General features: G+C 43.5%; 3 protein-coding genes across 7 annotated transcripts in view; 2 read left to right on the forward strand and 1 right to left on the reverse strand.

Annotated features, from left to right (window-relative positions):
- Positions 1 to 32470: 32470 nt before the first annotated feature.
- EIF2B1 (eukaryotic translation initiation factor 2B subunit alpha) lies at positions 32471 to 51716 on the reverse strand. Its single transcript, XM_068244666.1, has 9 exons — positions 51565 to 51716; positions 50390 to 50491; positions 48199 to 48338; positions 47156 to 47272; positions 43185 to 43297; positions 42154 to 42222; positions 42001 to 42076; positions 37334 to 37459; positions 32471 to 32652 (listed from the first exon to the last, which is right to left on the reverse strand). Exons 1-9 carry the CDS (start codon positions 51575 to 51577, stop codon positions 32497 to 32499), a joined length of 912 nt encoding a protein of 303 aa, XP_068100767.1. The 5' UTR covers positions 51578 to 51716; the 3' UTR covers positions 32471 to 32496.
- Positions 44507 to 87223, forward strand: GTF2H3 (general transcription factor IIH subunit 3). Of its 5 annotated transcripts, none has more exons than XM_068244643.1 (13): positions 44507 to 44575; positions 60590 to 60669; positions 60777 to 60883; positions 74089 to 74249; positions 75957 to 76022; positions 79545 to 79574; positions 79824 to 79852; positions 79954 to 80028; positions 80112 to 80165; positions 81965 to 82033; positions 84016 to 84151; positions 86094 to 86130; positions 86235 to 87223. In XM_068244643.1, the coding sequence occupies exons 3-13, from the start codon at positions 60807 to 60809 to the stop codon at positions 86302 to 86304; spliced, it is 804 nt and encodes a 267-aa protein (XP_068100744.1). In that variant the 5' UTR covers positions 44507 to 44575; positions 60590 to 60669; positions 60777 to 60806; the 3' UTR covers positions 86305 to 87223. The 5 variants fall into 5 exon arrangements, with proteins under 5 accessions (XP_068100744.1, XP_068100717.1, XP_068100726.1 ...); XM_068244616.1 differs by lacking the exon at positions 44507 to 44575 and adding an exon at positions 45660 to 45680; XM_068244625.1 differs by lacking the exon at positions 44507 to 44575 and adding an exon at positions 51742 to 51786.
- A 24401-nt stretch (positions 87224 to 111624) lies between these two features.
- Positions 111625 to 135267, forward strand: part of ZCCHC8 (zinc finger CCHC-type containing 8) — a 47778-nt gene continuing 24135 nt past the window's right edge. The window contains exons 1-8 of the mRNA XM_068244677.1: positions 111625 to 111860; positions 116166 to 116208; positions 116411 to 116482; positions 121663 to 121768; positions 121870 to 121944; positions 122964 to 123067; positions 126552 to 126617; positions 129984 to 130044. Of these exons, the coding sequence (XP_068100778.1) occupies positions 111683 to 111860; positions 116166 to 116208; positions 116411 to 116482; positions 121663 to 121768; positions 121870 to 121944; positions 122964 to 123067; positions 126552 to 126617; positions 129984 to 130044 (705 nt within the window). The 5' untranslated portion in view covers positions 111625 to 111682. The remainder of the gene's footprint in view (positions 111861 to 116165; positions 116209 to 116410; positions 116483 to 121662; positions 121769 to 121869; positions 121945 to 122963; positions 123068 to 126551; positions 126618 to 129983; positions 130045 to 135267) is intronic.

The raw sequence follows: 135267 nt of genomic DNA on the forward strand, positions 1-135267 counted from the left end.
TATTCACACAGCATGTGTCCTCAGTAGCTTCCCCCTATAAGTGTCCAGATGGATTGGCTGACCGGCTACAGACCAGCAACTGCGTTTGTGGTATCCTGCATCAGGGGATTTCGGTCAGACCAACTGTCTCCTTAACCTCCTTGGCGGTAATCCCGAGCTGAGCTCGGGGTATGCCGCCGGAGGTCGCCGCTCAGGCCCTGCTGGGCCGATTTTGATTCTGTAAAAAGCAGCACACGCAGCCGGCACTTTGCCAGCCGCGTGTGCTGCCCGATCGCCGCCGCTCCGCGGCGATCCGCCGCGTGCAGCGGCGAAAGAGGGTCCCCCCAGCCGCCCGAGCCCAGCGCAGCCGGAACAAACAGTTCCGGCCGGCGCTAGGGGCTGGATCGGGCGGCTCTGACGTCAGGACGTCGACTGACGTCCATGACGTCACTCCGCTCGTCGCCATGGCGACGAGGAAAGCGAAACAAGATAGGCCGCTCATTGCGGCCTATCTTGTTACTTTCGATTGCCGGAGGCGATCGAAAGTACGCTTCCGGAGCGCCCTCTAGTGGGCTTTCATGCAGCCAACTTTCAGTTGGCTGCATGAAATACTTTTTTTTTAATTTAAAAAAAACCCTCCCGCAGCCTCCCTGGCGATTTTAATAGAACGCCAGGGAGGTTAAAGAGAATCTGTATTGTTAAAATCGCACAAAAGTAAACATACCAGTGCGTTAGGGGACATTTCCTATTACCCTCTGTCACAATTTCACCGCTCCCCGCCGCATTAAAAGTAGTCAAAAACTGTTTTAAAAAGTTTGTTTATAAACAAACAAAATGGCCACCAAAACAAGAAGTACGTTGATGTACAGCATGTCCACACATAGAAAATGCATCCATACACAAGCAGGCTGTATACAGCCTTACTTCTGAATCTCAAGAGATCACTTGTGTGTGTTTACCTTCTGTCCCCAACTTCTCTCATGCACTGAACATTACAGGCTTCCTGCAGACAGCTCTGTCTATGTCGTTAATTCCTTAGTATGTGACAGACCAGTTTCTTTCACAGCCTCCAGAGGAGGATTTTTATCCAGCTCTCTTCTATCACTGATAAGATAGCAGAGAAGCTGCTGGCTTATGTAAATAAAACACACACTGGAGTGTGCATAGAGGAACAGTTCAACACTGAAGAACTTGGCAGCCTTCCAGACACAGGCCGACAAGTCTGACAGGGGAAAGATACATTGATTTATTACAGAGATGGTTATAGTAGAAAGAGCTGCACCAAGCCAGATCACATTAGAATAGGTTTAGGAACTTGTAGGATGGTAGAAAAAACGTTGTAATTTTTGTTACAGAGTCACTTTACGGACTCAAAAAAGAGGTTCCTTTGCATAATCCCGTTTATTTTAAAAGGTTAAAATACATAATAGTGCACTCACAATTGTAGAAAGTTTTTTTTTTTGAGGAATATATTTTTATTGAAGTTTTAGGATATAAACATAAACGATTAACATTGCCATCAATATACAGGCGGTCCTCAGGGAAACAGAATGATATTACATGTCAGAACATAACAAGTCTTATGATAACATATCTTCAGATGATTAAGTAATGCCGCATCTATAATATATTCATATTCATAAATTAGAAGAGACATCTCAATACGACCAAAACTGAAAGGTCCACTGAGAGGTACCTCCCGTCAATATGGGGCAATGAGGTGGGAGGAGGGGGAAAGAAGGCTGGATGTGGAGGGAGGGGTGGGAGGGGAGGGGGGGAGGGGGAGGGGAGGAGGGGGGGAGGGTAAGATAAAGGTAGTGTAGGGTTAGGAATGACATTGACAACTTTAAAACATCATGAGGGTTCATCGGGCAAGGCGAAATGAAGCCTGTTCTTTAAGGCAGGTTAACTTGATTTGAATAGACAATCTGAAGATATTATTGTATTGCACAAATTCCACTTTCTCCTATTATTTATGTATGTTGTTTTTTGGGTCAAGAATGTCTGGTATCCACAACCCCTGAATAATATTGTCTGACTTCAAAGTCTATCCGCCGAAGGCATAGGTATTATCTAGCTAATTTAGAGAGAAGATTTTGGCCTTTTCAGACTCTCTGTAATCCACCCAAATTGCCCATCTTCTTACAAATTTTTCTTGCATATCTTGTGCGGTGAGTATTAAGTCATCTAATCTCATTAATTCATTTAGGTGGATGAAGAGCTCGGTGACGTTAGGTGATTCCGCTGCCTTCCACTTCCTTGCTATTAGAGTGCGTGCAGCGATAAGTATAAATCTAAATATTGATTTTTTTATGTGGGAGAGTGAGCCTGGAAGAGCCGACAGCAGGGCCACTGCTGGGGAGGGCGGAAGAGGGGTAAGGTACAGTTCTTCATGCAGTGCAAAAACTTTTGACCAGAAATTCTGTAAGATGTCACATTCCCACCAGATATGTAGGTATGTACCTCTGTGCGTGTCACACCTCCAACATAATTCCGAGGTGGTAGGATTATATGTATGTATTCTGGCTGGGTCTCTGTACCATCTGGAGAAAATTTTGTAGTTTCTCTCTTGATGTTTGGTGGATACTGATAGCTTATGAGATAATATGAAAATCTTCTCCCATGTTTCAGCAGGAAGTGGTGTGCCTAAGTCCCTATCCCAGTCATCTGTGATTTTCAGCAAGTAAGGTTCTGAGCCTTTGGAAAGAAGTATATAGTATAATTTGGAAAGAGTATGCTCTATCTTTCCTGTTTGTGTGCATAGGCTCTCAAAAGGAGTGAGCGGTCTGTGAATGTTCGCTTTTGGTTGTAGAGAACCATAAAACTTGTCCAACTGGAATTTATTGAGCCACATAGGCCTATAGTTAGAGACTGAGGACGGCCAGTCTGCCATGTTTTTAATCCCTCGTTGCAAGAGATAGTGTCTAATTTGTGGCCACTCTGTTCTGCTCTGCCCCAGTACTGAGGGTGCTTTCCATCCCTCCCGAAAGTCAGGATTGTCCAATAGGGGAGTGAGAGGGCTGGGGATGGAGGAGAGATTGAGCGGTTTAGTTATTTTGTCCCATAAAGTGATAGTTTTTCCAGTCCACAGGGGTAGGTTTTCAGTCAATAACCTTTTACTCTTAATCGTCCATAGCAGTGATCTTGGGTCTATACCCAGCTCGTCCTCCTCTAGCTCTATCCACTGTTTCTGTCCCCTTCCCTGAAACCAATCTACAATTAGCAAAAGCCTTGCGGCCTGATAGTACTTAATCATGTCTGGGAGACCCACTCCTCCTTCCTCCTTGGGCCTTGTTAGCAAAGTGTAGTTAATTCTTGGCTTTTTGCCTGCCCAGATAAATTTAGTCAGGGAAGATTTAAGGGCTCTGAGTGTTTTCTGGGGTATCTGAATCGGGATGGCTTGAAATACATAGAGGAGTCTGGGCAGAATATTCATTTTTAAAACGTTTACCCTGCCCAGCCAGGATAGTCTGAGTTTGTTCCAGTCCGTCAGATCCTGGAGTATTTTATGTATAAGCGGGTCATGGTTCAGCATGCCTAACTTTGTCAAATCTGTGGGGATATTGATACCCAGGTACTTGATGTAGTCCTGTTTCCATTTGATAGGGAAAGAGTGTTTTAGGGTATGCACTAACTCATTTGTAAGTGTAACATTTAAGGCTTCCGTTTTGGAGAGGTTCATTTTGAAGTTGCTGAGAACAATTGTAGAAAGTTTATGCGCATATCAATAGTGGACGTCCTCCTCCGCTCTAACACATCTGCGTCTCCACTGCTGGTGGCCTCAGGCGGAACAGCAGTGGAGACGCAGATGTGTTAGAGCGGAGGAGGACGTCCACTATTGATATGCGCATAAACTTTCTACAATTGTGAGTGCACTATTATGTATTTTAACCTTTTAAAATAAACGGGATTATGCTATGGAACCTCTTTTTTGAGTCCTTAAGGAGACAGTTGGTCTGACCGAAATCCCCTGATGCAGGATACCACAAACGCAGTTGCTGGACTGTAGCCGGTCAGCCAATCCATCTGGACACTTATAGGGGGAAGCTACTGAGGACACATGCTGTGTGAATATTAATGAAACGTGTTTGCTGATGTCTATATATGTCAGCCTTTGGACATCGGTGAGAGTATAATATTGTACATTGGCCCTGCTTATGCTAATGGGATGTAAAGTGAAGTATTCATACAATTGAACTGTCATTTCAAACTCTGGACTGTGTAGAAGAAATTTGTATACTATAGCCAACCTACAGAGGACATTTGACTCAGGACTTCCTAAACATATATGATACCAAGAGGGGAGGCTGATTAAAGCCCCATTTGTCACATTATATATATTACATACAGTCTGTGCCACATAGTGGGAGCGCTGTACGCACACGTAAGGATATTCATTTAGGGAGGTGATACCCCCAGCGTACACAGCGATCCACAGGGGTGGAGTGTTGTTGTTCGATTCGTTCAAGTTTTAGAGTCTGTTAGTATTTAGAGGAGCGCCCATACCACAAAGGCAATAAATATGTTAATTTATTATACATAAACCAAGTTCTTCCTAATTGTTTCATTCATTATGTAAGCGCTGCGGAAGATATTGGCGCTATATTAATGCGCGTAATAATATATGTTTCATAACAGTAAATAAGCTGCACTAATAATGATTATCGGGTTGCTGAGTCAGTAGAAGTTTCCCAACAGAAATAATTTCCAGTAAAATGAAGCCCTGAGACAAAGTCAATATAGGGGCCCCTTAAATTCTAATACTGCACTGCATTAATGGCACGTTACTAATTTCATACGTAAATGCAAGAAATGTTTGCGGTAGTTACAAACATGCCATGTTTGGGTTTTAAAAAGAAAACACTCCTGGACCAAACTCCACTCCAGATGCCATGACCTAATGCTGGATCCACACGGTGCGTTCGCGCACTCTATTTCCCGCTCGATTCCCGTCGATTCGTTTATTTCCAACATGTCCGATTTGGATTTCGATGGATCGTTAGGTCGATTCGCAGTAAACGAATCGACGGGAATCGAGCGGGAAATCGAGTGCGCGAACGCACCGTGTGGATCCAGTATGTTATACTGCCATTATGCTAATAAAGAAGTAAGATAGAAAGAATACAGATCCTTATGCTGAAAATGAATTTGCTTTAAAGTGAACCGTTTATTATATATTGATAGGTAGCGCTCCACTTCTACTCAAATACATCAATAGGCAGTAAAGAGGAAGAAATCCCCCCTTGGGGCCGCACTCACCCGACCTGTGTGACCACTGCGAGACTGGTCAGTATGCACACTGTAGTCCTTCTATGGCCGACTGCCCGTCCTTGCTCAGATGGTTCCTCTTTTGAATGATTCCTCTTTCAGGTGGAAGCTTTCATTGCAGTCCTTCCGCTTTACTTGTTTCTTGTTGTGTGTCCACCTCAAATATAATGAGCCTCACATAGCATAACTCCGTTATGTTAAAAAAGGTTTTATTAAAATAAAGTACTCACAAACATGTGTATGTATCAGCGCATAGAGTGTTAGTAACGGGCTCTCCCCCGTGCCTCTCCGGATAGGCTCGCCAGGTGCTCCGCTTTACTCTGCTGAGTGGTTCCCAGATCGTCCTGTGGGCTGCTAGCTCCTCCCGACGCGTTTCGTCACGTGCGCGTGACTCATCAGGGGCGTGGCTAGCCCCAGGACGTCTGGCTGTATATATACGTGAGGGCAGTCAGGCTCCCCCTGCGCACACTCCCCGTGCTTACTTCCGCGTTCCAAGCGCGTGCCCTACGCATGCGCGTCCGCATGTACGCAGTGACGCTGAAGGCATGGCCCAGCATGTACCCCCCGCCCCATGCGCGATGCAAACTGCGCAGCTCAGGACTAAGGCAAGAGGGAGACCCATACATTTAAAAACATGCCAGTACATGATAATTCCTATAGATGATCTTTCCCAGAAAATAATAATAGTAGAATACACACATCATAAGCATATTGGCACATTTAAGTGGTTCATTAGCAGAGAGTCTTATAACGTTTCTAGTTTTTCCTTAGGTGTTCAAGTTTGTACACTCTGTCGCCATCATGTGGTCATACAGTATAAGATCCGTTTCTCCATTAGCACAACCAGAACAAGATCTATTTTAGCTTTTTGTGTGATTATAAAAATAATGATACAATCAGTAATAAAAATAATTAGAATAAAATTTCCTAATAACACTACACCTTCTTATATTGCTTAACAGGAGAGGCCTATATATAAGTTAGACCTTGGTTGTTACAAGATCCCTGCTGTACAGTAGTTATGTCTGTCTGTCATCGGTATACACATAGGGGGGGCTGAGTACAGCCATATTTCCTAGCTATTGGCTATAAAGCAGTTGAGGTCTATTTCCACATTATGCCCTCCTGGGTTCAGGGTGCCCATTTGATAGATCCATTTCGTCTCGGCCTTCTGTATTTCTCGGATTTTATTACAGCCCCTCCATGAGTAGGCCATTTTTTCTATTCCACAGAATTTGAGGGTGCTGGGATCTGATTGATGGTATGTTCTGTAGTGGTCTGACACGCTATGTCCCACCAGTCCTCGTCTTATATTTCCAATGTGTTCCCCTATCCTCTTCCTTAATTTCCTGGTCGTTCGTCCAATATATTGTAAGTTGCACGGACACCAACCCATGTAGACAACCCCCTTTGTATTGCACGTTATATTTTGTTTCAGCTTGAATGTGTTCCCTTTTGATGTTGAGACTACTTCATTGCATCTCACTGGCGTGCCCTCTTTGCATCCTGTACATCCTCTACATGGGAAGAAGCCATGTTGTTGCCAAAATGGTATTACCTCCCTGGGTGGGTTGACGCAGCTTGGCGCTAGATAATTCCTTAGGTTTCTTGCTTTGCGATATATAAATTTAGGTTGTTCAGGTAGTATCCTCTTGAGCTGATTGTCCTCTTTTAATATAGCCCAATGTTTCCTTATGATATGTTCAACCTTTTTGTATTGGGTGTTGAAATCACTGAGGAAGGGTATGTTCTCCTTTTTGCTGATTTATTTGCTGTCTTGGCCCCTTCTTGATTAGTTCTGATCTATCTATTCTACCTACTTCCATAATTTGTCTCTGGATGTCAACCTCATTGTAGCCCTTGTCGATAAATTGGTTGGCTAACACTTGTGCCTGCCCCACATAATCTCTCATGTCGCTACAGTTCCTGCGAATTCTGATCATTTGTCCCTTAGGTATTGCATTTTTCCATCTCGGGTGGTGGCAACTTTCTTTATCAAGGTATCCATTCCTATCTGTGGGTTTGAAGTATGTTGTTGTGCGTATTCTTCCATTCTTCTTTTCAATATTTAAATCTAAAAAGTGTATTGATGTTCTGCTTTTTTCCATAGTGAGTTCAATATTCATTCTATTCTTATTAAGCCCCTCAAAGAACATAGGTAGATCTTCCTCTTCTCCCCTCCACACCATAAGTAGATCATCAATAAATCTTCGCCATATATAAATTCTGCTGTCATCACCATTCCCCAGTACCATTTCTTCCCACTTCCCCATGAATAAGTTGGCGAGGGAGGGTGCAAACCCCGCCCCCATGGCACATCCTCTGATCTGCAGATAGTATGCCCCCTCATGCCAAAAGTAGTTTCGTGTGAGGGCAAACTGTAGTAGTTTCATAATGAATTGACGTTGTTTCTCTTTCATTTGTTGATCTTTCTCAAGGTAGTACTGTACCGCCTCCAGACCTGCCTCATGCGGAATGTTCGTGTACAGGGATGTTACATCGGCGGTTACTAGCACATCTCTCTCCTCCACTGTAAGCCCATCTAATATTTGTAATACGTGCTTGGTATCTTTTACTACTTGGGGTAGGCCCATCACAAGCGGTTGTAGGAAGAAATCAAGGTACTGTCCCAGCCGATGAGTGATGGAACCTATGCCGCTTATGATGGGCCTCCCCGGTGGTTTGTCCTGGCTCTTGTGCACCTTGGGGACCTGATATATTATAGGTGTCCTTGGGGCCGATGGTATCAGAAATTCGTATTCCCTATCATCCAGGATCCCCTCATTAAGTCCCGTCTTTAGTATTTCTCTAAGTTCCATTGCAAACTCAGCACATGGATTTCCTTTTAATCTTTTATATGTGGTGGTGTCATTCACTAGTCTATTTAGCTCCTCCCCATACTGTTCCTGACTCAAGACTACCACCCCCCCTCCCTTGTCGGCCGGTCGTACCACAAGCTTCTTTTCTTCCAGCATCTCCTTGGCTATCTTTGCCATTCCCCTAACTCTTTGCGGTTGGATTTGTTCCAGGTCGGCCTCCACCATTTTCTTAAACACCTCCACACAGTTGACATTAGTTGTACTTTGCGGGTTAAATAAGGATCGATTTTTCATGCCTGTATGCAGGTACTGGCTTACAGGGTTGCTTCTATTTGTAGGCCCTTCCTTACTTAGGAAGTATTTTTTAATGTTCAGAGCCCTTGTGTATTTTTGTAGATCTATGTATGTTGCGAATTTGTTCAAAGGCTGTTGTGGTGCATGTTTGAGGCCTTTGTCAAGTATTTTCAGTTCCTGCTTTGTCAAGGCAGCCCCTGATATGTTATAGATCCCTTTCCCTACCTCTCTCTTCTTCTCTTGTACGCGCCTCCCCCCTCGTACCCCCCCTTCGGGTCCTCGCTTGTTCCCCCCAGGTGTGGGTTGCTGCATCATTTCGTAGTCTGGCCTCTCTTGTGGATTCCATGGTGGTTTGTACTTCTGTGGGGCATCCCCCAAAAAATGCTGGTATTTCTGTTCCTGTCTTAATGGATCATATCTATTCTGTATTGGTACATTGTATTGTCTTCTCTCCTGTTGATTTCTTCTTTCAGGCTGGATTCTGAGTTGGTTTCCATACTGAGGCGCATTCAATTTCTGGACATATGGCCTAATTTGCCTTTGTCCCCTCGCATTAGGTGTATGCAGTAGACCCCTCGGGTTCTGTTGTGGTATGATGTTTTGTGTTCTTTTTGGGATCGCTCCTCCATTTGGTGCTGCTCCCCCATTTGGTGCCTGCTCCCTAGGTGGCATAGCTGGGGCCACATCTGCTTTTCCTTTAGTCTGCCATTTGTATGCTTTCTTTAGTTTGTAGGCGTTCCAGTCCATCTGGAATGTTTTCTTCTTTTTAATGATGATTTCCCTTTCCTGTTTGATTATTATTTCGCATGTTCTCTCTGACAGTGTTTTGTATAGTGCCTCCTCTTTGTGCATCTGTAGGTCAGCTTTCATCTGATTGACCTCCCTTCCCAGTCTTTCCAGGCGTGCTGTCTTTCTTTTTATCAGAAGCTCCATTAGGCCTATGCCACATCCGTCAAAATATTCACCCCATTCTTTATCGTTTTGCTCGTTTTCTTCACTGTCGTCAGGGCACATGTCCCATCTTAACTTTTGTGGTACCACGCCTTTAGATATGTATTTATTAAGCGTGGTTACATCCCACCATGTGGTCTGTTCCTTTAGGAGTGTATGCTCCAATGTCCTAAATTTATCCTCAATATCTTTGTTGACCTCATCATGTGTTTCCTCCTCCCCCGTAGTGAAGATAACCTCTGTATCCACACTATGCTTATCCCTATATTCAAAAATGTCCAACATAATTGAGCTGCTGTGTCTGGTAAGCTGATATGCTAAACTGTATGTGTAAAGAACAGCGCTACAAAACTAGTAGTGACATAAACCAAATCAGATCAAGTATAATCAAATACAGTCAAATATAAAGACCACAAGGGCCCAATGCCCACTCTGTCAACAGTTCTTCTCTGTGTATGCGCTCTATTTGGGTTCAGCAGATCCCCGTTGGCATAGTCTATTATATATTGATAGGTAGCGCTCCACTTCTACTCAAATACATCAATAGTCAGTAAAGAGGAAGAAATCCCCCCTTGGGGCCGCACTCACCCGACCTGTGTGACCACTGCGAGACTGGTCAGTATGCACACTGTAGTCCTTCTATGGCCGACTGCCCGTCCTTGCTCAGATGGTTCCTCTTTTGAATGATTCCTCTTTCAGGTGGAAGCTTTCATTGCAGTCCTTCCGCTTTACTTGTTTCTTGTTGTGTGTCCACCTCAAATATAATGAGCCTCACATAGCATAACTCCGTTATGTTAAAAAAGGTTTTATTAAAATAAAGTACTCACAAACATGTGTATGTATCAGCGCATAGAGTGTTAGTAACGGGCTCTCCCCCGTGCCTCTCCGGATAGGCTCGCCAGGTGCTCCGCTTTACTCTGCTGAGTGGTTCCCAGATCGTCCTGTGGGCCTTTTTTAACATAACGGAGTTATGCTATGTGAGGCTCATTATATTTGAGGTGGACACACAACAAGAAACAAGTAAAGCGGAAGGACTGCAATGAAAGCTTCCACCTGAAAGAGGAATCATTCAAAAGAGGAACCATCTGAGCAAGGACGGGCAGTCGGCCATAGAAGGACTACAGTGTGCATACTGACCAGTCTCGCAGTGGTCACACAGGTCGGGTGAGTGCGGCCCCAAGGGGGGATTTCTTCCTCTTTACTGCCTATTGATGTATTTGAGTAGAAGTGGAGCGCTACCTATCAATATATAATAGACTATGCCAACGGGGATCTGCTGAACCCAAATAGAGCGCATACACAGAGAAGAACTGTTGACAGAGTGGGCATTGGGCCCTTGTGGACTTTATATTTGACTGTATTTGATTATACTTGATCTGATTTGGTTTATGTCACTACTAGTTTTGTAGCGCTGTTCTTTACACATACAGTTTAAAGTGAACCAAGCACCTTTTTTATCACTCAGGACATTTCTATAGCACATGAAAAATGCATGCCGACGATCTGTTTCATGATTAAAATAAACTTTCATTTTACCTTGTATTTTACATTCAAAGTAGTTTAATTAGCCTGTTTCAGCAGGCCTGCACGACCGTCCCCAACCGCAGAAACTTCAGGAACCTAATTGTTTTAATGGGCTAATTACCAAGAGGTAAACAATGCTATTAGACAACAAAGGGGGTGAGTAATTAGAATCAGAATCAGAATCAGAATAATTTATTTCGCCAAGTACAACGTGAGTTGCTCCCGGAATTGGTTTTGGCACAAACAGGGTCGGTGGTAGTACAGTAAGCATACATTAGGTACAGTAGATATACAGTATATACACAGTGCATACATATACATACGTTGGATACATACAGTAATTACAATGCATATACAAGGCATAGACTAGAGAGTAGAGTAAAGGCATAGCAAGAGGGGTCCGTAAGAATGGACCCAGGAAAAGGACCAGGAGAAAGGACCAGGGGGACATCCGCTGCCGTACATGGCACTCAAACGCTTCTCCAGCGATAATTTGAATCAGATGCCCCCTAAGTCTAACCTGAGGAAGAGAGAGAGGAAAGGAAGCATAGGGAGATAGGTGTACAGCAGCAGTGAAGACTGAGGACAGTGAGAAAGGAGCAGTGAAAAAAGATAAGATACGACCCCCCTAGGATTGCAGCGCAACCCAGCCCATTTATTGTCCCGCTTGGCAGGCTGTCCTGGATCTGCAGCCGCTGGTCAGGCACTGTGTAGTAAGGTGCTAGATCAGTGGGCCCCTGCCAGATGCAGCACCATATAAGCCTGGCAGATCCCGTGGAGACCAGGTGGAGGGTGGCAGGACCAGGATGGCCTCAGCAAAGTTCCTATGTGGAGGGCCTTGACATGGATGGCGGTCGGGCTCTCTAGGGGACACAGCAGAGGCATCAGGACTCCCAGGCAGCACAGAGCAAAATGTAGGCAGAGCATGTCAGCTGGAGGCTGAAGTGCATGCATCAGGGTGAGGCAGCTCCTGGGCCCATGATCGCAGCCACGTGGGTGGCCTCCACACAGATGTTATGCTATTGCCCCACGATGGGAATGAGCAGTGCAGCAGTGGGTGGCTTGGGCAACAGCGGTAGGCCAGAGGAGCAGCAGCAGCACTAACCTCATAACCTAATTAGGACTGTTTCTTCAAAGACATAGTGTGTGTCAATGTGTCAAGATAGCATCTCTGACTTCTGTAAATAAGGAATGTGAGAAGGGGAGGGGGAACATGGCAGCTTCTATGCCAGGAGAGATTCCAGTGAAAGAAAATGTGCTCAGTTCCCTTTAAAGTGTATCTGAAAGTGACATGTTCCAGGATGAGATAAGGGTGTGTGTGTGTATGTATGTATGTATCATAATTAGTCTGCGTGGGAGCTGAATAAATGTGAAGTACAGCAGCAAATGCCAGTTAAATCTTCAAACCTAGATTTTTAATCTTAAAATCCAAAATAACTCGAGATTTCAGGAAAGGCCTCTTTAGGATTTGTTCTATACGTACAATTGTTTATCTCCTCCATAACTTAAGCCATTACAATCAATTCAAATGCAGTTGTGGGCACCATAAAAATCACATAACAAATTAAGCCATTTTGTTCCTGCAGAACAAGTGCCATATTGCCGCCTTATACTAAAGCCTGTTTTTTGGTTTTAGACCATCCCCTGTTGCTTTTTAGGTTGACAAGATCCTGCTGCACATTTTCCCTTTCCTTTTCCCCCACAACCCCCAGCATGAGTGAAGGTATTGGCAGGCTGTAACAATCATGCCTCACCTTCATTCAGTGAGTCCCTCTCCCCCTCCCAAGTGTTACCCCCGTAGCCCAGCTCGTTGCAAAGAAGTCATGGCTTGATTCCAAAAGCCATTTGGGACCCAGATTAAAATTTCCTAGGTAGGAGAGAGGGAGCCTAAGAAATATGAAAGTGCAGACAGACTTTAAATTCCCCCATTCCAGTGTAAGCCAGCAGAGAGATCAACACCAGACAATATAGAAAGAGAGAACCCACTAGTAGAGCATGGAAAGCACACCATATTTTCTGCATTTCTCTACTAACTCTTGCATTTGCCTGGCATCTCCATGGCAGCATAACATATGGGCAGTTCCCGCCTCCAACTGCCAGATAGGACCCACCCTCTATATAAATTGAACTCCACCCAAACACCAGCATTCCTTTTTTTCGTCCTCGCCGCCAGATCAGTGGACCAGGTTTTCGTTTTAGGTTTCTTATTTTAAGTAGGAGATTTCTCCTTTAATGGTTTTCTGTATACACATGTATATGCTGCATATAAATCCCTTACCTCCGCGTTTGCTTGCGGTTCCAGGCAGTGTGGTCCCCTTCTGCCTGTTGTCCTGATTCCTGGGTCTCTAAACGAGCCGATAGGGTCAGATGGTTTATGCTGGTTTGGTCTCCAGCGTTCGCCTTTACAGTACCTAAAGGGTATTTGTGGCTGCTCTGCGCTTCCCCGTATTGCGTCCCTGCTATTTGCGCTGCCGCTATACAGCGGTGTATGGATAAATGGGCTGTGTGGTGTCACTTCCGGTTGGCGGCCATATTGGGAATGGCTCATAGCCAAAACAGGAAGTGCGGCGGTGGCCATTTTTGTTATTGGCAGAGAGCGCCGGATACAAAAGAAACAAAGTTTTCTCTTACGGCGTCCACATGATCGTGGATGCGGACGGAGCTGAGGGGAGCAGGCTGTTCAGAGCTGTGGGGACTCCATATCCTTACCCAGAAGGTGGGTTTCTTAAGTTCTCAAGAGCAGGCAATCTCCTGCTTTATGCCTGCAGGATGTGGTATGCACTATACATGCTGAGGATTGTAATGTTCTTTCCTTTCAGCGCTCTCATACCGCTCAAGATGGGGAAATCTTCTAAAAAAAGACCGCTCTAAGAGCAAAATGTAAGGGGGGGTGAGTAAATTGAAAGGGGCTCTGTCACTCTCTGCTTAGAGAGTGCTGATTGTTGTTGTTTCTTCTATTATTTTAGGCATACAAAAGAAAGAGATCTCCATTCATTTGCTAAGCCTGCAGCTTCCACATCGGTCGCTTTGCCAGCAAAGGGAGCCGGATCAAGAGAAAGGTCGTCAAGACAGCGTAGTGATTCACCTGCAATCACCGATAAAAAAAGAACTTATGCCAGAAGGATTGCATCAAGTTCTTCAAGCCCAGATCGAAGACACGATTCGCCACCCAGGAAATGTACTAAGAAGACTGACAGACTCACAGATGACCAATGTTGGCTGTGCGGAGGCACTCGTTTACCAAACAAATTGGTCTGTGGAGTATGTTTTGGCGAAATAGCAGGAGAAAATAGTGATTTAACTGAGATGATACAACAAAGTGTAAGGGACACGCTTCAAGACCTCCATAAAGATAAGGGTTCAATGCCAACTTCCCCTACACCGGCTAAGCATCAGACCACGAATGAAAACTCAGGCTCAGAGTCAGATTCATCCGAAGACTGGGATTCAGTAATAGATTTTGCATCAATCCCAGCGTTTATTGCACAAGTAAAAGAATCTATCGCTTGGGAGGATTCTGATTCTGAAAAAAAAGGGAAGAAGAAATACTTCAAACAACTTGATAGATCTCGTGAGACATTTCCCTTGATGGATGAAGTTAAAGACATGTTCTTTGATGAATGGGGAAAGACCGTTAAAAAACCGTCGGCAAAGAATAGATTAAGGAAACTGTACCCTCTTCCTGAGGTGGGGGAAACCCTAGTAGATACCTTCCCAGTGGTGGATGCTTCAATAGCTAGGTTGGCTAAAAACTCCACTCTTCCTATGGAAGATGCTACTTCATTCAAAGATCCGTTGGAGAGGCAGATGGATCAAGATATGAAGAGATCATATTTATCGGCAGGTGAAGCAGCAAGGCCCGCAGTGGCATTAAAGCGGAATATAACCCTGCATTTCAACTTTGTTCTAAAACATTATTTACAGCATATTATATGCAAAAAGCATTTTTTTTTTACTAGACCAGCATTGGAAGGGTTAAACACAGAGGTTTTAAGTTCCGTGCAGACATTCAGATAGTTACATTCTATTTTGTTAGTGTGTAACTGTTTATCAATAGATACATCTCTTTGGCTGTCCTCCAAGCTCCTTCTCAGTGAGAGAGATGAGTCATAATAAACACATATTTGTAAACAAAAAGTATCAAACTCAAGTTCGGATTCGTCTGCAGAAATCTCTAGGGACTTTAAAGCCCTGTGTAACCCTTCCAATGCTGGTCTAGTAAAAAAAAAAATGCTGGTTGCATATAATATACTGTAAATAATGTTTTAGAGCAAAGTTGAAATGCAGGGTTATATTCCGCTTTAACATCAGGATCCAAAGCCATGAAGGCTTGGACAGGTTGCCTTATGGAAGCTATTGACAGAGGAGAAGATAAGGAAACCTTACGAGCATGGGTCAATGACTTAAAATTCGCTTCAGATTTTGTGGGAGAAGTGGCCCTGGATGTTATTAAAGGCGCGACCAAATCAATGTTTTACTCGGTTATGGCGAAGCGTGCCTTATGGCTTAGGCCTTGGATTGCAGACCCTTCTTCAAAGTCTACGTGGACGAAAATTCCCTATGATGGCAAAAATTTATTTGGGCCTAAAATGGACTCTGCAATAGCCCGTGTGACAGGAGGTAAATCAGGGCTACTACCTCAAGACAGAAAATTTAGAACAAAGAGATGGAATCAGCAGAAGCAATCTTTCTCACAAAGATTCAAAGATAATAGATCCTACAGGCTGAACAGGAAATTTGACAATACTTGGAAGTCTTCTCAGCCATCTTTCTTTAGGGCAGCCAAGAACAAAGCCTCTACCTCTGTTTCCAGCAATACTGGAAAATCTTTTTGATATGAGACCCGCCCATGTAGAAATAGTAGGGGCAAGGCTCGCTCGCTATACTTCTATTTGGGCGGAAAAAGTGTCAGACCCGTGGGTCAATCGTGTGGTTTCGATGGGACACAAGTGGACTTTCCGTAGGAGGCCAATCTTACCTCGAATAGTGGAGACGTCTGTTCCAAACAATCTACACAAAAGGAAGATTCTTCTCGATTATGTCGACTCTCAAAACTCAAGGGGCTGCGATTGCAGTTCCACAAAGGGAAACATTTTCAGGTTTCTATTCCCCCATTTTCTTGGTGAAGAAAAAGTCAGGAGAGTGGAGACCGGTACTGGATCTGAAGGCCTTAAACAAATTCATCAAGATCCCAAAATTCAAGATGGAGTCATTGCACACAGTCATAAGGGCAGTCAGAGCTGGAGACTGGATGGTCTCCCTCGACCTGAAGGACGCCTACTTTCACGTCCCCATTGATCATTCCTATCAAAAGTATTTACGTTTTCTCATGGGAGGCTTCCATCTCCAGTTCTGCTGTCTGCCCTTCGGTCTGTCTACTTCCCCAAAGACCTTCACAAAGGTACTTCTGGCAGTAGTTGCCATTCTCAGACAACAGAGCATAAGGCTTCTCCACTATCTAGACGACGTTCTAATTTTGGCAAGCTCAAGAGAACAGCTCATATTACATCGAGACGTGGTAATACAGACCTTAAAGGACTTCGGGTGGTTGCTAAATCTCAAGAAAAGCAAGCTAATTCCTTCTCAAAATCTAGTCTTTCTAGGGGCCATGTTTTCCACCAAGAAGGACATGGTTTCTCTTCCACTGGAGAAAAGAGATTTAATCATACAGAAAGTGTGCACCATCAGGCCCAATTCAACGACAGCAATGCAATGCATGAGAGTGTTAGGCCAGATGTCATCGACAATTGTACTTGTAAGGTGGGCTCATTGGAATCTAAGATCATTTCAAGTGAACTTTCTGAATCAATGGAGTCAACAGGATCTCAATTTTCCAATTCACATTCCAATGAAAGTATGGCTCAGTTTAAAGTGGTGGAAGTCTCGCTCCAATCTATGCAACGGTTTCACCATCTCGCCCCCATGCTGGGAGGTAATAACCTCAGACGCCAGTTTACTGGGTTGGGGCGCAACGTACAAAGACCTTGCAGTGCAGGGATCCTGGTCGAATCTCAATGTACCAGTGGTGTCCAACATCATAGAGCTAAGAGCTGCCCACCAAGCATTGTTGGCCTTTCTACCACTAATAAGAGGGAATTCGGTGATTTTAAGACTGGACAATACAGCAGCAGTGTCCTATGTAAAAAGGCAAGGGGGAACGCACAGCAAAACGTTGCTAAAGGAAGTGGCTCCAATCCTGAGTCTTGCCCAGGAACACCTAAAGGAAGTCACAGCAGTATATTTGCCTGGAACGGAGAATGTCCAGGCAGACATGTTATCAAGAACGTACCTTTCCAACAACGAGTGGTCCTTGAACCCCAAGGTGTTTCGCATGATAGTGCAGAGGTGGGGTCTTCCGGAGATAGACTTGTTCGCATCAGAATACAACAGGAAGCTACGGACCTACTATTCTCGCTTTCCGACGAAGGGGGCTCTTGCGACAGATGCATTGGTCCAGGATTGGATATTCCGCAAGGGATATGCATTCCCTCCTACGCCCCTGATATTCCGATTTCTACAGAAAGTTCTAATATCCAAGGTGGAAGTTCTTGCAGTTATACCAGACTGGCCAAGAAGGCCTTGGTGCTGAGTCTCCTAGTGGATCAGCCCTTCCTCCTCCCGGACATTCCGGATCTCCTTTCTCAGAGGGGGTTTCTACATCTCAACCTTCGGAAGCTAAGATTGACGGCTTGGAGATTGAGAAACAAAGATTATTGATTCAGGGTTGTCCAGACCAGAGGATGTAGTTGACACCTTACTTACAGCAAGAAAGCCATCTACAATGGCAGTATATAATAGAACCTGGGGAAGGTTTGCTACAGTGGCGCAAGAAATAAGTTTCAATCCTTTATCTCCAGAAGTTTCACATATTTTGCAGTTCTTACAAAGAGGACTTGATTTGGGGCTAGCATACAACACCCTAAAGTCACAGTTATCAGCGATCTCTGCAATTTTGGGGTTCCCTTGGTCCTCTAATACCCTAATTAAGCAGTTTTTTAAAGCAGCAATGAGAATCCGTCCCCCTAGGAGACCGAGGTTTCCTCAGTGGGATCTCCCGTTGGTATTAGAATACCTGTCAGGTTCACCCTTTCATCCATCTCACAAGTGCTCTCTATATAATTTGTCTATTAAAACTGCTTTCCTAATTGCAATCACTTCTGGTAGAAGAGTATCGGAAATACAGGCGTTAAGTTGGAAAGATCCCTTTATTTCCTTCTTCGAAGACCGGGTAGTGCTCAATCCAGTGGAGTCATTCATTCCAAAAGTTCCTACTTACTATCATTATAATCAGGAATGGACGCTGCCCACATTTAAAGATTCTCTGGAGCCGGAGAAGGTGCACCCTTTGGATCCAGGATCAACCATTAAAGCTTATCTGCAGGCAACTGAGAGTTTCAGGTCTGGAGAAAGACTCTTTGTGGTTCCATTGGGAATCAATAAGGGAAAAGAAGCTACAGTGAGAATGATAGCGAGATGTATAGTATATGCTATCCAAAGGGCATACAAAGCAAAGGACTTGTCTCCTCCCCAGGTGGTGTCGGCTCACTCGACTAGGGGCATGTCGTCCTCATGGGCATCTCTGGGGAAGGTGTCAATTGAGACTATATGCAGGGCGGCCAATTGGTCGTCTAGCCACACATTTATTAGGCACTATAAAATAGACCCAGCTACCCTATCGACATCTGCCTTTGGGAGAAAGGTTATCTCATTGGCTACTGATCAGTCATTGTAATTTACATGTATTTGATTTATCTTTCATTAAACCTATTTGTTTCAGCATACCCTCCCCTTTTTCATTTTTTGGCTATTTATTGCCCATATGTTATGCTGCCATGGAGATGCCAGGGAAACAGGAAAATTGTATACTCACCTTTAAAGCAATTTTCCTTTCCTGGCATTCCTCCATGGCAGCATACATTCCCACCCATTTCTAGGCGGCTCGTCCGTTACTAGGAATGCTGGTGTTTGGGTGGAGTTCAATTTATATAGAGGGTGGGTCCTATCTGGCAGTTGGAGGCGTGAACTGCCCATATGTTATGCTGCCATGGAGGAATGCCAGGAAAGGAAAATTGCTTTAAAGGTGAGTATACAATTTTCCTGTTTTCTGCATTTCTCTTCTCTTGCATTTGGAATGGGGTATGCAAAAGGGCTCCAGGTGAGACCTCTGATCAAAAGGGCCCTCATGAGTTGACGACCACTATGGAGCTGATTGCCCCTATGGTAGCACCAGCATGCCTCCACTCAGGTTCTCATTCGAGGTCCTATTGAACAATATTTACTGTGAGCTGACTGCACACGCAAAGATTAGCGGGCATTACGCAATTAAATAAGTTGCCAAGATTGCATTAAAGGTGCAGTATAACAAAAAACCTGTCAATTTAAATGTGTTCACATACTGTATGTACAGTTGTGTTCAAAATTATTCACCCCCCCCCCCCCCCCCCACTGAAATTGAGTGTTTTGGCCAGTTTGACATTGATTTTGATCATTTCAGTCATCTTGTTTACAATTAAATCAAAGAGGCACTTGTAAGTCAGACAAATATAACATAACATTTATAATAACCACAAATGTCTTTTCTGTGCTCACATCATTATCAGATGTATTCAACCCCCAAGTGACATTCATTCTTAGTACTTAGTACAACATCCTTTTCTATTTATAACCGCTTTTAAAGGTGAAGCATAGCTTGACACAAGTGTCCTGCAGCGATCTACGGGTATCTTAGCCCATTCTTCATGGGCAAAAGCTTCCAGTTCAGTCACATTCTTAGGCTTGTGCCAGAGGTTCTGAATCGGATTTAAGTCTGGTGACTGTGATTGCCACTCCAAAATGTTCCAACCTTTAATCTGCAACCATGCTCTAGTGGACTTGGAGGTATGCTTGGGATCATTGTCCTGTTGAAAGGTCCAACGTCTCCCAAGCCTCAGGTTTGTGACGGACTGCATCACATTTTCATCCAATATCTCCTGGTACTGAAGAAAATTCATGGTACCTTGCACACGCTGAAGCTTCCCTGTACCTGCAGAAGCAAAACCGCCCCAAAGCATGATTGACACAGCCCCGCCATGCTTCACAGTAGGCAAGGTGTTTTTTTTCTTCATAGGCCTTGTTCTTCCTCCTCCAAACATAGCGTTGATCCATGGGCCCAAACAGTTCTAATTTTTGTTTCATCAGTCCACAGAACACTATCCCAAAATCTTTTGTGGTTTGTCCACAGGACTTTTGGCATACTGCAGTCGACTCTTCTTATTCTTTGGAGACAGCAAGGGGGGTGCGCCTGGGAGTTCTGGCATGGAGGCCTTCATTACGCAGTGTGCGCCTTATTGTCTGAGCTGAAACTTCAGCACCCGCATCTTTTTTCAGTTCCTCAGCAGTCACACGGGGACTTTTCTCCACTTTGTGCTTCAGGTAGCGCACAGCAGTCAAAGTCAGCATCTTCTTTCTGCCACGACCAGGTAGCATTTTAACAGTGCCCTTTGCCTTGAATTTGCGAATGATCTTCTTATAGCCATTGCCCTTCCTGTGAAGAGAAATCACCTCTTCTCTTGTCTTTCTGGACCATTCTCTTGACTTCACCATGTTTGTAAACACACCAGTAAATGTCTAGAAGGAGCGGAGTATCAGTCATTTTAAATCTGCCTAATTGGTTCTTATTATGCTTGATTGCTGCTCGTTAACATCCACAGGTGTTTTCAATACCTGATCGAAAATACTTGAATGAACCTCTGTTCTTAAGAGTGGTCGTCTTTAAGGGGTTGAATAGTTGTCAATGAAGAAATCACCCAAAAAAATGTAATACTGTATTACAAAAAGACCGAATGCACAATGGTTAGTAGCGCGATGGGCACAGCGTATCCGCACAGGATGTGCTGTGAATCCACTATTGGCCTGATGTAAACCTAACCTTAAAGAGAATCTGTATTGTTAAAATCGCACAAAAGTAAACATACCAGTGCGTTAGGGGACATCTCCTATTACCCTCTGTCACAATTTTGCCGCTCCTCGCCGCATTAAAAGTGGTTAAAAACAGTTTTAAAAAGTTTGTTTATAAACAAACAAAATGGCCACCAAAACAGGAAGTAGGTTGATGTACTGTATGTCCACACATAGAAAATACAACCATACACAAGCAGGCTGTATACAGGCTTCCTTTTGAATCTCAAGAGATAATTTGTGTGTTTCTCTCTCCCTGCAGTTCTCATGCAGTGAAGTTTCAGGCTGCTCTTTTTTCTCCTGCAAACAGCTTTGCCCTTGTCTGTAATTCTTCAGTATGTGAAAGCCCAGCCAGCTCAGAGGACGATTTATCCAGCTTGTAAAAGATAAAAGAGAAGAGAGAAGCTGCTCTAATCTAAATAATACACAGGCAGTGTGCATAGAAGGGCCTGGAAGGGGGAATTCATAGCAGAAACACAACACTGAAGAACTTGGCAGCCTTCCAGACACAGGCTGACAAGTCTGACAAGGGAAAGATACATTAATTTATTACAGAGACTGTGATAGCAGAAAGTGCTGCAGTAAGCCAGAACACATTAGAATAGCTTTTGGAACTTGTAGGATGATAAAAAACAGGATGCAATTTTTGTTACGGAGTCTCTTTAAAGGGAAAACTGCAGTGTGAGAGGGATATGGAAGCTGCCCTATTTCCTTTTAAACAATGTACATTGCCTGGCTGCCCACTGCTTCTAATACTTGTAGCCATAGAATCTAATCTAGCATACAGGTTAGATGTTCCTGAAAAAAATATAAGATTGGCTGCATGCTTGTTTCAGGTGTGTGATTCAGATGCTACCGCAGCCAAAGATCAGCAGGACTGTCAGGCAACTGTATTGTTTAAAAGGAAATAAACATGCAAGCCATATCCCTCTCACTTCAGTTGTCTTTTAATTAAACCTGTCATGAGGGGAGCAAGAGGATTTTATGTATGTTGTGGTTCTTCCAGCCTACAATGGTCCTTTAGCCCCCTCTGTGTCCGCTCAGTCCCTTCCATTCTCCTGCTGTCGCTCCAGTAATTGCAGACTATTGTGCATGCATGGCCCCAACCGCGCACCTTGATCACGCAGTTCTGCCCCTGTAGAGTTAAGGCTTGTAGCTGCGCAGGTCTAGAACGCTGATTCTGATTCTCTGACATGTGAGTGTGACCAAGGAGGTGCGGAGTCATGGCTGTGCATGCGCAATAGTTCCCGACTGACTTAATCAGGGACTTTACCGGGGATTACTGCAGGAGAACTGAGGAGATGATGGACTAACGGAGGCTTGAAGAAGCCCCAGGTAAGTATAAATCCTTTACCTCCACTTGTCTCAATTGCACTTTAAGGTGCCCACTAATGATACAATCATGACTGTACAATTTTACCACTTCTATGTGATATAAGGGACTAACTAAAGTATCCAAAGTACACACATTCAGTTTACTTTTCTACTACATAGATTTGGTAATATTGTATGGTACGTATTAGCCCATCGACCTGATGATGATTGGATGGTGGCTGCTGTTGCCACCTTCTCCTATGGGGTCCTACCCCTCAGCCACATTCCCAGACCTGACAACAGGATTGGTGGTGGGGTGGGCATTCTCCTCTTCCTGTTCTGGGTCCTCACACCTCCCCATCCCTCCACATTCTTTGAGACACATGCCATCCACCTCTACCACTTACCTGTCATTATTGCGGTCCTATACCACTCCCCTTGAAACTCTAAACCACACTTTCTTGACAACTTTCCATCTCTACTCCCACACGTCCTCTCCTCCCCACCATCATTCTTGGGGACTTCACTAATGGCTATTGTCAACACAAACATCCCGGCTGCTAGTCCGCTACATCAGTGTTTCTCAACATTTTGTTGGTATATACCCCTTTTAAGACCCCGTACTAACCAAGTACCCCCTGGCATAGCAAACATTATCACAAGTACCCCTTGACAAATATATATTTAATCGTAGTACATGATAATTGGTTCTAAACAATTTCCAAGTATTAACTATTGCCTTTAATTAGCAAAAATACTTATTTTTGTGTTGTTTAAATAAGATGTATATTTTTCTTAAACTCTAAATTTGTTATTCTTGGTTAAATATATCAAGCCAGAGTACCCCCTGGAACCATTAGACGTACCCCCTGGGGTACGCGTACCACACGTTGAGAACCTAGGCGCTACATCACTGCCTTCTTTAGCCTTTCCAAACACACCGACACGCTTGCCCATTTCGTTGGTCATATTCTTGACCACATATGTCAACCACCCTTACTAACCTGGACATTGCACCCTTCCCCCCTCTCTGACCATCACCTTCTTTTCCCCATCCCCCACCTGGTTGCAGGCAGAGAGATCCTGTCCTAGCTGCCCCCCTCCCTCCAATCATCCCTCCCCAACCTAACTTGTCTCAACTTAGCCGTAACACAATATATCCGAGCCCTCTCACCTGCCCTTCCACCATCTTCTGCCCGAACCAACCCTGTCACACCACCCACACTTGTAACCTCCAAAAGGAGACCTGCACCACAAATCTCTGAGGAAATCTCGCCTCTACCCTGATTTTCTGGAGTACATTACCAAACTGCAGCTATTCAACACTGACCTGTCTGAAGCTAATCAGCTGCCCTGATTGGGAAATACAAGCCTCCAACCCAGGGTGTCTCTGTACTACATTAACTCCCCCTCCCTCTCGGCAACAGACCTGACCTCTCAGTTCACATCTTCCCCCTCACCTCATTCAGTCCTGCCACCATTGACTTAGTCAACCTCCACTTATTGACTTCCCTGGCTACTACCTCCCACCTCGACCCCGTTCCATCTAACATCCTATACTCCCCGCTTCCCCTGAAGCAGGGCTTTTTGGTGCCCTGCTCTGCTTCGCTAGTGCCGAAGCTTGGCACAGCTATAGCAGTAATGCTATAGTCTGCAACCGGAGCATGGGTAATTTGGGGATCAGGCGATTGCTGGACCTCAAATGACTTCTCCCTCCGAGTTGCTATGACTTGGAAGGGGAATAGTATTTAACGCCACCACAAATTTGTGCAGCAGCAGGGTGAGCCATAATTCGTCTCATCCTGCGCCAAAAAGCACTGCGCCCAAATCAAATGTACGCCTACTTCCCCACTCTGGTCTGTCTTCACCTCCCTGTTCGACCACTCCCTTTCCACACGCACCTTCCACTCTGACTTCAAGCTAGATACCCCTATGGAAGAAACCATTGCTTGACCCCTTAATACCTTCCAAGTACCGACCAATCCCCTTCCTCCGTTTTGCCTCAAAACTGCTTGAGCACCTAGTCCATAGCCGCTTAATCCTGTAATTTAGCACCAACTCCCTATTCTAACCCCTACAATCTGGATTTCATCCTGCCCACTCAACCAAAACTGCCCTTACCAAAGTTGACTATGACCTTGCCAAAACCAAAGGCAAAAAATCTTACTCCTCGCCTCCCACTGAACCGTATTGCTCCCCTACAAGCCATAATGAATGTGGTAGCAAGACTCGCCACACTTTCCATCCCTCTATCTCCACAACTCACCTCCGTAAATCCCTTCTCTGGCTCCCTATCCCCCTCAGAATCAGATTTAAGATCCTATTCCCTGGCCCAGAAATCTTTTCACAAGACCTGCCCGACTTACATCTTTGAACATGTTCACAGATATACCCAGCAGTCCTCTTTTTTTCAGAGTGGACTGACATCCCCAACTCCCATAGCTAAGCACCTATTATTAAAACCTCCAGAACACACACTGTGTCCTGACCCTCTCTTTAGAGTGTAAATCTTTGGCAGGGTGTTCTCTCTGTGTATCTTACATGATCATGCACCCCAGCCCCACTCACCATTTCCACAAACTGACTTGAATAATCTGGTCTCTATAACCATCACATGATCTTTCTATTTGTCTATTTCTATGTTGTACCTTATTTTCTTGTATAACCAAGTGTAATCAGTCACTCCTATTTAACATGGGGCTTAATTCACTAATGCTGGGAATACACGTTAAGTTTTTACTTTAGATAGATGGGTTCGATAGATAAATTCCAACCTGTTGGATCTGGTCGATTCTACTTTCGTTTAGATTCTCCTCATTCAAGTGAATGTAATTGATAAGAAAAGATAAGGAATCGAGAGGGGAATCGAGCAGTGAATCGAGAGTAGAATCGATCGAAAGCGAAAACGACGGCAAAAACGAACGCAAAAACGCATCGTGTATTCCCAGCATAAGACAAATAGCATGCCTTATCAGATAACACGCCTTATTAAAGTTAACTCGCCTTATCAGAGTAGCATAGCAAACGCTACAAATCCGCAGGGGCTCAGGGCAGGATGAGTGGAGCTCTCGTCATTGCCAATTAGCAGGTATAAGTTCGTAGTGTTCACTATGTTACTCTGATAAGGCGTGTTAACTTGGATAAGGCATTCTATTTGTCTTAGTGAATCAAGCCCATTGTCTGTAACCCTATTCATTGTCAGGCGTCGTGTAATCTGTTGGGTTCTCTATAAATACAATAAATAATACAGGTAGTCCCCGACTTACGAACGTCTGACTTACAAAAGACCAGCCAATATAAATTTTTTACTTTTGTCTTTCAAAAGCTATTATCTGTAAGTTATAATAAAGCCCATGTTAAAACCCTTAGCAGTAAAAATCACCGCCAGAGTTTATACCACACTGCCAAATAAATGTGCTTAAGGCCTCTTTTCCACGGACTGTTAATAGGCAGTGAAATGTCTCTCAAACTCTCACAATTGCTCACTGCTTCCTGGTAACTGCTCACTGCTGCTTGATAACTGCTTGCTGAGCTCACAGCTCAACAAAAAGAGGCCTTATTGTAGAGAATGTAATTTAATCTCTTTAGCAGTAACTTCCAAGTCAGGCTCAGGGTGGAAATCCGCAGCTCAGAGCAGTAACCCCAAACCTGACTCATGGTAGCTGCAAGGAGGTATGTGTTGTGCCTATTATTATGAATTATATTATCTATATTATTATTATAGCCTATGCGCAGCGGGAGTTTGCAACTCACCTCCCTCGGGATCCAGACTCTGGCAGCCATTCTTCTTCTAGTCCTCAGAGGCTCTTGATCCATCTGGTGAGATTGCCTTCTGTCGTCATGACAACAGCTGGCGATTATAGGGGTACCCGGTAACGGAGGCAGAATTGCATCGCTGAATGCAGGGGAGGTAAATAATGTGCTGGGCTGCTGCAGATTTTTCTAGCGGCATTATTTTTTTTCCCCTGCTTTTAGGGTCTAAAAGCATGTGAAAAGTGTACTGTTTTTAGTCCCTAAAATCTAGAAGTAATTTATGCCACTAGGGAGATTAATCCATCTCTGGCACACAGCAGACTCCATGCAATGAGAGCTGGTTCAGCAAGCTCACAGTAGACTGGATCCCATTTATTTACATTAAGGTGGCCATACATGGCACAATTTTTCAATTAGATAATTTAGTTTGATTATTCTGTTAGATCGAATATAAAGATTTTTCCAGCATGTCCAATAATTTTTCCCGAAAAAACGGGATAATCGTTCGAATTTCTTGATCGAAAAAAAAAATATTTTCAACTTTCATTCAATTCGATCATTTAGATCGAATAAACTGGAAAATCGAACGTTTTTTATTGTATCGTGTATGGGCACCATTATGGTGCAGCAAAGATTTAATGCATACAGATGAAAGACCCACAGCTTTAATGGATTGAAAAATAACATGCAGTTTATTAGGTCAAAGCATTGAGCAAAACCATATGACTCATGTTCCAGGCCAGTAATCAGCCCTTAATCTTAGCCAATTAATGACACGCTTTTGTGGCCATATACAGGGCAGGATAACTCCACCCCATCTCTTTAATAATTCTGATTATATTAAAGTCAGAAATAGCTATTAAATCAAAAACCACACCAGTGACACAGCAAAAAAGTACAAGCAACAAAACTGAACAGGGCAAAATAAAATAAAACAAATATGAAAGCGAGTGCAAACATCCCCAAAGAGAAATGCAAGCATACTCTCGGGTAAAACTATAGTTTCTATTACCAAGCCATCACATTTCTGGCTCCGCTATGGGACGATTTTGGCCGGAAGTCATCAGGCCTGCTTCCCACTTTGCAACATCACGCTGGCCGTCATGAGTTCTGTGCATGCACAGTTCAAAATCAGAGAATCGCGCATGCGCAGGGCTCTCATGCTAGCCAGGACTGGGAGAGGAGCCGGGAGGACACCGGGGGACCTTGCGGCCTACAATGGGCTGGAGGAAGCCCCAGGTAAATCACTATTTCATTTTTAACGAGTGCTCAGAGTCTCTTTAATGGTTTTATGTTTCTACAAGCCACTTGAAATCTTTAAACAATCAGAATTGTTAACTGATTCCGGACCGACGCAGTACAGATAAACGTCCAGCAGGTGGTGCTGCCTCTCTGGATGTAGATTCAGTATCCTGATGAATGAAGCATCCCTGCCGTTACCGATGCTCTGAATCCGCAATATTCGCTTGCTCTGCCATCTTACGGAAGAGCTCTGTAAGCAGGTCAAGAGCTGCTTTCATTGGCTCCTAACCGCATGATCACGGAGCGCCAGTCACATTGGCTCCCATTGATGGACAGCGTCAGGAGCCAATGAAAGCGGCTCCTGACTTACCAACAGCGCTCTGCCGTCATAGAGATGGCAGAAAAAGGAGCCTGTGGCGATGAGACAGTTGTGACTGGCGAGAGCGGCAGGTATGTGCGGTAATTCGTCGGGAGGCGGCGTTTTACCATACCAGCAATCTTTGGTCCTTAACCACCCTGGCGTTCTGATAAGATCGCCAGGGAGGCTGCGGGAGGGTTTTTTTTAAATTAAAAAAAAACTATTTCATGCAGCCAACTGAAAGTTGGCTGCATGAAAGCCCACTAGAGGGCGCTCCGGAGGCGTTCTTCCGATCGCCTCCGGCGCCCAGAATAAACAAGGAAGGCCGCAATGAGCGGCCTTCCTTGTTTTGCTTACACCGTCGCCATAGCGACGAGCGGAGTGACGTCATGGACGTCAGCCGACGTCCTGACGTCAGCCGCCTCCGATCCAGCCCTTAGCGCTGGCCGGAACTTTTTGTTCCGGCTACGCTGGGCTCAGGCGGCTGGGGGGACCCTCTTTCGCCGCTGCTCGCGGCGGATCGCCGCAGAGCGGCGGCGATCGGGCAGCACACGCGGCTGGCAAAGTGCCGGCTGCGTGTGCTGCACTTTATTTGGTGCAAATCGGCCCAGCAGGGCCTGAGCGGCAGCCTCCGGCGGTGATGGACGAGCTGAGCTCGTCCATACCGCCAGGATGGTTAAGGGGAACTGAGCACATTGTCTTTCACTGAATTTCTCCTGGCATAGAAGCTGCCATAATCCCCCCTCGCCTTCTCACATTTCTTATTTACAGAAGTCAGAGATGCCACTGCCACTTGACACACACAATGTCTTTGAAGAAACAGTCCTAATTTCCCACACCCTTTGTTGATGAAAAGGTATTGTTTACTTCTTGGTAATTAGCTCAATAAAACAATTAGCTTCCTGAAATCTTTGTGGGCAGGCCTGCTGAAACAGGCTAATAAAACTACTTTGAATGTAAAATACAAGGTAAAATGAAAGTTTATTTTAATAATGAAACAGATTGTTGGCGTGCATTTTTCATGTGCTATAGAAATGTCCTGAGTGCTAAAAAAAGGTGCTCGGTTCACTTTAAGGAGGCAGAGGCCGCTGGTACACTAGTGGTTAAATAGAACCCGAGGTGGGAATCTTAGAGTTAAATCTATACACAGAGGCTGGGTCTGGCAATAGTGCCCAACCTCTGTTGCTAGTTGAATATTCCCTAAATCCCCCCTGCGCTCTGCACGAGCCCATAAATTACAGCCACGCTGGCGACACTGAGCCTGTCGCAGCGGGCTCTGTTTACCATTCTAGTGCCACTCACGCCGCTCCCCCGCCTCCTGCAGAGTGCCGATCCCCGCCCACGTCCCTTCCCTCGCCGCTGATTAGAGAGAAGGGACTCGGGCAGGGAACAGCGCTCTGCAGGAGGCGGGGGGAGCAGCGTGAGTGACACTAGAAAGGTAAACAGAGCTAGATAGCGTGGCTGTAATTTATGGGCTCGTGCAGAGCACAGGGGGGATTTAGGGAATATTCAACTAGCAACAGAGGCTGGGCACTATAGCCAGACCCAGCCTCTGTGTATAGATTTAACTCTAAGATCCCCACCTTGGGTTCTCTTTAAAGAGGTGTAGAAGAGTTATCCTGCCTGATCTATGGCTACATTATTTGTCTATGATGGCTGATTACTGGCCTGGAACACGGGAGCCATAAGGTTTTAATCAGTGCTTTCACCCAGTAAACTGGATCCCTTTTTACAATCCTTTGAAGTTGCAGGTCTTTTCCTTTGTATCGATTATCTTCCTGCTTTGCACTTCCAGCACCTTGCACCACTGCAGGTGATACTCGCGGTTTGAGTAATTGATCCCTTTAAATGTGTAGCTCTTATACTCAGCCTAAAATTTACCTAAAGAAAAAAGAAAATTGTAGCTTCAACTGGATTTCTTTTTGTCTTCCAAATGTTTTATTCCTCTTATTATGGAGGAATTTCTTCAGTTCCAGTGAGTTGAAGGAGATACCCAGATGCTTGTAAGTGCAGGTAATCCACTTCTTGCAGTCCTGCTAATTGACACTCACTATGGCTGGTTTGAAGGTGTGTTTTGTTTTCACTACAGTAAACATATCTACAGTAAAAGGTACAATACTTAAAGGGCATCTCAAATGTAATGTGCTATGATAGACTTAAAATTCAACTTTACTGTGGTTTTTACTGTGCACTGTATGCTGATTTTTCCCTAGTCCAACCAAAAAACTTCAAACCATATGCTACATTTTCTGTGAAATTCTTTATATTCTGGTTAATAGCTAGTGAAGGACTGCAATTCACATTGGTTGGAAAGCTTGCTGCGACCATTCACTGTTTGATTTTCGCATTTACCGCAAAATTTACATCATGTTCACTTTGACGCTTCACCCATAAAGAGAACCTGATCGCTCCACCCCCATCCTCTTCCACCTCCTGGATCCTTTGTTATGGCTCCCGACAACTTCAGGATTCGGGACTTACTGTGCTATAACGGAGGATCAAGGAGGCAGAAGAGGACGGTAGGGGAGCGATCAGGCAGAAGGGGGCTGGAGGAACCCCCAAGTATCTATGAATTTATTTTATTTTTTTTTATTCATCTCGGCTACACATTAAAGGAAACCAGAGCTGATATATAAAAATGTTATACATACCTGGGTCTTCCACTAGCCCCATGCGCTCAGATCGCTTCCATGCCGCCGTCCTCAGTCTTCTCCCTCTTCAGGACTGGGTCCCGTAACTTTGCCCAGTTTGTGCAAAAGAAGTGCGCCCTTATGGCGTAGTACATATCTCTCCGGCGGCTGCTGAAAAGATACATAAAGAGCGCACTTCTCTTGTGTCAAACTGGCCGCGACTGGCTGAAATTACGGCACCCGGTACCGAAGAGGGAGAAGACTGAGGCGTGGGAGTAATCCGTGCAGATGGGGCTGGAGGAAACCCCAGGTATGTATAAAACTTTTATATGTTATCAGCTCTAGTACACTTTAAGTCAGATGGGACATGACAGCCAATCAAGCATATTACCACACAGTTTTGAGACTTTTTTGAAAAGATAATGTGACTGCAATTATGCCCTGGAAGTTTTTGAAGTTCACCTGCCATTAAAGTTAACTTGTGAGCACTGAAAGAAAAAAAGTTTTATACATACCTGGGGCTTCCTCCAGCCCCCTTCAGGCTGATTGGTCCCTCGCTGTCCTCCTCTACGGGTCCCAGTAATTTCTCAAGTCAGGCTTACTGCGCATGTGTGGCCCCATCACGCTTCACGTTGCCAGGAGAGTCCTATGCCTGCACAGTACTACTGCACAGGCGAGAAACACTCCTGGCCAGGGGACCTCACATGGCCGGACTACACCCGTAGTGGAGGAACCAGGCGGCAGAGGAAGATAGTGAGGAACCGATCAGTCTGAAGGGGGCTGGAGGAAGCCCCAGGTATGTATAAAACTTTTTCTTTCACTCATTGCAGGTGGCCTTTAAAGTCAAAGCTGTCCACAGCGAACTTCGGCGTGCGAACATTCGTGGAAAAAAAATCATGGATGATGTTTGTCCATCACTATTGACAAGCAGGTTAATGCCCTTCAATCCCTGCTCTTTGGTGACATACGCACACTCTGCTTTCCACATGTAATTGGGCCCTCAGTGTTCCATAGGTAACAGTCCTTTGAGTGTGTGCTGTGATTGACCTCGCCTTGTACACATGCCTGACTAAAGGTGTACACACTATTCAAAACCTCTTACTAGTTGTTCTGAATTGCTTGCTAATGCTCAGCCACTCTTGTGGCTTTAAATGTGGAGAGCATAGCCAAGTGGCCTAAACACAATTTTCACTAACAAAAGGTTCGTTTTACCACAAATTAGTTTACTATATTTATTACTTTTGCAAACATTGCAGATAAGCTATTTTTATTCTACCATTTCAGGTTTGCTTTAAACCTTGATGTCTGCAAAGAATATACACAGAGTCCAGTGCCTCTTTTTTGGTCTCTCCATCCAAAGGAACAAAAGCGGTTGGTCATTAGAACTCTATAGCATTATTGGTTAGTCTTTATATAGCACGGACATCTTGCGCATCACTTTACATATAGTCATGAGTATATAGTCGTCTCATTTACTGTTCTTCAGATGAGCTCACAAGCTAATCCCTACCATAGCCATATGCCCATCATAGTCTACGGTCAATTTAGAGGAAGCCAGTTAGCTGGATAACATCAAAAATGCAAAGAATCTACACTTCAAACTTCTTCAAGGGCACAAAAAAAAGGAGCCCAGTTAGAGCTAGCATTATTTTTTCCATTATCTTTGCATATACCACAACCTGGATAAATGGGAATTTTCATAGAATTTTTTTTTTAAAGATAGCTACAGATCAGATTGTTTCCACACCTGGAAGGGGGAAGCTACCTTAAAGAGGAGCTGTTAGGTATAAGGTCTCAGAGAAAATAAACACATATATCAGTAGCTAAAGATTGGCTGTACTTACATTACATATGCATTTCACTGTCCACGTTTGTACTTCACATAATTTTTATATAGTATTTGCAGAGAATGATGCTCCTGACAGCTCATGGCAGGTTCCATGTTTGTCTGTCTCCTATGAAGCCAAATGTGTCGTCATGTCCTGCCTGCTTCCTGATGATTCCACTCTCACAAACGCTGGTAATGAATAACACTACTGTGCAGTGAATATTAATTAGCCATGTGGCTAGGAACAATAGCGGACTCCTGCAGTGTACTCTGCCCGAGATTTATTAGTGCTGTGAGCTAGACTGTTACATGCTGTTGAAACTTGAGCCTCACTAGCAGCCAGGGGAGGGCCCCAGAATGCTTTGCAGTATCTGTTATTCGGCTTGCGTCCTCCTTAGGAGCCTGGGAATACGGAGCCTTGCTGTCAGCAAACATCTAAAGTAAGAGAGATTTTTAACTGCAGTATTGCCTTTTTGGCTTCCTTCTAAACTGTTTAACACAGGAGAATAGAGGTTTAAATTAGCTTTTGCAGCCTGACAGTTACTCTTTAAGCTTTCACAATAACAGTCATTAATGAGACAGAAATAAGTTTTTAATACATTATAAGTAGAGTTTGATAAGCTCATCACTGATAGCAGAGGGGGTGAGGACACCAAGGTCTGTGAAGAGCAGTGTGATTAAAGAAGGGGAAGTGTAGTCTATCCATGGATGTTCTTTCATGAGGTCCTTCTGCTGCTGCTGGGTGTCTGCTTTATACTGCAACAAGAACATATCAGCAAGTTATAGGTCCAACTTCACAGAGTAAACAGATGAAATAATCTGCATCTTAAAAAACATCATAGCTGGTATAATTTTTGTACCTTACTAAGTAATTAGGATTGTCTGACACTTGCTGTGAAATAGGACAGGAACAGCAGTCACACTGACCCTTCATTCTGCCTATAGGTGGTAATGAAGAACTTGCTCATCCATTTTTTAAGCAATATTTTTGTCATTTGAGTATAGATTGTTTGCCAGCCATGGGGTGCCGATAGCCACTTTTTGTTAGATCAGATCTCCCACACCAAATGAGAGAGGTGGTGACTGATACCACCATGCTTGCCACTTGCAGCACATTCATCTTTGACAGACTTATCAATATGTTCCCATTTTTAAAGTAAACAATATTGGTTGGATATTTAGCTTCCCAACTAGAGCAGCTCTCCTAATGGTTCATATCAAACTCTCTATTCTCACTTGAGCTCCTGGGATGCACCTCCACCAACAGGTACTCCAATTTAAACTTTGCCCTACTAAAAAAGATTTCCTACTCCAACCTACACCCACAAACACTCCAAGGGCTTGATTCGCAAAGCCGTGCTAAACAGCACGTGAAGTGCCGCTCGCAGACTTTTGCGCACGCAAAGTGCCGCGATAGTGGACATTTACGCGCGATAACGCAGACTTTTGTACGCGATCAGCGTACAAAACTCCGCGTTATCGCGCGCAAATGTCCGCCAGCGGCACTTCACGTGCTAACTGTTTAGCACGGCTTTGTGAATCAAGCCCCACAATGTGGCAGGCGGCCAGGAAATTCTTTTCCTTCCCCTCCTGGGAACACTTTAACCCCCTATGGCACTACCCGCTGCTTTCAGAGCTGCAAATTTGAAAATACAGTCCTTCGGGTAAATAGTGGTATACTGTATCTTGGTCAATGGCTAAACAACATACATTTGATTCCCTTTAGTACGCTTCGCTGCCTGCCACCCACCAATATATGTACCTACAATTGCAATACGCCTTGAGAGCGCAATTTCCACAGGGTTTCCCCCACACTGGTACTTCCCCAGCTTATAAACTTATTAAGGACGGACTGGTGATACACCACATTGGAACACTACTATTTATTTATGGAACTATTATTATTATTATTATTTATTGTGTTTATAAAGCGCCAACATATCTGAACCCATTATAGCAAATTCCATGTATAAATGGATGCAGCTAGGGGTTGAAATTGATGAGGAGGATTAGGAAGACTGTAGATCTTCTGTCAAGTGTCACCTTGTATTAGAGAGCGTTTAACCCCACTATACACCACTGCTTGTGTCTCCAAGTTTTCCCCTGCTGCTCCTAATCAATGGCCAAAATGCATCCTCTCCAAACCCTCCTCTCTACCCCTGCTTTGTCAATGTCCTTTGCTTGTAGACTTCTGAAAGCAGGTTGTTGCCTTCTTGCATGGTGTCATGGGATCACCTTTTTCTTTAGACATAAAACCTTGCATCCTAAATGTAACAGAGGAGGGACCACCAAACTAGATTAAGTACTTCTTGTTGAGACCCTGTTCACAGCCTAACAATGTGTTGTTTTCAACTGGATGTCACAGACCTGCCCCACTATTAATAATAAAAGTAACCGCTCCTTATCCACAGAGGGGTTGCCCTACCAAATATTTAAGGGTATGGAAATGATGAATATCAAAACTCAATCAATAATGTAGGTAGCATAATTCACGATTGTATTTGCTTGCCTAACTTAATTGAGTGTGTTGCACTGTTTATTGTGCTTGACATGATGTATTTTATTTTTTGCCTTCGTCAAATACTCTCATTGTCCGTTCATTTACTGCACAATATGTGAACTATGTAAACTGTTGTGCATACTTTTACTTCTGAATGCTGTACTAATATGCACGTTTCTCCTTCAATGAAACCTCTGGCTAATAAAAAAAAACCCACTATATTGGTTGGAAATATTTTTAAGATAACATCTAATGCCAATGCTATGATTTAAAAATGGGGTAAGAGAGAATAACAGTCAGATATATTAATAATCAAGTAGCACTAGGTACATACTGTAGTACTGACAATCAATTTATTCAACAACTAGTGACCTAAGCCCGTTTAAAAAACGGGCTCTTGGTCTGTCACCGCCATGCCCACCCACCTTGTCCCAGCGGCTGTCAGTGGCAGTAGCGCAAAAGCACTGACACAGGGACACTTGCCTTATTAGGTAGGATATGGATAAAAAAAAACAAAAAAAAAAACACCACAATATTGATAAGGTTTGTTCTACTTATAAATACCAATGATACAGTCTAAAGTGCACATGTGCAAATATCATTAAAATGCAAATAAAAATAGCTCGCCAATATTGTGTTTTTTATGTTTGTATGGTTTATAATTTTTTTTATCCATATTTTTGAATACATGGATTGTCATTACTATATACCCAGCACTACTTCATCATTATATCATATATCTAAAGAAATGAATATCACGTAAAGTCATCCGAAGGGGTAACAATCTGTCCAAAAATATTTTGGTACTTTTCCGTTAGCCGGGCACATCCACTAGGTGGCGTTAATTACTATTCCCCCTCCAGGCCTCCATGGATAGTAGGGAAAGATGTAATTCTGGTGGAGTTTTATCGCCACCTAGTGGATGCGCCCGGCTAACGGAAAAGTACCAATATTTTATAGCTATAATATACAGAAATATATTTTCTCAGTGGGTGAAAAAAAACATATACGAAGTCAAAAGACTGCCTATTTGATTTAAACTATGGTATGACTGAAAAATAAAATGGAAGTTTGATAGCTTTTAAAAGGGCCTTTGTAGCTAAGCAGTTTGGCCATGGCTGCACTGCGGCTGCACTGCGGCTGCACTGATGTTTTCTGAACACAGCATGTTCTGTTCTATTCACACATGCATTGCAACTATGTGAAAGAGACTCTGTAACAACATTTTGAGCCTTATTTCTTCTATCCTATACGTTCCTATAGCTGTTCTAATGTGCTCTATCTTACTGCAGCCTTTCCTAGTTGCACAGTGGCTGTGTTATCTCTGTTATATGATCTAATCTTCTTTCCAGTGTTGCCAACTCACCCCTTTAATTACTGACACATATGAATTATACAGGTTTCGTGGCTAGGTAGATGCAGTTTAGGCACTGATTATGTGTAAGTAGCCCCAGAACCTGTATAACTTAGATGTCAGTAATTAAAGGGATGAGTTGGCAACACTGCTTCTTTCCTCTGTCGGGCTCAGGCAGTCAGGCTAGAATGTGCTGTGCTGCTTGTGATTGGATAGAAGCTATACACACCCTTTCAGGCCCCCTGCACACTCTGTAATACTCACACACTGAGCTACTCTCAGCCTATCACTTGCTATGTCTTGTTTGCAAACACTGCATAAAAATGGCAATTACAAGCCAGGATTGCAGCAGGGAGTGGCAGAAACAGCACAGAGGGGCCCAGGAGAACATAATGAATAGAATGGTATGCTTTTTATTGTAAGAATTTTACAGTACAGATTCTCTTTAAAGAGACACTGAAGCGAGAATAAATCTCGCTTCAGTGCTTATATTCAGCAGGGGCATGTGTGCCCCTGCTAAAATGCCGCTATCCCACGGCTGACCGGGGGTCCCTTCACCCCCAAATCCCCCTCTGCAAAATAAACGACCAACTTGGTCGTAGATTTTGCTGCTCTTGAGGCAGGGCTAACGGCTGCAGCCCTGCCTCTCAGCGCCCCTCTTAGCGAAGGAAGACTGAGAGAGGCGGGGGAGAGGCGGAGATACGCGCTGACAGACGCGAGTGAGGCAGGGCTGTGGCCATTAGCCCTGCCTGAATGCGGAAGAGATCCCCGCAAAGAACAGAGGGAATTTGGGAGGTAAGAGACCCCCGTTTAGCCACGGGATAGCGGCATTTTAGCAGGGGCACACATGCCCCTGCTGAATATAAGCACTGAAACGTGAGATTTATTCTCACTTCAGTGTCTCTTTAAGGTGCCCATACGTACATCGATCTTCCCATTCGATTCCTTGCAGATTCTATCACGCTGTTCAAATTGGATAGAAATCAATGCCTTTCAGTGTTTAATGCAGGGTTGTGGAGTCGGTACAAAAATCTTCGACTCCGACTCCTCAGTTTATGAAACCACGACTCCAACTCCGACTCCGGGTACCCAAAATGGCCCCGACTCCTTAGTCTAATACTTAACAGTGCTGTCGATTTTGTACAAAAATCATCCGACTCCTCAGTTTATTAAATCAACGACTCCGACTCCGGGTGGTTCAATCAATCAATTATAACCAAAATCAATCGAAAGGATTGATCGGACAGGATGGAAAATCTAGGTCAGTCAGGGGCGGGGTGTGGTGGTAGATCAATTGCCTATAGCGTTGCACTGCATTAAACAGCGCAATGCGGTAGTTCAATTGATTTTCAATAGATTCTATGCTGGAATCTACTGAAAATTGATGTGCTATGTATGTTAGGAATCGATTTTTCCAGAATACATTCCTTTCAGAGAGAAATCAATCATTTTGGAGCACTGGGTGGAATCTGTGTGTGGCCAGCTTAAATAACACAATTAATTTGTATATCTTGTGCAATGTGTGTTTGTATTGCACTTCAGGTACATAGGCCTTATGTATTTTTTTTAAAACTTAAATTTACCTTGAAGTTGTCTGGAACGTCTCTTTGATTCAGTGGAAACAGACGCACAAACTTGAAGCTTTCTGCCACCACATAGAAGGGTTTGTTCTGAGCTTTGGCACACACTGCCATCTGATTTGTGCCAATCTGTATGAAATTCACAAATATAAAACGTTAGGCATAGAACGATCATCTTCCTTCACAGATGTCTGACTAATCTGGTTTTGCTGAAAGACAACATTAATATGGCAGTTGAATTACAACAGAATTCAGATTAAAGTAGAAATAAGCAATATGATAAATGTAAAGTGATAATCAAGAAGGCATATAATCCTCCGCTGAGAGGAAGAATACAGCATTCTCAGTTATTCTAAACTTGTCATCTTATCCTTAAAGAGACTCCGTAACAAAAATTGCATCCTGTTTTTTATCATCCTACAAGTTCCAAAAGCTATTCTAATGTGTTCTGGCTTACTGCAGCACGTTCTACTATCACCATCTCTGTAATAAATCAACTTATCTTTCTCTTGTCAGACTTGTCAGCCTGTGTCTGGAAGGCTGCCAAGTTCTTCAGTGTTGTGGTTCTGTGATGCATCTCCCCCCCCCAGGCCCCTCTCTGCACACTGCCTGTGTATTATTTAGATTAGGACAGCTTCTCTCTTATCTTTTACAAGCTGGATAAATCGTCCTCTGAGCTAGCTGGGCTTTCACATACTGAGGAATTACATACAGGCAGAGCTGTCTGCACTCTGCAGGAAGAAACAGCCTGACACTTCAGTGGAAGATAGCTGCAGGGGGAAAGAAACACACAAATGATCTCTTGCGATTCAAAAGGAAGGGTGTATACAGCCTGCTTGTGTATGAATGTATTTTCTATGTGTGGACATACTGTACATCAACCTACTTCCTGTTTTGGTGGCCATTTTGTTTGTTTATAAACAAACTTTTAAAAACTGTTTTTAACCACTTTTAATGCGGCGAGGAGCGGCGAAATTGTGACAGAGGGTAATAGGAGATGTCCCCTAACGCACTGGTATGTTTACTTTTGTGCGATTTTAACAATACAGATTCTCTTTAAAGGGAAACTTAACTTAGAGGGATATAGAGGTTTCCTTTTAAACAATACCAGTTGCTTGGCAGTCCTGTTGATCTCTTTGGCTGCAGCAGTGGCTGAATCACACACCTGAAACAAGCATGCGGCTAATCCAGTCTGACTTCAGTCAGAGCACCTGATCTGCGTGCTTGTTCAGGGCTGTGGCTAAGGCCACATACACACATCAGACCATAGTCTTTTGAAAATGAAAGATCACAGACCAATTGTACCCCCTTCCATGTAGTATGAGAGCCATACCTTCTCAGTATTTTCTATGGAGCTGAACTCCCCATCAGAAAAAAAATCTTTGCAAGATGCTGCACACAAAGATGCTGTACAGACACAAAAGATCAGTATCTGCAAAAGATCTGTTCCTGCCAAAAATCCATTCCTGCAAATTGCAATTATAGTCTATGAGATCTGCAGATCATCATACACACATGATTTAACTGACATTCATCTGCAGATCAGATCCACCAGGATGGATTTTCAGATCTGCGGATGATTGCTTGATCTGCAGATGAGTGTCAGTTAAACAAGGTGTGTATGATGATCTGCAGATCTCATAGACTATCATTGCAATTTGCAGGAATGGATTTTTGGCAGGAACAGATCTTTTGCAGATACTGATCTTTTGTGTCTGTAGAGCATCTGTGTGTGCAGCATCTTGCAAACATTTTTTTCTGATGGGGAGTTCAGCTCCATAGAATAGACCGTGTAGAGTATGGCTCTCATACTACATGAAGGGTGGTAAGATTGGTCTGTGATCTTTCATTTTCCAAAGACTATAGTCTGATGTGTGTATGAGCCTTAAGAGTATTACAGACACAGGATCAGCAGGAGAGTCAGGCAACTGGTATTATTTTAAAAGCAAAAATACATATCCTTCTCAGTTTAGGTTCCCTGTAAAGCAGGGTTTCTCAAACCTGTCCTCGTGACTCCCCAACGGTACGTGTTTTGCAGGCAACCTCACCTGTGCACAGGTGAGGTAATTAGTGTCTCAGCTAGGTCGATTCCATGTAGCGGAGACACTAATTACCCCAACTGTGCGTAGGTGAGGCTGCCTGCAAAACATGCACCATTGGGGAGTCACAAGGACAGGTTTGAGAAACACTGCCTTAAAATGTTAAAGAGACTCCGTAACAAAAATTGCATCCTGTTTTTTATCATCCTACAAGTTCCAAAAGCTATTTTAATGTGTTCTGGCTTACTGCAGCACGTTCTACTATCACCATCTCTGTAATAAATCAACTTATCTCTCTCTTGTCAGACTTGTCAGCCTGTGTCTGGAAGGCTGCCAAGTTCTTCAGTGTTGTGGTTCTGTGATGCATTTCCCTCCTCCAGGCCCCTCTATGCACACTGCCTGTGTAGTATTTAGATTAGGGCAGCTTCTCTCTTCTCTCTTATCTTTTACAAGCTGGATAAATCCTCCTCTGAGCTGGCTGGGCTTTCACATACTGAGGAATTACATACAGGCACAGCTGTCTGCACTCTGCAGGAAGAAACAGCCTGACACTTCAGTGGAAGATAGCTGCAGGGGGAAAGAAACACACAAATGATCTCTTGAGATTCAAAAGGAAGGGTGTATACAGCCTGCTTGTGTATGAATGTATTTTCTATGTGTGGACATACTGTACATCAACCTACTTCCTGTTTTGGTGGCCATTTTGTGTGTATATAAACAAACTTTTTAAAACTGTTTTTAACCAATTTTAATGCGGCGAGGAGCGGCGAAATTGTGACAGAGGGTAATAGGAGATGTCCCCTAACGCACTGGTATGTTTACTTTTGTGCGATTTTAACAATACAGATTCTCTTTAAAATTTCTTGCTTCATATATTTTGTCTACAATCATACAATTCCTAACATTTTGGCATCCCCTATCATGCTCTGACATGACCCAGGTAAGCATTGCAAATCCTTGCCAGTCAATAGCAGATACATTTTCGTAAATCCACTTCAATTCTGCAGAATCATTACGCTCTCTGGCACAGAAATTTCTAGAGTAAAGCAGACGTATTTCTTATAGAGGACAATAACTCCTTTTGTGCATTTGAAATGTTGTCCTTATAGAGCTTTGTACATGAAATTCTCAGCATGCTTCTGGATTCATTCCTCCTCAGTCACAAACAGAAGTTACCTAATAGGAAGCATGGCTGGAAAGCAGGTGGGTATTAGGCTCCTGTTACACTTGCCGCACTGCGTCATGTTGCATAATTACGTCGCATCCAGTCGCAGAAACAGGCTATCACATTGATCGCGGGTGCTGACACAGTAATCCACTGCATGCAGTGTGCTAACAGTACCACGTGTACATTTCCAACGCAACTGAGGCATACATTCATTGTACAGTATGCCTTTTTCATTGTACAGTATGCCTTTTTCATTGTACAGTATGCCTTACTGTATGGTCACACTAACGCTATGGTGCGGCGCAAACCTTTCAGGCAATGTGATTGAACAACAATCACCACAGAAGAAGTGGGAATGAAGCCTGATATTCTCATTCAAAATATCAAACATGAAAGTGAGCTGTAAACAGCCATATTCCTTATGGGGATAGATATAGGGATGGTCAATGAGATGCAAATGAATCTGGTTGACGCAGGATCATTCAATTTTTATATGCAAATTCCACCGTGATGGGAATCGATTGGTCCGTTTTCAAGCTACATGAACTTACATACAAAATTTGCATAATACTGCATCAACTAGAAATTATTTGAATGTTACAGACCATCCCTAGTTAGATACTTGTAATTTGTGAGACATAATTAAACATGATGCTTCCCAAAATTCACCTCTTGGAACTGTGAATAAAATACACTTTTTGGACTTTTGGATTGTTTAACTGTACTACAAACTTGTAACATTAGATATTTGACATGATTTTAGCAGGAATGGTGTCTAATATTGCTCACACTGCAATGATACAGTACAAAGCTACAAGGTGTACGAGTGTACTAATGCTGCCTGCAGCTCATGTGACGAGATGAGGAACAAGCATGTTGGATCAATGTACCAACAAAAAACAACCAAATAGCGATCAACATGTCCTTATTTTTAGATTTTTAATTTTTTTTGCTAAATTTAATGTTTGCGTCAAACTGAACATCTAATCTATTAACCCTCCTGGCGGTATGAAACATTCCGCCAGGAGGCAGCACAGCAGTTTTTTTTTTTTTTTTAAATCATGTAGCGAGCCCGCTTCGATCACCTTCAGCGATCTCCGATCAGGAAATCCCGTTCAAAGAACGGGATTTCCTGGAGGGCTTCCCCCGTCGCCATGGCGACGGGGCGGGATGACGTCACCGACGTCGTGACGTCATTGGGAGTCCCGATCCACCCCTCGGCGCTGCCTGGCACTGATTGGCCAGGCAGCGCACGGGGTCTGGGGGGGGGGGGGGCGGCGGCGGCGATCGGTGTGCTGGCGCAGCTAGCAAAGTGCTAGCTGCGTCCAGCAAAAAAAAAAAAAATTATGTAAATTGGCCCAACAGGGCCTGAGAGGCAACCTCCGGCGGCTTACCCCGTGTCACACACGGGGTTACCGCCAAGGAGGTTAAAGTTGTAACAAATCTTCATCAATACTGTTTACCTTGTTAATGATTCCACCACTCTCCACAACTCCTTCAGCTCCTACAATTACCAGGTCCACTTTCTCCATGATATAACTGAGGAAAACACAAGTATAGATTAAGGACCAGAAGTGTCACGTCTATGGATATAGTCTGTGGTTTTCCATACTTACCCAACTGCAGCATCCAGGATCACTGTGACTGGGACGTTAATTTCCTGCAGAGCGTCTGCCATCAATCTCCTAACAGAAAAGATCAGAAAAGAAAAATATAAATATTCGATTTTTTTTAATTTGGCAATGACTTTTTACTGCACTTTGAAGGGAACGCTGAACCATCGGTTTAAGTCCCCATCCCTCAAAGAACTCACAATCTAATGTCCCTGACATGTTCTAGGGTTAGTGCTGCAAGGAATCTTTTTGGCCTGCATACATCTTTTTTTAACGCTTTGCATTCTTGTACATACACAGAGACTGTATAAATGCAGTTCATTCAAAATACATCACATGCAGGGCCATGCCAAGGGAGAGGCAGGAGCAAGAGGGCAGACCTGGCAGGGAATCCTACCTATGGAGGTGCAGCCAACACACTGGGTCCAGCAGCACCACTGTACCCAATAGCTTTACAGGAGCTAGAGTGGAGGATGCCAAAGTGAGCACACGTGGCACTCTACCCACCTCGTGTCACATCTACTAAAGTTAAACTGATGGAAGACCATGGAAACCTGTGACAAGCACAGGCAGTAGCCAGCAGATCACAGCAGCAGGAAGCCATGAGTGCCGTGTGCCATGTATGAAGGCCTGCTCCATCCAGAGGAAGTTTGCTTGTCAAATATAAATCCTGACAAAGCTACCTAGCGCCGCCACCTCCGCTTTTTAGCTCTCCGCCAATTTAATGTGTGCCCCCCCCCCCCCCCCCGGCTTGTGGTGAATGTGGAAACAGCTCCCCTATCCACCATGCAACTCCTTTTCTTCCCTTTACCGCTGGGGGCGCCTGTAGCCCGTGACATCAGAACATGAGTTGGGGTCACAGGGTACAGGCGCCCATGACGTCAATGGAGAGAAGACGCTAGAGGTGCATGGCGTATGGGTGAGCTGCCACAGTAACCATGGGCCTGGTGTGGCTTACATTACATTACGGGGGGGGGGGGGGGATAATTTTATTGAAGGTTTCATGGAAGTAGAAAAATAGAGTGTTTCCTTACCCTGAAAGGTCCGGCTGTGATTCCGTGACATAGACAGTAAAACGCTTGTTGGCTGCTGCTGCTTCTTGCAATACCTTCAGAACTACCCTGGAGTAAGCATGGGTTAAGATTTTCTAGGGAAAAAAAAAAAAAATCAGCAATAAACACAGAGGTCTATCTACAGGAGTCATAGTCAAAACAAATAGTACGTTTTGGAGGCGCAGCCAGCCAGGAAAACACAGGCTGTTTGCATTTATGTGCAAACTGCTTCACCTTTTTACAGAGGTATCAAAATAGATGAAGAAAATAAAGGCACCAATAGAGGAAAAGGACAGTCATTGCAAAACAAAGGTATGAGATAATTGATAAGTCAAAATGTCACTTCATATAAGGCTATGCCTACTTTGTATTTGTTTTAAAATGTGACAAATTAAGAGTATAAAGCCTCTGCATTCATAGTTATCTGCTACAGGTATTGCTGCTGTTGAATGGGGGCTTATGAAATAGAATGTGGCCATGGCTGGACAAAATCCATAGAGAAACATTCTTGTTTTTGATGGTTCATGCAATCATTTACAAATTGCAAATGTACACAGGTATTCACATGGCTTATTAACCACTTCACTACCAGCAGTCTCTGGCCCCTTAAAGCAGACCCAAACCAAACATTTTTTTAATTCAAAATATTTAGTTGCACCACTCTGACACATACAAAGATAAATAAACTTTCCTTCAAGCCTATGAGCATTTCAGTGCCTGGTTTTCACCCTTCTCTTTTCATAACTAGAGATATACAGGTGGCAGCCATTAGTAATTCCTCCTTTGCAGGACACCATCTACTCCACCAGTTTGCCGTATCCTGTCCCGGCAATATGAAAGGAAGGGAGGTGTTCCTCCAATAAATGTAAAATATTTTATATTTGTCATCATGCAGCTGAAAAAAGGCTGCTATTTTTTAATATAATTTAGAAAATAGATTTTATTTCTGAAATCTTGTATTTTTAATTTGGGTCCACTTTAAAGAAAACCTAAACTGAACATTAAAAGTCAAAATAAGCATACACAAGTATACTTACCTTCCATGTAGTCTACTCCTCAGTGTCTTTCTCCTGTCCCGCGTCCTATTTGTTCACTGTGATCAAGGGAATTTTCCGTCCTCCATTTTGAAAATGGCCATTACCCATAACAGCTTTCTGGTCAGCACACAGTTAAACTGTAACATCGCCCACTTGAGCCATAGGGAAACATGGACATTACTTGGTACATCAGTTTTCCTCTCAGCTATAACTGACAGCAACTGATATTTTGCTGACAGCAACTGATATATTTCAGATCTGACAAAATATTGTCAGAACTGGACGGGATTATTGTCAGAAGAAAATGGTGAGCTTCTGAGAGGAACTGATGGCAAGGTAACTATGCAATGTTCATTTGAAGTTGCCTCGTGTTTATTTTAAATATTTTTACTCAGTACAGGTTCTCTTAAAGCGGAATATAACCCTGCATTTCAACTTTGCTCTAAAATATTATTTACAGCATATTATATGCAAAAAGCATTTTTTTTTTACTAGACCAGCATTGGAAGGGTTAAACACAGACGTTTCAAGTTCCATGGAGAGATATGCAGAAGTTCAGATTGTTACATTCTATGTATCTATTGATAAACAGTTACACACTCTGGCAGTCCTCCAAGCTCCTTCTCAGTCAGAGAGATGAGTCATTCAACACTTAGATACATTTCTGTAAACAAAATGTATCTCTTTTCAGCTTCGGATGCATCTGCAGAAATCTAAAGGAACTTTAAAGCCCTGTGTAACCCTTCCAATGCTGGTCTAGTAAAAAAAAAAATGCTGGTTGCATATAATATACTGTAAATAATGTTTTAGAGCAAAGTTGAAATGCAGGGTTATGTTCCGCTTTAAGGACCAGAGACTGCTAGCACCAAAATCCAGGGCTTGCCGACATTGCGGCGCTCAAAATCGCCTCGCCCATTGCCCCAGTACACTTGCTCTGCTGTTGCTATGACAGCAGAGGAGCAGATCTCATTGTCTTCTGACCCTGTCCTCAATGTGAGCCAATGCGATTGGCTCACAATAATCATAGGGTCAGGAGACGATGAAACTGGGATGCTGACTGGCTCACAGAGCACTCCTGTCATACCGACTGCAAAGTTAGTGGGCTGCAGTGAGGGTGATCAGCAGTAGCGGCGAGAGTGCGTGGCAGTGGTAGGGAAATCTACCCCTGGCAGGGATTACAGCTCCCAAGCAGGTTGTAGATTTCAATTAGCGTTGTCCGCAAGCGGTTAAAGTAGCAAGTTTGAGGGGACGTGAAAGCAGATATGACCTGAGCTCAACCACAGTTAAGGACTAATTCTTTTTATTATGCAGTTTCAGGGAGTCATACAGGGTTTGAGCGGACTATATGAACTGCAGTGCAGACACTGGAAACAAAAAACTGGAATGCTATTGCAATGTTACCGCAGAAAGAAGAGGCCGATTGACTGTTCATTTTTAGAAGGTAGATGATGGATAGATATACAAATATTCAGGCACTTACTGCTAATGTTAAAATAAAAAGCATAAATTACCCTTTGTTATATTGCTGAAGTACATGGTAGGTTTACTTGTGGTCTGCAAACTTGGCTTTCCAGCTGTTAAGGAACTACAAGTCCCAAAATGCATTTGCCGTTATGAATTTTGACTGTGGCTGTCAGACTTCTGCAATGCATTGTGGAACCTGTAGTTCCTTAACAGCTGGAGAGCCAAGTTTGCAGATCACTGCTGCGCGTTTTTTAAAAGAGAAAAAAAAAAAAGAGATACTTATCTTGGGAGTGGGAAGCCTCTGGTACATGCTGCTGTGCAGAAGCAGACGGCTCACGCTTGCACAGCAGCATGAACCCACTCAGGTTTCATCGCAAAACGCAGAGCTGGATTAGCTCTGTGCTACTGCACATGCGCACAAAGTATAGGTCTGCCTGCAGAGTAGTAGTTTACTCCGCTGGACAGAGCCATCACCTGCTGTCATTCACCCCCTCTCTACTGAGGAGCACGGCAAGGAGATGGGCAGGGTCAGGTCTGTGCTCACAGAGAAAAACTGGCTGATGCCCCCTTCCCAGCCCCACCCTCATACCACCTCATGAAGTTGATGATGGCATGGGGGAGCAGTATGGATGACTCACGGAATGCTATTCTTTTTGGCAAGCAGCATCTGACATTGAAACTAGAGGACAGCTTTGCACACCCAGTCAGCCAGGTAACAAAATGTATAATTAAAAAAAAAAAAAGACTATTGTGTAATGCACAAAAAAACTTTACTTTCAGGAACAGAAACCACTGGCCAGCAACATGATACATTTTAAAGTGGCGTGGGAAACCAATGGAAAGATGATGAATTGAGTATTTAAAGAGGCACTGCAGCAAAAAATGTAAAATATGTGAAAACATATGAATAAGAAGTACATTTTTTTCCAGAGTAAAATGAGCCATAAATTACTTTTCTCCTATAATGCTGTCATTTACAGTAGGCAGTAGAAAGCTGACAGAAGTGACAGGTTTTGGACTAGTCCATCTCTTCATAGAGGATTCTCAGCAAGGCTTTTATTCTTTATAAAGATATTCCCTAAAAAGGATTTAAACGATGCTTGCCAGCTTCCCTACTCCTTACACAGTTTTTTGGCAGTTGGACAGAGCAACTGCCATTCACTAAGTGCTTTTGAATATAAATATATACCTGAGAATCCTCTACAAAGAGATGGACTAGTCCAAAACCTGTCACTTCTGTCAGATTTCTACTACTTACTGCAAGCGACAGCAACATAGGAGAAACGTAATTTATGGCTCATTTTACTCTGGAAAAAATGTACTTCTTATTTGTATATGTTTGCACAAATTTTAAATTTTACAGTTTTTCGCTGTAGTGCCCCTTTAAATGAGTGTCATCTAGTCACACCTGGCCAGCTATCACTATCAGAAATACTGCTTCAGTGTACTTACAGCTCCGTCTTTTATGAATGGGCAGCAGAGTTTGGTAATCTTGTCCCTGGACAGCGAAATCCTCTTTAAGAAAAGTTCACCACGCTCACACATCCTTTGTTTGCATTTATCATAATCCTGAGGGAAAAAAGGTGTTACAACTAATATTTCTAGAAATGTATTTGTATGGATTACATTATTATGGCTTTAAAGGGTTTGTGCACTTATAGTTTTAGTAAACCTACACTGTTTGCAGCAGATAATGACCGAACTAAAAAAACAACTGTCTATAATATAACATGAGGCCTAAAGATGGATATAGACATACAGAATTTGCTTCTAAAGCTTGCGGTGGTCGCTATGCATATGCCTGTCGTCCCTGACTCTGCATGTACAATTTATATGTTACACATTACCTCACTCTCCCACAGTACTCACTTTAGTTGGCAGTGGTTTAGACATTAGTGGCTATGTGTTGAGTCATTTTAATGGGACAGCAAATTTACACTGTTTTATACAAGCTGTACACTGACTACATTACATTGTATCCAAGTGTCATATCTGCAGTGCCGTCCCATGAAAAGATATACTAAAATATTTACAAACGTGTGAGAGGTGTACTCACTTTCCACCTACACTTTCCCCTGTCCACCTACAGACTTTATTACATGTGGTGTAAAAGGCATTCAAATGAAAAATAAATCTGACTGAAGTGATAGATTTAGGTCTCGTTCACATCAATAAGCGCTGATGGCCATGCAATCGGAACGCAACGCGTATGAACGCACACCATCTGCGCCGCTATGCGCTAGTCTGCTGATCTCATTTACTACAGTGAATGGGCCAGCACTGCAATTCCCCAAAAATGCATGGAGCAGTGCGATAGCGTATCACACTGCTGCACAGCGCATATGATTGGAACGGTGGAAGTGCTGTCTATGCACTTCTACCGTTCTTGCGTGTCGCACATTATACGTGCTGCCGAAATGCGCACAGCAGCGCCTATAGTGGGAACAAGGCTTACGGTTATACATGTGGCAGGCTGGATCATTGTGATCACTTACCGAGTGCTCCAGCTCTGAGGTGAGAGTGATGAACCTGAGGAAGAGCTCCCCTCCGGAACAAACAGCTACAGAAGAATCTACCTTAGATAGGGTTTCAGTTGCATTTTTCAGACTCCCAATAAGACCCTGTATTGTTTCACCTGCAATATCAATTTTCAGATGTTAAAAACGGCAAATAGTAAAGAAAAACATGAAATGTTAAGGTTTTGAGTTTTGATTGAAGGACAACTGAAGCGAAAGGCTGCCAAATGTATTCCCTTGTAGCCACCCTGGCGTTCTATTTCCCCAGGATTTCCGTGCAAAAAGTGGTTCAATTAATTTCCAATAATTTTCAACCAATTTTTTTTTTTTTATATTGAATTCCATACAGGTTATTGTATTAAATTCAATAAAAAAAAAAATACAATAAGTGTTTGCTGCAAGATTTTGATGATGCTGTGTGGCACTGGTGCCATCAACGCTGATCGACGGGGGACATGTGATCGCCAAGGGAGAAGCAAAATCCGCCAAGGGATATGGAAGAAGGCACTGGGGAAGCCATCAGAGGTAGGCGACGAGGGATCAGCATGCCAATGGTGAGTATAAGACCCAGATGTATTGGCCAGATGTTTGCCAGGTGTATAGGAGACAGATGTGCAGCCAGGTGTATAGGAGACAGATGTGCAGCCAGGTCTAGGGAGTCATATGTATAGGGAGCCAGGTTTTGCGGGTGCTTCTGCCCCTCCCCCCATTGCCCCCCGACTGTGGCCGGGTGTCCCTTCTGTGGGGGCTCCCCTTCTGTGCTGGCTGGTAGTGGCCGGCGGGGATCCCCTCTGTGGGAGGGGGGAATCCCCATACTGTGCGTGCGGGTGGCCCTTCTGTGTGTGCGGGGGGGGGCTGTGGCTGGCCTCTCCCTCCTCTTCCCCCATCCCTCCCTCCTGATCCCCCGTGCCCCCCTCCCCAATCCCGTGTCTCCCCCTTGTCAGAAGCCCTGATCTATTCACCTGAGGGCTTTCTCCTGCGGTGGAAGCGGCGCACCTCCTCCTCCATCAAAGTCTCGTGTTCTCTGTAATTACAGCACCTGGCGGCCGGCGCAGGAGAAAGCCCTCAGGTGAGTAAAGCAGGGCTTCTGACAGGGGGGGGGGGAGACACGGGATGGGAGGGGGGGGGCACGGGGGACAGAGAGGGAGGGATGGGGGAAGAGGAGGGAGAGGCCACAGCTCGCCAAAAGGGGTGCGGCATGTTGGATTGCATGGTTATTTTCTTGTGTGTTTTTTTTTTCTTGAGAAGTGTATTTTTGTATTCAATATAGTAATGTTACATTTATTTTGGGTGGTTATTGGTGCGCATACCCCATGTTATATACCTTTCTCATTGTTTATTAACCTTCTACTTACCTGTTCTCAGTTTTGGATGGGCTTCTCTTCATTGTGCTGCCCTGTCCCCAGTTTGTGACTCCAACTGCAGCCAGTCACACAGAGGACAAAGAAGCAGTGCATGCTCTGTCCACTTGTGCTCCCTATAATTTTGCACTCCTGCCTGGATGTGCACAGCAGACGAAGCCTGGAGTGTTATGGGTATGCATACTTGACAAGTGCCGCTCATACACGAGATTATTTCTCAGGTATGCATGCCCAGAACACTGCGGTGCACGCTGGTAGTGCTAAATTACAGGGAGCGCAAGTAGACAGAGCATGCACTGTTTATTTGTAGAATAAGGGGCAGAGCAGCAAAAGCATCAATGGCCAATTGATGGCCGATTCCTTTGTGGGCGCTACTCCCCTACCCGCCACCACGCACGTGACACTCCACCAGCCTCCCCCCCCCCCCCCCCACACACACACACACACATACATAGGCACAGAACGCACTGTCAGCTATACAGCTGACTTTTACTGCATTTGTACACTCCTGGTCCGGAGATGTCGCCCAAGGGATCGAGTCCCAATCTCCAACGCACCTCTAAGCCACCTTCCACCACACAAGTTAAGGATAGTTCTCTAGCCCCGACGTACTCTATAATTATCTGTTACCGCTGAAACACAATCTCATATGTGTAAAATGCTTATGTTTCCAACAATGAAATCTGTATAATAATGTGTATTATATTATATAGTGATTAGCTGTTCTGTGTGCTAGCAATGGATATATAGGCAGTACAGAAAGCACAGAGAGCATTTGGCATAAAGGCCATTTGGTATAATCTACTTACCTTTATCCTTTTTCAAAAATTCTAGCAACGTTCTGATGGCAGCAACAGCAGTGGCAACACTGGAGTCTTCATTTAGCTGTCGCTTAAAGTACTCAATGACTTCTAGAAAGAATACCAGAAATCCAACAATTAGTAAAACTGCTATTATAAACACTAGATGTAATTTTGTACTTATGACTTTGGAGTCAAGTTAAATTATACAAACTTCCCAGTAACCAGAGCAACAGTACACTGCTTAGTACTACGGTGTGTATGCACTAAACTGCTAAGCAGAATTAGGTGAATAAAGCATTTATGTAATGCATTGCATTCTGCTCTACTGGCCGATTCACACTAGCTGATCGCAAAACGCCAGAGATTTTGCTATAGTTTTGCTCTGGCGTTTTTTTGGCGAATAACGCCCAAAAAAAAAAAATCACCATTCACACCTGGCGATTTTTTTAGCAATCGCGTTTTGCGCTTCTATAGCACTAAACCACGATCGCCGGGAAATCGCCTGAAAATGGTGCAGGCTACGCGTTTGCGTTTAGTGGTTTTGGGCGATTTGCGCCGAGTAGCGCAAATCGCCCAAATGAGAACAGGCCCATAGACTTATTACCCTAGCGCTTTGAAAAGCGCTAGCGTTTGAGCGTTTTGCCGGCGATTTCGGTGTGTTTCAAGGCTTCAAGTGTGAATGGGCCCTAATTGTCATGCAGCAAAACTTTATTATTATAATTCTGTTTAATGCAGTTTGGTGCATATACTCCATGTCTCCAAATTCCCAATTATAAAAATTCTGTTTGTATGTTTGGATCAAAAAGTCTGACATAATTGTCAGCATTCCCCAACAATTGATTTCTGCAACAAATTGAGTATGTTTGCCATATGTGGAGATTTGGAGTAAAAGCAAGAGAATCTAATGTTTTTAATCTGAGAGAACCTGAATGCATTCAATATAATATGGGTACAGGGTACTACCGTAAATAGGAATTTGGCAGGAGGTGGAGCAGCAGACTCTAATGCAGTCAGTATGCTTGGCCCCCACTCTGCCATTACCGATGTAAAGTGTGGTTTCTCCGATGGCATGTATCCAAGCTAAAGATATTCGGGCAGAACAGTCCCCGGCAATACCACAGCTATCCACATGTTACATCATCCAACTGTGTTGATGTTGCTCCCTGTGTACCCGCACTTACCCTCCTGATTCATGGCAGCTAAGGCCGGGTGTCCCTCTGGACGAGCCAGTCAGTAATAGGGCACAGATGGGTCACTTCAACAAGCAGACGTCACCCAGCTGCGAAAGAGTTAACCAAAGCATGGGTACCACCGGTACCTCCTATCTGCTCATGGCGTCATCACTAAGCGCCGGAAGTATGGCATTGCCATTTTCACCCAGTGGAGGCTTATTATGGCTTCAGGTGAGAGTCATCATCGTGTGCCTCAAACATATATGTTGCTAGATAACAGCAGCGATCGGGGAGTTCTCTTTGTTATGTGCGAATGATGCTTTGGCCACTGTACTTTATACACTGATAATAGAGGAGTGAGCGTAGAGAGATAGTTTAGAGATCAGTGCTTGCTTGCTTGTCTGCAAACCTGACTATGCCCAGACACAGCTGTCACTGCTGCATGCACTATAATTGGGAGAATCGAGCAGAAAGCATCTGGAGCTTCCAAGCTGTGTTGCATGTGCGTTCAATTTTGTGCATTGTTTTGTATTTCTTGAAAATCTAGTTCAATATCCAGATTTTAGATTTTTTGATGGTGTTTCCATTTATTATATATGTACACATAACTTTTATTTTACCTTTCCTGACATTAAATTAAAATGTTTCACTTTTGTGTATAGTTAAATTTTTCATTGGCCAGTAAGTATGCGATTAAGCTGGCCATACATATATCAATGTTCCATTTAATTCCTGGCCAATTCAACCACCTTGATCTCATTTACAAATCAGCTATTCAATAGTTCAACATGTTGGATCGATTCCCCTTCAGTTGATTCTAAGCCATTTATTGATTGAAAGTCTTAATGGGCATGTTGGGCATTCTTTGCAGGCGGGAGTGCAGCAGGAGCATTGGGGGATCAATGACCCATTGATTAGTCCCAATTTTATGATTGCTGATTAATCTATGCTCAGTAGTTTGTGCTAGTTTACTTTAGAGGGCCCAGTAGGAAACCTCATAGAGAAATTCAGCTAATGTGATTCAGCTAATTGTGTACTCTGACTTCATGGTTTGAGTCTAACAATTTAGGGAGCACTTCCAACCATAGCTGGGTAACCAATAAAGTGAATGGCAGTAATGTCACTTGGGGAAGGGGGCTTACAGGGAGTGCAGTGGCATGGGGGCGAAGGGACAGGGCCATTTTGGCAACTTCCATAGGCTGGAAGTTTGGATGCAGAAGAATCAAGGGGACGGAGCCAAAGTGAAAAATATATCTATATAATTGCCAAAAGATGCTTGGTTTTTTTTTCCTAGGCTTTGTGTCATTTTATTTGTAAATATCCTGCTTACTTGCTGACATAGGCACGTAAGTGAAATTCCACCTTTTGAGCGTTGAAAGCATATTCTATTTCAAATTACTGATTTAACAGATTCTGCAAAGAATGAGAACATGAGAGCTTCCTGTCAGGTCACTCAGTTTGGCCAGGTGTGGAAAATATGCTTCCTTTGCTGCTATCACGTTAGTTACTCATGCGGTAATGGAAATGGCCTGGACTGTCTGTACTGAAAACTGGTGGAACACAGAGTACTGATTCCAGTCTAGAAACGTTATGCAACATGAGCTTACACTTAGTTTAGGAAGACTCTCAATGCCACGCAATGAATACTGTTATATGGTGGGGTGACTAACAGATTGTTAGGGCAGGAGTTGATGGATACGTAGAGGAGATTTCTACCGATGCTGGTTCCGCTGAATTGCTCGAGAGGGGTGTGCCATGTCTGAATAAGGTGGGGGATTGGCGGAATTCCAGGGCAACAATGATGTGGTTTGCTTACGGCTCCCCTGGGGAATTAATATGACTCTGCCTTATGATTATTATGTTGCATTATGATGTATAGCTTATAGTGTCAGACTAGCAGAGGCTCAACAGCACATATAATAGGTATTGGTATAGCAGTATTCTCCCCAGAATTTTATTTCAGCTGGGTGGCAGGAAAATGTAGCTGGGTGGAGCGGGACAGCAAAGCAGGTCATCTGGGTGCATGGAGGTGCGTAACACCAGTTAATGGAGCGGCTATAGCTGCAATGCTATAGTCTGCGCCTCGCGTAAGGGTAATTCGAGGTTCCGGTGTTTGCTGGATCTGGAATTACCATACTTCTTCCTCCAGGTTGCTATGACTCGGAGGGTGAATAGTATTTAATACCACCTGGTGATTCATTGGCAGCAGGGTGAGCCATCATTTGTCTCCACTGCTCCCCAAGTGACCAGCGGCGTTCTAAAATGTACGCACGACACAAGAAAATGTAGGGCTGGCGCTTCCATAAGGGCAACCTGGGCAATTGTCAAGGGCCCCAGAGCCATCTGACAGGGGACACAGAGAATTCACACACAGAAACATAGTATACACAGAAACATACACAACACACACTAACTACAACTTCAGAAACATACGCTACACACACAGAAACACACACTCACACACAGGGTTATTTGGCAGTAAACTGACATCTCAGGGTGCTCTGACAATAAACTGACATCTCAGGGTGCTCTGACAATAAACTGACATCTCAGGGTGCTCTGACAATAAACTGACATCTCAAGGTGCTCTGACAATAAACGGACATCTCAAGGTGCTCTGACAATAAACTGACATCTCAGGGTGCTCTGACAATAAACTGACATCTCAGGGTGCTCTGACAATAAACTGACATCTCAGGGTGCTCTGACAATAAACTGACATCTCAGGGTGCTCTGACAATAAACTGACATCTCAGGGTGCTCTGACAATAAACTGACATCTCAGGGTGCTCTGACAATAAACTGACATCTCAGGGTGCTCTGACAGTAAACTGACATCTCAGGGTGCTCTGGCAGTAAACTGACATCTCAGGGTGCTGTGGCAGTAAACTGACATCTCAGGGTGCTCTGGCAGTAAACTGACATCTCAGGGTGCTCTGGCAGTAAACTGACATCTCAGGGTGCTCTGGCAGTAAACTGACATCTCAGGGTGCTCTGGCAGTAAACTGACAAGCCAGGGTGCTCTGGCAGTAAACTGACAAGCCAGGGTGCTCTGGCAGTAAACTGACAAGCCAGGGTGCTCTGGCAGTAAACTGACAAGCCAGGGTGCTCTGGCAGTAAACTGACAAGCCAGGGTGCTCTGGCAGTAAACTGACAAGCCAGGGTGCTCTGGCAGTAAACTGACAAGCCAGGGTGCTCTGGCAGTAAACTGACAAGCCAGGGTGCTCTGGCAGTAAACTGACAAGCCAGGGTGCTCTGGCAGTAAACTGACAAGTCAGGGTGCTCTGGCAGTAAACTGACAAGTCAGGGTGCTCTGGCAGTAAACTGACAAGCCAGGGTGCTCTGGCAGTAAACTGACAAGCCAGGGTGCTCTGGCAGTAAACTGACAAGCCAGGGTGCTCTGGCAGTAAACTGACAAGCCAGGGTGCTCTGGCAGTAAACTGACAAGCCAGGGTGCTCTGGCAGTAAACTGACAAGCCAGGGTGCTCTGGCAGTAAACTGACAAGCCAGGGTGCTCTGGCAGTAAACTGACAAGCCAGGGTGCTCTGGCAGTAAACTGACAAGCCAGGGTGCTCTGGCAGTAAACTGACAAGCCAGGGTGCTCTGGCAGTAAACTGACAAGCCAGGGTGCTCTGGCAGTAAACTGACAAGCCAGGGTGCTCTGGCAGTAAACTGACAGCCAGGGAGCTCTGACAAACTGACAGCCAGGGAGCTCTGGCAGTAAGGGCCTATTTCCACTACACATGGATTCTTGATGCAGATAACTGACTCCAATGAATGCCTACGGACCTGTTTCTACTTAACGCAATTTTTCTGATCTAGATTTCCCATAGGCATTCATTGGAGTCAGTTTTTCTGCATCCAGAATCCGCGTGTAGTGGAAATAAGCACTAAACTGACATCCCAGGGTGCTCGGATAGTAAACTGACATCCCAGGGTGCTCGGATAGTAAACTGACATCCCAGGGTGCTCGGATAGTAAACTGACATCCCAGGGTGCTCGGATAGTAAACTGACATCCCAGGGTGCTCGGATAGTAAACTGACATCCCAGGGTGCTCGGATAGTAAACTGACATCCCAGGGTGCTCGGATAGTAAACTGACATCCCAGGGTGCTCGGATAGTAAACTGACATCCCAAAGTGCTCTGACAGTAAACTGACATCCAAAGGTTTTCTGACTGTAAACTGACATCCCATGGAGCCCAGAAAGTAAACTGACATCCCAGATTGCTCTGAAAATAAACTGACATCAGTGTTTTCCCCAGAATTCTTTTTCAGCGGGTGGCAGAAAACTGTAGCCACGTTGAGCGGGACAACAAAGCAGCAACAAATACATTTCTTGTTACCAACCAATGCACACTAAAGCATTTATGTCAACATGTTTGAACAAAACCTTCACATAAATATCAACATGGTCTTAAATGGAATGTGTACTGACTAAAATTATTTAAAATAAACACATGAGGTAACTTCAAATGAACATTACATAGTTACCTTGCCATCAGTTCATCTCAGAGGCTCACCATTTTTTTCTGACAATGATCCCTTCCAGTTCTGACAACATTTTGTCAGAACTGAAATTTCAGTTGCTGTCAGTTATAGCTGAGAGGACAACTGATGTGCCCGGTAATGTCCATGTTTCTCTATGGCTCAAGTGGGCGATGTTACAGTTTAACAGTGTGCTGACCAGAAAGCTGTTATGGGGTAATGGCCATTTACAAAATGGAGGACAGAGAATTCCCTTGATCACAGTGAACAAGCAGGACGTAGGAGAGGAGAAAGAGTTTGAGGAGCACACGGGAGGTAAGTATGACTTGTGTACGCTTATTTTGACTTTTAATTTTCAGTTCAGGTTTTCTTTAAAGTGGACCTGAACTCTTGTACAGGACAGAAGGAAATCCTAGAGAAATGAATCCTGTATGTATTTAGAGAGTCTAGACAATCTAATTCCCCCTCATCTGTTACAAATCATAACTGTATTGTGATCTCTTCAGCTGTGTCAGCTCAGGAATCTCATCTGCCATGGCAGAGCAGATAATTTTTTAACACAGGATGTTAACAATATGTCTGCTTCCAAGAGGAAGTTCTGAGTTCAATGCTTTAAGGCTGGTTTCACAGTTGGAGGTTAAAGTCCCACATTACAGCAGCCAGTAACGAAGCCTAACTCACAGCACTGTAAAATCATCAGGAACATACAGAATGTACAGTGCAGAGAAAGTCCTGTCCTGCTAGTCATTTCACCCAGTCTGCTTCCCTAGTAAAATGATTCAAAAGATTCAGTTCAAAGATCCGGATCCTTTCAATGATCCGATTCAAATGATCCGAATCCTTAAAAAGATCCGGACTTCCTATCACTAACTTGGAGCGGCTGCTTTGAGAGCTGCATAACGCAGCTCAATCTGATGTCCAACTTCAACACCACCATACGTTGCGTTAGGGGCACGTTATGCGACCATAACGTCTCCTAAAACGCAACGTCTTGGTGTGTAAGTAGCCTAAAGGTAACAGACATTTGGAGGTTGACATATTTATTTCTTTTTAAACAATGCACATTGCCTGGCTGTCCTGTTGATCTTCTGCCTCTAATACTTTTAGCCATAGACCCTGAACAAGCATGTAGATTACTGTAGGTGCTCTGACTCAAGTCTGGCTGGATTAGCTGCATGCTTTATTTCAGGTGTGCAATTCACTACTAAAGCCATAAAGATGAGCAGGACTTGCCAGGCAACTGGTATTTGTAAAAGGAAAAAATAGGACAGCCTCCATAGGCTCACCTCATGTTCCTTTTGAGACTTCACATCAATAACATGCAGAAGTGACTCAAGAAGATGTATTCAGGTAGTCCCCGAATTAGTAACGGCCCAAAAACTCAAAATTTGTTATATATATATATATATATATATATATATATATATATATATATATATATATATATATATATTTCAAAAAGATTGATTAAATTGATTTTAAGAAAAAGTTTTTTTTAAACTCGGTAAAATGACATTTTGCTGCAGTACATTATATAGCGAGTTCCAAGGGGGGCAGAGGGGGTACAGAGGGACACAGTGGAGGCATAGGTAGGCACAGATGGGGACAATGAAGGCACAGGGTATTAGAGGGGACACTGAAGGCACAGTGGATTAGAGGGGAAACTGGGGGCACAGAGGTGGGACAGAGATGGCACAGTGTTCTCACTTGAGAACGGACTCAGGTTAAGAACGAATCTTTCCCTATCTTATTCGTTAACCTGTATAGACAGTCATATGCATTGGCTTGAGAGTTTCCGTTGGCAATCCTGGAATTAGTAAGCACAAGCAAAAGATCTGTTCCTGCAAAATGCATTCATTGGCTTCAATTCATCAAGCATTACCGCATTCGGTAATGCTGAAAACAGCTGAGTTAACGGAGCACTTAAGAAAATGTTAATTCATCAAAGCTGTTACCGAATGAGAAGCTGAAATCACAGAGCAATGAGATAAATTACCGACTTGTGCTCAACACATGTCAGCAAATGTCAGTAAATGTTAATTCATCAAGGTTCCCACATTCGCTAGCACATTCGGTGTTTATCTCCAGCTCTCCCCTGTCGTTACAGGCTTCAAAAGCCTTCTGTGTGAATGTTTTCATGATTAACAGGAGCAGGCAGCCAATAGAAACAGCCCCTGTTCTCCTGCAAGTGCCGCTGATAGGTCACACAGGCTTCTCCACACAAGCTTCCAGACCCCCCAGGCAGTGAGCAGAGAGAACGGGACAAAAGATATCCCCAGATGTCCTTCGGTGGTTTAACCCTTTGAGTCCCTGTTTGAATATGCAAAGATGCAAGTGGTGAAATCACCAAGCATGGCATTTGTAATGTCTCCAGGAAGTTTATCTACGTTGTGGCAAATAAGTAAAATGTTAAGAAACACTGATGGACAGATTCAGAGCAGCAGAGGCAGTATAAGTAACAGTAAATATAACACACTTTTACATGTAAAGGGATGTCTGGATGCCTTCTATTGTTATCAGCTTGTAACAACACAGAGACATTCCAAGCTGCTCTGCACTGCTCTGCTGTTATCTAACAGCCTTTGATGAACTGAAGCCGTAGTACTTCGGTAACTTAACGAACCTCTACCACACATGTGAAAATATTGATGAATTAGCACAGTGAAGTGTAAAATACCGAATGCGGTATTTTAAAGAGAATCTGTATTGTTAAAATCGCACAAAAGTAAACATACCAGTGCGTTAGGGGACATCTCCTATTACCCTCTGTCACAATTTCGCCGCTCCCCGCCGCATTAAAAGTGGTTAAAAAAAGTTTTAAAAAGTTTGTTTATAAACAAACAAAATGGCCACCAAAACAGGAAGTAGGTTGATGTACAGTATGTCCACACATAGAAAAATACATCCATACACAAGCAGGCTGTATACAGACTTCCTTTTGAATCGCAAGAGATCATTTGTGTGTTTCTTTCCCCCCTGAGGGGGGAGTGCATAGCAGAACCACAACACTGAAGAACTTGGCAGCCTTCCAGACACAGGCTGACAAGTCTGACAAGGGAAAGATACATTGATTTATTACAGAGACTGTGATAGTACAAAGTGCTGCAGTAAGCCAGAACACATTAGAATAGCTTTTGGAACTTGTAGGATGATAAAAAACAGGATGCAATTTTTGTTACGGAGTCTCTTTAAGGACTGGGATTTTGTTATCGAACACCCTTTGATGAATTGAAGCCATGTCTATGATATTTGCAGATCCTCATACACACCTTGTTTAACAGACATTCATCTGCAGATCAGATCCACCAGGATGGATCTTCAGATCTGCAGATGATTTTCAGATATGCAGATGAATGTCTGTTAAACAAGGTGTATATGAGATCTGCAGATATCGTAGACTATTAATGCATTTTGCAAGAACAGATCTTTTGCAGATACTGATCTTGCATGTGTACAGCATCTTTGTGTGCAGGACCTTGCAAAGATTTGATCTGATGGGGAGCTCAGCTCCATAGAATAGACTGTGTAGGTGTGGCTCTCATACTACATGGAAGGTGGTAAAATTGGTCTGAGATCGTTCATTTATCTTTCAAGTGTGTATGTAGCGTTACTAATACCACTTACCACTTTTGTGTACCTTATTCCTCTTATAGTGTAATATTAAAGGACCACTCCAGCAAAAAAAAAAAAAGTAAGCAATTAAAATTTGACACAACCAACAGATTTGGACTAGTCCATCTCCTCATGGGGAATTCTCAGGGTTTTCTTTGTTTTCAAAAGAATTTCCTGAACAGCAGTTGCTAAGTCTAACTGCCAGAATAGTGTGCGAGTGTGTGCAAGTGAGTAGAGAGGCTGGCAGTTACACTGCCTTTCAGGAAATGCCTTTGGAATCAAAGAAAACCCTGAGAATCCCCTGTGGGGAAGTAGACTAGTCCAAAGCCTGTCGGTTCTGTCAGATTTTAACTACTGTTTACTTTTTTTTGCCCAGAGTGGTTCTTTAAATAAGCCTCCACTTCTGGTGTTTCCTGTATTGCTATATATATATATATATATATATATATATATATATATATATATATATATATATATATATATATATATATATATATTTCTTGTCTGTAGGTATACAAGTAGAGTAGTATACCGTGGTAGCCATCAGTAAGCAGCAAGTTTTGAATTAGGATGATACCCTGTACTCACCAAGTACCCCCTGGCATAGTAAATATTATCACAAGTACCCCTTAACAAATACATATTTAATCGTAGTACATGATAATTGGTTCTAAACAATTTCCAAGCATTTACTGTTGCTTTTAATTAGAAAAAAATACTAATTTGGTGTTTATATAGGATTTATAATTTTCTAAAACTCTAAATTTGTTACTCTTGATCAAGTATCTCAAGCCTGAGTACCCCCTGGAACCATCAGAAGTACCCCCTGGGGTACGCGTACCGCATGTTGAGAAACTAGGACATAGACAAATTACAGTATCTGCCTTTCTGTTGTGGCTATAAATTAACTATCACTGATGTTATTGTTTTGTAGATGAGGAAGTTAATCTCTTAGCAATTGTGGTGGATGTGAATCCTATATGGTGGGGTCAGCAGGCAATCAATCAGTCACCTGTAAGTATTTCAGTACTAACAATGAATAAAATAGTCCTAGAATACTGAGCATAATCTAACATAATGAAGTGTTCTGACTGACATTTTATTTCTTTTCTCTTGGGTAGGTAACACTTCCACAATGCATTGACGCAGTGATGGTGATGGGAAACTCCCATCTATTTATGGGCCGTAATAACAAACTTGCTGTTATTGCCAGCCATTTAAACGAAAGGTATGGAAAAGGTTATCACACTATACAATTATCAGTTCAATAAATATATCTTGTTAACTATGCAATAGTTCCTGAACCTATAACTGCAATTCTGACTATTGTTCATCACCAGGGCCGGTTCTAGACTTTTTGCTGCCTAAGGCAAACTTGTGAGGATGCGCCCCCCCTCCATCCCCCCAATTTGGAATGATCGCACAACACCCAACAATTTACTCTGAGTCATTTAATGTTCTCACATGACATGCTGCAGCTCAACACAATAACACACTGGCTGGCAGTGTGTCTGTGATAAACAAACTGCTCATCCTCAGCCACTCCATTCCTCCTTAGTCAGGACAGCAGTGCCACCTCCTCCCTTCTGCTGTGCAAGTCAAATGAAACACTGCTGCTCTCCTGCCTCCCCCTCCTCACTTATGCTGTGCATAGACGGGTCAATCCGACGGCCGATTAGCCGCCGGATCGACTCCAGCCGCGTGCGTGCGAATCGATTCGAGCTCGTCCCCGCCAGCAGTCCTTATCAGCCGCTCGATTCCCTGCCATTGTCTGCCGGCGGGAATCGAGCGGGCGCGGGTCGAACTGCATGATCGGGCCAGCCGAATATTATCAGCTGGCCGGATCAGCGGGTCGATACACAGTACAGAAACGTACCGTGTATCCCCAGCATTACTTTCAGACTCCTCACACAACACAACAAGCTCAATGATGACCTCTTTGCTAACCTCTCGCTTCTCCTCCTACTCTGACTTCATGCTGGTAGTGTAAACACAGTACAAAAATGCTGCCCCTGAAATCTCTGTGCCTGATGCAAATGCTTCACCTTGCTTAATGAGAGAAGCGGCCCTGTTAATTACCTTAGATCAGATAGAACTGTGGAAGATTATAAGGTCTTGTTTAGGAAGACCTCCACACAAATGGAAGCCATGCTGGTATGTGGTTTAGTGTAGTTGTATTTAATATAGCTGGATGAGGACAGTACACCAAAATGCTAGCAGTCATTATTATTATTTATTAGCATGCTCCACCTAAAGGCTCTCTAATATGGGCAGCGGAAGGCGGTGAATTCACCAGGTGCTATCTTGCACCAGCTGGGTGCTTTGTTAGCGCTTGGTACCACTGGTGGACCGGTATTTCCTCATGGAGTTACATCTTAGGGTGGTCATAGCCATGCTCAAACACGACACGTCACAGTCTCCTGCCATGTGTTAAGCAATGACACACATGGGGCTTTATTCACATAGCCGTGCTAACTGTTTAGCACGGGTGTGCTAAACAGTTAGCACGTGAAGTGCCGTTTGTGGACTTTTGCGCGCGCAAAGTGCTGCGATTTGCACAATCACAGACTTTTGCGCACGCAATTTGCCGCAAAATGTGGCAAATTGCGTGCGCAAAAGTCCGCGATCGCGCGAATCGCGGCACTTTGCGCGCGCAAAAGTCCGAGAACAACACTTCACGTGCTAACTGTTTAGCACACCCGTGCTAAACAATTAGCACGGCTTTGTGAATCAAGCCCATGGTCTTACAAACGCAGCCATTTGGTTGAATTTAAATTTCACCGGAATGGTGCTCATGGGCATCACCACAGTGAAGTGCTCGACAAGTGTATAGTTCAGCCCCCTCATCTGAAAGAGGCCTTACTGCACTGGTGTCAGTGGGTGCAAAGACTTAACAGAGGATCGCAGTCCACAATATAGCAGAGGTGCTGACCCAGTGAACAAGCCTCTACTAATTTGTTGCTATGGTTTAGCACTAAATAAATGAGAAGATCATCAAGATCAAGTACATCCTAGCATGCATTTACATCTGAATTGATAATATAATAGTAATGGAAATCCTAATATTAAAAGGACCACTGTAGTACAAAAGTTGGTATTAAGCTACCCCTACAATATACAATATATTATTTAAAGGACCACTAAAGAGACTATTAAAAGTATAATGGGGCCCTTACACTTTAGTACTCTGCTGACCACAAAAGGTTGTTGTGATTTCCACAATCACTGACTTGTGGGACCCTAAAGAGTTTAGGGTCCTGGGCAGGTTTCCAGTTTATCCCTTTGAAAGATTAAGATTTGAATTTTGTGAAAATTGGGACATTAAATTATCCCTACAAGGGGTAATGTAATAATTATTGTAATACAGGAGTAAAATCCACAAGGTAATTTCTGTAAAAGAAAAATCTTAACTTCTTTAATTCTTTACTATATGACAGCTACTTTTCAGTCTGCAATGCTGTTAAGCATTCTCTTTAACCACTTGAGGACCCACCCTTTACCCCCCCTTAAGGACCAGCGCTGTTTGTTTGGATCTGTGCTGGGTGGGCTCTGCAGCCCCCAGCACAGATCCGCGGCCACACAGAGCGATCAGATCGCCCCCCTTTTTTTCCCCCTATGGGGATGATGTGCAGGGGGGGTCTGATCGCTCCTACCTGCAGGCATGTTGCGGGGGGGGGCACCTCAAAGCCCCCCTCCGCGGCGACATTCTCCCCCCTCCCTCTCCTACCTGCTCCCCCGGGAGATCTGGGCTGCACAGGACGCTATCCGTCCTGTGCAGCCAGTGACAGGACGTCCCCTGTCACATGGCGGCGATCCCCGGCCGCTGATTGGCCGGGGATCGCCGATCTGCCTTACGGCGCTGCTGCGCAGCAGCGCCGTACAAATGTAAACAAAGCGGATTATTTCCGCTTGTGTTTACATTTAGCCTGCGAGCCGCCATCGGCGGCCCGCAGGCTATTCACGGAGCCCCCCGCCGTGAATTGACAGGAAGCAGCCGCTCGCACGAGCGGCTGCTTCCTGATTAATCAGCCTGCAGCTGGCGACGCAGTACTGCGTCGCTGGTCCTGCAGCTGCCACTTTGCCGACGCACGGTATAAGCGTGCGGTCGGCAAGTGGTTAAAGGGACTCCGAGCAGTGCAGAAACTATGGAAAGATGCATATCATTTTTAAGCTCTTATTCTCCTCTTTCCAATGATATATAAAACGCGGCCATACGCCTTTTTAGTTTTTGCTATTTTCGAGACCGAAATTGCTGCGGCTGCGATTTTGATCACGAAAATAGAGAAAACGAAAAGGCGTATGGCTGCGGTTTAGGTGTTGCCAGAAAGAGGAGAAAGAGAGCTTTAAAATGATATCCATCTTTCCATAGTCAGCATCTCCATTCAGCAGAAAAAGTCGCCCTGTGTAATAACACAGGGCGACTTTTTCTGCTGAATGGAGATGCTGAGTTTGAGAAAAAGCCGCCCTGTGTAATACAATGTAACTATGGAAAGATAGATATAATTTTAAAGCTCTCTTTCTCCTCTTTCTGGCGACACATAAACAGCGGCCCTATGCCTTTTAGTTTTCTCTATTTTCGCGATTGAAATCGCGGCCGCAGCAATTTCAATCGCGAAAATAGTGAAAACTAAAAGGCGTAGGGCAGCGGTTTATATATCATTGGAAAGAGGAGAAAGAGAGCTTTAAAATGATATGCATCTTTCCATAGTTTCTGCACTGCTCGGTGTCCCTTTAATTAGTCTGTGACAAGACTATTTGGTGGTGGCCTCTGCACTTCAACTACCCCTTTTTTGAGCACAGGGGTGAGGTGGCTTAACGTTACTCGCTAGGAGGAATCCCCTCTTGTCTGTTTGTGTTTAAGGTGCAAGGATCCATGTAAGGAGACTCTGTTGGCGCTGCTATTATCGCTGGACTAACACTTGACATTACATCTCTGCACACAACTGCTGATCTACCAGTTGCTGCAGTGACTTTGACTGTTAAAGAATGTAAGAGCATATAATATAGATCTAGAAGGCCGAAAATTCCCTCCACTGACTCCAAATTACTCTAAAGGTGGCCACACACGATACAATAAAATGATCTGATTTTATGGCAATTCGGCAAAAACGATCGGATCTCCTGAAAATATCGAAAGCTTTTTTTTCATTCGACTGAAAAATCCAATCGGATTTCCCGTTTTCTTTGATTTTTATCGCTCTGGCATGCCAGATATTTTTCTTCAATCTTTCTAAAGATTGTATGGTGTGTTAGATTGTCAGTTTATTAACATACACACCCTAGCAATTTTCTCAAAGTTTCCAATCATTTTTATCATAATTGGGGACAAATTGAACATAGGTGTGTGGTACATTGGTCAGATTTTTTAAATGTTACAATCGGTCAGAAAAATGTATTGCAATTCTTAAATTGAAAATTTTATGGTGTGTGGCCACCTTAACACAGCGTTATTCCTAATTACTCCAGGTGTCTGATTTTGGAGACTAATAAATTGAAAGAGGGATCCTCACACAGGATTTTCAGGAACAGCATGACTTTATTTTTTTTTTTTTTTCACACATATTTTTATTAAGATTTTCAATTTTTATACATCTCAAAACAGATAGGGAAATTTTAACCTATCATAGAGGTCAAGGACTATATGGTACATAGTAAACAGGTGATATTTAGTGGTTGAGTTTTATCGCTCCTATAACCTCTTGGGTAAAAACTCTTCCCTCCCCCCCCCCCCCCCTCCCCTGCAGTCATCCCCCACCATGCTTCCGCAACTATCTTTGGAGTACTCCAAGTATTCCTTCATTTTTCTGAAGTGGATCATTTTAATATTTCCAATCTGCCCAGTGAGCCTTGTAATTGTGCTGTACAGTACCATCCAGTATATTTGAAGTGTTCCATCAGGCAGTCTTTTTCCCTGGGGGTTAAGGAGTTAAGTATGAAGGTTTTCCATGTCTTGAAAAAGTGTTTGGTTCGTTTCTCCTTATGAGAAAGCGCTTCCAGTCTTTCTAGGTTGAACAAGTGTGTCAGTTCTTCCTTTATGTCCCATACTGATGGCGTTGCTTGATATATCCATTTGTTAAAGATGGATTTCCTGGCTGCGATGATAATGATGTGGATCAAAGGAGGTAGTCCTTTAGGTTTGTTGGTGTTCTCACTGGGAGTGTCAGGTTGAGGTTCATAAAAATTGAATAGCAAAAGGGATGGGTCTAGTGGCAGTTTGATTTTATACAGTTGATAAATGTAAGATAATACTGTTGACCAAAATTTTGATATGTGCGGGCATAGCCAGATGCAGTGGAGGAGATTTGCATTTTGAAAATGACATTTTGGGCATTTGGGGGAGTAATAAGTGGGTGGGTGGACATATTTAATGTTGAAGGCATATTTGGCCCTATGAATTAATTTAAAATGGGATTCTCTCCAGTTTTCTCCAACCATCAATTTTCTTACTGGCTCTAGGCCAGTTATTATCTTGCTTTCGATATCTGGGATTGCTATTTCTTTTGCCCATGCTTTAAAGTGGGCCTTGGCCCTGTTGGGAAGGTCGACCCTCTGGAGATAAAGTTGTAAGTGAGAGAGAGAAACTTTCCCTAGATGGGGCGCAATGTATTCATCCAAGGCATTTAATCTGACTAGGGTTGTTATGTCTTTTAAATTACTTTGTATATGCGCTCTCAGCTGCCCGAGGTAGAGGAAGTGAGAGGCTGGTATGTGGAATTTTGACCTAATTTCCGGGAATGTCATAAATCTATTATTTCTTAGATTGATTATGTGGCCGAGCTTTAGGATACCTTTGCTTTCCCAGTCCAAAAAGCCCTTGTGTGAGAGGCTAGCGGTGAATCCGGGATGACCCCATAGTGGCATATATTTGGTAACCAAATAGCATGATTTGAGTTGTTTGCATAATTCTGTCCATGTTATGATGGTGTCTCTCATTAATCTGCTATATTTTAGTCGTAGTGGTAGGGAGGTAAGCTTGCTGTGTAGTAGTCCAGTAAGGGACCATGGCTCAGCATAAGTGGCTTCTAGATCTGTGTTGGAGAAGATGTTAGTGTTATTGATCCAATCACGGATGTGTCTAGTCATGCAGGCTAAGTTGTATCGTCTTATGTCGGGAATATTAAGCCCTCCCCATTCCCTGGGCAGTTGAAGCTTGTTTAGGGAAATCCTAGGTTTCTTCCCCCCCCCCCCCCCCCCATAGAAAAGCTGAGAAGGCTTTGTGTAGGTCTACGATATCGGAATGTTTTACAAGCAAAGGTATCGTCTGCAAGGGGTATAACAAGCGACCGAAGCTAACTGCTTTAATAAGGGCCGACCTTCCCATCAGGTTGATTGGCAGTTATTTCCACTGTTGTAATTGGCGTTTAATATCTGCTAGTAGTGCATGGTAGTTAATAGAGTAGAGGAGATCTGGGTTTCTATTAAAATGTATTCCTAGATATTTTATCTGGGTACATAGTTTCACCGGGCACTTGGATTGGGGCATGGGGGTTGCCTGAGTTGATAGGTACATCAGTTCACATTTGGCAATGTTAGCAGTGAAGCCACTTTTACCTCCTATCTCTTCTATGAGTGTGAATATTGTATTTAGTTGTCTGGAGGGATCATTGAGAAAGATCATGATGTCGTCTGCGAACATAGCCTGCGATAATTTTTTGTCTCCTATGGTGATGCCTTCTACTTGGTTTTCCAATATTCGAGTCAGTGGGTCCAGAGCAATGTTGAATAGGAGTGGGGACAATGGGCACCCCTGTCTTGTGCCCTTCTCCAGGCAAAATCTAGGAGAGAGAAAGCCAGGGGTATAAATTTGAGCAGAGGGGTTAGTGTGCATTGCTTTTATGAGATTACGGAAGGGGCCCGTGACGTTTATTTTGTCTAAAACTGTGTTTAGCCAATCCCATTGCACTTTGTCGAAAGCCTTTTCGGCGTCGATCAAAAGGACTGCATCATTTTTACATGAAGATGGATAGGCTTTGACATGGTCCTGTGCTAGTAATAGTTTGCGGACATTTGCTACTGCTGATCTTTGTCTGATAAATCCTGTTTGGTTAGGGCTTACTAATTTGGGCATTAGGTCTGCTAGGCGGTCAGACATAATTTTGGAAAGTAATTTTAGGTCCTGATTTATCAGTGATATAGGTCTATATGAGCTAGGGGCCAGTGGGTCCTTCCCTGGTTTTAGTAGGAGTTTAATATAAGCAGTATTGGAAGATGATGGGTATTGTCCTTCTTTTAATATAAAGTTGAAGAGGGTAGTTAATGTGGGGACCAATTCTGGCTTGAGTAATTTATAAAATTCTGAGGTTAGTCCATCAGGGCCAGGTGCTTTGCGGTTGGTGAGATTTTTGATTACGTAGGCCACCTCTGGTTCTGTGATTTCTGAGTTTAGAATGGATAGATCTTCGTCATTAAGTTTAGGTAGGGTACTTCTTGAGAGCCAGTCCCTTTCAGAATGGGGAATTGAGGGGTTTTCTCTATTTTGATATAATGTTTCATAAAAGGTCTTGAAGGTGGAATTGATTTGCTTAGGATCGTGTGTTATTGTCCCATCAGAGGTATGTAGGCTAGAGATTACTGAATTTAAATGTGGAGGTTTGGAAAGTCTTGATAGGAGGGTGCCCATTTTATTCCCAAATTTATGAAAGTATAGATCCCTGTATGTTTTAATGTATTTGTCCCTATCTCTAAGGCATTTTTCAGTGTGGCCTTTAGCTTTGAGCCAGTTGAGTTTGTTTTCTATTGTTGGGGAGTCTAGGAAGGATTTGTGCGCACTGCGTAGGATTTTCACTGACTCTACATATTGTTCGTTTGCATGTTTCTTTTTCCCTGTCGTGTAGCTAATAATTCTGCCTCTAAGAACGGGCTTTGCAGCTTCCCAGAATAAGCATATGTTTGATACGTGGTTTGCGTTGAATTCTTTGTATTCCCACCACCATTGTTTAAGTAGTGCTGCAAACCCCTCATCTTCGTAGAGGTATGAGGGAAATCTCCAGAGGATGTCAGTACCCTTTGGCATTGTTGGAAATAGTGATAATTGAATGGGGGCATGGTCGGAGATTATAAGGTCCAGGATCTCCACTGATTCTATTTGGTGGGTCAGTGATGGGGATGTCAGAAAATAGTCTATCCTGGACCATGTGTTGTGTGGAGGGGAAAAAAATGTAAACTGAGCGTCGTCAGGGTGGAGGGTTCTCCAGCTATCACATAGGTTGGTATCTAGTGCGTAGTCTGATAGGAGTTTAGATTTAGATTTAGTGGTGGAGCAAGTTGGGGACTGACCTGATCTATCCTCTCTGGGGTTCATTAGTGCATTAAAATCTCCCCCTTGTATTAATTTTTGTGGGTTATCAGAGAGAGTTTGGGACGTCAGGGAAGTATAGAATTGCTTATGTTCTTCAGTTGGTGCATATACATTTATAATATCGAACACATCACAATGCACTCGCACTCGTATCCGGACCCATCTTCCCTCATTATCGTTGGTATAATTTAGAATTTCCCCCTGAAAATTTTTATGTACCAAAATTAATACCCCCGATTTTCTCCCCTGCGCTGATGAGCCAAAAACCTGGCCCACCCATGATTTTTTCATATATTGGAATTGGTCTTTCGTTAGATGTGTCTCTTGTAGTAGCGCTATTTCAGTATGTATTTTTTTGAGATGGCGTAGAATTAGTGACCGTTTCCCTGGTGACCTAAGGCCTTTCACGTTCCAGGAGGTGATTTTAATAGACATTTTTATCTCGGGTGCAGGACTTTAGGTGCAAGTACATTGATATAGACATAAATATACGATTTCGCATGGTAGGAAATGACTGCATATAACCCTCCCCCCTCCCAACAAATAGAACAATATGTAAATAGGTTCGAGGATTTAGCTGTAACTTATGAAAAAACTTATCTGCCCATGGTGGCAAGCCACCGAGGTGGAACATGTCGTGCCAACCAGGGGCAGAGGTGCAAGTGGCCTCTAAGACCGAAGATTGCATAGAAAACAAACATAAAATAAAAATAAAAATAATCAGCATTTTTTTTACTTGAACTTCTCTTCTTCCCTGGATAAAGAACTCCTCTAACTGAGCCCCAAGCTCTAACACCAACAGGTTCAATCTTATGTCCTCTATGCAAAGTGAACGTCAAACAAGTTATTGAAAAGCCGGTTTAAGCGATCTTTTCAATTGCCTAGGCACTGGTAGTAGTTCACTGGTGTAGCAGTGCCCCCTAATAGTTATCATACTTGCGTTTTAAAGTGCTATTTCACGGCGGGGTTGAGGATGTCGTCTCAATGAATTTCATGGCGTCATTCACTTTATGGAATATGTGCTGCTCTCCTTGGTTATCTGTGATTCTGAGGATGGCGGGGTATTGGAGCATGAACTTCCATCCTTTTTTGATGCATAAAGAGCATGCCGGAGTAAAGGTTTGTCGTAGCTTGGATACTTCTGCTGAATAATCATTGAAAAGGCGGATGGTAGCTCCTTTAAAGTCCAAGGGAGTCTTTAAATCTCTATAGGCTTTCATTATCGCCATTTTGTCTGCGAAGTCTAGGTATCGTGTCATCACTACTCGAGGAGGTCGTTTGTCGCCCTCGTTCCGAGGAGGCCCTACTCTATGTGAGTGCTCCACTTTGACCCCTTTCTTTAGGCCTATTAACTTAGGTAATGTGGATGCTGCAAAATCATGGAGTGACTGAGGCTGCATTGATTCTGGGAGGCCTACAATCCTTATATTATTGCGGCGCGAGCGGTTTTCAAGGTCTTGGAGTTTAGCTTGCATTTGTTTGTTTTCTGCTATGATCCGTGACATTTTAGATTCCCCGCTTGCCCTGTCGTCCTCTAGGCTTTGGATGCGGTTCTCTACCTTTAAGAATCTGCTGTCATGTTGCTGGATCTGTGAGTGTATGTCTTGCAGGGACTTGTCTAGGGCGGCTTGTATTGCTGCATGCAATTCTGGGGTGAGAGATTTTACTACCTCCGTCGCCAGCTTTTTATAGTCAATGTGCCCGGGGCCTCCACTTACTTCTTGTGAGGCTGTCTGATCTCCTGCTTCCTCCTCTTGCTGTTGTGAGCTATTGTCCCAACTCGGAGAGCTGGGCCTTGATGTCTCGCTCGGAGGGCTGGAGTCCGGCGCCATCTTGTCTCCTTCTCCCTCCTCCTCATCTCCAATTCTTTTGCGGCCTGATCGCATGACGTAGCGATCCATGCGGTTGGCGAAAATATTCCTCCGGGGTCGCCGGTGTTAGTTGATGTCAGCGCAGGTTAGTGGGGGCACTTTGGCTGCGGTGCGGATCGTTCTCCGTTGGTGCAGGCTGCGGAGCTCTTCTCCTCCGTGGCTTACATCCAGGCACCGGAACCGGAAGTTCTGCATGACTTTATTGAGATATACATATGTGCGTGCGTGCGTGCGTATATGCATATATATGTGTATATATACACACACACACACACACACACACACACACACACACACACACACACACACACACACACACACACACACACACACACACACACACACACACACACACACACACATACATACATACATACACACATATATATATATATACATACATACATACTCGACATCCCTTGTTTGTCTGTTTTTGCCTTCATAAAGTGGACCGGATAGGCCCCAAAACGTATAACGTATGTCGGCTTTGACGATCATATGTCGTATATGTGTGCATTGAAACAATAAAGTCGCGTTGTTCCTGAAAAGCCTGCGGATCCCTCTTTTGATTTATTGAATTACTGTCACTATGAGATCCTTCCACCAGCCTCGCTCCATTTGCAGGTGTGTGGTTCTTTCAATTAAATGATTTTGGAGACTGACTAGTAGAATAGTGAACCTTGGAAGCAGAAAAAATGGTGTACATATTGTAGCACTACTGCATCAATTGGGCACCAGGTGATGCCACTAAATGGTAAAATGTTGGTAATTTACCGATATTTTAGTATGCACTACCTGACACCTATCCTAACCATAACCCCCCACCACCACCTCCAAATGTCTGAACTTAACTCCGGGGGCCCAAATGACTGATAGCTATAGCTGTTTAAATAAATACTATCTAGTGGCCTATCAGCTATTAGCTGCATCGGGTGCCCAAACGACCAGCTGGGTGTCCAATTACCAAAAAATAGCACAGGCATCTATTACGTCTGCCATTCTCAGCACCAAAATAACCTGATCTGGGAAAAATGGGCATAATCACGGCTGCGGAAAATTGAGTGCCGCCATAGGCGTCCATGTGCAAATCAGAAATTACCGGCTACAGCCAGGAATTTGGGCATTGGAGGTGACTGAAAAAAAAAAGATAGTGGCAGAACTCTTTGCAAGGAAAAAATAGCAGACACCTGTGATGCCCAAGCAGAGTAGCGACAGTGGAGTTCCGCTACTATAGCTCTCCACGAAAAAAAGAGTGTAGCGGCAGTGGACTTACACCACTATGTAGTGGAACTCTTCAGGATGACGAGTGGCTATATAGCAGCTCGCTTGTAATCTTTGAACGTAGCCTTAAAATCCACTTATTAATAAAAGTACTGTATATGATTTGGCCTAGGACATTTTTTTCCAGATACATATGCACCATGTTGTATCCAGGGACTGACTGTCACCCTGGAAACAGCTTACAGACTGCCCTTAATGGGCTCTCTGGGGCTCTCTGTTCTACAGGTCCCTGTTATTACTTTATACTATGTATTACTGACTGTTGCATCACATTTTACAAGGTGTTCTGTTCATCTTTGTTTTATTTGCATGTCTCTGACATGGACGTAAAATGAATTTCTCATATGTGTCATCAAACTGCGCTGTGCCAGGGAACATAATGATATGACAAAGTAGTAATCACACTATCCTATTCTGTCATCTTGTAGAAATCACACTATCCTATTCTGTCATCTTGTCCTCTGGTAATTTTCTGACTTGCAAGACACATTGGGAATAATGATGAACATGTACTGCATACCATAAAACAGCAAACATCATAAAGTGCAAGGGTTTGTAAGGCAGAGAGACGCTTTCTGTAGCACGGTGGCGTAGTGATTAGCAATCTTGTATTGCAACGCTGGGTGCCTGGCTCGAATTCAAGCAATCACACTAACTGCAGGGAATTTACCTGTTCTCTGTGTCTGTGTGGGTTTCCTCTGGGCACTCCGGTTTCCCCTCACATCCTAAAAATATAAAGATAAGCTATGGCAATTGGTTTCTCCCTAAAAATTGGCCCTTCGGGGCAGCACGGTTGCATTATTATTATTATTATTTATTGTATTTATAAAGCGCCAACAAATTATGCAGCACTGGACATTAATTTAGGTTACAGACAATATTTAGGGGTGACATACAGCAATATGACAATACAGGAATACAAGAAAACCAGATCACACAGCACAGTATGAGTACAAGGTAATGCTTAGTCAGTCACTGGATGGGAGCATGGAGATTAAGCAAGTTAGGTTCACTCAAATGCATAGCATGGGTTTACAGTAATGGAGGTGCATGATCAGGTAAGACACAAAAGGAGTAGGACCCTGCCCAAAGGCTTACAATCTAGAAGGAGAGGTAGGGACACGAGAGGTAGGGGACCAGAGTTCAGCTGTGGGTTTAGAGCAATTGTGAGGGGTGGTAGGCCAGAGTGAAAAGGTGACTTTTGAGGGCCTTCTTGAAGGTGTTGAAGGAGGGGGCTGCCTTAATGGGTGGAGGTAGGGAGTTCCATAGTGTTGGAGCGGCTCTTGAGAAGTCCTGGATGCGTGCATGGGGCTGGGTGATGCGGGGGACGGTCAGGCGAAGTTCATTGGAGGAGCGGAGTGAGTGGCTTGGTGTGTATCTCTGAGTAAGATCAGAAATGTAGGTTGGACAGGTTTTGTGGACGGATTTGTAGGTCAGACACAATATTTTCAATCTGATTTTGGTCTGAATAGGAAGCCAGTGGAGGGATTCACGGTCATAGTGGTTAGCGCTCTTGCCTTGCATCGCTGGGTCCCCAGTTCAAATCCCAGTCAGGTCAACATCTGCAAGGAGTTTGTATGTTCTCCCCGTGTCTGCGTGGGGTTCCTCCGTGCACTCCGGTTTCCTCCCACATCCCAAAAACATACAGATAAGTTAATTGGCTTCCACCCCAAATTGGCCCTAGACTACAATACATACAACTACACAGTATAGACATATGACTATGGTAGGGGCTAGATTGTGAGCTCCTTCGAGGGACAGTTAGTGACTAGACAATATATACGCTGTACAGCGCTGCGTAAGATTTCGGCGCTATATAAATACTAAATAATGATAATAATAATTAGGTTGTGAGCAGTTATATATATTCTGCAAAAGCATTGTGGAAGATGCCAGCGCTATATAAATACTAAATAATAAAACAGTACTTAAAGTTGGTTCACAGAATGTCAGATACAATGTATGTTGCTTGTTGTTTTTCAGCCGTCTCCTTTTCCCTGGCAAGCAGTGGAAGAGTGGAGACTTGTCTGGAGAATCCTCCATTCTGGAATCCAATATATCAGGGAGTAAGGATGGCAAATATGAGCTACTGACCGCAGCCAATGACATGATTACTGAAGACATCAAAGATCTCATGACCAAAAGTAAGAAACGCTAAACTGAAATCTGCCATATCAAATGGAGTTGATGCACTAAAACTTTGTGCACTATAACAATACTGTCACTAAGGGAGAGCTTTTTAAACTCTGTTTATTTAGAAAGGATTTCTACTAATTCGATTGGATTGACTGATCATGCAAAACCTTTCCTGCAGATCCTCCTGTCTGTACCAGTCTTAAGCATATTTTACAGCATTTGTCCTCGGATGTTCTAAGTGACCCCCTGATGAATACTGCAAATAACTTGAATTATTGATTTTACTCCTTTTAATATTCTCTGTGTAGTGGTAGAGCCATTGTTTATATACACAGGACAGAATTGCAGCTGCCAGACAGAGTCTCTGATCTGCCGCTAAATGAGAATAGGAGATGGGCGCATTACAAAACAGGCTGGTAACTCTAAGCAGGCAGATCAAGTTTTCAGAAGAGGACATTTCAGAAAGTAACTTGTATATTCTCAAATCTGTTTCAGTGAAAACCTCTTCTGAGTGCACTGCTTGAATTGCTGATCAGGGAGATTTTTGTAATGTTCTATTTGGAGAATACCTTAGAGCAAACGTGAAGTGGGAAAAAAAACAACTTATGATATAATGAATTGTATGTGTAGTATGGGTAAGGAATAGAACATTATTAGCAAAGAAAAGTGTCTCATATTTTTATTTTCAGTTATATCGTTTTTTGGGGGTTTTGTTTTTATAGCCATGCATTATTCTGTCAGGGTTGCAGTTTTAAAAGCACACTCTGTCTTTCAAACTATAAAACAAAGCAGACATAATGACCCTTTGAACTCTCCTGCAATAAACTCTTCCTGTACTGGAAAACAATATGAGACTTTTTTCTTTGCTACTAATATTCTATTCCTTAGCTGTACTACACATACAATTCATTATATCAAAAGTTGATTTTCACTTCAGGTTTGCTTTAAAAGTGAACTTACTGATAGACTCAGAAGATATGATGCCCTGTTCCGATCCGGTGATCAAACTCTGTGTATGTAATAATGCTTTGCATAAAGTTATTATGAGATGAGATTATATCTATATGAAGTGGATTGGTCTACATCAGCGGTAGGGAACCTTGGCTCTCCAGCTGTGATAAAACTACAAATCCCAGCATGCATTTTCCTTTATTTATCATGACTGTGGCTGTTAGACTCCTGCAATGCATTGTGGGACTTGTAGTTCCTTAACAGCTGGAGAGCCAATTTTCCCTACCCCTGGTCTACATGGACTGCAATCGCTGGGAAACCTTTTTTTTTTTTTTACAATTCTCAACAAACCCTTTTTTATTGTTTGTTTTGTATGGGAAGCTTGTGTATGGAGCTGTAGAATATTGCACAGATCTAAAAAGGAGAAATGATTCCATGAACAAATATCAAATCATCTGTATGTAAACCGTACCTAGATGTGCATATATAACTGTGACTTCCATGATGAATGCTGGGTAATGCCCTCATCATTGAGATGTTAATTTTGTCTACCCAGTTTATTTCTTTATTTTATTTTTTTGGAAAATAAAAACATAGTTATGAAAAAGTTATTTTAAACTTGTGTAAAATTCTTCTGTACATAAAATGGTTGCTGGATGTGTCTGCAGGTGACCTGCACATACAGGAGTCCTATGAAACAGCAGGACTTGTGGTCATAGATAATAAAGTGAGGTATGCAATACTGACATGACTTATGTTCACAGGTGTGGAGGTGAAAGGTCAGCGGACAGACACAGTGCTGGCAGGCTCTTTGGCAAAAGCTCTTTGCTGTATCCTTTCAAGTATCAGTGGGATGACATTGATGGTCTTGTAGATTTTTGATGTCCAAACTGAGTTCTTTAGGGAAGTTCTACAGTGAGAGCATGTTTGTCATTGGACAAATATGGAGACAGCAATGGGTGATATTTGGAAAAGTGTAGTTATCTGGGTGTAATGTTGATCTTGTAGCCAATAGTAGAGCTACCTACCTGGATTACTTGCAGATAGGAGAGTCAGAGGGAAGTCCAAAAACATGATTTGCATACTTTTGATGTGTACTATTTTAACCAGATCATATTTACTGCCAGAATTTAAGTATGTTTTAGAAGCATGCCAACAGTGGCATCTCCATATTTTTTCATGGTATATTTTAAAGGGAACACGAGGTGAAAATAATATGGAGGCTGCCATATTTATTTCCTTTTAAGCAATACCAGTTGCCTCGCTGCCCTGCTGATCCTCTGTCTCTAATACTTTCAACCATAGACCCTGAACAAGCATGCCGCAGGTAGGGGATTTCTGACAATATTGTCAGAGCTGACAAGATTAGCTGCATGCTTGTTTCTGGTGTAATTTAGTTCATTACTGCAGCCAAATAGATCAGCAGGACTGCCAGGCAACTGGTATTGTTTAAAATGAAATCAATATGGCAGCCTCCATATCACTCTCACCTCGGTTTCACTTTCAAATCCACCTAAACCCAAAATTGAACAAGAGATCTTCTTAAAGCAATAATCTGAATTAGTTTAACCTCCCTGCCATTCGCGGGAAGGTTTTTTTTTGCATTATTTTTTTTTTCTATCATGTAGCTAGCCTAGCGCTAGCTACATGATGTCCCCCTCTCTGCGGCGTCCCTCCCACCCCTCCGATCGCCGCCGGCGCGTATGCTCATAAGGATATCCCGTTCTGAACATGATTTCCTTTAGGGCTTCCCCCGTCACCATGGCGATGATCGCGATTACGTCATCGACGTCGTGACGTCAGCAGGAGTCCCGATCCACCCCTCATCGCTGCCTGGCACTGATTGGCCAAGCTGCGCACGGGGTCTCGGCGGAGGGCCCTCTAACGCGGTGGGTAGTGACGAATCGGCGGCGATCGCGTGATACACAGCTAGCAAAGTGCTAGCTGCGTGCAACAACAAAAAAATTATGTAAATTGGCCCACCAGGGCCTGAGAAATCCTCTGCGGCGGGTTACCCCGAGCTCAGCTCGGGATAACCGGCAAGGAGGTTAAAGAGGAACTGTACTGAAAATAACATAATGAACAAAATTGTTTATTTTTTACAATACTCACTTATAGATTATTTAGTCCTTATTTGACCTTTTTAAAATATTTCCTTTCCCAGATTTACATTCTGAAATGTATCACTGGTGGTTGACATCTATAGTTCTGCCAGGTGATCTGTACGGAATGTTCATTACTGATAGTTCTATGCACAAAGGGAGATATTGCTTGCTTGGCAGTTGGAAAAATACATCATTTACCATAATGCAACAAGGTTCACAGACCGCAAAATGTCAGGACCATAGTCTTGTCATCACACTGTGGGGGGGGGGGGTTTCTTTACAATATCCGCTATACAGACCCCCCAGATGATCTATTAGAGAGAAGGTAAAGATTTCTCGTGAGAAAAAGGGTATCAGTTACTGATTAGAATGAAGTTTAATTCTTGGTTAAAGTTCCTGTTTAATGTAAATTATAAATATTATATTTGGAACTGAACTTTTGAACTTCAAAATTCCTTTGTGAATCTTGGCTTGCTGCAGGTGTGCACCTAGCCATAATTGATGTCACATGATGTCGGAGGAATATAGAGGCTGTTCTTTTCATTCTCTTATAAAAAATCCAATTTGCCTGATTTCTGTGGTAATGCTTTCTGCCTTCAATACATTTAAAGTGAACCAGAGAAATACAAAGTTTGTTTAAAGGGACTCCGAGCAGTGCAGAAACTATGGAAAGATGCATATCATTTTAAAGCTCTCTTTCTCTCTCTAATCCTCCGTTTAGCAGTAATCAGCTCAGTGACGAAGAATACCCCGGCTGACTGGAGCCGACTGAGCCAGTTACCGGGGCTGATTGCCAACGAATGGAGGACAACGGGAGGACGGCGAGGGACTCATCCATGCTTATGGGGCTGGAGGAAGACCTGAGTAAGTAAAAGTCTCTACATTTCGTCATCTCTGGGTCACCTTAAAGTGAACTTGAACTGGCCAAGGAACAAAATATAAGATCTTTACCTAGGACAGAGGGAAATTCCAGAGGATTCCCATGTCCTCCTTGACCCCACCGCTGCCGTGCACATGCCCTCTAAACACATCCGATGAGAGCTTGTCAGATATATTCTCCTTGCCACATTCCCCGCCATGTACGAGCATGGCCATACTACTCATCGACAAATGGCTCTGTGCTCCTGCGCAAGCCATGTTTTTTTCATGAAGGGTAGCGCGGGTGCAAACAGTCAGTGGATCCTGGCTAGCGGCAGTGGTGCGGAGAGAAGGACACGGGAAGCCTCTGAACTATTCAGAGGCTTCTCTCTGCCTAGGTAAGTATCTGACTATTTGTTCTCAGCCAGTTGAGGTTTAGAATAAAAGTTTTTTTGCATCAGTATCTAAGGACCAGTTCACACGGACGTCTGTCGTCTTTTTTGTTGTTGTTCAAGCACCGCATTTCAACCACTCCCAGTGTTGTTCCATGGGAGCGTTTTTGCCTTCTTGTTTGACAGTGGTAGCGATCGTTTTTGTAAGCGTTTTGGTTGATTGCAGTTTCTGAGGCACTGCATGCGGCTTCTGGTGTCGCCTGCATTCAACAAACGACAATAGAAACCACTTGCACTCGCTGTCAAATTTGTTATTATAATCGAATCAGATGAAAAATTGGTGCCGCCAAGATCTTGCCCAATCGAAGATGCGACCAATTTTGGGTAGATATTGGTCCCATCTATTGATTGGACATGCTGCAAGATGTCAGGCCGACATCCTCAATCGGTTGAGTGGCAGTAACAGCGTGCGATATTGGGACAAGCAACGGAACCCTGTCGCTGTCCCCCCAGTGTAAAAAGTGACCCATACATGAATACTTCACCTGTTGGTATCAGCTGCTGTTTCTGTCCTCTTCCTTACATACACGCTCCACACGTGGTTGCCCATGTAACCACGTGGGGCTTATGTATGTGTGAAAGAGGACGGAGACAACAGAGGACAGAAACATGCAAAGTATCCATGCACAGGGCACCGGGGGGCACATTATACAGTAGGGGGGACATCGCGGGGGATGGCGAGGCAGCCTCACTAGGCTGATTCCCGAAAGATTTAATGCTGAAATCAGTTGGGAATCAGTTGGGAATCGGCCACTGGTTTCTGGCACCCAACAGATCTCTCTCCAATCAGAGAGAGATCTGTCTCTTGAATGGGTACTTTTACTGTTTTAGATCTAATAAGTATTCTAGTCCATTCACCTAGTGTACAAAGATGTCCACTTTGAATGTTTTTTGTTTCTTCATTTGTTTACACCTTTTCCTGATTACAAATGTCCAGACATTAACAGAATAAATAAAGAAATGAAAGGTATGTATACTTTAAATGCTGCTTTCTTAGGTTCTAGAGCAGGCATGGGCAAACTTGGCCCTCCAACTGTTAAGGAACTACAAGTCCCACAATGCATTGCAGGAGTCTTACAGTCACAGTCATGACTCATAAAGGAAAATGCGTTGAGGGACTTGTAGCTCCTTAACAGCTGGAGGGCCAAGTTTGCCCATGCCTGTTCTAGAGGTTACGCTACTCCATATAATATCTATATGTGTTTGTGATTCACAGCTGGGCAAGAAGTGAAATCCAGGATATTGGTGAGAACATGAAATTCTTCAAGCTTACACTTTTTTTGTAAATGTGATCCTAAGCATCTTCATAGTGGCCAGTTTATATTTTGACTGTTACTGTATTGTAGGTTATTAAGGCAGCAGAAGATAGCGCTTTGCAATACATGAACTTCATGAATGTCATCTTTGCTGCCCAGAAACAGGTACTTTTACTCCTAGATTATAAAGCTGTAAATGTATTGTTAGAAATCTGTCTAATTCAGTGTTTTCTCCCTTTTTCCTGTAGAACATTCTCATTGATGCTTGTGTGTTGGATTCAGATTCGGGACTCTTGCAGCAGGTACCTTTGCACTATGTGAATCATTTTTCACTTATACACAAGCTAAACACGACATAGACAACCAGCTTGTGTATTTGTGGACCATAATTGTGAACACTAGTAAGCGGTTTAGTAGTAGCATGTACAGCAGGGGTGTCCAAAGTTTTTAGGCCAAGGACCATAATGCTGTTCTTGAGTGCTAGGGGCCAGTCCACACAATTTTTACTAATTGCTGCTAGATGCTTATGCCTATTTATTTTTAGTATGTATACAGCGCTGGCACATTACGCAGTGCTTTACAGAGTATATTGTCTTGTCCCTAAATGTCCCTCAGAGGGGCTTATAATCTAGTTCCTACCATAGCCATATATGTATATGTATATATCGTGTAGTGCATGTATCATGGTCTAGGGCCAATTTAGGAGGAAGCCAATGAACTTATCTGTATGTTTTTTTTCGATGTGGGAGGGACGAGGGAACCTAAGTGCCAAGAGGAAACCCACACAGCCACGGGAAGAACATACAAACGCCTTGCAGATTTTGACCTGGCTGGGATTCGAACCGGGCACCCAGCGCTGCAAGGCGAGAGCGTTAACCACTACGCCCCGGGCTGCCCTAACAGTAATTGTGTTGTCTTGCACACACTAAGGGGTCAAACCCATTACCACTAGCCGGAGTGCAGTAGCTGGAAAAAGAGGGATGACGCCCTCTGTATAATGTTCAATCAAAAAAGGGCTGCCACTCACTGAGTACACATTAACCTTAAAGGAGCTTGTTTACAGTGACAGACAGATTTTTGCCATTGAGCTAATTTTGCCTTGACAAAGGGGCCTTACGTGGCTCCGAAATGTTGGCTATATGTTTTAAATGGAACCAATAATGATTCACCTTGGATGTGCCAGCTCTTTGTGATTGAACAGGCGCACTATGCCTGTGACATTTTGCCAAAACATTTCTATGGGAAATAACCCATATACCGTGTGCAGTTAGCATGGTGGCAGCTGCTAATCAATGGCTGTTACTGCTCCTGGCATAGCAGGGGAGGCAGAGTGGCAACACCAGTTGGCCCCTGCATTTGGCACCGTAGCTATGGCCTGCAGGCCACATGGAATGCCTATAGTACATCAAAGGGCTGCCTCAATGCCATTAAAGTATTTGGGGATCTTCAAGTCAGACAAACTTTCCTACTTCTTACAATTGCTACTTTCTCTTTGACATGTTGCTTCTAATTTCCTATGTAAGAAATCTTTTCCCTAAATGATTATATGGTGTACAGATTATATCTAGATCCAGCCATTATATACATTCAGAGCTAACATAAAAAATGTTATATTCCCATACTCCTTAGCGCTGTAGTATAATTTTTTTTTTGACCCACAGCAGAACTTTGGTAAAGTTTGATAAACTTGTTGTAAAAAAAAGCAAAAAAAAAAAAAAAAAGCTGATGGTCTTATGTGTGTGTGTATTCTTGGATTTATAGCGAGATCAGACATCAGGTAGAAGCATTGCTTCCTCGTTTATTAAACCAAAATTCAGCAGATTTGTCCCCTGTGACCGTTACAACACTAAAATGTTTAATTGATCTTTCTGTCTTATCTGTTCTTTGTATTGCTAGGCTCATTTTATTCAAAAAAAGCTTATGCTGCTAATATATTAACATCTCCCATAGTCTATTTTTTTCATTTTTACGACATTATTTCCAAAATTGCATTAGAAAACTGGGATGTGATATGTTTTAGCTGCAGATTCACTTAGTTTGCAAGGCTGCCTCTCATACTCCATATAGTTGATTGCTGTCTTCATTGTATATTGCTTTACAGGCTTGTGACATAACAGGAGGGATATACCTGAAGATACCCCATGTTAACTCACTGTTGCAGTATTTATTGGTAAGATGTATGCATACATTTGAACTACGGTATATTCTTTCTCAATTCGCTGCCGCTTGGTTGCATACTTTCCTGATGAGACATACTAGAGCTGAGACACTACAATTAAACATTGATTGTGGCTTCTAGAAATGAATTGGAGCAGGGGTCCCTAACTTTTTTCAGCCCGGGGACCGCTATCCAAACCAAACTTTTACCTGGGAGGGGACATGGGTGGTCGTGGCAGTTTCCGGGAGGGGGGGGGGGACTGGGGGTCGGGTGCGGCACCAAATCGACTCATCAATGTGACTCAATACACAAGAGATGGAGTCGCACACCACTGGTGAGGTGCTGGACCAGTATTATAATCCACAAGACATTCCAGAAGGTTCGTACACTCATAAGTACCAAGTCTTATTTATTCAAAAACGTGACACAACCATTACAGAAAACCAACAAGTCGATTCGGGGCCCTGAGGGGTCCCCTTTGTCAAGACTATAGTACAGAATAGTACAGTACCATTCTGTTCTATAGCCTTGACAAAGGGGACCCCTCGCGGCCCTGAAATGACTTGTTGGTTTTCTGGAATGGTTGTGTCACGTTTTTGAATAAATAAGACTTGGTACTTATGAGTGTTTGGACCTTCTGGAATTTCTCATCAATGTGACTGTCGGATTGTTAGTGGCTCCATGATCACTGCCAAATATGGTCAATGAGATGCTAATAATTTTGGATTGTGTGCAAATGTAATGCAAATCATATGTAACTTGGAATAGAGCCATTCAATTCAAAACTAGCAGGAAGTGCATTTGATTGGCCCTCTTTAAAGCTCCATACCTGAAATAAAGTCAGAATAAGGATTTATACTTACCTGGGACTTACCGGTAATCCATCCCCCTAAAGTCCGTCTGGTCAATCGCTATTCTCCTGATCCTCTCCATTTTCCTGCAGTGTGGCGGTGTATTTACTTTTAGCTTTGGCAAGGGCAAGATCATTGAACACTTTTTTTTTTAAGGGGTGTTTTGGTAGAATGGGCTAGACGAAATCTGGATTGCAGGGGATCGAAAAAGGGAGTTGTGAACTGAGGAAGTGGGTCAAGAGTTGAATGGGTCGGGCGTTCAAGGATTTTTGAGGCAAAGGGGAGGATGGAGATGGAGTGGTAGTTGGATGGCAGTGCGGGGTCGAGTGAAAGTTTCTTCAGCAGGGGAAGAACAGTGGCCTGTTTGAATATGGAGTGGAGGGTCCTTTGTCACTTATCTGTTTGGATGTTTAACCACTTGCCGACCGCGCACTCATAACGCGCGTCGGCAAAGTGGTAGCTGCAGGACCAGCGACGCAGATCTGCGTCGCCGGCTGCAGGCTGATTAACTGCTTCCTGTCAATTCACGGCGGGGGGCTCCGTGAATAGCCTGCAGGCCGCCGATCGCGGCTCGCAGGCTAAATGTAAACACAAGCGGAAATAATCAGCTTTGTTTACATTTGTACAACGCTGCTAACAGTAGCAGCGTTGTACCAGATCAGCGATCCCCGGCCGATCAGCGGCCGGGGATCGCTGTCACATGACAGGCAGGAGCCTGTTAGAGGCTGCACAGGACAGATCCGTTCCTGTGCAGCCTCCGATCTCCGGGGCAGGGAGGGAGGAGAGGGAGAGGGGGAATCCTGCGGTGGAGGGGGCTTTGAGGTGCCCCCCGCCGCCAGCCACACACAGGCAGGAGCGAGCAGACCCCCCCAGCACATCATCCCCCTAGTGGGGAAAAAAGGGGGGCGATCTGGTCGCTCTGCCTGTTGTTTGATCTGTGCTGGGGGCTATAAAGCCCACCCAGCACAGATCTTCTAAAACAGTGCTGGTCCTTAAGGGGGGGGGGGGGGTAAAGGCTGGGTCTTCAAGTGGTTAAATAATGTTTGTACAATGTGCTGTTGCAGATAGTGATCACTTGTTACATTTGTTACTCTGTTAAAATGCATAGAATGTATTTACATTTCCATCTTCTTCTGTCTACAGTGGGTTTTCCTCCCTGATCCAGATCAAAGATCTAATTTAAATCTTCCCCCTCCAGTTCATGTGGATTACCGGGCGGCTTGTTTCTGCCATAGGAACCTGATTGAAATTGGCTATGTTTGTTCTGTTTGTTTATCAAGTGAGTATTTAAAATTCTTTGATACTGAGTGGAGAGCTGTGTGAGTAACCCCTCATTTACACTGTCATAAGGACTCTGCATAAGGAGGGAGGGAGGCACTCTGGGATTGGGAGTGAGACGCCTTTCCATCAATAGGCGCCAGTAGGCACATGCATACATAGACATATGACTGTGGTAGGGATTAGATTGTGAGCCCCTCTAAGGGACAATTAGTGACAAGAACATTTACTCTGTACAGTACTGTGGAAGATGTCAGCGCTATATAAATACTAAATAATAATAATAATAATAATTAACACAGATTTCCCAAAAGCTGGTCTTGATGACCAGCTTGCAGCTTTACAAATCATTGCTACCGAAACCCCAGCCACAAAACACCAGCCGAGGTATCCCAAGAAGTGGTAGACTTGGACATATTTCACCCCATAGCCTTGTAAACCGTCTAAATAGTTATTTTAATCCACGAGACTATTGTCCTAGCTGTCTGGCCTTTTCTGGGTCCTGATGGTAGGATAAAGAGGTAATCGCTCTTTCTAAAGGAACTGGTTAGATCCATGTAGGATTTTAGAACTGAGACTAAGCGCTAGTTCACACTAGGTCTAGAAACTCCTCACCTGGCTCCCTCGTCCCCGCTACCCCCTCCAGCTACATGCTGGAAAAATGTAATGTATAGCAGCGGGAAGCTTAACTCCTCCTCCTACTTCCTCCGCTCGCCGCGTCACTGCCTGCAATGCCGCCCTATGAAGTGTAGAGGGCGGCATTGCAGGCAGTGACTGGGCGAGCAGAGGAAGTAGGAGGAGGAGGTAAGCTCCCCGCTTACCTGCAATGCTGCCCTCCAAAGTATAGAGGGCGGCATTGCAGGCAGTGACGCGGCGAGCAGATGAAGTAGTAGGTGAAGGAGGTAAGCTCGCTGCTGCTATACTTTACATTTTTGCGGCATGTAGCTGGAGGGGGTAGCGGGGACGGGGAACTCAGGTGAGGAACGGGGATGTCCCCGCTGACCGCTTCCACCCCCGTCCTGCCTACTACCCCCTCGGCCAAAACAAAAACGCAAACGGATTGAAAACGTATGCTGCAAAAAGGCAGCATTGATCCATTTGCCTCCCCTTGGCTAGGATCACGGACCGCAGGCTCCGTTCTGCAACCGTGCCTAGTGTGGACCTAGCCTAAATCCGATGGATACGGATCTTTAGACGCTTCTTACGATGGAAAATGTGGTAATGTCCATTCCAAACTAATCTGAAATGCTGATATCACCTTTGGAAGCTGCTTGCTCAAAAACTCCTGGTTAGACGGTAAACTCCTGCACCCTTTGGCATGGCATACCTTATTTATTGATATCTCGCCAACTAACTCAGAAAACAAGCAAACTGAAAACACTGATAGAAAGCATTTAGCATTGAAAGACTGTGTCATCTACCGGGAATGGGATAAACCGAGTAGGAGAAAGTATATAGAGCCCATGAACAGCTAATAGGTGGAGGACAGAATGAAAAAAGATTACAGTCTCGCCTGCAGTGAACAGGTTTATAGTTAATCTGTCCTTTTGGGTTAGGGCGAAGCTAAACCAATTCGTATTCTGCCCATGGAGGCACCTGAAAAAAACATTGACATGTCTCTTAGTTTCCAGCAGATGCCACAGGCTGAGTGCCATTTAAGGCAAGGTGAGAAGACCTTGCTTCCACCACCCATTCTCCATTAAATGGGTGGGAATAAAGAATATGTAGTAGAGAGTTACAGCAAAGTAAACATGTGTAAAAAAAAACAAAAACTGTGTAGAGTCTAGCTGGAAAAAAAGGCATTGTTTTCACCACTCTGTGTCTTGTTATTACGTACACACGTATAAATGTAGATGCTGTTGGTGTATGTGATGTACATTATAAATGGAATGGCCATTTTGTAACAGTTTTCACTGATTGAAGCTTGTATTATTTCTTTCTAGTATTCTGCAACTTCAGTCCTATTTGTACTACCTGCGAGTGAGTATTATGGACTTTGCCTCTTTAGTTGAGTCCTCTATCAGAATAATGTGTTGATATAAGAATTGTACTTCCTATACTAAAATCTTGTCTTTCTTGACTAGGACTGCATTTAAGATCTCCTTACCGCCAGTTATGAAGGCCAAAAAGAAGAAATTAAAACAAATGTTTTAGAAGAAGGAATGATTGTTGTACAGATGACGCCAACAACGTTTACATGGACTGCTCAGTGAGCCATTAATAATGGACACCATATCATACATCAGACAAAAGTTCCAGCAGCTGACAGGCTTTTATCTTCTTACTGGAAGGACAGCATGGAAAGATGCCTGGGAGATGTACAGGCGCAATGTGGGATGCTTCAGGTTCGCTAACAAGAAGCTGTATATGGACCTCAGATGAAGAAACTGTGTTGCCATAGTGTTGCCATCTTTATTCTTTTTTTGTGCTTTCACATACATTCAAAACTGGGCAATACAGTCACTTTTTATGGATGGGGACAAAAAAATTGAAGTGGAACTCCAGTCAATAGATATTTAGTTTGGGGTAGAGTGAGTTAGTGGCAACTATTCTGTCATGGCTGTACTGTATTCTTACCTCCTAATTCATTGAAACCCTTCTATTTTCTTTCCTCTGTCGGCTCCCTCTCTCCTCCCTGAAGATATTGCTTCTCCACTAAAGGTGTCCATACATCTAGCAATATATAGGCAGATTGACCAAGAGACAGATCACCATCTGATCAGAGAGAGATCTGTTGGCTGTCTATACCCTGCAGGCCGATTCTCGATCAAATTGAGCATGAAATCTCTTAGGCATTGGCTTTGTGACACCATCTAGACGCTGCCCCCTAAATGTTAATGGGCCTCCCGTTGCCCAAGCATTCTAATCTCACCTGCTCCAGCTGCCGTGACTGTCCGGCTGCTCCCGGTCTCGTCCTCTGCTTCCACATATGAGTTCAGCCACCACGTGCAGCCACCACATGGTAGCCACTTATAGCATGTGGCACATGTGTGACTTCACACACAAGCGCCTGTCGCGCTCAGGAGAAGCAGTGAACGCGACCAGGAGCAGCTAGACAGTCTTGGCAGCTGAAAAAGGTGAGATCTGAATGCATTGGGGGGGGGGGGGCACATTTACATTTGGGGGAAAACAGCCAGTGTCCATTGCATCTGTCAATAGTCACGACATCGCACCCCATTACTGCCACACACCTGATCGACAAGATTGGCCTGAGATTTTCCAGCATGCTCGATCGATACATTCAACCGATTTTGGCCCAAAATCCGTTAAAGCCTCGATGGAGCATACTTATTGCACCAATGATTTTTACCAGATCGAATCAGACGGTTGATTGGGCTGCAAAATCAGTAGCTGTATGGCCACCTTAAAGAGAACCTGAAGTGAGAGGTATATGGAGGCTGCCATATGTATTACCTTTTAAACAATACTAGTTGTCTGGCAGTGCTACTGATCTCTTTGGCTGCAGTAGTGTCTGAATCACCCACCAGAACAAGCATGTGGCTAATCCAGTCAGACTCCAGCCACAAACATTTGATCTGCATGCTTGTTCAGGGTCTATGGCTAAAAGCGTTAGAGGCAGAGGATCAGCAGGACAGCCAGGCAAAGTGCATTATTTAAAATTGAAAAATGTTAACCTTCATATTCCTCTCACGTCAGGTGTCCTTTAAGCCAGAGGAGAGGGAATACAAGGGACCGTGATGGTCTGAATTCATGTATTTACTGTGTTTTTTTTTTTGTTTTTTTTTACACTTTTAATGTTTTCATGCAAGGCTAATGGAACTTAAACAGCCAGTGCATCGCTGTGATATGAACGTCCTGATTTCCTTTTTCAAATACATTCACAATATATTCATGTGGTGAACCCACAAAACAGCCTGTGCCATCCGCTAATGGATTCTCCAAAGGCACACAGAAAGAATATTCTCCAGTAAGGGCTTCCTAATGATTACACAAACAGTGATAATAATATTAGTGAAGCTCTAACATTTCCCCGGTCTACCCAAATCTTTAAAAAATTGAGTTGAGCTATAATGTCAAGGTAGGAGAGCTCTTGAAAACATAAATAATCCTGTAAATTCAGCCTAATGATCATGACTGATTCAGTAAATGGAGCGTTGATTGATTACAAATAGTCTGCTATTGGGGGAGACCGTTTGTAATCCTTACTTGAGTCATATCAAACCAAAGAAAGCATTGCTGAAAGGTTAGTAAAATGGCAGTCATGCAATTGCATTCACATGTACATATCTGCAGTGTGAGCGTTTTCTATTAAATCCAAGTTGTATTGGCTTTGTTACAGAAAGTTTATTTTGCAGGTGTGTGCATACTGCTGCAAATTCTCCACTGCAATTTAAATAACCTTTTAAAGGGATACTGAGCAGTTCTTAAAATCACAATTTGTACTTACCTGGGGCTTCCTCCAGCCCACCGTAGGCCACGAGGCCCCCCCCGGTGTCCTCCTGGCTACACTCCCAGTCCCGCTGGTGACTCCGTTAATTTGTGAATTCGGCCTGAAGTCGCCAGTACAAGTCCCCACCGCACTCGTTATGCATCATCACGCCGCCCGTTACACGTCATCATGGTGGCCGTCTTGAGAGTCCTGTGCATATGCGGTTCAGAGTTAGATAACCGCGCATGCGCAGGACTCTCACACTGGCCGCCATGATGACGCAGAGTGGACGGCGTGATGACACGTAACATGCGCAGCGGGGACTCGTACTGGCAACTTCAGGCCGAAGTCGCCAATTAACAGAGCTGCCAGCAGAACCGGGAGAGGAGCCAGGAGGAAGCCGGGGGACCTTGCGGCCTACGGTGGGTTGGAGGAATCCCCAGGTAAGTACAAATTGTGATTTTAAAACCTGCTCAGTATCACTTTAAGTTAAATGGATATGGTTCAGTATTACTCAGGCAAAGGATGCCGGTAGCAGATAATTTTTTTCATCAATATACCGGTAGGTTAGGTTCGCTTAATTAATGTTTGATCTAAAAGCTATGAGATCAAATCCTTTAACTGGTACACTAGATGGCAATCGGCCAAAGATCTTCAGCAACAGTGACAGCCCTCCTCACCTCGCCCTCCAGAAGCCGCTCCATCATCCCTCCTCCCTTTTCTATAGAGACAGACGGGCCCCTTGGCTGTAGCCAAGGGATATGTCTGTACACTTCTCATGCACTGTAGTGTCACCTGAAGGATCAAGCTTGATCCTGAAACGCCAATGTGTACATACCACTATTGTAAAAAAAAATTGTAAAAATGTAAATGTACATTTGTTCCAGGGTAAAATGCACTATGGATTTATTTTTTCCTATGCTGCCGTTAATTACAGTTAGTTGCAAAAATCTGACAGGTTTTGGATTAGTTCATCTATTAATGGGAGATTCTCAGGTTTTTCTTCATTTTCAAAAGCACACTCAGAACAGCAGTTGTTCAGTCCAACTACCAAAATAATGTGCAAGATAGTAGGAAGGCTGACTGGCATCTTTGTATAGATCCTTGCTAGATAGTACTTTTGTAAAGAATAAAGAAAATACTGAAATCCCCCATGGAAAGATGCACTAGTCCAAGATCTGTCAGATTTTTACCTACTGTAAGCAACATTGACAAAGATTCCATAGATTATTTATATTGCATTTTACACTGGTATAAAAGTACATCTTATAAGTACAATTACATAAGTATTTTTTACATTTTTTTTTTTTGCGATAGTGGTGTTTTAAGAGAGAGAGCAGATATGGGGATCGCTAGTGGAGAGTCATTCGAATTCCCTTGTTGACAATAACAAAGCAATTTGTTGCTATATTGTAATCCCATTTGACATTAGACTTTCAGTGAACGATGGAGTATAGCAATGCTGTTGCCAATAATGACAGGCTTCCAGGCGGCACACCACCAGTGATATTTCACCGCCAGCAAAGTTAGCCACCTGACCCAGACCTAACCACATGCTATAGCTACTACATTCTAATACTGTTTATATCATGAAATTATTGAGCCCACAGAAAAACTCTACTTTTCATAATTTTTTTAGTTGGAATTATTTATGTGTTTTGTAAAAAATAAAAATAAAAAAATACACATATAAAGTACAAGTATGATGAGCAGCTTTTTTAATTATTTGCGTTGCCAAAATGTATCGAAGTAGAAATAGTGCAGATTTATTGCAGGATTTGTATCAGCTGTAACAAATAAATTATTTTTGTAAGTTCTTATGATGTTGTATCTTTTAGAGCAGAGAAGAAGTTCTGAGTTCAGGTCTTCTTTAAAGTCAATGGTACGCCATTAAAAATAAAAAAGCCAGATACTTACTTAAAGGAATACTATCGATTCACATATTTTTTTTCAATTGACACAGGAATTGTTTGGGAAGTGCTGCTAAGTATTGGTGTATACATTTTAGTAGCAACTTCTTTGTTTACTGTTAGCAAAATACTTTCAAACTTTACTGACTGATGGCTGACTGAGCCATGAGGAGAGGGGAAATTCCCCTCACACTTGATCAGTTAACTCTATGTGTATCTCTGTGTGTGACAGAGAGAGAGAGCTCCCAACAGCTGCAGATCCTGTGTCCTGTCTTTCTGACTGAAGTTTCTTAAGAGAGCAGAGGCAATGTAACTAATTGTCACAGCTTTTAATACTGTTTTTGCTTTCAGAGTTTGATATGTTTTGATATTTGCTTTCTGTAGTCTGATATGCAACTCTGGCTGTGCATTGAAGCAGACACCCCTTCTGCAATTGATTTGTCCCAATATAGCTAAATCCTACCCTCAATAAATTACAGCATTTGCCTCTGATATTTAACATGAAAAGTAGGAAGATGTTTACACAGCTACTTAGACATTATTTGCACACTGTCATTTTAGAACACTTGGGTATCGATAGTATTCCTTTAAAGAGAGAGAAGGCTCTGGGTCCTAATGAGCCTCCCCTCTACTCTCCCGGTGCTCTCCTCGCAGCGGCAGCTCCTCAATACAAATCCCCCACCACGGGGGACTTCGGAAGTCTTTGGGAGCCAAGCGCGTGCGCTGTCTGGAGTGGCCCGTCTTTGGGAGCACTCGGGCTCCCGAAGACTTCCGAAGCCTCCCTTCGGCGGCAGAGATAGGAGCATTTCACCGAATTGGTCAAATGCTGCTACGGGGGATCCTGCGCTGGAACGGACCCCGGGAGAAGAGAGAGAAGGCTCATTAGGACCCAGAGCCTTCCCTCTCCTTAGATAAGTATCTGGCTTTTTTTATTCTTAATCGGATCCCATTGACTTTAAGCAGAGAGTAGGCATGGTCATTGACATGTAATTTCTTGAATTAAAGCAGAGGCATGCAATTTGTATGCTCATTTGTGCAGCTTGAAAGTGGACCAATCACATTGAGGCGGGATGCGAGTGGTCCATTTTCAAGCTGCATATATTTACATAAAACAATTTGCTTTGTTCTGCATCAACTCAAATTATTTGTATCTCACTGACCATCCGTAGTTTGAAGTTGTCAAACTCTTCCCCCCTACATGCACTGCATCACCGTGGTGTTGACATGATTAAATGGGACTGGGTCCCGAATACCTTGGAGGAGAGGGGAAGTGGATGAGGAGAAGATGAGATGAATTGCTGCACCATATCGTTGTTGTTTTGTTTTTGTTTTGTTTGTTTTTTACTTCAAAATTAACAACTTAAATAAATGAAATGAATTGGTTTGAAATGAAGACAATTCATAAAGAAAAAGGCTAAACCTAGGGCTTTAAATATCCCAACAGACTCTTAAAGGTGACCACTAACGATATAATCTTTTTCATCCAATTTTACCAAATCTATGTAGTAAACTGAGTGAATATTTTGAACGGATAATTTAGGCAGTTACCTTATTTTACATAGAAATGGTAAGATTAGTGGCCACCTTTAGCAAAACCTTTTCTTGGCTCTGTACATTAGGAGAAAAGATTTCAATACGATTACGTTTCTATTCCGGTCTGTGAACCTTTTGAATAGAATCCCCTTTGTAGGTCAAAACTGTATGAGTAATATTGGTTCTGCAACAACAAAACATTGCTGCTGAAGTTGCTGGCAACAATACAGCATTTATTACCAGCAACTGGATCATCAGCACATGATGAATTTCATATTGTGGCTCATCCACATTGGGGGCTGATTCACACTGCCTGCTTTGTTTTATTTTACTGTACCAGACAATACTCAAAAAGGAACTTTACTGAGTGTAACTTAATGAATAAAATTTCTTATTGTAGTATAGTCAATATTTGCCCTTTAAAACACTCTTCCTCTCCATCATTTACATTCTTAAATCCCTTGCCCCCCCCCCCCCCCCCAAAAAAAAAAAATGAAAAGTCTCTGGATGCTCTAGAGGCTTCCTCCTCAACCTCTCCGCTGCTTGCTGGAAACCTCTTCCTTGTGGCTGCCCACCCTTCAGTTTACAAGTGCGTCCATACTGTGCAGGCTCCAGTAGGATTCATGCCTGTGCTGTAACACAAAGCCACAAGTGCACAGAGGAAAAAGCCATGCACAAACACCTCCATGCTACTGTGCAGCCACAGGCCAAACTTTGTGCCTGCATGGTGCCGCCACGCTCGTACACAGAGGGGAGCACTGCTGCGAGCACCACATTCAACAATATTTTCAATAGTAGGCAGCACTGTGGTGTAGTGGTTAGCGCTCTCGCCTTGCAGTGCTGGGTACCAGGTTCAGATCCCAACCAGAGCAACATCTCCATTGAGTTTGTATGTTCTCTCCGTGTCTGCGTGTGTTTCCACTAGGCACTCCGGTACTCCTACATCCCCCAAAAACCATACAGATAAGTTAGTCTTCCCCCAAATTGGTCCTAGACTACATACATACACTACATGATACATACATAGACATAAGACTATGGTAGGGATTAGATTGTGAGCCCCTCTGAGGGACAGTTAAGTTATTACACAATATATATACTCTGTACAGCGCTGCAGAAGATGTCGGCGCTATATACAGTAAATACTAAGTAATAATAATTGTTAAATAGTAATAACAGTCATAGTGCAGGAATGGAGGGCATAAGAAGAGTGGGAAAGCCTTTTGACCATCCACTTCTACTGAGGTAAATATCTATTTAATTTTTTTTAGTTAGGTTTTTTTTTTTTTCAGTTGAGGTACACGTTAAAAGGACATCCAAGGTGAAAAAATAAACTGATGAGAAAAACAATTGTATCTATTCTCCTTCTCCTATAAATGATATCCCACAGTTTTATTGTATATTTAAATCTAGTTTTTAATTTTTTACTGTGTCTTTCATGGCGATCGACTGTCATAGGCTTCTGCCTATGAGAGCTGATCGCTCTCTAGTGTCACACGGCTGTCCCCAGTACAGGGCTGCTGCAGATCACAGCGCTGTACAAGGTAATGTTTTGCGGTCTAACAGTCTCCGAGCGGCCATCGTCGCTTGGAGACTGAAGGCTCCACTCCGCCTACCAACATGAGATGCGTGCGCGCGATCTCCTGCAAAAGCCAGCCCCAGGAGTTAACGCCGATCGGTGTTAGGCGGTCCTGGGGCTGCCGCCACGTCCATCGGTGTGATGCGGTCCTAAGAGGGTTAAAGAGAAGAACTCGAGGTGAGTTTCTGACAGCAGTATTAGGGCACAGAGGCACATTCTGCATACAATGCCCAGCCTCTGTGTCCTTACAGTGTGCCCCCAGTCACCCCCATGCTCTGCTGTCCCCCATTATAAAAACCACCAGGCTAGCGACACACAGATTGTCGCTAGTCGGCTGTTTACCTTTTGGCAGCCACTCAGCGCCGCTCCCCTGCCTCCTGTATAGCGCGGCTCCCCGCCTGTGTCCCTTCCCTCCCCGCCTCCGTAAGCTTCCTCCAATCCTCTTTAAGTTTTCTCCCTTTTTATTCTGTATTCTGTTTCCCATAGCCTATGTGCATGTGATAGATAATGTTAGGCAAACTTATAGATTGTAGCAGGGCTGTGGAGTCGGTACAAAAATCTTCCAACTCCGACTCCAGCTCCTCAGTTTCTGAAACTCCGACTCCGGGTACCCAAAATTGCTCAGACTCCGACTCCTTAGTCTAATACTTAACAGGGCTGTGTATTTTGTACAAAAATCATGCGACTCCAGACTCCGACTCCTCAGTTTCTGAAACCACTACTCCAACTCCGACTCCGGGTGCCCAAAATTGCCCCGACTCCTCGACTCCGACTCCACAGCCCTGGATTGTAGGGCAGGTTTCACTTCACCATAGTGTCTTGTAATGTTTTGTGAGATACCGTTTTACTTACTGACATTTATATGTATAATACCTCTGTATTAAGCAACTATGTTGGCAACTTAATTGTACTGTGCCACAGAAAATGATGGCACTACATACATACCGTAAGTAATAATAATAATAATATTTTGATTTATAAAAAAAATTATATTTGAGTATACAATGTTTTAAAATAAAGCAGAAAAAAAACCTGTTTCACGTTATCCTTTTTTACTTTGAAATAACCGAGTTGGAGTTCTATCCAGTAAAATAAATATTAAATTGTGTTACTACACAAGCAGCAGATTTTGCAAGTCAGAAATTCTGAAAATAATAATAACAGTTATGACAGATAAGTCTCTGCCTATAACAGTGTATGAATTACTGATCCAGTATTGTCCATGCTTTTTCCTCTTATTTCACTCTGTATGCTGTTCGGGAAATGGTTTTTCCAATGTTTTCAGATCTTATTGCAGAAAAACATCTTTCACTTTTTGTGACGAGTTTGGGGCTTCTTCCACGGTAACCTCTGTCAACTGGCAACGAAGTGACAAAAAAATGTCCCTAAAAGGAATCAGAAAGCCAATTCAAAATGTTCAACCCCAAGAAAAGCCATTTAGTAAGGAAAAAAATGGAGACATTTAGGAAAAATACTATTAACAACATTGACAGCAGGCAACTAAAGGGCATACTTCTGATTCAGTGCTGCGTAGAGCAACAGCAGCATTGAAAGGTCAGAATCTACCAAGGCAGGAGAGGTAACCGTGTCCCAGAGAACTGCTGTCATTTTTCTTCCCTGATGCCTTCCTATAAACACATGATAAGCCAATACTCTGTGCTAGGACAGGCTTCTCAGTTTCAGAAGATAATTTGTTCTTATCAGACTTGTTAACCACCCTGGCGTTCTGATTAAATCGCCAGGGTGGCTGCGGGAGGGTTTTTTTTAAATAAAAAAAAAACTATTTCATGCAGCCAACTGAAAGTTGGCTGCATGAAAGCCCACTAGAGGGCGCTCCGGAGGCGATCTTCCGATCGCCTCCGGCGCCCAGAATAAACAAGGAAGGCCGCAATGAGCGGCCTTCCTTGTTTTGCTTATATCGTCGCCATAGCGACGAGCGGAGTGACGTCATCGACGTCAGCCGCCTCCGATCCAGCCCTTAGCGCTGGCCGGAACTTTTTGTTCCGGCTACGCTGGGCTCAGGCGGCTAGGGGGGCCCTCTTTCGCCGCTGCTCGCGGCGAATCGCCGCAGAGCGGCGGCGATCAGGCAGCACACGCGGCTGGCAAAGTGCCGGCTGCGTGTGCTGCTTTTTATTTCGTTAAAATCGGCCCAGCAGGGCCTGAGCGGCAGCCGCTGGCGGTGTTGGACGAGCTGAGCTCGTCCAGACCGCTCAGCTGGTTAAACAAAGAAAGCTAAGCCCCAGGTGAGCAAACCAAGCACTGACAAAGGAGTATAAAGGTCGGTACACACGCACTACATCCGGCAATGATGGGGCCGCCGGACCCTCCCGCTGGGCAGACGTTCAGCTGACAGTAGTGCGTGTGTATGTGCTGTCGGCGGACTGATAAGGCTGTTTCTGAACGTTCGTTGTTGCCGCCGGTAGTGCGTGTGTAAGCACCTTTAGGAAAGGAAAATTACAGGAAAGCATTCAAAAGGAAATTTGTAGTTTTTCTCCGGCCTTCTCATGGTTGCACATGATGGATCTTAAGATAACAAACAATTCACCTTGGGGAGTACAAGTTAATAATGCTGAACATAATAAAACTTGCAGTTGAAATGACTGCTGTCTAGAGATGTAGGAGGAATTAAAAATTTTACGTGGAATGCACTGAAGTCAATGGGGAAGGCAGAATTTGGGTGATTTTCCAAATTCCATCTTCCCTTTTGCCTTCAGTTCATTCCACCTTATATTCCAAATTCTACTGCTCAACCATGTAGCAGTATAGCTGAAAAAACAGTTGAGACAAACTTAGATGGCATGAAGCCAATAAATCTAGCCTGTAGTGCCTAATGAATGCGCTTTCTGATACTACATATGTGTCATTACAATTTGCATCTGGCCAACACCTCACCCTGAGGCCCATGTGCAATTCATTTTTTTTCCTATGATTTCTCTTAGGTAACATTTTCACACCTTCTCAATATGAGGGCTGGTGCACACCAGAGCAGTTCTGAAACGTTTTTTTTTAAATGCTTGCAGGGGGAAAACCACTTGGCTAATGAAAGTGAATAAGATGGTGCACACCAGAGCGGTTCGTTTTTTCCACAAACGCAAACTCGGGGGCTGCAGCATTATTTAGATTTCTGAGGCGTTTCTGCCTCAATGTTAAAGTATAGGAAAGTGGAAAACCGATCTGAAAAACGCTAGATCAGAGCGGTTTTCCAGGTGTTTTTGTTACAGTTCAGTAACAGCTATACTGTAACAATATTTGTAATCTGCTACACAAAAACGCTCCAAAAAACGCTTGCCATGTTCAGAAAATGTCTCTAGGCATGTTGCCTAGAATCGCTCTGAAATCTGCTCCAAAAACCTCTAGCGTTTTGCGGATCTGCTAGAGGTTTTTAGTGTGCACTGGGTCTAATGCATTTTCAAACCACCAGCAAGCAAGAAAATACTCAAAATAATTTTGATAGGACATGTCATCCTACTTACATACTTTTTCAGTTGCAAAGTGCAAAATGGTTATTTTAAAGATAAGATTAAAAATTATCTTCTAGGAGAAAATGCAGGAGAAAAAGTTAATAACATATGGGACCGAATCTCCTAAGATGTGTCTCCAGTAGAGAGGGAAGCCCTGTTGACTGTTTACAGACATGCATTGCTTTAGAAATCGAGGACGTTATGACTTGGTGACTTTTTTCATTAAAGAAGAATGAACAGTCTATCCAAAAGGTGAATTGGCATTATTCTGTTTACGGACATGGTCATTAGTCTCATTGTGTCCAACATCCCAATGATGATAAAATACATGTAGAATTAACTGCATGTCTAGGTGAAATTTTTGATGTGTTTAAGTAGGAACTTAACATTAACAACTTATAAAAGAGCTGATCGCGATTGCTCTGAATCGCGAGAGTGTACATTGATTTCACCGCGCTAATTGAGGTAAAATCACCTGTGCAAAACGGTTTTGCTACTTAAGTGTGAATGCTTTTAGCCCCAGTGCCTGAACAAGCATGCAGATCAAGTGCTCTGACTGAAGTCAGACTGGATTAGCTGCATGCTTGTTTCAGATGTGTGATTTAGCCACTACTGCAGCCAAAGAAATCAGCAGGACTGACAAGCAACTAGTATTGTTTAAAAGGAAACATCCATATCCCTCTCAGTTAAGGTTCCCTTTAAGTTGCCAGAACTTTGTGCTTTCAGACATAAGTCTCTGGACATTCCTGTACCCTTTCCCTGATCTGTACCTAGTCTGTTTCTGTACCTGCTAACCTGTTACCGAACCTGCTACTCTGTCCTTATTGCCTGCTCCTTTGGTACCATGCCTCAATGTATATATTCTGTGTATATAGTTAGAAATATAGTTAGCTTACTGGGGTCCTGTGTTGCCACTGTAATTCATTGTTTGGGGGTTCTGTGAACATATCCTGTATATAGGGTGACTGCATATTGTTTGCATTTAATCTACATTGTGGTGTTCTTGTATGTATGTTTTGCACAACAAGATATGTTTCAACTGATCCCCACAATATTAACCTCAATCTAGTGGGCCTGTCAACCTTAGTTGTCAAAAAATGAATTGCTGAAAAACTAGAATCAGTAGCTGTTCCAACCCTGACAGAATGGAGAATAGGGTCTCTGAATACCTGGAATTACTGTGTCTAATCAATATTTGGGGAACTAATATATGGGAAAGAATGGCCAAGCTATGCAAATCCATTCAGACAACCATCAGTACTTGAGATGGCTCATCCCTACTTTCTTCATTTTCCTTTCACTTTTTCAATCCTTTCTCCCCCCCCCCCCCCCCCCCCCCCCCCCCCACACACACACACACACACACACACACACACACACACACCCTCCCATTGCCCTAGGCAATTTTTACAATATTACTCTACTATTTATCCTACCGTTTGCTGTATATTTACTGGCAAACCATGATGCCCCAAAGCCTTGAGCGCTGCACGGGAGCCTGAGTCATGCAGTTAGGCTATCATTTTGCTTGTCTGATGGGTTTGAGGAAAATTAAATTTTAAAAAAAGTCTCTTGTGTAATTATTTTTTCTGTAATTACACAGATCTCTCGTTTTTAAACCATTGTAATTGTGAAAAAATAAATAAAAGTGGGTAAATATTAAATAAAAACTCACTTTCACATTATTTGTACCACTGTTGTTCCACAGGGTGCTGCTGGAAGGCAGTGATACTGATTGCTGTGTACTGTAAGTGGATGCAGAAGCCAGAGTGTCAAAACCGTGGGTACTGGATTTCACAGAAGATAAGTCTGTAAAGGTTTTTGTGGAGAAACTCTGCTTGGATTCTCTGCCTGTGGGCGAGAAGTGACTAGTTCCCTGGGCCAGTCTCCTTCTCATCAACAGAGCAAAGTGCTTCTTCTCTTCATTTAACTGTGTTATTCTGCTCAGCTGGCAGTGATCTATTCTTCTCAGTGACTGAAAAAACAGAAGAAAACATTTTAACCATGTAATTAATAAGCCTGTAATCATCCAGTGTTAGAGCAGAAAGATAAACATAGTGATTCCTGAATTAACCAAGAAATCACAACACAACATTTTTGAGCATTGGGGCATTATTTATTATGTCTATACATATAAACGTTGACATTTATATTACCTGAGAATGCAAGATTATGCAAAGGATCAACATCTTGAAACATTCAACTCTGTTATTTTACAGAACACCTGAACTGAGAGGGATATGGAGGCTGCTTCCTTTTAAACCTTACCAGTTGCCTGGCAGTCCTTCTGATCTCTTTGGCTGTAATAGTGTCTGAATCACACCAGAAACAAGCATGCAACTAATTCAGTCAGATTTCAGTTAGCGCACTTACTGAAATCTGGCAGCAGCTTAGCCAAAATGAGAGCAGTTAGCCATAAGGTAAACTTACGTTTTTCAGACAGCAGGGAGAGGTGGCAGTGCTTCCCAAAGCAGGGTGCATCTGAATGACTACCAGAATAGGTGTGCAGAGCCTATTTATAGACCGGGTACACATCTTGTATTCAAAACAGATGCACCAAATTAACAATTAATGGAGGATGTTAGCTTCCAAAACAGTTTGCATGCAAAGTATTCCGTACTGGGCTTTGCACACCTTTGCTAGTAGTCATTCTGATACAGCCTGCTTTGGGAAGAGTTGCCACCTCTCCCTGCTTCCTAGAAAACGTAAGTTTACCTTATGACTAGCTGTTCCCATTTCATATTTATGTCTGCATTCTGTTTTTTTTTCAGAGGTTAGGGCTCTAGTACATAATTGTAGCATCTGGTTTGAATACAAGGTGTGCATTTTGCCGCTAGGGGGTTCTGCACACCTCTGTTGGTATTATTTCAGATGCAGCCTGTTCTTAAGATGCGCTACCATATATCCCTTGTTGTCTTTAAAAAAATGTGTAAAGCAGTTTATGGCTAGAGGTCCCCAGGTTCACACTATGCTCGTTTGTTAATTAGTTAGAGGTTAGGGTCCCTTTCAAAAGGATGGCCTCATCGCAGTGGAAGGGTCCAATATGGAATACTTTGCATGCAAACTGTCTTGGAAGCTAACAACCTCCATTAATGTTAATTTGGTGCATCTGTTTTGAATGCAAGATGAGTACCCTGTCTATAATTAGGCTCTGCACACCTATACCGGTATTCATTCAGATGCAGCCTGAATTGGGAAGTGCTGCCACTTCTCCCTGCTGTCTAGAGCACCTGATCTGCATTCTTGTTCAGGGTCTATGGCTGAGGCCTCGTTCAGACTATACGCGCTGCCGTGCGCATTTTGGCAGCGCGTATAGTGTGCGACACGCAAGAACGGTAGAAGGGCATAGACAGCCCTTCTACCGTTCCCATTATATGCACTGCGTGGCAGCGCGATTTGTACTGCACGCATTTTTGTGAATGGGATCTGCAGCGCAGCGCATAGGAGCGCAGATGGCGTGCGATTGGACGCGTTGCGTTCCGATCGCACAGCCATCTGCGCTAAATGATGTGAACGAGGCCTAAGAGTATTAGGACCAGAGGCCGAGTCAGACAATCTGCATTGTTTAAAATGCAGTCATGTCAGCCTCCATATTCCTTTCCGTTCAGGTGTGCTTTTAGTTGGACTTCAGTCAGAAACATCTGATCTAAATGCTTGTTCAGGGACTATCTCTAAATGTATTAGGGACAGAGCATCAGCAAGCTTGCCAGGCAGCTGGTTTTGTTTAAAAGGAAATAAATATGGCAGCCTCCATATCCCTCTCACTTCAGGTTCACCCTTGGATGCTGACCGTGGATTTCAGCTTTAAGTATTGTCTAAGAAGCTAAGGATGCCTTAATGGAAATAGGAATAGAAAGGCTGCCATCATATTTCTTTTTAACTACTTGCCGACCGCGCACTCATACCGCGCGTCGGCAAAGTGGCAGCTGCAGGACCAGCGACGCAGTTCTGCGTCGCCGGCTAATTAATCAGGAAGCAGCCGCTCGCGCGAGCGGCTGCTTCCTGTCAATTCACGGCGGGGGGCTCCGTGAATAGCCTGCGGGCCGCCGATCGCGGCTCGCAGGCTAAATGTAAACACAAGCGGAAATAATCCGCTTTGTTTACATTGTACGGCGCTGCTGCGCAGCAGCGCCGTAAGGCAGATCGGCGATCCCCGGCCAATCAGCGGCTGGGGATCGCCGCCATGTGACAGAGGACAGCCTGTCACTGGCTGCACAGGACGGATAGCGTCCTGTGCAGCCCAGATTGCTAGAGGGGAAAGGTATGAGAGGGAGGGGGGGAATTTCGCCCTCGGAGGGGGGCTTTGAGGTGCCCCCCCCCCGCAACACCCAGGCAAGGCAGGAGCGATCAGACCCCCCCCAGCACATCATCCCCCTAGTGGGGAAAAAAGAGGGGCGATCTGGTCGCTCTGCCTGCACCCTGATCTGTGCTGGGGGCTGCACAGCCCACCCAGCACAGATCAGCTAAAACAGCGCTGGTCCTTAAGGGGGGGTAAAGGGTGGGTCCTCAAGTGGTTAAAAAGTGCTATTTGCCTGGCTGTCATGCTATTGCTTTGGGTTCAGTTTTGAAGCAGGTTTTTACAGCTCCAGCACTTGGTTACACCACCTATTTTGAAAGAGAACCAATGGATGGGGAACCCGGTGCTGAAGCTGTATGGTCAGACACCTGAGAAACTACAGCAGACTGGCACTGAATTGAGTGCCTGCACATGAGCCAAAAGTATAGAAAAAAAGTTTTCTGTAAAGAAGAAGGTTCTCATTCAGGGATGAGGTCAGGGTTAGGCATGATCATGATCAAGTAAGCTTCCATTAACTGAGGGGTTTATGGTTTGGTGAATCCTGAGGGACAAACTCAGAGACTGCTAATAAAAACAGCATGGTAGAGTCCAAACAATGAATTAATCTGAACAATGTAGCCAAATTGTGGCCCAGCGGATCGCTCAAACTCAGTCTTATCACGCGAACGACATATGTACACACGCCCGATTTGGCGTGCGGACGACTGAACGACGGGACGTTCAAACGACCCGTCGTTCGCAAAAATCTGACGTGTGTATGGGCCTTAAATTAAACGTAGGCTTCCAAGTTATACCTGAAACAAACATGCAGCCAGTGGAACCAAATGTCTTTTTTCCTCACTATTCCTTTATATTGTAGGCTTGCATGAGCAGGGCTCTCTCCCTCTTGTGTCTTGTGAAATACTGTATGCTTTGTTAATCACCATACAATTGCCACTGTAATTTATATTGTCTACCACTTCTATGTTATGCACCAATGTCTGTACTATCATGTGTACCAATGTCTGTATATTATGTACCCTTGTTTGTTTCTTCCATTGTACAGTGCCACTTAGAATGAAGGTGCTATAAATCATTAATAATAATAATAATCAAATGATGTACATATCCATTATAAATCACTGATTCTGTAAGTACTAAAAGCAGTAAACAGCCAGGAAGGTAGAAATGTCAAAAGTGTCATCAAGGGCTCCTTCCCTCTCCTCTGTTAAAAAGTAAAATAAGGTAACTTTAATAAGATAGCTACCCAATACTTGGGGTATTTCATACTATGCATGCTGAGTTGTGCATTGTGGAAAATAAAATCAAAACACAGCAGTATTGAAAAGTTGCATTGAGCATTACAAGTGTGATACGACGCATACAGTAAATGTACTTCCACTGAGTACCTAAAAAGGACTAGGCCAGTGATCTGCAAACTTGGTTCTCCAGCTGTTAAGGAATTACAAGTCCCACAATGCATTTGCCTTTATGAATCATGACTGTGATAACTGCTATCACAGCAGTTATCACGCGATCTGCCACGCGCTGCGCTTTGCGCGCACAAAGCATTACTCCGTGTGATAAAGGAAGGTTTGCGTGCGAACACTCGATTGAAACAAGTGAGTGATTGCGCGCAAACCTTCCTTTATCACACGGAGTAATGCTTTGCGCATGCAAAGCACTGCGTGTGGCAGATCGTGTGAGAACTGCTGTGATAGCAGTTACCATGCTTTAGTAAATCAAACCCTATGAGCGTTGTATGGAAATATAATACAATGCATTACCACTTATAAACTCACTGCCCATACAGTTGTATGGTCACGTTTAGATATCCATATTGTAATGGATCTCTTTATTTTAAAACACTTTCTACAGTTCGTTTTGGGCCCATCGCCCTAACTCCAACTATCATTGGCGAGGTTGCGGGGTACAGGGGAAACCTCTGTAGGATCCAGAAGTTTCCTTCTACTGAGGTAAGTATCTAATTTTTTGTCTTAACAATCCCACAGTTTTGCTTTAAGCAATCATTTACTAGCTTTGAAAACAATAAATAGCTTGAAGATTCAATTAAATTTGATCAAAATTCTCTAGGTCTTCTACTTGATAATTTAATTATTTTGATAAAATGGTCACAATAGATAGATTTCTGTTAAGTAATGCAAAGCCTGCCCTCCTAAGTTACATGAGAGACGCCTGTCATAGTGGTTTATATTTTTAAATTGATGATTTGTGATTTCAAAGAGAACATGAATGATAGTGGATCAGTTTCCCATAGCAACAGATTAGTCTGACTTCATATTCCCCTGGTAGAAGGAGAGATGGAAATTAATTTATTCTTAATGGTAATTTATTCAGTTTTCTAAGAATCTTTGTGCCTTATGAGTTACCTGTCCATACCTATATCATACTCATACAGTGCCATGAAAGATCACAGATCTAAAATAGTAGTAATACAGTAACTCTCAGTTATCCACAACTTGGGTAACCAGAACTCTCAGGCTAAGTTCACAGTAGGACGTTAAAGTCGCGTGTTAAAACAGCATTTAACGCAGAATAACAAAATGAAAAATCAATGCCCTGTTCACAGTGCACACGTTGCGTTGGTGTCTAACGCTGCACGTTAAGTAAAAGTACTGCATGCAGTGCGTTATACACGTTATTAGCTGCGTTGGACTGTTTGCACATGCTCAGTAATGACTTGGAAGCATACTTTTCATTGCCTGTATTTTTTACTGTATCTGCTGTATGCGACGGTAACGCTGCGTTGCCACTTTTTGGGCGCGTTGCGTTGTAAGCTTGCGGTGCGACTTTAACGTGTCATCAAAACGCAACGTCCCACTGTGAATCTAGCCTCAAGGAACCAGAAAAAAATCCCTGCCTTGCAAGATGAATAAATCTACTGTAGTTTTGCACTACTTTACACAGTAATAAACCTCTGTTGCATTAAGTTTGTCTTTTTTGGTCTTAATTTGTTTTTAAATACTATATACATTAATACAGAGTTTTTGGAAAGTACACATGGTGGGATATTGCTTTTAACTTAGCTTGGCTTATATTCAGCATTGACTCTCAAGCAACCTAACCTACACCTACCTACCTGGAATCAGCTGATCCCAGACGGATAATGGGGATTTTACTGTAATAAATTCTGTGCTATCATTTGTGCACACACACTACCGTACAACAAAGCCAACACTCACCTCTGTTAGATGTCTCTGGTCTTTCAGGAACTGGTTGGTAACACGTTGTGGTGCAGTCATCAAATCAGAAAGGCAGAGGGAATAAAAAGGGTCATTTTTATATAAAAATGAGAGTGATGCTCCTAAGTCAGAATCCATATTCAGCCAGGAACATATTAGCTGTAGCGGGTGACTTCTTTGGCTCCCTATAACTGATGGGTCGCTGTGAGGGAGCAGAAGAGACTGATGACTGACCTGAGGTGTGAGCAGAAAGTAGTTGAGGTTTCTGTTTGTTGATGGGAGGTCTGTGAGAAATTCTATCTGCTTTGTTCTAAACCATTTGAATTTTATGCCCACAGCCTCCCAGGAAAGTTCTGCTGGATTTGGCTTTTCCCATAAGCCAAACATTTACTCAGCCTTTGGGAGGTAAAGCAATCATCTAAGTGCAGTGAAGCATTGGGATCTGATTACTTGCAGCGCAGCTCTGGAGTGTACCTCAGACATTTCACAGGTCTCAGTCTACAATGACATTCCTGTCTGCTATGTCCTGCATCAAATGCTTTTACAGGCACCTTGGCCTCAGTAGTTAAACATGATACTTGCTAGTGCTTCCCTGCGTACACAGCTGCACTAAATATTAATCAGTGTGTCACAGTTTTCAGCCTCAAGCTACATATCAGTTGAAGAATTGTTTGTGCACAGTGGGAGTTTTTGAACTACTGAGCGGAACAGTGATCAGTATTTGTAATACTCCCCCAGGCACACACACATAGACACACACAGTCGCATACATATCCATGCCTCTCCACTTAGGCCTGGGACCCGCTAGCAGGGCTTTTAGAGGCGCTTGTGATTTGAAAAGCTCTTGCTAATGTAATGCTATGTGTGTGATCCCACTTGAGCAATGTGATTTTTTTTTAAACCCCCATACCATTATATTAGCAAGAGCTTTTCAAATCACAAGCGCTAAGTAAAGCCCTGCTAGTGGGTCCCAGGCCTAAGTGCTAGTTCACAGTGATCAGTTGCATTGGAGAATAATTCTGCATGACAACTCACTCCCCATAATATTATATGGGCCTGTTCACAGTGGTGCGTTGTAACTGATTACGTTATTCTAACTCTCTGCATGCAGGCTCTGTATTAGAGTCTATGTCCAGTCTCCATTGCAGTTCGCACTCATTATAAGGCATGTGTTATACAACAGATCACTGTGAATCCAGCCTGAGGCACTGTTCCCAGTGGTTAGTGGCATTGCAGAATAGTTCTGCACGTTAACTCGCTGCTCATACAATTCATTTGGCCTATTCACAGTAACGGACCACGTTATTCTAACTTTCTGAATGCAGGCTTTACATTAAAGTCTATGCCCAGTCTTCATTGCAGTTTACACACATTTTAAAGTGTGAGTTATGCAACTGACCACTGTGAACCTAGCCTCGTTATAAACGAGCGGCGTAAGAGTCCTGCGCATGTGCGGTTCAGACTTAGAGAACCTCGCATGTGCAGGACTTTTATACCGGCTGGGCGACTTCAGCTAAAGTTGCCAGATTACCAGAGCCGGGACCAGAACCATGGAAGGGACCAGGAAGATGCTAGGGGACCTTGCGGGCTACAGGGGGCTGGAGGAAGCCCCAGGTAAGTCCAAATTTCATTTTTGTTCACAGCTCAAGGTACCTTTAAAGGACAACTACAACGGGAGGCTTATGGAGGCCGCCATATTTATTTCTTTTTACGCAATACAAGTTGCCTGGCTGTCCTGCTGCTCCACTGCTTCCAATACTTTTTGCATAGACCCTGAACAAGCATTCAGTAGACCAGGTGTTTCTGACATTGTCAGATCTGAGAAGATTAGCTGCATACTTGTTTCTGGTTTTATTCAGACACTACTGATGCATGAAAGATCAGCAGGGCTTCCAGGCAACTGGTATTGTTTAAAAGGAAATAAATATGGCAGCATCCATATACCTCTCACTTCAGTTGTCCTTTAAAGTAGGTCTATAATACCTTGGGTTTACCAAATCTTGGCTCTTCCTGTTCAGTAAAGCAGCACCTATTCAGTGAGGAGGCTTTGGGCAAGACTCCCTAAGGCCTGGAACCCACTAGGAGCACTTTGTGAATTGAAAATCTCTTGCTAATGTAATGATATGGGTGTGATCCTACTTGAGTGGTGTGATTTTATAAAAATCCCCCATAGCATTGCATTTTCAAGTCACTAGCGCTTAGAAAGCACTGCTAGTGGGGTTGCACCCTTATACTACTACTGCCTACAGAGCATGCCCTAGTGGCTGCAGCTCTGGCGCTCTGGGTACACCAGAAGAAAAGCACAGTATAAATGGTCTGAGTCCTGTCTTGTCATTTAACTATCAAATAATTATCTCAGTAGTTGTAAACCCCTGGGTGCTTCAGAGGCTTCCCGGACCCTCTTAGAGCCCACTGTTCCAGTGCTTCTCTATCTCCTTGCCGTGCTCCCAGCCATAGATGAGAGCATCCAGACTGGCCATGTGCTAATAAGCTCTACACAGGCCCAGTAGAACAAATCCCCTTGTCTGCTGCTTTTTTTCAGTCAACGAACAGCCTCATCTTACTGGGCATGCATGGACCGTACTTGTACATTCCCAGTCCAGATGTGCTTGTCCATGGCTGTGCTCATGGCCCAAAAAAAACATTCAACTTTCTCATTCGAATAAGCACAGAGGGAGAGCTGAAATAGTGAGCTGTAGGCAGTGGTGTAACTAAGAAGCTTGAGGCCCTGGTGTGAGTTTCACACAGAGCCCTAAAACCTACCAAGGACAGCTGCAGTGTCAGAGAGGTGTAATCAGAGCAAGGAAATGAAGCAAGGAAACAGTTAGTCAATACATACAGAGGTGCTCATTACCAGCAAGGCACCAATGAAAAGTTAATACGATAGATGGAGGAGGGCCCCTTTTGGGGCCGTCTAGCCCAGGGGCCCCGGTGCAGTCACTACATCTGCATTCCCTATTGTTACGCCACTGGCTGTAGGAGAATCCAGAGGCTTCCTGCTACTGGGGTACACATTTAACTTTTTTTGTATAAGTCTCTTCGGGTGTTTTTGAAGGAGTCAGCTATGCATAGCCAGGTTTCAGTTGGGAATTTTCAGCTTGTTGAAGTTTATTTAGCACACTGAATGTGCTTTCGTCAATACTTTACAAATGGAAACGTTTTTCCTGTGAAAGAGCTGTATTTGGTTTCACCCAATTAAAAGCACATTGATAAAGTTTGATGAGCTAGGACAGGGACATAATGATCCTTTTGTCAAGACACTCATCACAAAAATCTCTATATAATGAGGAGCAAGCAGCTTGTTAAGAATGAGAAATAAACTGATGTCTGTACTGGGTACTGTCACACAGCAACTATGAAGCAAAATATTATGTCCACTATAAAAATAAAATAACAGTATAACATTTAGATGAAGCAAAATAAAGAACAGCTAGAAACACCATTCAAAGTATAACATAGCAGGATACATCAGCACACCAGTCTCTTATGCAAAATGCAAAGCACATTTATTGTGCACTACTCCACATAGTAAACTGACAATTGTTTTCGGGGGCCTCGCAGGGTCCCCCTTTTATTAAATGTGCTTTGCATTTTGAATAAGAGACTGGTGTGCTGATGTATCCTGCTATGTTATGCTTTTGGTGACGTTGCCTGGTCACTATATCAAAGACCAGGAACTGGATGGAGTGCCTGCTTTACTTTTTCTATGTACTATTCAAAGTATCTACAGAAGTGATTATTACCAGCACAAGACCAATAGAGAGCTAATACTGTAGTTGAGGGAGGGCCCTTCGGGGTCTACCTCTGCACCCCCTATGGCTACGCCCCTGGCTCATGGTGCTTCCTCAGACCTCCTCCATTTGCTCTTGTATGCAGTAGTTACTGACGTTCATGCCTTTTTTTTCAGTGTTTTACCATAAAAAAACTTAAAAAGATATATTTTTTCCTCTGACACAGGCATGTCCAAAGTCTGGTCCCAAATGCGGCTCATTGAACCATGTCTGGTGGCTCCAGACATGGCTCTCTACAGTTGTTAATTCATGGCTGGGGTGCCACATGCAGGGTCCAGCAGCAGTAACAAGCACTGATTAGCAGCTGCCACTGTGCTAATATGGTGCGGTATATGGGTTATTTCCCATGAAAATGCTTTGGCAAAATGTCAAAGACAAAGTGTACCTAATGGCAATCAGAAATAATTGTGTTTCATTGTGCTAGTTTGGCCCCCTATCAGTGGCGTAGCAATAAGGGGTCCATAGCTCCTTAGCTATGCCACTGCCTCCTATCACTCTTAAGAACGGCGATATTACCCTTGGCCACCCTTGTTCTAAGATATATTTTTTCTTCAAAGTGTAACGTCCAACTCACCGCGCAAGCACACGCAGTGCTGCTGGGGGTTGGCTTCCCATCAGCCATGGACATTTTCAAACTTGACCATTTTCATTTAATTTTACACAGTGGTGTATGTGTTATATTGGTCTGCACTTTGTTCTGATGTGGGGGACCCTCTGTGGCCCAGAAACAATTGTCAGTTATCCTTGTGCTGACTATTGATGCTATGAACAATAAAACCTCATAACGAAGATGATGGTGTGCTAACCTACTTCAGACTTCTTTTTATGGGCGCTGAATAATCATATGGCAGCAGTGGATGCCATTGAGAGTTACAAGAAATGTCAAACATGCTGAAGAAAAATCATGCCTCCCAATTGTCCCAATTTTGTCACGACTGCCCCAGATTGGGAGGCATTCCTACAAAGGGGAAATCGTCTGTGGACAGGACATACTATATCCCATGCGTTCACAAAGCAATTTCCACCTTACAAAGGCTGTAAGCCTGTGCATCTTAAAGAGACAATGAAGCGAAAAAAAATATATGATATAATGAATTGGTTGTGTACTATGAATAATTACTAGAAGATTAGCAGCAAAGAAAATATTCTCATATTTTTATTTTCAGGTATATAGTGTTTTTTCTAACATTGCATCACTCCATAATATGTGCAGATTACACAACACTCAGCATTCAAAATGAGTCTTTCAGAGCAGTCTGTGAAGTAATGACCTCTCCTCTAGCAGAGGAAAAGTAAACAGTTCAATTACAGTTGAAATAATAAAAGTCAGATAACAGCCCTCTCCACGACTAAAGGTAGCCATACACTGGTCGATTTGCCATTAGATCGACCAGCTGACAGATCCCTATCTGATCGAATCTGATCAGAGAGGGATTGTATGGCTGCCTTTACTGCAAGCAGATTGTGAATCGATTTCAGCCTGAAACTGATCACAATCTGTTGAGCTGCTCCTGCCGCCTGTGCCCCCCCCCCCCCCCACCGTATACATTACCTGAAGCTGGCTCCCGGGCGTCTTCTCCGCGCTGCACCGCACCGCTCTGTTCTTGCTCCATCCCGGCGCTTCCTGTGTCACTCCGTGACCAGGAAGTTCAAATAGAGCGCCCTCTATTTGAACTTCCTGGTCACTGCAGTGACACAGGAAGCGCCGGGATGGAGCCGGAACAGAGCGGTGCAGCGCGGAGAAGACGCCCGGAGCCAGCGTCAGGTAATGTATACCTGATCGGATCGGCCGCCGCTAGCGACGCGCACCCTACCCGCGGGCGATCGAGGGTAATTTCCCGCACGCCGCGATCGATGGACCGATCCGATTTCGGGAGGAAATCGGATCGGCGGGTGCGTTTAGCGCGAACGATTGGCAGCAGATTCGATCCCAGGATCGAATCTGCTGTCGAAACGGCCGCGAATCGGGCCAGTGTATGGCCACCTTAAGTTAGTCGGAGAGCTTAATAGCTTTTTTGCATAGAGATAACAACTGGAGTTTCTCAACTCTTCCTGTACTGGAAACAATTAGACTGATGTAATGTTTTTTGTTTTTTTTTTCTTAGCTGTACTACACATACAAATCATAATATCATCATTTTTTTTTCGCTTCAGAGTCTCTTTAAAGGACAACTGAAGTGAGAAGACTATGGAGGCTGCCATATTTATCTGATCTGATCTATTTGGCTGTAAAAGTGTTTGAATAACACCAGAAACAAGCATGCAGCTAATCTTCTCAGATCTGACAATAATGTCAGAAACACCTGATCTGCTGCATGCTTGTCTAGGGTCTAAAAGTATTAGAGGCAGAGGATCAGCACAATAGACAGGCAACTGATATTGTTGAAAAAGAAATAAATATGTCAGCGTCCATATCCCTCTCGCTTCAGATGTCCTTTAAAGGGAAGGTTCAGGGAGGGTGGGTAAAAAATAAAAATCAATTTCCACTTACCTGGGGCTTCCTCCAGCCCGTGGCAGGCAGGAGGTGCCCTCGCCGCCGCTCTGCAGGCTCCCGGTGGCCGACCCGACCTGGCCAGGCCGGCTGCCAGGTCGGGCTCTTCTGCGCTCCAAGGCCCGGAACTTCTGCGTCCCACGCCGGCGCGCTGACGTCATCGGACGTCCGCCGGGCTGTGCTGCGCAGAACTACTGCGCCTGCGCAGTACAGCCCGGAGGACGTCCGATGACGTCAGCGCGCCGGCGTGGGACGCAGATGTTCCGGGCCTTGGAGCGCAGAAGAGCCCGACCTGGCAGCCGGCCTGGCCAGGTCGGGTCGGCCACCGGGAGCCTGCAGAGCGGCGGCGAGGGCACCTCCTGCCTGCCACGGGCTGGAGGAAGCCCCAGGTAAATGGAAATTGATTTTTATTTTTTACCCACCCTCCCTGAACCTTCCCTTTAATACTACTGCACAAACTTGCAGCCTTTGTAATTAAATTTCAGCACCTGGACTGGTATAACAACTTTTTTTTTGTGGGTAAATAGGTATTATTACCCCACAGGAAATGTTGCTATGGTACTTATCCGTTAACGGATAAGTACCGAAAAGAATCATATTTGAAAATGGAAGATAACACAAATTTAGCTTGCACAAGATATGATGCAACAAGAGACAGACGCAAAAAAATGACGTTCAATTAATTGCAAAGGACTGCCTTCCATTCCATGTTGTTTTGTTTTCTTATCCAAAAATCTATTCTACCTTCACAAAATTATAATCCAGTCAGCAGTGTGGGCGGGGCGCCTGCCAACAGCAAAAATGGCAGACGCGTGAGGCACGTATTTTACGTTGGTCGGCTGTGCATTTTCTCAGAACTGTACTGTACGGTGGGGCGCAGTGACGAGTAAGGGGGAAGATGGCGGAGGTGGAGTTCGGGGACAGCGAGCTCTTTGAGCAGTTGGATGGAGATGTTCCGCTACAGCCAGTCCATATACGCTTTAAAGAAGAAGAAGAGAATAGCGATGTGGAGCCGGACACGTTACAGGAGCAGCTGTCTCGCTGTGAGGAGACCATTGCCCAGCTGCGGGCGGAGAATATCCTTTCCTGTTACATCCGGCGCAGCACGCTGCGGCCCTTCCGGCTTGGCAGGGCTTCTATACCGCCAAGCTGAGGCGTCAGGACAGCGGCCTCAAATGTTAAAACTATCGTGTGCTGTGTCGGCTGTAACAATTACTAGCATGTGTCTGCGAAGTTGTTTACAGCTTGTGACTAATAACCTAATTTGTACCGTGCTTACCAGATTGGGCCTGATGCGTTCAATACACTCCAAGTGGTTCTGGGACGCACAATTGTGATAATAAAACAAATCAGGTGTAGAAGTCAGTCTGAGGTCACTTTTTTTTTTTTTGTTCAGATTGGGGATATGAAACTGACCAGCTTAGGCCTTGTTCGTATTGGGCAACGCAGATGGACGTGTGTTTGGAACGCAAGCGCATGCGATTGCACGCCATCTGCGTTGCTGTGTTGCGCTGCTGATCCCATTAAAGTGAATGGTATCAGCAATGCTCTGTTGCCAAAAGTGTGCTGCAGTGCAATTGCGCATTGTGCTGCGCAGTGTGCAAATGTCAGTTTAGTGCTGTTTATGCACTTATGTACTTGCTGATCGCACACCATATGCGCTGCTTAAATGCGCACAGCAGCGAATATAGTGTGGAGGCCTAATCTGTTCAACAAGAACACAGGCCAGAAACCCACTAGGAGTGATTTTCGGAGCGTTTTGCGATTTTAAAACTCTTGCGAATGTAATGCTGTGTGTGTGTGTGTGTGTGTGTGTGTGTGTGTGTGTGTGTGTGTGTGTGTGTGATCCCACTTGAGCGATGTGATTTTATAACAATCTCCAATAGCATTGCATTAGCAAGAGCTTTTTCAAAGTAGCTAAAATGGCTGTTGTCTGAGGTTTCCCAGTGGGTCACCTCAACTAGACTACTTCAAACATGTTATTTAAGGGGGCCCATTGCCACATCTCACTTGTGTCTATTTGGGCTCAACAACCATGTTGTACGAAATGGGGTACCCGGAGGGAAACACTATCCACCAACCAAACAGGCTTATTAAAGTTGCATGTGACATGCCGAAGGCCCTGGTGTGCAATTTTAGAGTTAGTTTCTTGCTTGGTCTTCTATTAGTTACAAATTATCTGACTATAAAATTGCCATGTGCAGGGAGTGACTGTCAGTCTGAGGTTTCCCGACGGGTCCCTTCAACCAGACTAGCTCTATCTATTTGGGGTGACCAAGCACAAAACCTCATAGGGACATTTTGCTAATTTGATTGGGTGGACAGTAGGGATGACCGAAGAGGAAATCTTTGCCTTCATATTTCATATAAATGCTATGCAGATTGAATATGGACCACTAAAATTTGATGGGAAGTTATTGTAATTGGTCCAATTTCAACCTGCCTATAATTAACATGAAATGTAAATGTGAGCAGAAATTATTTGCATCTCATTGATCATAGTGGATAGCATCCTCCGCAATCTTTTAGGTTTCTGATATGTTCCAGTAATTATGCCCACACTATTTGGCCATTAACAATGCTTCAAGTTGTAGAAGGTGTGTGATTGGAGACATGTTTAAGTTACATTTGTATTGTAGGATGCCCAATGACCAATCACATTAGGAAATGGGGTAAGGCGCTTGTCTAGTTTAGGCAGAGTTCCCCATCCCTGTCCTCAAGGCCCACCAACAGTACATGTTTTGCAGAAAACCGCAAACATGAAAAGGTGGGGTAATCAGTGTCTCAGCAGAGCTGATTAATTACCTCTCTGGATTTCTACAAAACATGCACTGTTGGTGGGCCTTGAGGACAGGGTTGTGGAACACTGGTTTAGAGGACTTAGCATAGGGAAAAGTTATCTAATCACAGCACCCTCTACTGTGTTGTGATTGGGCAAATAGTGTGGGTTTAGTTTACTACAACCTATTTGAAACCTAGTTGTTTGGAGCAGCTGCTGTCAACCCAATCATGTTAGCTGAATTCCCTATGACGTTTCCTTTTTGTTAGTTGGCTTCCCCTTGTTGTCCCTCTGTAGTATGGACATTAGACAATGGGCACATTTAGGACTAGTAATGGATTCAATATTCTATAGATAATATGAAACAGAACTGATGCTGTATAAAATATTGATATTTTACTTTGCTTAGGAGGCAGAATGTAAACTAGCAAATCATCGAATAATTAATGTAGCTTTTGGTTACGTGGATCAGCAGCTATAGGCTTTGACGACTTTACATTCACATATATAAAAATGAGCAAGCTGTTTAAAGGACAACTAAAGTGAGAGATATATATGAAGGCAGCCAAGTTGATTTCCTTGTAAACAATACCAGTTGCCTGGCAGCCCTGCTGATCTATTTGGCTGCAGTAGTGCAGTGTTCTCCCCAGAATTTTTTTTCCAGCCGGGTGGTATGTAAAAGTAGCCTGGTGGGGAAGGTCATGCAGGGTACCACTAAGTGGGGATTCGTGCCCCCCCCCCCCCAAAAAAAAAAATCGACAGGCTAGGCTCTGTCTTTTGTACTAGAATATCTTAACCTCCCTGGCGTTCTATTAAAATCGCCAGGGAGGCTGCGGGAGGGTTTTTTTTAAATTAAAAAAAAAAGTATTTCATGCAGCCAACTGAAAGTTGGCTGCATGAAAGCCCACTAGAGGGCGCTCCGGAAGCGTACTTTCGATCGCCTCCGGCAATCGAAAGTAACAAGATAGGCCGCAATGAGCGGCCTATCTTGTTTCGCTTTCCTCGTCGCCATGGCGACGAGCGGAGTGACGTCATGGACGTCAGTCGACGTCCTGACGTCAGAGCCGCCCGATCCAGCCCCTAGCGCCGGCCGGAACTGTTTGTTCCGGCTGCGCTGGGCTCGGGCGGCTGGGGGGACCCTCTTTCGCCGCTGCACGCGGCGTATCGCCGCGGAGCGGCGGCGATCGGGCAGCACACGCGGCTGGCAAAGTGCCGGCTGCGTGTGCTGCTTTTTACAAAATTGAAATCGGCCCAGCAGGGCCTGAGCGGCGACCTCCGGCGGCATACCCCGAGCTCAGCTCGGGATTACCGCCAAGGAGGTTAAAGAAAAATTAGGCTAGTTACTTACCTGGGGCTTCTTCTAGCCCCCTAAAGTCCTCCTGCTCCTTCATCACCATTCCACGCTGCTCTGTTACTTAGCCTCGATCCACGATCATGCTCCAGTGACCAGAAGTGCTTTGCCCATGCACAGTAGCAATTTTTAGTTACCGCGCAAGTGCAGAACGCTACTGGTCACAGGAATGTGATAGAGGAGGCAAGTGACGTGGCTGCGTATGCAGCGTTCAGAGAGGAACACAGCGGTGGGGAATGACTGCAAGGGAGGGACAAGAACAACTTAAGGGGCTGGAAGAAGCCCCAGGTAAGTAACCGTCCATTTTCCTTTATTTAACATTTAGTGTCCTTGAGGACCCGTTTATCTGCACAGTTTCCCTGCTGGCAAATCACACAGGGAAACTCTGTCATAGGGAGTAATAGTGCCGCCAGCCGAATCACTTGCGCTAGCGAATCGGCTGGCATTTCCATCCTGAGATGTGCAGGAGGCTGCAAATCCCATAGCCATGCATGGCACGGCTGATGGGATTCATCTGCGTCCCCGCAGACCTGGAAGTGCCGCCGTCCATCTCGCAGACGCGTGCGGCACAAGTGGAAACAAGCCCTTAAAGGTCTAACTACCCTTCTGCTGATTTCACAATGAAATTAGCAGCTTTTCCTATATACATGGGTGGTCCCAGTGTGGAAAAGGTTTCTGGGCCATAGCATGATATTGATAAGCAGGCTGCCAGGACCTGAGGAGGAAAGCAGAGATAGCGTCCCTGAGCGACAGCGGCTAGCTGCAATTATACAGCCGCCGCTGATCACTAATTAATGCACAGTGCAGGGATAATTTTCCCCGGTGCTCATGGATCTCACCCGGGCGGGCCCGTTCAGGTGAACTGCTCTAGGGAGAACACTGTAGTATCTTAATTAGCATGCAGCTAATCTTGTCAGATCTGAGTAATGTTAAACGCCTGATGTGCTGCATGCTTGTTCAGGGTCTATGGCTAAAAGTATTGGAGACAGAGGATCGGCAGGACAGCCAGGCAACTGGCATTGCTTAAAAGTAAATTAATATGGCAGCGTTCATATCCATCTCACTTCAGCTGTCCTTTAACTTTTTCTTTGCATTGTATAGAATAGAAAAGTTTACTAGGAAACGCTGCAAAGACCACCAAGACTTTGGCTTTAAAGTGAAAAATCACTTTTGTGGAGAGAAAAAAAAAATAGTTGTGATTACATTTTGGAATTAAAATAAAATGGCTTATTTCCTTAACCCAATGTGCACATCAAGAGCTCAAAAGAAAACTGAAGGTTCTTTCGCGACCAAGGTATGCATGTTCTTTTGTACCACCTGTGTGCTCCAGACACACCTTGCTTAACGTCATGTCCTTGCTTGTTGACGTGTTTTGGCAGTAACTCGAAATTTATCATAAGTGGTTAACAAACTTAGCAATAAAAGCTTTACGTGTACTAGTGATCTGCACTGGATCTTGTTGGTTAGTTTTAATTCTGTGACGCTTTCATTTCCAGTGGCTTGTTTGTGGAGGATAAGTTCGATGGACCATTGTTGCAGATCCTTTTTATGAACCACGTTATTTCAAAGTAAGTTGTCTTTGCGATCCACATTACACCTTTTTATTAAGCATACTGGTCAGGTAGCCTTGTTACCGTGTTTTTTGGACCATAAGATGCACCTAGGTTTATGGTACAAAAACCAGGAAAAATTTTTTGCTAAACCTGGTGCGTCCATGGTGCAGTGGCATCTTACAGAGCTTCTACGCCCAAAGCTGTGTCTATATAAGCTATATTAGCCCTTGCTCCCCCGCAATCTACAACTACCCTGCATATTTAACAGATGCCCACTCCTATAACCCACTCTACTAAAAACACATAGCACAATGGTAGACAGATTTGCTGGCTAACTGCACAGTACTGTATGCTCCATAGGTAAAATCTCACCCCTCTTCAGTAATGCATACTTGAGCCTGCAGTCCAGTCTTCCAGCGCTCACACAAGTTGACAGCACAAGCAGCTAAAACCTCTGCCATGCTGCAGCATCCCAAGACCTGGCTCCAAGGTTCAAACAGCTGTGAGGCAGTCAGAGCGCTTTACCCTTAATTTGCTGCAATACCCAAGCTCCATAAGTCTCAGAGGAGCAGTGCAACTGAAGCGCCCTGGCACTTCCTGCACAGCTGTGAAGGAGATGGATTGCTCCACCCCACACCTTTGTTCAGCTGCTGCACATTTCAAAGCTATGGGGGAAGTGTAGAGAAATGTAGCTGCAGCATCCCAGGACAGCGGTAAACAAATCAAAGCGCGCCTCTGTGTTCGGCACATCCCAAAGCTCTGTGAGCCTCGGAGGCGCAGTGCAGCTCCGGTTTCCCTGTACTTCCTCCACAGCTATGAGGAAGTCAGATCACTCTTTCTTGCCTCTCGGCATACCACGTGTGCTGCTCCGAAAGCCTTGTAGGAGCAGTAAAATTTGTTAGAATAGCGGCTGGAGACAGAAGAGGACTGGAGGGTTCCGCAGTAGTGGAGGGCAATTGGACATTCGGACCATAAGACGCAGGAACTTGTTTTTTTTTTTTTTTTCCACTTGGAAGGAGGGAACCTTTGGATCCTCCAGAGGCTTCCTCTGTCATCCTCCACCAAGCTGTTTACAAGTAGGGACCCCTGAAGCACGGCCGCACTGCGCAGTAGCACAGATCTGCTCACACATTGGCAGAGGAACAGACCACAGCTTTTTCCACCAAAGCCCGAGCATGTACTTGCTACTGTTCATATGTGAGCCGTTGACAAGTGGATTTTCAGAGGGGAAAGCGAAGAGAAGGCGAGGAATGGGACGGGAAATCATCTGAAATCTGAATCATCCAGAGGTTACCTTCTATTGAGCTAAGAACCCAGGTTAGGCATACTTTTCCCTACAGGTTTCCTTTAAGCATGTAAATGTGTACAAAGTTGCAGAGGACTATGCTCCATATAATTTATTTTTTAATCTGTTTTTAAGCTTGCATATAATTTGCACCGACTTCATCGACCATCCCTACTGAGGATTCCTGTTGTGACCTGCCAAACATTGATTTCAACGAGCGAGCGGAAATCCTTAGGCCCCGTTCACATTACCAAACGCAGATAGCCATGCGATCGCAACACGTACGAATGCACGCCATCTACGTTTGCATGTGTTGCGTGGCTGATTCCCATGCACTGTAGTTAATGGGACAGCCATGCGTTCGCGGACCGCACTGGTCCGCAACGCATGCAGTGTGAACATCAGACAGTGCAGTCTATGCACTTGTGATGTCGTGCATGTCTGCCTCCTGCACACGTTGCCGAAATCCTGACGGCAACGCGTGTAGTGTGAATGGGGCCTCACAATTACTAATGTCTGACTTTGGTCTTTATACATTGTAAAGCATGGTGGGGGTATCTACAGAGAAGCTGGTTTCTTTCTTTCTTTCTTCTGAGCCACAGCCCTGAAACTCTGCTAGTGTGTGATTGAATCCGACATCCTGAAAAATCCACTGTTTCCACCCTTAAAGGACAACTTGGAGAAACCGTAACCAAGAATTGAACTTCATCCCAATCAGTAGCTGATACCCCCTTTCACATGAGAAATCTTTTCCTTTTTTCAAACTGATCATCAGGGGGCTCTGTATGGCTGATATTGTGGTGAAACCTCTCCCACATTGTGATATCAGTACCTTACAGCTCTGAGGTCCTGACATCACACTGTGGGGAGCCTTGTTGCATTGTGGGAAAAAACTGCTGTTTCCAACTGCCAAAAAAAGCAAGCAGCCTCTCCTTACACTGACCTCACCAGCCAGCAGTAAAATGTCACCATGTGATAAATGTCAATGTAAATCGGGGAGAGGAAAGATCTTACAATGGGCAAACACTTACTAAATCATTTATACATAATTATTGTAAAAATTAAGCATTTTTTTTATTTATTTTCACTGGTGTTCCTATTTAAGTGAGGTATATGGAGGCTCCCATATTTATTTCCTTTTAAACAATACCAGTTGCCTGGCAACCCTGCTGGTCCATTTGGCTGCATTAGTATCTGAATCACAACAGAAACAAGCATGCAGTTAATTTGACAAATGTCAGAAACCCCTGATCTGCTGGATGCTTGTTCAGGTTCTATGGCTAAAAGTATTAGAGGCAGATGATCAGCAGGGCTGCCAGGTAACAGGTATTGCTTAAAAGGAAATAAATATGGCAGCCTCATTGTACCTCTCACTTCAGTTGTACTTTAAACAGGTCTAGGAGCTGCTACTTGACTGTTTACAAATGTCCTAGATGTTATCATCAGAATGAAACACAGGTAAACTCTCAGACCAGACCAATAACTAGAGCTGGTCAGTGAGCATTCAGTTATTCAAATTTTGTGTGCAAATGTATGCAGTTTGAAAAGGGACCAATCATATCCTGCCAAGATCAATTTTAAAGTTGAATTCACATACAAAATTTGAATAATTATGCATCAACTTTGAATTATTTAGTTATTGGTAAGGATGGTTAAATGGGAACTGTTTTTTGAAAATGACATGAATAGACTAACAGTTTTTTTTCAACTGCCAAGCAAGCAATATCTTCCTCTGTGCATAGAACACTCAGTAAACGAACATTCTGCACAGATGAACTGACAGCACTAAAGATGGCACCACCAATATTAATGGATGTTGTAAACTATAAGCAATTTCCCACAATGCAATGAGGTTCACAGACAGCAAACTGTCAGGACCATGGTCATGACATCACATTGTGGGAGGGGTTTTACCACAATATCAGCCATACAGATGTCCCCTGATGATCTATTGGAGAAAAGGTAAAGATTTCTTGTGGGATGGGGATGTCAGCCACTGATTGGGTTGAAGTTCAATCCTGGGTTAAAGTTCCTCTTTGAAGAGAACCAGAGACGAAGCACCCTCATGTATTTTATTACATTTATCAGTGGGGACATGATGGTAAACACCTACCCTGTTTTTAGTTTAAATCTTCTCTGCTTAAAGAGGAGCTGTTAGGTATAAGGTCTCAGAGAAAAAAAAACACATATCAGTAGCTAAATATTGGCTGTACTTACATTTACATATGCATTTCACTGTCCACGTTTGGATTTCACATAATTTTTATATAGTATTTGCAGAGATTGATGCTCCTGACAGCTCATGGCAGGTTCCATGTGTGTCTGTCTCCTATGAAGCCAATTGTGTCGTCATGTCCTCCATGCTTTCTGATGATTCGACTCACAAAAAAGATTCTAATGGACAACACTACTGTGCAGTGAATATTAATTAGCCATGTGGCTAGGAACAATAGCGGACTTATGCAGTATACTCTAACGGAACATATGCAGTGATTTTTCAGTGCTGTGAGCTGGGCTGAGTTACAAGCTGCTGTAACTTGAGCCTTTAACTTCTCACTAGCAGCCGAGGGGAGGACCCAAGGTGGAAAGAAGGAGCCCCAGAATGCTTTGCAGTATGTTATGCGGCCTCTCGTACTTTTAAGAGCTTGGGAATAACAGCCTTGCTGTTCAGCACACATCAAAAGTAAGAGAGATTTTTTAGCTTCAGTATTGCCTTTTTGGTTTTCTTCTAAACTGTTTAACACAGGAGAATAGAGGTTTAAATTAGCTTTTGCAGCCTGACAGTTACTCTTTAATCTGTCTATAATCAGCTGTGATAAGAATCCCTGACTGAGTCAGTCGAGGTTTGACCTGGAATCATTATAGCTGAGTCACTCCTTTGTGGAGTCTTTTCAAGCTCAAGCCTTCCCCCTCTTGGATCAGATTTCCTGCTTTACACACTGAGAGCTCTGATGACATAGGAGGGGCTGCTGCTGCAGGAAAAATCTCTGAAACGGACAAGTGTGGCTGTGTGATCTGTGTGCTCTGTCTGTGCAGCCAGTCATCATTATCTACTGTATGCAGTTTTATTACTATGAGAGACGCTTCCTACAGGCAGCCACACAGCATACCAGAATATGAAGTTGAAAGCACACAGATGAAATGCTGCACCAGCAGCCCTGCTTGTCTATAGTCTCATAGAGGCTAGACAGCACATCCAGAACACCTCATAACCTGGAAGCAGAAAGGATATGAGCCGGCGGCCATATTGGATATTTCCTGGAGCAATAATGGATAAAAAGCACTTAAAAAGGCACACCAGAGTGGCAAAATTATCGGGTAGAGCATTTATTCTTTACAAGCTATCAACTGATATGTTTATTTTGTGTGAATCGTTCATCTATGGTTCCCTTTAAAGAGACTCTGTAACAACATTTTCATCCTTATTTCTTCTATCCTATAAGTTCCTATACCTGTTCTAATGTGCTCTAACTGTAGCCTTTTCTAGTTGCACAGTGGCTGTATTATCTCTGGTATATGATCTAATCTTCTCTCCTCTGTCAGGCTGAGGCAGCCAGGCTGGAATGTGCTGTGCTGCTTGTGATTGGATAGAAGCTATACACGCCCCCTGCACACTCTGTATGACTCACTGAGCTACTCCCAGCCTATCACTTGCTATGTCTTTTGTTTGTAAACACTGGCTAAAAATGGCAATTACAAGCCAGGATCACAGCAGGGAGTGGCAGAAACAGCACAGAGGGGCCCAGGAGAACATAGTGAATAGAATGGTATTCTTTTTATTGCAAGAATTTTAGAGTACAGATTCTCTTTAAGGTGTGAAATGTGCTCTTTAATTGTGAATGAAATGTGTGGACTTTATAGACTTTAATAATTTTAGTGTGATTTTATATGGGGTTTTATTTTCGCGTAGGCAATACCATCAAGAAATTGAGGATTTTGTGTCCAGCTTAGTTGAAAAATATGAAGAGCAGAATAATGCTAACCCTGAAAAAACAACTTTTAGTGTGAAACCTCAGGTAATATTTCCTAAAATGTTTTTACAGAAAACTACATCCTTAAATAGTGTTGCATTTGCAGATTTGTGTTTTGCTTATGCTTGTGTAATTTCTCATTTCAGCCTTCTAGTTTTTTGCTGGAGGAGTGTGAAAGCTCTGGTGTGGACACCATTAAGAAAATTAAGGAAGCCTTTAGCGTAAGTTGAAAAAATGATTTTGTAGCTCTTCTGTCATTTTTGGATGTCAGCAGTGGAGTAGCAATAGGGGTTGCAGAGGTATAAACTGCTTCAGGGCCCTTGGGCCAGAGGGCCCCCATAGGGCTCTCCCTCAACTGCGTTATTGGCTGTTTTTATTGGTCCTGTGCTTGTAATCACATCTATAGATGCTTTGAATGATGATGATCATTAACTAACTGTTCCCCATCCCCTTCTTGCACCTCAGACACTGTGGTTGTCCTTGGCATGTTTTGGTGCTCCATATCAATTATCGAGTGCGGGCCCATGTAAAACTTACACCGGGGCCCATAGCTCCTTAGCTACGCCACTGGATGTCAGGTAGCTTTTTATTTTTGTAAAGACCTTAGAACCTTGGGATTTGTCTTGCCTGTAAAAAGCTTATATCTTACCGGTCATAAAAATTGCCTAGCATAGCTCTTGTTCGTTCTCCCTGGAAACTTGAATGTCTCGAGTTCCTAGTGAAGAGATTCCCCATCCGCAGAATCTGGTACATCCCTTGTACTCCTTTTCAAGTTAAACTTTGGTATCAGTTGGCTGTGCTTGACTTCCATATACTACTATGGATTATCCATTAGGCTAAGAGTGACACCTGTACTGTTTCACTGGTTGCCTAGTAAAAGATTTGCAGTCATACAGAATAGTAAGTAGCATTTCCCAACCCTGGCCATACAAGCGCATTGCCTGCGTTTTTGCCGATCGCTAGTGCACCAGGACAGCGGTGCACTTTTTCCATCAGCACTTTTAGATTTTTTTTTTTTCCCCCAAGTGCAATTGCACTCTGCTAGAGAATTCTCTGTCTATATCGATAGATAGATAGATATCTCTATCTATAACCTTTTTGTCTGGTTTACTAACCTTTCAAACATTGCTTGGTAAATATATTAACCCAGACCTTGGGGGGGAAAATATTCTACACAGTGACCTTTGATTACACCTTAGTTCTGTGTAAAATTGATGGTAAACATCTGTATGTTTGACAGGTTGTTGGGAGTGTACTATACTTCACAAATTTCTGCCTTGACAAGCTTGGACAGCCTTTGCTCAATGAAAACCCACAGCTGACTGATGGATGGGAAGTACCAAAGTATCCTAATATGAAGATTCATTTACACCCGACCAGGGGTAAACAGATTTATTGCTGTAGCACCTAACGGTTTTTTCTTTTACGAAGCAAGAATAGAATGTGGTGACACTAACTCATAGATTCACAAGTGTGTTAATTTGGGTGTATAATTAAGACTAAGAAATAGAATCTTTGGTGCAGATTCCTTCTCAATATCTATGATAGCATTGTTACGGTTTGAAGCAAGGATGAACAATATTTGATTGAAACTAAGTGATTAAGCTAAATTTACCCAGGTCATTGGAGGTTAGTATCTCCTCTCATTTAGTCAGAGATTATCAAGATGTTTTCCCAGCTATTAACTCTTGGCACTTTAGGTGTCCTTCCTGTGGAACTATTGTATAGTGTTCGTGTTGGTAAACTTTGGGTTTGTGCTTTACCCAGCTGCCACACTGACCTGCTAAAGATCCAGCCTGCCAGATCTTTAGGCATCATTGGGAAAACTCTTGTACACACCCTAGATTCTTGGCCAAGACATTACCTAAAGGAAACCAAAAGCAAATTGTGCTGCCCCATGATCTATTTACCCAGGGCTTCATCCAGCCCCTGACATGTCCCGCGCAGCAGCTCTGCTCGCAGCCGACGGCCCAGGGTCCCCGCCGGTGCAGAGGCTGACCTCGAGGTCGTCCTTACTGCGCCTGAATGCAGCTCTGATGTCAGTCCACATTGTCCGCAGCGTACTGCAGAGGTGCAGAAGGCCTGCGCAGAACGCTGTGGACAACGGACTTGGTTGACATCGCCGCAGGCGCAGTAGAGGAGGTCGGCCTCTGCACCGACAGGGATCCCAGGCCAGCAGCTGCGAGCGGGGGTTTCATTGGGCAGCACAATTTGCTTTATGCTTCCTTTTTTTAATGGCTGCCTTGACTTGAGTTTAAAGAACTGAAGTAAGAGGGATATGGAGGCTGCCATATTTCATTTTTAAGCAGTACCAGTTGCCTGGCTGTCCTGCTGATCCTTTGCCTCTAATACTTTCAGCCATAGATCCTGAACAAGCATGCAGCAGATCACCTGTTTCTGACATTGTAAGATCTGACAAGATTAGCTTCGTGCTTGTTCTTTGGTGGTGTTCAGACACTACAGCAGCCTAATCAGCATTGCTGCCAGGCAGCCTCCATATTCTTCTTATTTCAGTTGTCCTTTGCAGTGTGTGCACATGGCTTAAAGGACAACTGAAGTTAGAAGAATAGAGGCTGCCATATTTATTTCCTTTAAAACATTACCAGTTGCCTGGCAGCCCTGCTGATCTATTTGGCTGCGGTATTGTCAGAAACAAGCATGCAGCTTAGATCTGACAATGTCAGAACACCTGATCTGCAAATGCTTGTTCAGGGTCTATGGCTAAAAGCATTAGAAGCAGAGGATCAGCAGAATAGCCAGGCAATGACATCCTCCATATTCCTCTCATAGTTGTCCTTTTTAAAGGAGCACACACACACACACACACACACACACACACACACACACACACACACACACACACACACACACACACACACACACACACACACACACACACACACACACACACACACACACACACACACACACACACACACACACACACACACACACACACACACACACACACACACACACACACACACACACACACACACACCTTTTAATGGGTACATACCATATGGTACATATTCCTCCTGATATGCCAGCTGCTGTCTCTCTTTGGGGTGCCGTTCTAAATAATTGTCTTGTAAGTCGAATCCATTCTGCTGAGGAAGAGGCAGAGCATTTGCAGCCGTCCTGCCCTGTTGCTGCCCCATTTACACACATTGCCTTCCCCTGCTGTCACATCATCTTGACAGATTTTTTTTCCTGTCATGGGCGCTCCTTTTCTCTCGTCTGCTTGTCCCTGTGTTTTTGGAGATGCGGCACATACAAAAGGGAGACTTGGCGACAGAACCATGCACGAGAGCTTACTCCACTTGCTCAGTTGTAATCGGCTCTCGTGCACGGCAAGAGATTAAAAAATGTATTTTCTTTAAACTATACCCAGCGTCGGGGAGCAGCAAAAAAGAGCAGGGTGATGTAGTGGCAAAATAAGGACACTTGGAACGTTTTATCAGTTTATATTTATATCACAGATCTGCTTTAACTCCCTTCAGAGTTAAGATATGTATGCATGATGAATTAGTTATAGGAATTTTTCAACTGTTTGCAGTAGTATGTTACATACTACAAATGTCACAGGTCTACAAGTTCTCATACGACGAGGGAAAGAAGTATTTTGATCCCCTACTGGTTAAGCTCATTTGATCTCTGACCAAGAAATGACCAGTCTGTAATTGCAATTGAAGGTTTATTGTAGCTGTGAGACAGCATAACAAAAAAAGACCCCAAAGTCCAAGCTTGATGTGCTTTGTAATGAGTGAAATAAGTATTTTATCCCTTATTAACCAGCAAGATTTCAGGCCCCTAGGTGTACTCCGGTAACAGAGTAGGAGCACCCTCTGTAAGGGAGTGCTTCTAATCCCCAGCTCATTACAGGACCTGTATAAAGGACCAATTCTAAAACTAGCCACCATAGCCAAGATCAAAGAGCTGTCCAAGGATGTCAGTGACAAGATTGTAGACCCGGCGGAGTTATAAGACTGTCGCCAAGCTACTTGGTGAGAAGGTGACAACAGCGTGATAATTCACAAATGGAAGAAACACAAAATAACAATTTACCTTGGTCTGGGGCTACAGGCAAGAAATTACCTTGTGGAGTTGCAGTGATTGTGAGAATGTTGAAAAAGCAGCCCAGAAGTACATAGGTCCATAGTTAAGTTTTTAGGTGGTTGTTCTGCTTAGGGGACAGGAGAGGAGTGGGCCAAAATCCCTCCTGAGTGGTGTGCAAATCTGTTGGCCAAATACAAGAAATGCCTGACCTCTGATTGCCAGGAAGAGTTTTGCCACTAAGTACGAAGACCTTTTTTAATGGGGGATCAAATACTTTTTCACTCATTACATAATGCAGATCTGTCTCCTGACTTTCATGGCACTGGGTTTAGACTGTACTTTTTGTTCTGTCTCTCTCAAGGTTACAATTAACCTTCTGTTACAATTAGACTGGTTGTTTCTTGGTCCGAGGCAAAAATATGAAAATCAGCAGGGGATCGAATACTACTTTCCACTCACTGTACTAGCACTGGTTGTTACTATCTAAAGTTTCCTCCAAGATGCATGGATCTTTATTTTGACTATGAATGCAGTTACAGAAATAACCAAGGCTTAAGAATATCAAAAAGCATGAATGTGTTTTACATGTGTTAAAAAATACTCCCCATTTTTATACTTTTATTTCAATCTTGTGTGTAAACTCGTAGCTTTAGCTTGCCTTTTTAATTTCTAAAGCCTAATTCTCTTATGCGTTAATTTTTCAACTTTGCTTTATACTGTAAAGGTTTGTTTCAATGTGAATAAAACCCCTTAATAGATCTTTAAAAAGATACCAACAAGCTTTTGCACAGATTGTCTCTCTAGATGGCCAAGAAGTACAAGTAAAGGCAAAAAGGTGTGTATTGCATTTTCCATCTAATTTGGACAACTACCTTGACTTTTATATCACATCACAATTAGAGATACTAGTCAGATACTAACAATTTTGGGTTGATGTAAATTTTATTTTTATACATATTTTGCAGCTTTGATCTGGTCTTTGTATCAATCCAAAGTTATTAGCGGCTCATTGAGCACTATATTAACCAGTTAGGAGTTTTTAGTATAATGGATGTTTTGAAATATTTGCAAGAGTGGTTGGTTGCAATGCTGGGTCTTTCCATACAAAACATTGCTTGACTGACTACTGAGAGCTTGTGATGTGTTCATGTATGGAACTCGTGTCTTTGTATATGGCAGTGAATATTGTGCCAGGTATGGAAGTGGTGTACAATGCTTACAAATGAATGTCAAGCCTCCATATCTTTCAGTTCACGTGTTGTAAAGAGAAGGTGGGGGGGGGGGGGGGGGGGCAGATGGGACACAGGCATATTCTCTGCCTCATAACATGCCTTAGTGTCCCCACCCACACCGTTGTTTTCTGCCCCAGCACCACCGTGCTATAGGCCTTCGCAATATTTTGTTATCTCGGAAGGGAGGAAAGGGATTTCCTGCTCAAAACGCCTACTGGGGGCATTCCTGCAGGCTTTCCCCTGCTGCCATTGGGCAGCTATCTCTCTCTCTGGTCACACCCCCTGCTGCTCCCCGCCTCCCTGCACGCTTAGAGAATCGATCTCTGGCTGCTGGAGAGATGTAGAGGGTGCACTTCTTTTGCACTGACTGAAGTTACGGGAAACCCGGTACCGAAGAGGGAGAAGACTGAGGACAGTGGCGTGGGAGCGATCCGTGCGCATGGGGCCGGAGGAAGCCCCAGGTATGTATAAAACTTTTATTTTAGCTTGACTCTGGTACACTTATTTAAGGAAATAAATGTCAGCCTCCACTTCAGTTGTCCTTTAAATGGGAACTGAAGAGGTATACGGAGGCTGCCATATTTATTTCCTTTAAATCAATACCAGTTGCCTGGCAGCCCTGCTGGTCTATTTCTCTGCAGTAGTATCTGAATAACACTAGAAACAAGCATGCAGCTAGCCTCGTCAGATCTGACTTTAAAGTCTGAAACACCTAATCTGCTGCATGCTTGTTCAGGGGCTATAACTAATAGTATTAGAGGCAGAGGATCAGCAGGGCTGCCAGGCAACTGGTATTGCTTAAAAGGAAATAAACATGGCAGCCGCCATATACCTCTCTCTTCAGTTCCCCTTCAAAGAGAGACTGATATGCGTTTAAAATCCATGGTTTTAACTTTTATTTATGTTAAGCACTATAGCTAGTGCTAAAACGCTGCATCGCTGCGGAAAAACGAAGGGTTTATATACCCCCCCAAATCCACCGGCTAATTGCGGGGAGTGCTTCCTGATTGAGGCAGAGCTTAGGGCTGTAGCTCTGCCTCTTGCCGCATTGATCGCCGCCTCTCCCCGCCCCTCTCAATCTTCACTGAGAGGCGGAGATCCGCGGTGGATTGATGCTCCCTGGGGAGCAAAAATCCATGACCAAGAAGGTCGTGGATTTTTGCCCTGTGTTAAGGGGGTTATAAACCCCTCATTTAGCACTAGCGATAGTGCTTAACATAAAAGTTAAAGACATGGATTTTAACTCTCCTCATAGTTTCTTTAAAGAGAATCTGTATTGTTAAAATCGCACAAAAGTAAACATACCAGTGCGTTAGGGGACATCTCCTATTACCCTCTGTCACAATTTCGCCGCTCCTCGCCGCATTAAAAGTGGTTAAAAACAGTTTTAAAAAGTTTGTTTATAAACAAACAAAATGGCCACCAAAACAGGAAGTAGATTGATGTACAGTATGTCCACACATAGAAAATACATCCATACACAAGCAGGCTGTATACAGCCATCCTTTTGAATCTCAAGAGATCATTTGTGTGTTTCTTTCCCCCTGCAGCTATCTTCTACTGAAGTGTCAGGCTATTTCTTCCTGCAGAGTGCAGACAGCTGTGCCTGTATGTAATTCCTCAGTATGTGAAAGCCCAGCCAGCTCAGAGGAGGATTTATCCAGCTTGTAAAAGATAATAGAACAGAGAGAAGCTGCATTAATCTAAATATCACACACGCAGTGTGCAGAGAGGGGCCTGGAGGGGGGAGTTCATAGCAGAACCACAACACTGAAGAACTTGGCAGCCTTCCAGACACAGGCTGACAAGTCTGACAAGAGAGATAAGTTGATTTATTACAGAGATGGTGATAGTAGAACGTGCTGCAGTAAGCCAGAACACATTAGAATAGCTTTTGGAACTTGTAGGATGATAAAAAACAGGATGCAATTTTTGTTACGGAGTCTCTTTAAGACCTTGTGGAGACCTTGCTACAAAGAGCAGACGGTGCACAGTCCTTACTAACAAAATCTGCTGTTTGGTACAGAATGGGATCCTGAGCTTTCTCCTCTCACAGGGCTCGTTTCCACTAGTGCGGTGCGGAATCGCCTGCATTCCACCGCGGACGAAATCGCATGCGGCTGCGATTCCGCATGCGTTTTTGCCGCGATTCCGCATAGGTAAGGTATATGCGAATTTAACCATGTCACTGCCTGTGTAAATTAACATTAATACCTATGCGATTTCGCGGCAAAAAACGCATGGTCACCCCGCATGCGATTTCCCTATTAGATACATTAGCGATTCGCGCACATTCCTTCTGCACACGAAATCTGATGGCTCTGCCGTGCAGATTTCTGCCGCACCAAAAAACGCTCCCGCAGCCGCACAAGTGGAAACGGCCCCATCCACTTACATTGCCTATGCGAATCCGCGTGCAGTGCCCGCATGCGGATTCGCTATAGTGGAAACGAGCCCTAAAAGAAAGTTCCCTGGTGTGAGAGAAACATGAAAAAGTTAGTTCAGGGGAGTCTGCTAGGTACACACATTGCGCTTTTTTGGGGGGGAGGGGGGGGGGGTTCCGCTCGATTCTCTTCTTTATATTCTTACTAATTTCCATTCACTTCTATGAGAAAATGACCAGAAAAACGATCAGATATAATATCGGACATGACGGAACTTATCTATTGAACCATCTATCAAAAAATTATATGGTGTGTACCTAGCATTAGAAGCTAATCCCAGAGCAAAACAAATGGAGGTCCTTCAACAAGGGAAGATGGTAAAGGCTATTTTATTTTGACGAAATTCTAAAACCACAAGTATTGGTTTGTGTAGAATGCTTGCCTTGAATGTGTGATGTTTTCTTTTCAGGTTCTGCTTTTATTCCTACTGCATGTCAAAGGAATTTAATGACACTTTTTTTGTATTTGTCTTATAACCATTATATGCTGTAAGCTTAAACTAAATGTTTTATTTTTAACAACCAGACCAAAACCATGCTGCTTCAATTGTGGCTTAGAAGACCATCAGCTGAAAGACTGTCCAAAAGTAAGACTATAAAATGACACATAATTACCTGTGGCTAAACTAATTTTATTACATGAAGTCTAAAGACAGATGGCATTCCAAGGTCCTATAAAGGATTTTACCCAAATGTGCTTATTTGGGCAGTCTTGCTTAATTAGGCTAGTCTGTATTTTTTTTTTTTCTTTAACTGTTTAAGCCGCCTGGCCGTGAGCCTCTGCTGCTCTGCTGCGGTGCCGTGCTGCAGCACGCGCGAGCCCCCTGTGCTGTTCTTCGGTAGCCCTGAGATCAATGAACGGGAACAAGGTTCCCGTTCACTGATCTAAGTCCCCAGCAGAAAAACGACTCTTATCAGAGGCTGCGGTTTTTCTGAAAAAAAATTCTGTCCTCCTTATGAAGCGAGGAGGACATAAAAAAAAAAAAAAACTCAATGTGGCCAAATCGTAAAACTACATCTACATACATTTTTCAAGGAAATTTAAACACATTACATTTAAAATTAACTGTTTATTTCCCAACACAAAAAAAATTACCCAAATAAAATTTTTAATGGGAAAAAATTACAATAAAAAACAAACCTAGTTACCTAAGTGCCTGAACTTTATTTTTTCCTTAACCACTTGAGGACCACAGTCTTTTCGCCCCTTAAGGACCAGAGCCTTTTTCTCCATTCAGACCACTGCAGCTTTCACGGTTTATTGCTCGCTCATACAACCTACCACCTAAATGAATTTTACCTCCTTTTCTTGTCACTAATACAGCTTTCTTTTGGTGCTATTTGATTGCTGCTGCGAATTTTACTTTTTATTATATTCATCAAAGAAGACATGAATTTTGTCAAAAAAATGACTTTTTTTAACTTTCTGTGCTGACATTTTTCAAATAAAGTAAAATTTCCTATACATTTGAGCGCGAAAGTTATTCTGCTACATGTCTTTGATAAAAAACAAACTATGGTGCTAAAAGTGAATTTTCCCATTTTCAAGCATCTCTGACTTTTCTGCGCACCTGTCAGGTTTCATGAGGGGCTAAAATTCCAGGATAGTACAAATACCCCCCAAATGACCCCATTTTGGAAAGAAGACATCCCAAAGTATTCAGTGAGAGGCATGGTGAGCTCATAGATTTTTTTTTTTTTTTTGTCACAAGTTAGCGGAAAATGACACTTTGTGACAAAAAAAAAAAAGTTTCCATTTCTTCTAACTTGTGACAAAAAAAAAATGAAATCTGCCACGGACTCACTATGCTCCTCTCTGAATACCTTGAAGTGTCTACTTTCCAAAATGGGGTAATTTGTGGGGTGTGTTCACTGTCTTGGCATTTTGGGGGGTGCCTAATTGTAAGCCCCCCTGTAAAGCCTAAAGATGCTCATTGGACTTTGGGCCCCTTAGCGCAGTTAGGCTGCAAAAAAGTGCCACACATGTAGTATTGCCGTACTCAGGAGAAGTAGTATAATGTGTTTTGGGGTGTATTTTTACACATACCCATGCTGGGTGGGAGAAATCTCTCCGTAAATGACAATTTTTTTAAAAAAATTTTTTACACACAATTGTCTATTTATAGAGATTTCTTCCACCCAGCATGGTTATATGTAAAAATACACCACAAAACACAGTATACTACTTCTCCTGAGTACGGCGATACCACGTGTGGCACTTTTTTGCACCCTAACTGCGCTAAGGGGCCCAAAGTCCAATAAGTACCTTTAGGATTTCACAGGTCATTTTGAGAAATTTGGTTTCAAGACTACTCCTCACGGTTTAGGGCCCCTAAAATGCCAGGACAGTATAGGAACCCCACAAATTACCCCATTTGCCTATTATAGCCTATTATACATTGTTTCAGCGGCGATCCGGGTGCTAGTAACCCGCCGGCGCTTCCGAACGGCCGGCGGGTTACAGCGAACGGTGGGCGGAGCCAGTCCCTGGCGGCTGATCGCGTCACGAATGACACGATCGCCGCATAGCCACTCCCGCAGCCGCCCCCGCCGATGGGCGTATTGCGGCCGTTTGGGCCCGGACTTTGCCGCCGCCCATCGGCTGGGGGCAGTCCTTAAGTGGTTAATATGCATGTAAAGGTGGTATACCAAGAATTTTTTTTTTTTTTTTTTTTTTGTTAATTATAAGCTTGTAAATAGTGACGGACGCGAAACTGAAAAAATACACCTTTATTTCCAAATAAAATATTGGCGCCATACATGGTGATAGGGACAAAATGTAAATGGTGTAATAACCGAGACAAACTGGCAAATACAATACATAGGTTTTAATTATGGTAGCATGTATTATTTTAAAGCTATAATTGCCGAAAACTGAGAAATAATGAATTTTTTTTCTTAATCCTGTTAAAATGCATTTATAAAAAAAAATTCTTAGCAAAATGTACCACCCAAAGAAAGCCTAATTAGTAGTGGAAAAACAAGATCTAGATCAATAAATTGTGATAAGTAGTGAGAATTGCTCTGATGCATAAGGTGAAAAATCCCCATGGGCAGAAATGGTTAAATAAGGTGTTTTTGTGTTAAAGAAACTATTCACCTAAAAGTGGCTGTGAGTAGATACTGGTTAGTTTCCTTCCCCTAGTGAATCTATATCCGACAAGGAGTCTGTAGTATGAGGGAAAACAAAGTCCATGCAGCTAGTGTTTTTAGCCCACATTTACTGTATTTAGCGAATAAAAAGTGCAAAAGAAAAGTTAAACATTCCAGTGAAAAAAGTAGGTATTTGGAGATTGGCCCTATCGCTATCTCACAAATTATGTTCAGGGCCGTCCTGTATGCGTCTGACATGTTTCTGATTTAAAGAGACTCTGTAACAAATTGTTTATCTTTATTTCTTCTATGCTATAAGTTCCTATGCCTTTTCTAATGTGGTCTGGCTTACTGCAGCTTTTCCTAATTGCACAGTAGCTGTGTTATCTCTGTTATATGATCTAATCTTCTCTCTATAGTCGGCACAGTCAGGCTGAGGCAGTCAGACTGGAATGTGCAGGGCTGCTTGTGATTAGCTAGAAGCTGTACACACCCCCTGCAGGCTCTGTGTGACTAACACACTCTGCTTAGCTGAGCCTATTAGAAGCTGGTTAGTTTGTTTGTAAACACTGCCTAAAACTGGCAATTACAAGCCAGGTTTGCAGCAGAGAATGGCAGAAACAGCACAGAGGGGACCAGGAGCACATAATGAATAGAATGGTATGCTTTTTATTGTAAGAATTTCAGAGTACAGATTCTCTTTAATGAGGTCAATACTCCTGAACAGAATGTAATGCAAATGACAACTATTGTGAAAATCATATCCTATAGTAGATCTGATGCCAACAGAAATAATTCTGAATGTTTTGAACCTGACCTATAAAACTGCCCTAGTAATGAGGTATTGATTTGTCTACTCAAGACAATGACCTTAACTCCACGGTGAAAGAGAAGAGTTAAAGATTCATGTTTGCTGTGCCAGTAATGCTCCTCCTTCTTCTTTTTTTTTTTTTTTTTTTTTTTTTTTTTTTGTTAAAATCTTTAATGCTTTCTTCTTTCTACCTTCAGACAACAATTTTTTTAATTAGCAAATGCTACTTCTCCAATCCAAATTTTCCATGCCGAGCACCGCAGCTACAAGTGGCAGATTTGTCTATGTTCTGAGTTAAGTTGGCAGTTTGGCTTAGAAGAGAGTGCTTCATCTGCCAAGCTGTAAAGATAGCCACACACTAATAGATTTCTACACAATGTGGCAAAAATATTGATCCCTCCCAAACTGGGATTTTAGCAAAGAGGGTTCAATCCCTTCCACTTGCTGCGCATAGATTTTCAGTAGATTCCAGCATGAAAGCTACTGAAAATTGAACCAACTGCAGCATTGCACTGGTCATGGGCTAATGCCATGGACTGCGTGCCTCCAGTCGATGGAGATATTCGGTCCGATCAGTAATTTAGAAATTGTATGTATTTTTTTTAGGCAAGTACTGATTGAAATTACAATTGATCTGACATGTCAGGTGATAGATTATCGGCATGAAAAACGAGAATTGGCTCTTAGGTGCATACAAAAACTCTTATAATTTATTTATAAATTCCTAATCACTATATACAAAGGAAAAAAGGCCACAACCAATACAAAATACTTAAATATTAATATTAAAAAGAGTCACCCCACCCCACCCATGACCCGAAGGAGGCTGCAGTCCTCCAATATAGCAAAGGTCCTGGTACGAATGTACACATGAAATGGTCTAAAGCAAATAACATGAGAACTTTGAAGGCAGCGGATCCAAGTGCAAGTTCCATAGGCCGTAAGCAAAAAAGGTAACCGCACAGAAGCAGAGCATAAAGTTCCTGCATGCAAAGTTAGTGGCAATTGAGATGAGCTTCCAGCAATAGCTTCTATATTTGTAAAGTGAAGCCACGCTGCCTTCAAAGTTCTCTTGTTGTTTGCTTAACACCATTTCTTGTGCACATTAGTACCAGGACCTTTGCTATATTGGAGGACTGCAGCCTCCTTCGGGTCATGAGTAGGGTGGGGTGACTCCTTATATTATTAATATTTATGTATTTTGTATTGGTTGTGGCTTTTTTTCCTTTGTTTTGTGATTAGTGTTTTGTAACTATTAAATTATAAGAGTTTTTGTATGCACCCAAGAGCCAATTCTCGTTTTTGTAGTATTTAATTTTGTTGGCATGGTGCATACAGAAAATATATCCTAGATTAATTTGTTTGCTCTATTAATATCCTGGATTTATTTCTGCACAGTTCCCATTTTTTTGTGCAGTAGTGTAGATTATTGGCATGTTATATCAGCATGAACTAATCTGCCAAGAGTAGAACTAAGAAATCTATAAATGTGTGGCTATCTTACCATCCCATGTGAGGTGAAGGGAAAAATCAATTAAAAAAACAAAATAGGGATTTTAGTTTAGACATGATGCATTATACAGGTGGTAGTCCGGCAGAGGCTTTCTATGTCCTCTTGGGCCCCCACCAATACCATGTGGAGACCCCTAAAGGAATCCAACAAGAAATTACCGGCTTTGGGACCGCACTGCTCTTCATGCACGAGTGTGTCCGTACTGCAGCTGTGCAAGTATGGCCACGCGGTAAGCCGGAGTCACTGGTGCATGAGCAGTTCCGACTCTATCATTTCCCTCCATGATTCTCCTTTTGGACATGCTGCTTTCCATTGTCTAATGGTGCGTGCCCTGTCGCATGATAAAACTGTGCAATCTTTCTTAAATGCCTCGTTAGATTAAGAAATGTTTTG

This window comes from Hyperolius riggenbachi, chromosome 1 (assembly GCF_040937935.1).
Source record: "Hyperolius riggenbachi isolate aHypRig1 chromosome 1, aHypRig1.pri, whole genome shotgun sequence".
NCBI lineage: Eukaryota > Metazoa > Chordata > Amphibia > Anura > Hyperoliidae > Hyperolius > Hyperolius riggenbachi.

Bases quoted from the DNA above. Each gene is read 5' to 3' on its own strand.
- EIF2B1 (XM_068244666.1), bottom strand. The intron at 48,339-50,389 runs GTAAGTAGATTA...TTGATATTGCAG, and splicing joins ATTTTTGAAAAAGGATAAAG to GTGAAACAATACAGGGTCTT. The intron at 47,273-48,198 runs GTAAGTGATCAC...TTTTTCCCTCAG, and splicing joins CCTCAGAGCTGGAGCACTCG to GATTATGATAAATGCAAACA.
- GTF2H3 (XM_068244625.1), top strand. The intron at 74,250-75,956 runs GTAAGAAACGCT...TTATGTTCACAG, and splicing joins CAAAGATCTCATGACCAAAA to GTGTGGAGGTGAAAGGTCAG. The intron at 80,029-80,111 runs GTACTTTTACTC...TTTTTCCTGTAG, and splicing joins TCTTTGCTGCCCAGAAACAG to AACATTCTCATTGATGCTTG.